Here is a 144,179-nt window from a genome sequence, read left to right as displayed (position 1 = left end):
GCACCCACATGGAACACCTTCAAGAGAAAATTGGCTGCTTATCTTGCTAGTATCCTATGACCCCAGGTGACTTCCTGCCCTTCGGGCAGGAGGCTGGACTAGATGATCCTCCAAGGTCCCTTCCAGTCCTAATGTCTATGAAATCTATGAAATCTTGATCTTTACAGTCAGGAGGACTTTGTTGAGCCGGGCCTTAAAAACCTCCACGGATGGAGATTCCACCACCTTTCTGAAACCTCTTCCAGTGTTTCACCAACCTACTAGTAAGAAAGCTTTTCCTAATATTCAGCTTAAACCTCCCTTGATGCAACTTTAGACCATTGCTCCTTGTCTGTCATCTGTCACCACTGAAAACAGTCCAGCTCCATCCTCTTAGAAACCACCCTTCAGGCAGTTCTACAGCTTACTGAAATCCTCCCTTAGTCTTCTCTTCTGCAGACTAAATAAGTCCAGTTCCCTCAGCCTCTCCTCAGAAATCATGTGCCCCAGCCTATGAACCATTTGTGTTGCTCTCTGATGGACTCACTCCAGCTTGTCCACATCCTTTCTGTAGTGGGGTGCCCAAAACTAGACACAGTATTCCAGATATGGCCTCACCAGTGCAGAATAGAGCGGGATAATTACATCCCTTGACCTGCTGACAATGCTTCTACTAAAGCAGCCCAGTATGTTGTTAGCCTTCTTGGCAGCAAGGGCACACTGATGGCTCATACTCACCTTCTTGTCTTCTGTAACCCCCAGGTCCTTTTCTGCAGAGCTGCTACTTAGCCAGTCCACCCCCAGCCTGTACCAGCGCGTGGGGTTGTTCCATCCTAAATGCAGGACTTTGCACTTGTTCTTGTAAAAACTCATGAGATTTCTTTTGGCTCAATCCCTCAATTTGTCTAGGTCACACTGAATGCTATCCCTACCCTCCAGTGTATGAACTACACCCTCACACCCCCCACAGCTTGGTGTCATGTGTGAACTTGCTGAGGGTGTGCTCCATCCCATCTTTTAGATCAGTTATGAAGATATTGAGCAAAACCAGCCCCAGGACGAACCTCTGGGGCACTCCACTTGACACTGGCTGCCAACTAGACATTGATCCATTGATTACTACACTCTGAGCCTGACAATCCAGATAGCTTTTTATCCAACTTACAGTGCATTCATCCAACCCATACTTCCTCAGCTTCCTTGCAAGAATGCTGTGGGATATGATATTAAAAGCCTTGCTAAAATCAAGGTATATTATGTCCACTGCCTTCCCTGCATGCACAGACACAGCCAGTCATTTCATCATAGAAGGCAATCAGGTTGTTCAGGCATAACCCACCCTTAGTGAATCAATGCTGACTGTTTCTAATAACCTTCTTCAAGTGCTTAGAAATTAATTATATGAGGACCTGCTCCATGATTATTCTGGGAACTGAGGTGAGACTGGCTGGTCTGCAGGTTCCTGGATTCTCCTTCCCTTTCTTAAAGAGGGGCAGTAAATTTACCCTTTTCCAATCATTTAGGACCTCCCCTGATTGCCACAAGGTTTCAAAGATAATGGGCAGCAGCTCTGTAATCACATCAGCCAATTCCCTCAGCATGTTCAGATGTATTGCATCCAGCCCCATGAACTAGCTACTATGAAACTTGTACACATCCAGCTTTTCTAACTACTCCCTAACTTGTTCTTTCACCACTGAGGACTGCTCACCTTCTCCTAAAACTGTGTTGCTAGGTGCAGTATTATTCAAGCTGACCTTGCCTGTGAAGACCAAGGTAAAAAAGGCATTGAGTACTTCATCCTTTTCCTCATCATCTAAAGTAACAAGAATTAATCCCTTGCCTCACTTTATGAAGCCTGCCACTTTACTAAGAGGTGCTGGGGAAATGGGAAACTTCAGGAATTATAGGATCAGATCCAGCTGTATGGTAGGTAGGCTCATGAGGTCAACTGTAGCCACCTGATTTATGCCCATTATTTAACATAACTGTCATGGGTTGCACCTGGGGAGGAAGAATCATCAACACTCCTATATCCTGGGAGGTACCATTCTAAGTAGCACAACTGCGGAAAAGGATCTCGGAGTAGTAGTCAACTCCAAAATGAACACGAGTCACCAGTGCAATGAGGTAATAAGTAAAGCTAACCACACCCTTTCTTGAATAAGTAGGTGCATCACAAACAGATCTAGGGAGGTGATACTTCCCCTCTATGCGGCATTGGTCAGGCTGTAGCTGGAGTACTGCACCCAGTTTTGGGCACTGCACTTCAGGAGGGAAGTGAGTGGCCTGGAGAGGGTTCAGAGGAGGGCCACTCATGTGGTTAAAGGCCTACAGAAAAACCTCTATGTGGACTAGTTGGGAGACCTGAACCGCTTCAGCCTCCACAAGAGGAGGCTGAGAAGTGATCTTGTGGCCGCCTACAAACTCATCAGTGGTGCCAGCAAGACATGGGGGATACAAAGTTTACCAGGGCACCTAGAAATAATGGCCACAAACTAGAAGACAGCAAATTCAGTTTGGACATCAGTAAAAAATTCTTTATAGTAAGGGTTGCCAAAATATGGAATATGCTTCCAAGGGAGATAGTGCTGTCCCTTTCCTTTGAGGTATTTAAAAGGAGATTGGACAGACACCTGGCTGGGGTCATCTGACCCAGCACTCTTTCCTGCCCAGGGCAGGGGGTCAGACTTGATGATTTAATAGGTCCTTTCTGACCGTAACATCTGTGAAACTACGAAACATGATCCAAAGACCAGGAGTGTTCAAGTATGGAAGCCCATGCACAGGGATGACTTCAGCTAACTATCACAGTGTGGGTTCTACTTCACTGAGGATAAGAGGGTCTGACCTATAGGAAATAAAGATACTTGAGGTTTCTTAATGCATTTTCTTGCCAAAGTAGGGTTGTTCACTACAGATTCAGGGCCTAGTCCAATTGTACTTAGTTGATGTGTTTCTATCATTTCCCTCAATCTATTCTACAGCTTACTTTGTCTCACCACTGGAAAAGGCTTCCTGGAAGTCAATTTAGTTTTCTCTAACTTAGTATGTTTACATCCTCTGAAAAAACCTACTCCTTCTACCTCTCATGGGTGTCTGGTGCCTCTTGAGTCGGGGGGGGCGTCAGCAACTGGGAGGGCATCAGTGACCAAGGGGGCGTCAGTGACCGGGGGGGCATCCCCTGACAGCCAATCCCACTGACAGGGGGTAGGGTCCCTCTGTGGCCAATCTCACTCACCATAAAAATGGCCGCACCACTTCCAGAACTCCCACAGCCACTTCCTGCTCCCTGGCTGGAATTTACGGGGGGGAGGAGGTCAGTGGTGGTGCCACCTGCCCCCTGTCCACTGGCTAAACAGGGAGCACAGCCTGAAAGGAGGTTCACTGGCACTCTCACAGGATGCACGTATATCCCCATGCACCCCCTACGTGTCGCCCCACCACTTCTCTAAAAAATTATACTGCTGAAATAGAAACAGGAAGAGGTTTTAAAATGAGGCAAGGGGGCTAGATTCTTTGAGGCTAAGATGTGGGAGAACACTGTTTACACCTCAAAGATTCACCACATGGTCCCAGATCATAGCAGGGTTAAAAGAGCCGGCAGGCTGGTCTCATTTGTAGCAGTTGACAATAATCCCTGAGAAACAGCTCAGCACTCATATGATGCTCTGTAAACTCTGTATGTACTGGGGAAGCAGGCGGGATATGGAGCAAGCAATTAAGTTAGGACTATACCTACTTAGGATTCTCCCTGCTGCGGGGACTTCCTTCCTTACTGAGCTACAGAAACTGTGCAAGAGGGATGGTATGGAATATGGCATCTGGATGATGGAGTAATTAGAAAAGAATTAACCGAGAATATAGAGGATTTAAAAAAAAAAGACGGAAATAGGCAGAATAGTTTTTAAGTGATATGGATCAATCACATTATATCTATTTATTGGACGATGTAACTAGGCCATTCTTGTGTTGATGTTCCCTTCTTCCCCTAACAGCCCATTTCATACTATTATCATTTTTTGCCCACACAACATGCCCTAAAATAAAATGCACACCTTTCTTTTGAAAGGAAGAATGAAGAAAAAAAGAACTTTACCTGTAGAAAGAAACTAAGTAGCAGCAACTAGGCAGTGGAGCCTGATCCTTGTTCTACTCCTTGAGAATCCTGTGCAGATCTGACTTTCATTTTTATCCCTAACAGGCAGCTACTCTTCCTACTGCATCTCTCATATGTAGTGCAAACAGAAATTTCTAGCCATTTTTGGGGGGTGAAAGGTATGTATCATATGAGAGAAAATACAGTATTTGTTACCATTTCCCTGCTAGGGGATGGCTGGAAAGATTTCATAGATTTCATAGACATTAGGACTGGAAGGGATCTCAGAAAATCATTGAGTCCACCCTCCCACCCGAAGGGCAGGAAGTCATCTGGGGTTGTAGGATCCCAGCAAGATAAGCATCCAATTTATTCTTGAAGGTGTTCAATGTAGGTGCTTGAACCACCTCTGATGGCAGACTGTTCCAGACCTTGGGGGCTCGGACAGTAAAGAAATTCTTCCTTATGCCCAGCCTGAAATGGTCTCGCAGTAGTTGATGACCATTTGACCTCGTCTTCCCTTGGAGCACTTTGGTGAACAAACATTCCCCCAGATACTGGTGGTCACCCCTGATAAACTTATAGGTGGCCACCAGTTCACCCCTGAGCCTACGCTTTTCCAGGCTAAAGGGCCCCATGGCTCTCAGCCTGTTGTCATAAGATCTGTTTTCCTGACCTCTGATCATGTGTGTGGCTCTTCTCTGCACTCTCTCAAGCTTCTCCACATCCTTTTTGAATTGTGGAGCCCAAAACTGGATGCAGAACTAGCTGCGGCCTCATGAAGGCCAAGTACAAAGGGAGAATGACGTCCCAGGATTTGCTTGAGAAGCATCTATGGATACAAGCCAGTGTTTTGGTCACTTTACTAACTGCAGCGTCACATTGCAGGCTCATGTTCATCTTGTGGTCAGTGATGACCCCCTAGTCTCTTTCGTCCATAGTGCTAGCCAGCGTAGCACTGCCGAGCCTATAAGGATGCTGCAGGTTTTTCCTCCCAAGGTGGAGAACCTTGCATTTTTCAGTGTTAAACATCATCTGGTTCTCATCTGCCCATCTGGTGAGCCTTTCCAGGTAAGCCTGGATCACTCGCCTGTCTTCAGGTGTGGATGCTTTGCCGCAAAGTTTGATGTCATTGGTGAACTTGGCCAGTCCACTCCACTCCAATGTTCACATCATTAATAAAGATGTTGAACAATATGGGTCCAAAGGTAGAGCCTTGGGGAACCCCAGTAGTTACAGCACACCATGATGAATGACTTTCATCAATTACTACCCTCTGGGTCTGACTACGGAGCCAATTTCCCAGCCAGCAGTTCGTGGTGGACCCAAGGCCACAATTGGCCAGTTTTGCCAAGAGGTGATAACTGGATACCAGATCGAAGGCTTTTTTGAAGTCAAGATATATGACATCAATCTCTTCTCCCTTGTCCAGGTGATAGGTCACCTGGTCGTAGAAGGAAATGAGATTGGTCAAGCAAGACTTACCCGCAACAAACCCGTGCTGGCTATCCCTTACGATGTTGGCATCAGCCAGTCCATTAAGGATGGCCTCTTTAATAAACTTTTCTAAGACCTTCCCCGGGATAGAAGTCAGGCTGATGGGCCTATAGTTGCCTGGATCCACTTTCCTCCCTTTCTTGAAGTTAGGCACCACATTAGCCTTCTTCCAGTCTTTGGGCTCTATACCACAGCGCCAGGAGTTTTCAAAGATCCATGCCAGAGGCTGATGCTCGCCAGCTCCTTGAGTTCCCTGGTGTGTAGATTGTCAGGGCCAGCTAACTTGAAGGTATCCAGCTTCTCAAGGTGTTCTTTCATGAGGTCAGCATTGATGGAGGGCAGGGGATCTCCTTCACCCGGACCTCCCTGTCCCGTAGTGGGCATGGGGCTCCCATGGGACTGATGACAGACCAACGCAAAGTACCCATTTAATAGGTTGGCTTTTTCCAGGGTGTCAGTTGTCAGTTGTTCCATCTTGTTCAGCAAGGGTCCAATGTTGCCCTTGCTTTTCCTCTGGCTCCCCACGTATCGGAAAAAGGACATTTTATTGTCCTTGATGCTGGAAGCTAGTTGGAGTTGAGTTGCAGCTTTGGCTTTCCTGGTTTGCTCCCTGCAGGACCGGACCAGTGCAAAATAATCCTCATTGGAGGTGAATTGCATCCTCCATCCTTTGTAGGCCTTTCTTTTTAGTCTCAGGAGGTCTGCTAGGTCCCTGGAGAGCCAGGGGGGGCTGCTGTGCCCTCTTGCTGCCTTTCCTCCAAGATGGAATAGACTTAGCTTGTGCATTGAGGATCGCTCCCTTGAGTAGCAACCACTCTTCCTGAACTCCCCTTCCCCTGGGTCATGGTCCCTTAGGACCTCACTGACAAGCCTCCTGAGCTTGTCAAAGGTGGCTTTCCTGAAGTAAAGGACTTCTGTGTTGCTGACTGACTTCCGTGTTGTTGACTTTGACTGAAAGGTCAAAGCCTTATTTGATCTGTGTAATTTGAGGATGGTCAGGGTTGATGTTTTGATGCCCACTCCTCTCAGTTAAGATAGTTTGCCAAAGGACATTATGGTGATAGAAGGAATGTAAAGAAAATGTAGCTGGTCAAAGCTTAACCTATGAAAAAGTGGTTTAGCTACTGATAAATTAGATGAGTTCCTCAATAAGATAAAGAATAAAATGTTTGTCTACATGACATGCTGCTTCAGGCTCTGTAAGTGATCCTGAATTGGCTGTCTGTTTACGTTATCCCATCTTTTGTCTTTCCGAGTGACTAGAAGAACAGAAATGCATCAATAATTGCTCTGAAAGCCTGAACATGACAACAAAGCACTGGATATGTCAGTTTTAAACTTTATGGCTGGGTTTTTCTGAATGTACATTTCAGTAGTATGCAAGAACCTAACTTGAGAGAAATAATTTTAGATATATATATCTATATATTCTAATATAATAAATGCCTTAGCACTTTCATCTATCTGTAATGTTCTGGGCCAACTGCGCATGTGTGGCCCAGAGATTTCAGACAGACAGACAGGCAGAGGTGGGAGCTGAGGCAGGCGGGGCCAGGATGCTCTCCCTGCTGTGGGAACCAGCCTGTGGCCGTGGGGGAGCATGGCCAGCCATGTAGGGGGGGCGCAGCATGGCCAGCACCCAGCCATGTAGGGGGGGCGCAGCATGGTGGGGTGTGTCCCCTGTCCATGCATCACCCTGCAGCCATGTGCCATGACCCCCCTGCATCAGGAGCAACAAAACATGGGACGGCCATGCGGGGGGCGGGGGCATAGCATGCTGCCACAGGGTGCTGCAATGGCAGTTGTCAAGGGGTGTAGGCAGTGCCCACTGGCTGCAGCACACAGCCATGGGGTGGGTGTACCCCCCTGGCAACTCCCTGCAGCCACGCCCCCCCACATGGAGAGTGCCTGTCTGGGTGCATGGCTGCAGGGTGCCACATGGAAAGCTGAGACAGGGAGCATGCCTCACACAGGGGAATCATGGTACGTGGCAGCAAGGTGTCACCAGGGCAGCAGGCAGGGGGCGCGGGCAGCATTTGACCAATGGAGCACATGGCTGTGGAGCAGGGTGCATCCCCATGCATGCTCTCTGTGTGGCACCCTGCAGTCATGTGCTGCACCCCTCCCCGCACCAGGAGCACCCATCGGTTGTGGGCAGTGGGGCATGCAGCAGGGGTGGCAGGGTGTGTGGGTGGGTGGGTGTGTGGCTGTGTGGGTGGCATGTGGCATCGACTGGGTGGGTGTGTGGGTGGGTGGGTGTGTGGCATCTGGGTGGGTGTGTGTCTGTGCCTGTGGTGTGTGGCTCAGTGGGTGGTTGTGGGTGTGTGTAGCATGAGGGCATGTGGCTGGCTGTGTGGATGGGTATATGTGTGCAGCCTGTGGCACATGGCTCTGTGTGTGTGTGTGTGTATGTGTGTGTGTGTGTGGTGTGTGGCTGGGTGGGTGGGTGTGTGTCTGAGGTGTGGGGGGCTGTATGGGGCCAGACAAAGAGTGGGGTGGTGGCACTCTGTCCGCACTGCCCACCCATCATTCTTGACAGGCACTTTGCTAATATATATAAAGGGCTTAGTCCATCTGTCTGTCAGTAACACTCTTGGAGCACTCTGATTGGTTGTCTTGGCAGTCAATCACAATGCTTACTGAAACAAACAATCAGAGTGCTCCACACAGACAAAGTGCTCCTCACTCAGTGCTCTGCAGACTGCCACCATGATGGTAGGGACAGCACCCCTCTCTGTCACCTCTGATATGGTGGTGCTCCATTGTTCCACTCTGTCCCCAGCCCTAGAGGCGGCAGTGGCATTGGGTGCTGGGGGGACAGAGGGGATGGCAGGGCAAGCTTCCTCCCCCCAGCTCCTAGTCATTCTTGACAAGCAGTTTGCTAGTAGTTTTAATAAGCATCTTAGGAAAGACTTGCAATTTTGTTCAGTTAATAGAATTACATTCCAATCCCCATATTCATGATAAAGTTTAAGATGACTGAGCGGTTGAAGCCAGAAGTCCCACTGAAATCAATGGGATTACTTGACAAATGAACAATGGTTCCAGGTAAGTATGGGTTTTGGAGTCTGGATACTGTTGTAATTATTTTGCACTTGCTGTGTGTTATAACCTTTTGTAATAGGTGGCCATGTTTGCATATGCCAACTACAGGTTTGCATAATGTTTATGTAACAGGTGCTAAGTGAATAAGAGACTCTAGGGCGGCAGTACAGAAGAAACATGCGGTTGGGATTTTCCACACGGGGTTTCTCAAGGGAAAGTCCAGGGTCTGTCAGTAATGTGACAGTCACCGCTCCGAGCCAATGAAGAAGTGCCACACACGATTAGACCGCCCTGCATCACTGAGGGTATAAAAGACATTGCACTACGAACTTTGGGGTCTTTGCGTGCCCGACGGAACGTACTCACGGATCGGTTCGAACTTGGAATGACCTTCAGCCTGGCCAGCCGGAGGGGAGGACTCCAGACCCGCCTGATCCTGGCGACCGACCCCGGAAACACCTCGCCAGAACACAACAGCAGTCTCACGTGTCACTAGGGCGCGTGAGACGTGGTGAGTGTGTGCTCACTGGTGGACACAACACCATTGATTCTGTTTTGTTTTGCACCTCGTTAATAAAGTTGAGCCTGACCACCTATAACATCGCAGAGCGTGATCTGCTGTAAGCCCGACTATTGAAAGATCCTGTAACAGATACCACTTTTTTTATACTCACTACATAACTAAAGGAAAACCCATTTAACCTGAACACATCAACCATGTATGCTAAAATGGCACTTTCTGGAGTACCTCATCTAGGTGGCTGTATGTTTTCAGGAAACATCTCATCTTAGCAATGCATCCCGCACTGACCAGCAGTTAGCAACGTATTAGCAATGGCCAGGTGTTCATGCATCATTAGGATTGTTACAGTAGTATCCAAGGAAGTTTTTATTAAAAAAAAGAAAAGAGAAGGGGGTCAGGTTGTCTAATGGTATTCAGATATATTTTTAAAAGATTGGGATCCTACTTATATAGTTCCTTGGGTTCTTATTGCTCTATGCATTGCTAATTTTCTAATAATAGACTTTTCACATTCCCTTTTCTGTACCAACTACTGACAACATCATTATGTAGCCTCTCCAGTACTTAAGAGGTATGCTATTCCTTCTTCCTCTTCCATCTCTTTTCTTAAGCAATATTCACCAATTCATTTTGCTTATAGGATAGGGGTGGTTGCCATCTTGGAACCAGAATAAAACCAAATCATATACTCAAAGTCAAACATCTATTATAACATATTTTAATTTTATTTCAAAAAAGGATTTTTGGCCATGATTTGTGTTTGAAGAATGTATATAGAGATGATTGCATAATAGCTCAAAAATAAAGACTTACTGTTGTATATTGTGTGTGGGGGAGGGTGTAGGGTGTGTGTGTGTGTGGCTTTGTGTGGGGGGGTGTATATGTGGGAAAGTTGGGTCAGGATGTGGGTGTGTGGAGTTCAGCGAGAGTGGAAGGCATGCGGGGACCACCTCCACCATGGTATGCAATGCCTGCTGCTGTGCTGGCTGCCACCCAGCGGTGCACAGCTCCATTCAGTTCCAGGAGCTGCATGTGGTACCAAGGAGCGGAGCCAGACCAGGCTGCCTCAATCACGCAAGACTCCCTGTGAGTCGTGTGCAGCTCCTGGCACTTGAGCACCACCACAGGGAAGCCCCGCATGATGGAGCTGTTGGCCTGGGCTCCCTCCCTGCCACCTGCTGGGACTCCACTGGAAGTGGAGGGGAGCCCCACTCCCTGCTTCCTGGTATAGTCCTGGCAGCTGCATGTGGTGGCAAGAAGTAAGGAAGACAGCCAGCTCCATCGCTTGGGGCTTCCCCCAGGTGGCATGCGAGGCCTAGAAGCTGCACATGCCCCTCAGGGAGCCACACATAAGACAGGTGAGCCTACCTGGCTCTGCTCCTTGACACCATGGGCAGTTCCCAGAACTGGCTGGAGTCGTGTGCTGCCAGGTGGCAGTGCCTGCATGGGCCATGAGCACCAAGGGCCTGTTGCCTTCTGCTGCCTTCTGCTGTGCTTCATAGGGCATATGTAGAGTGTGTAGGGGAGTCCCCGACCCTCACCCTCCATCATCCCACTCACTCACACCCTCTGCACTTAGGCTCCACACTCTTACTTCCCTGCTGGGCGCAGGCTCCATGCTCCCACCAGCCATAGCACCACACTATGTGCTCTCGCCCAGCTGCACCCCTCTTCCCCACTGCTTCCTGGAGTAAGCACTGCAGCAGGGAGAGGATAAGCCACTGGAGGCTAGATTCATGGATTGTAAGGCCAGAAGGGACCTCAGAAAATCATTGGGTCCATCCCCTTGCACTAAGCAGGAAAGATAACACGGGGTCGGGTGACCTCCAACAAGGTGATTGTCTAGTCTTGTCTTGAAAATTTCCAGGATAGGTGATTGCACCACCTCTGGAAAGAGTTTATTACAGTCTGGACACCCTGACTCTGAAGAAGTTTTTCCCAACGTTGAGCCTGAATCAATCTTCCAGGAGTTTGTGGCCATTATTCTTGGTTCTTTCCTCAGGTGCCCTGGTGAGCAGTTGCTTACTGAGCCCTTTATGTATTCCCTTAGAGTAGTGGTAAGCTGCTACCAGGTCCCCTCTTGGTCTTTCTTTCTTCAGACTGAAGAGTCCTAGATCCCTCAGCCTTTCCATGTATGGCTTGCCATGTAAGACTCTGATCATACAGGTTGCTCTTCTTTGGACTCTCTTAAGCTTGTCCACCTCCTTGTTAAAAAATGTGGTGCCCAAAACTGGATGCAGTACTCCAGCTGCGGTCTCCCCAGTGCTGAGTAGAGCAGAAGAATCAATTCCTTGGTTTTGCTGGAGATGCATTGATTGATGCATGCCAGAGTATTAGCTGCCCTACTGGCTACAGCATCGCACTGCTGGCTCATATTCATACTGTGGTCTATTATTACCCCCAGGTCCCTTTCATTCATGGTGCTAGTAAATTTGGTGCCACCAAGTCTGTATGTGTGTTGGGGGGTTGCTCATCCCAAGGTGGAGCACTTTACATTTCTCAACATTGAACTTCATGAGATTCTGATCTGCCCAACTTGCTAACTTGTCTACATCAGCCTGTAACTGTAGCCTATCTTCAAGCATGATGCTTCCCCATAACTTGGTGTCTTCTGCAAACTTGGCCAGTGATCTCTTCACTCCCAGATCCAAATAATTAATAAAGATGTTGAAAAGTAATGGACTGAACATTGACTCCTGCCTACTTCTCACCAGGATGACACAGACCTGTAAACTACGGCTCTCTGGGTCCTATCCTGCAGCCAGTTTCTCATCCACCAGGTTGTCTTAGAGTTAAGCCCACAATCCTCCAATTTTCTTGTGAAGATATTGTAGGATACTAGATCAAAGGCCTTTTGGAAGTCAAGGTATACAATGTCAACCTGCTAGGCAAGTCAAACAGGTTTCCTGGTGGCTGCAGCAGTGCCAGCTGCAGCCCTGCCCAGAACCTGTGCATGCTGGCAAGGCCCTTCTGTGCACGAGGGTGGGAGTGAGGCATGTGCAGGCTGGGTGGGGTACAGTTAATTGGTGGGAGTTCATGGGCTGGATGAAATTGCCTGGTGGGCTGCATTTTGCTCACCCCTGGGTTATATCTTTGCAGTTAGCAAAAACCTCTACACTAATCTCACAACATTATAATTGCCAAGATCAGTAATAACTTAATATGCAGTCTCCATCAGTGGTGAACAGTTTATGATATGTATAGCCTCTGTTACTATAAATCTGAGCATCTCTTGTTATCCAGTAAATTTTTCCTCACCCGAGAGGTGCTACTAACCACATTTTTCAAAATTGAGGGCCTGACACACATGTTAACACTGGGGTAAAGACACATGGCCTTATGACAGTGTCATTTACTAAGATCTGGTGTCAATTTACCACAAGGAGAAAAAGAAGTTAAAAAAAAATCACTAGTATAATTATATATTGTATATAGTATACTGGCATAAGTGCTGTGAGTCCATAATAAACCTAGGGTACCTGTTTGCTCAGTGTAAAGTAGCTATTACCTCCTCCTGATTTTATTACCTATATCAGTGTCTCCTAGTTATCTGCTGTTCTGGATCAGTGTAATGTTTTATGTGACTGATATTTGTGTTATGTGTCCAGGTCATGAGGATCTGAGTGACTAAGGAGCAGATCCAATGAAAAATCTAAATATCTGAAATGGTTTTTAAGTGGAATTTAGAGATCTAATCCAAAAATATGATCCAAAAAACAAACACTCAGCTGCCACCTAATGCTGAGAATTCCACTTAATTTGGAAGTTAGAGGGCACCTGGCTTCTTTAGTAAAGCTTGGATTAGGAACCAGGGATGCCCCGATAGAGTTTCTTTGGGCTGATACTGATGGCTGGTTTTTAAAGAGCCATATTGGCCAATACCAATCTGATTCCTGATATGCAATCCTGCAGCATGGAGAGCAGTGACCAGCTGGTAAGCCTGTTGTAGGGAAAAGGGTAGCAGGGAGGAAGGGGCATGGGGGGAAGATTAAGGCCCTTGTGGTGAGGAAGGGAGTGGGGCTGGGGCTGGGGCTGGGGCAGGGGATGTGATGGAGCCATGAGTGGCTTGTCTGGGGGATGTGGGGTGCGGGGGGGGGGGGGGCCTGGCTTCTGCCACTGCATGCACCTCAGGACGGAATAGGAGGCATGTGCCCCTGGATCTGCATGCAGGCTGAGGGCAGGCTGTTGCTGTGGGCTGGCAGCTGAGGGTAGTCCTGGGCTTTTCCCAGTGGGGGATTGGGCTGGCCTGCACTTGGGGTGTGTGGCAGCAGCGAGACTTGGGGGGAGGGGCTTCCACCACCCATCCTGAGCATAGCTCCAGCCCAGCCCCCCACAAGGAAGAGGCCAGCACTGCTCTCAGCTCCAACCTGCAGCAGCAGCCCACCCTTACCCCTTGCACAGATCTGGGGTACATGCCCCCCCATGCGCTCCCAGGGTGCATGCAGTAGCAGAAGCTGCCACCCCCTACACCCACCAGATGAGCTGCTCACAGCTCCATCCCATGCCACACCCTGGCTGGGCAGTGCCTGCCCCAGCCCCAGCCCACCTCCCTCCTTTACCTCAGGGCCCTCAATCTGCCCACCCCCTACCCTTCCCTCCCCCACCCCTCCTCCCACAACAGACTTACCAGCTGGACCCATCTGCTTTCCATGCTGCTGGACTGTACTCCTGGCCATCTACATGCTGTGCTGCAGCTGTGTGCATGCATGGGGCATTTATTGGCCACATCAGCCAAAAAAAGCCAATTGCCGACACTGTCAATTTTCCTTATGCTGGTGCCGATCCAATATGGGACTAAAGGATCGGTGCACCTCTATTTGGAACCCAAGGTTAGAACTTCTGAAAATTCTTCAAGGAGAGGAGTAGTAAGAACCTCCAGTGTAAGGGAAAGGAAAGGCAGCCCAGGGAAGAAGTCCTGAGCACTGAATTCCTGGGTTTCTTCTCCCTGAAAGGAAGTCAGGAAGAAGGAGCTTGAGGAGGAGAAACAGAGGACCCCAACTACAAAGGGGTCCAAAGATGCATCCTCTGGCATCTCTGAATAAATGATGGTGGAAGCCAGGGAGGGTAATGAACAGGAGGTAGACAACTCTACGTATACCCTGTGGCAGAAAGCCACCTTGGTTTCTCCCCAAAATCTCTGCCTTGTGACAATGTGATTAGATGGGCCAGCACAGAGGATTCACACCTCAGCCTGTCTCTTTAGGTAACCTGAGCTGGCCGCAGTCCTGAGGGAGGGGGGAAACCTGCTCCCTCTGCCTACGTGACTGGCATCAGCCACCTGGGTGAGGGGTTTCTACCTGGGGAGCTGGAATCTTCCTGGTAACAGGTGATGTATTTCAAATTGGTTGGCTGACAGCCAACTGGGGCTGACCTCCACTGGACCAGGTGAATGAGGTCACAGAGGCTATATAGGTTGGGGGGGAAGGAGGCTTGCTCTCTTCGGCCATGAGGTGAAACAGCAGCAAAGCAGGGGAGACAGAGAAGCCTTACCATCTGAACCTAGCTCTCTCTCTCACCCCAAGACTCCAGAGGGGAACTCTGGAACATGCTTGTGAGTAAGCTACTCAATCTGATTAGATATTTAGCTGGCAGTAACACAGATGCGTGATCAAAAGGCTACCTCAGCCACACTGTTTGCTCTTTAGGATTTCTAAGATATTGCTCAACCCTGTACCCTAGTTTACCCTACCCCTTGTAATCAATAAAGTTCTCCTTTTTGACTGGTGTGGGAGACTTATTGAGGGGTGGGTCTAAATTGTGCCTAAGAGACCCCTTAGGTCTGCGGACTAAGGGAGACTTTACTTTTTGCCCCCTTGACTTGGGGAAGTGCCCCAAGTGCCTGTACTGGGTCAAGTACCCGTTGGACTATTAGGCCCGTGTTTCCCCGAGGACACAGGGCCAAGACAGTCCCTTCTCGGGGTGGTGGCCGCCACATTACCCCAGACTAACGGGTGTGCTCCGGGAGAGGGGTTGGCCAAGCATAAGGTGCCCCTAGGGAGGCATTCGGAGCCTGGAAGGTGGTTGGGCGCAGGGAGGTGGGCAGCTCAATGCAGGAGCGCCCCCTACTGGCCCTCCACATACCCTATTCAATATTCTCCCTCTAAAGTATCTGCTCTTGCCATTCTCAGGACAGGATAGTGGGCTAGATGCGTCACTGGTCTCACACAGTATGACACTTATGTTCTTAAGTGGTAAGTCCACCCTTCACAAAGCTATCAACCAGTATTTATCCTGAAGACTGAAGATAAGTAGTCTGTCACTCTCAATCCTGGTTTGTTTTTTTTGCCTCAATAACATCCTCCATTTCTTCTGTAAGCTTATATCATGAAAGTAATGTGGGATTTGCTAATGCACCTGTAGAAGAAAGTGTTTTCCTCCAAATGGTATATTTAAATTACTGTGTACTCAATCAGCCTGTCCCTAGAAAGAATACAGGAAAGAGAAGATTATTGTGATGGATAATATATGAACCCTGTGCAGACATCCCAAGTAGTAAGCTAGTTACAGTTTGCTCCTATAAGCACCAAAGAAATTATTACGCTATTTCCAGGGATGGCACACAGCTTTTTTGAGCATGATTCTAAAAAGTTGCATTTTCCCAGAACTCTGTTTGAAGTCAGTGAAAATTTAATATGCAGAAAACTTACAGTATCAGGCCTTTTGACCTTCTAAATATCTTGTCTCATCCTTCCAGCTCCCTGGAGCAGTTTTAGCTGTAATTTATGTGATTTTATGAATTCTAATTAATTTCAGTCAAGATCTTCACTAATCTAAAATATTGGGACCATATATTCTGTTTGAAACTAAATAGCACTTTCCAAACCGAGGTAAGTGTCCTTATCCTCTTTTTAACTAAAACAGAGAAATGGCGTAGAACATCAATACCAAATATGAAAGTATGAGCCTCTTTACTGGTGTAGAGCCCCAATTGCTTCACCATGCCTCCAGAATAGCATTTCTAGGTCTACTTATTTCTGACAAATGCAATAATATGCACGTATGTAGACCATATTCTTCTAGAGGGTGATAGCATATTTGACAAGCATTGATAAATGAGGCCTCTTGGCAATCCATTGATTTATTCTAGTATTGTTCCCATTTAGCAGAAGGAGAAATAAGACTATGAAGGGATATTCAAGGGGAACCAGTAATTCAAAGAGGCCACTCAAGATGGCTATTGCTTAACATTTTTCTTGCTCTTAGAGGTGCTCATACCTGCAACTCTCACTGACTTTACTTAGAATATGGCCACTGCAGCTCTACACATTTGTGCCCAAGATATCACAGGCTGCACACTAGTAAATAGGGGCATGCAAAATGAATGGAAGTATGTGGCAACTTAGATGTGAAATGACTGGCAAAGACGGAGAGTCTTGGCAGAGGTGGGAACAGAACTCAGAGAACTTAACTCCCCAGCAGTACTGGTACCACATTTGCCCGCTACTTTGGGGTGTGCTCATTTATTAGGGCTAGGGTCTTGGTAATTCTATCAATGTGCTGCTTGTGTTACTGGTGTTTCTATACGGAGCTGTATCTCTCCCTTCTGCAAGCCCTCACCCCCAATGGAGCTATCTTGCAGGACTCAGTTCAGTGGGGCTGGGTTCCTCCAGTCCCTAAATCAGTCATACACACAAACACACACAGATTAACATGACACGCCTGACCTGGCCGGGTTGATCAGCATGGACAGGCTGACACCCTCATATGCCAAGAATCAGTTCATCAGAGCAACAATAACCACAGTCAGACACAAGCACACAATTAAACAGAATACCTCTGAATCTGGCTGGGTGTCCAGATGACACCCCCATGGGCCAGTATTCAGTTCATTAGGGCACGTCTGAGCCAAACTGGGTCAATCAGCCTGTACAAGCTGATCCCCTTAGGTGTTTTGAACTCAGCACATCCCAATCTTTTAGTCTCTTGATGAGCAGACCCCACAGTATTTCTAGGCTTCACAGGGATCTTTAGCTTAGGTAACAGGGGCGTTGCTACAGAGCAAGTGGGGAAAGAGAAGTAAAGAAGGCAAAATATACCCAGTTACCACCAGTTTGACTATAAAAGTTATTTATTGCTAAGTAGATGAAATATATATATATTGACACTAGTAGTGATAGACATGCAAAGGAAAACAAACACAAACAGTCACAGTATACCCTGGTTTCACTAAGTATTTGGGGAAACTTAGCTCAAGCTTAACTAATACAGTTCAAGTTCAGAAATCTATGCCTAGAGAGAGAGAAGAGAAAAGAGAGAGCGAGCTGGGATCTCCCCAGTCCAAGGCACTCGGGCGGCAAAGCTGACAGGTCAAAGTTCTCAGCACGATCCTTGAAGGGAGACGATCGGCCTCCTGCCGCCTCTCCAGAAGAAAGCGAGTGGTGTCAGCACACACACTGCTGCTTCTTTTACAGATTTTTATACCCCCAGTTCAGTTTCTTTCAAGCATTCTCAATAGTGGAAATCAAATGGTCTTTTCTATTGACAAGGGGTTATCTGAGTGGAACATCTCAGGAACTTGATTGATACTCAGGAAACATCTACTTGGAGCCAGCTTGATAGCAGATATACTTGATGGGATCTCTCTTGGTGTCTTCAGAAACAATAGATTGCAGCATCAGGGTTTTTGGATTTTTACTTGCTGTGAACAAGCCTCAGCTTAGCATGACTTTTAACAGACTTAAGGCAATTATTAGAGTGTTCATAACCTGTTGTGGAGAGGACTTCCACCAGTCGTCTCGGGAAAACTATGACAACACTTGTGGTCAGGGCTCCAACAGGCTGGACGCTGTGATGAACCCTATGCCATTGTTCAAATGTTGCCCGTACCCCCTCGGACTCGGTCTATTGCCTCAGCACTCCCTAACCCGGCAACCGAGTTGTAGCCGATTAAGTTTACATCGGCCTCCTGTAGTGGGACCGGGGAACGTACAGCCTGAGATGCCCAATAAACTTACTTTTGCTTAGAGGGGAGGGTGGGGGAGGAAAAGTCCTTTGTAAATGCTGAGCTGGGTGTGGGGGTTGATTAGCATTTGGAACACAGCTTCCCATCATGCACTGCTTCCCTGCTTTGCTGATCCCAGAATTCACTGCAGTCTCTGCTTCAGGTTTTCTGTTCTCCATCTCCCATGTAAATGAATGGTCATCTGTTCCCATCTCAGATGCAAATGAGACCTAGGGCACTTGTTGCACTTTTGTCACCCTTATCTGGAGGGTTTTAGGTGTGTCTCACACTGCATCTTAATCAGTTTCTGTTTAGGTGGGGGGGGGGATGGCGATTCTTTGTGAGTCGGACAGTCTGTGTCCTGTGTCAGGGTTCCCCAAGAACATGGAGCTGACGGGTAACAGTACTTTAACCATAAGGCTAATGTCCTGAGAGAGAAATAATTCATGGGCATGCATTCATTTAGCTTCTATGTATCCGATATAGATTGGATTTCATTAGGAGAGGTTCCTGTAGTAGGTTTGGGGGTCCAACCCTTGAGTTGGATACCCCCAGTGGTCAGCTCTGCCTGCTGTGCTCTCCAGTCTCCTTAACCACCTCTTTCGCAACTACTACCTTGATGTTAATATGATTAATGTAGGAGGCTGCTGCTGCTGGAGGCCAGAGTAGCTCTGGTGGCATCTTCCCTCTTGGGTCAATTCTCAGGGCTTCTCCATGCCTCGACTCAGGCCTCAGGGCTTCTTCCTAGCATTGCCTCTCTGTCTGTCTAGAGTGTGCCTCCACTTTAACAGAGTCCTCAGGGCTTCTCTGCCTTATCAACACCACTTGTGATCTTAAATCATGGCTTAAATCATGGCCCTTAACCATGCCTTAGGGCTCTCATCATGGCTTCCACCCACCCCCATAGCCACAACTATGCCTCACAAGCATTGCTCTAATTGCATTCCCTGGCCCTAATTGCATTTACCTGAGCTTATCCAACTGACAGGCCGTTGCAAGGCCACTACCGCACTGTCTACGCCTTGCAGGGCTCAAAGCATGGAGTGCCCTCCCAAGTTGCCCACCCCACCCCATGGTCTTCAGCCCCCCCACCCTGAGGCACTGCTGGTCTAAACCCAAAAAGAAACAGGAAGGAATCAATTACATAACATAAAGTCCTTATCTCTGTGAAGCTCTCAGTAGGGCTCCTTCCTTTTCTGAGGATTTGGGCTGATCTTAAAGCTCAGTCTTATATGGCCCCTTCCTACCTCCCCCTTCTGGTCATATGACCCAGATCTCTGTTAACAGGGCCCAGGTACTGCTAACTCCCCAATCAGCAGCCCAGGTGGCTCCTGCAGCCCATTGAACAATGCTATTGGCATTTGCTGTTCCTTTCAGCAAAGCTCTCTGCAAGCTGCATTTGCTCTATCCTGCCCTGCTATCTTCCTTCCAGTAAGAGGGGTAGGGATTCCCCATTACAGTCCTAATATACCCAGTGCCAGGGTATATTTTGAAAATATAGCCAAAAGTATCATACCACACCCCATGCACCTTGAAATAGATTCTGCTGAAGGTTTTTCCAGATATCTATGAAAACTCCCTGTCTTAATGTTGCTCTTGTGTTATAGCCTGATGTTTCTCTTTGCTCCCTAGCACCTTACTGCTCTCCCGCATCTTAACAGGAATGGGGCGGTATAACAAACATATCACTTAATGCACCTATAGTAGTGGGTGAAATCTTCTATTCTAGCATAGAAATAAAAAAATCCTTTCAAATACCTTTCAGTTCATAGCAGAGAGCTGTGATTCATTCCTGAGAATGCAAAGCTTTCCTGTAATGCTGGAGAATGAGAATGTCTTTTAGTGGAAATGCCTGATAAAAAGAAGCTATCATCTCCTCTGCTCAGAAGGAGCTTCTTATTCCAGGTACAGAACTTTGTTAGTCAAGAGCAAGGCTCCAAATATTAAAGCATAAGACTGATGGTGGCAAGTTTTGATTTAAAACCTTTCTACGCAACAGTGCAGTCCTCTTCATTCTGTTCAAAGCAGGAAAAACAATGAGTAAATCAACTGCCAATCAGAAAACATTATCACCATTTGGAGGTCACATTCAGTGATGAAAATGTGTGAGGTCTGCAGCAGAAAAGTACACTGGGAAATGCCACAGAGAGCCATAAGTCTTTCATAAACGTTCAGTCAAAGTCTGTCATTTTTCTGGCTTTTGCTTGATTGATAGACCCTGTGTGTTTTGAATGTTTAGCAGACCTGATCTTAATTGAAGATTCTTTGTCAAAAACCTGTGAGAAAAAGTCTCAGTGGCGTTGCTGGCTTCACAGAGGCTCTGGTCTGAATGTTCCAGATTGACTGGCCACGGATAGATCTATGTTGGAAAAGGAAAGGTTTCTAATTATAGAAAGGACAACCTTCCTTTCCGCAAGTGAGCATGAAGAGCCAAGCAGCTTCAAAGATGGTCAGTGTATGAAAGAAATCACATGCTGTAATTACTTGCACTATCACAAGGCTGGGCTCACTATTCAAAGATTCTTCCTCCTGTCACCCTTGTCTTTCAGTCTGGGGATCCAGAACTTCAGGTACAGGTTGTGCTAACAGGATTGTCTCTGGATTTTATCCAAGGACTGTCTAATCTTGAATGCACAAGTAGTCTGAATAGCAGGGACCAGAACCCAGGATGATCCCCTCCCTGCTGAGCACCCTAACTACTGTGATACATAAACCTGCTCTACTGGCCTCAGGGGTCTTTCATTCCTTTCTGCAGGGTGTCCCACTCTGAAAAGGTTTCCAGCCTCTGCAATGTAGTACAAGACTTGATGATTAAAGCAAAGTGGGCTCAGCCCCTTCAAGGTTGAGAGACCTGCTTACTTCTGGCTCCATGTATTCAGAGGGCTACATGCGAGGTGAGAAGAGGAAGCAAATCAGTTAGGCCCAAGTCAGCGCAGGGGCAGGAAAAGCTGGTGCTGGACAGCTCCCCAGGTCGCTTGACAGAGCCGCAAGGAGTAACTGAAGAGCGCTGCAGAAAGCCTGAGCTGATGAGCAGAATCAGGACATTGATTGCACAGTACGATATGAAAAGCTACCGGGAGACTGCAGTTGCTGAATCCATGATATTTTAGGCACAGAGAAATCTGCTAGATCATTACTGAAAAAGTGCATGTTGCACCCGAGCTAACTAATAGGAGACAATTGCTCAGAAGAAGGGGATGGGTGAAGACCCGGAGACTGTGGGGTTGAGGGTATCTAACTGGGTCCTGCCATACTGTGGCTTGATGACTGGAGCATGCTTCTGTAGGGGAAGAAGAAAGAAATGTGGATTCGACTCTCATCTGGATGAGGAAGACATTAAACTTGCACCAGTAGCTCCTGCCGTGGATGCTTTAACCACAAACCATTATGTTAAAGGTGGGGAGCACCTCTACCCCCTCTTCCTCATCCAGCAGCTTTCCAGTGAAACAATGAAGTGGCTACAACTTCATTTCTTGGAGTGCCCAATCTCTTGTGTCTCCAACAATAGCTGTGTTGGGCCTGCTGTGGGCAGGACTATTGAGTTGAACCCCTCTAGAGCGGGGAGTGCTGCTTGGTCTAATATCCAGATCCTAACTGGGGTCAAGTGCCTAGCTGCTGAGGTGGCAGCAGTTTTGGGGTGTCCACAGAACTGCAACACAAGGCACCCATGGACACTTCAAGCTGAACAAGGGGTATCCTAGGCACTTCAGGGAATAATTGGCTGCTGAGCAGTTTCTTTGGTCATAGAATATGACAAAAGTAATTAAAGTCCCTCCACATACATATTGAGATCTGTCCCATAATACCTGAATTACTGTGTGAGCATCAGAGCATCATTATGGGGAATATACTAGTTTTGTTGCTACTCTATGTTATCAAACAAAGTTCACCCTCCTACAAGTTCAATTTGGCTGCAAGTTGAGTCTTATTCTTCCAGACATCCCAGTTAGAGCCAATTTTAAGTTAACTGACTTTGCTTGCCATTAAAATATCTGGCAGTGTATATGCTGTCCTTTTAAGAAGGAAATTCAGTCTCTGCTCATAACCAGATTTGAGAAACTCCACTGTTTCATGCACAGTTATATAGGGTTATGTGGATATGGTGATCAAAAGAGAGGGCTTTGTTGCATTTCATCTTTAGTAGTAGAATTCCAGCGGGATATTCATTTGAGTGGCTTGGTAGAAAGGTGAGCTTTAGAAATCTTTGCTAAAGCCTTAAGGAAATGCTAGCATTAGCTAACATCTATGTATATATGCCTTCCTTCAAAAACACATCAATTCCCACAATAGCCACATGTGGTAAGAGACTATTGTAAGCTTTATGATCTCTATCTTGTAGATCAGAAGCTGAGAGAGAGAGAGAAAGATAGAGTGTAATATGTACAAGGGCATGGGAAGACTTGTGAATTCAGGATTAGGATATGGGAACTGCTAGCTCCCAAACGTGTCTAGATCAGAATCTTATCAGATAACTGCTCTAGAAGTAAAAGCGGTTTTTTCATCTTTACAGGACTGCTCGGGTATCACTTGCCAGTTACCCCCTCTTCTGCTTCAAGCTGTTCCAAAATTCTCAGCATTTCAACAAATGAATGACTCAATGTCTGTCCTTTACTCTAATGGGAAGAATCACTTAACCCATATTTTGAAGGGAAGAAGAGGGTGGGAGGAAAAGGATACAAAAAGCCTTTCCTTTATTCCTCCAAGCAACAGAAAGCCACTCTAAAGGTGCATCTACATGTCCATCAATGTGCTTTTGCTACTGCACATTAACATTTAGTACCTTTAATATGAGGTACTAACTAAATGCACATTAGGCTGCTCTAATACACATTGGAAAAATGCACAATTTTTAGTGACACTCATTTTACTGTGTATTAGTATGGTTTTTGCCATGATGCTCTAATGTGGCGTAAAATAGGCTACTGTGCATTGAAGTGCATTTGCAGACGCACTCTAAGGGTAGCAAGTACATGGCTAGTACCTACACATGGTCATCCTCTCTGGAAAGTCGAGCTGGGAGGAGGAATAGAAGGGCACTGTTGTGGCCTTACCTGAATGCTGAACCTAGGAAAACCTAGAGCCTAGAACCTGCCCGGAGGAGTCTTCCATCTATTGACTCCTCTGTGAAATCCTATAAAATATGAACTTTCATTTCTACCCTGGAAAACTTTTACAATCTTTTCTCTGATGCCTGATGAAGGGTGCTTGTGCCTGAAAGCTTGCAATTAAAGAATTTTTTTTGCAAAAATCTTGTTAGTTTAATAAAAGATATCATCTCAACTATGAGTCCTGAACCTAGGAAAACACAGGGGTACAGAGGAAGAGAGAGAATTCGGGATAATGCGACTGTTGCTGGAAAGTATAATCCCTGCGTGTCCACAGGAGGAGGTCTGAGCCTGCCTGTTTTCCTTCTAAAGGGTCCTGCAGGTTCCGGCTGCCTCTGTATTTGACTCCTGGATCATTACTCATGCACCCTGAAGGGCTCTGTACTCACACAGAATAGCTACAGCAGAAACAAACATGGTAGTGAAGTGACACTGTAGCCAAATGAACACTTGATATTCTGAGAGTTGCTGTGCACTGAGAATGAATTGCAGGATCCTAGCTCTCTCAAAGGATGATGTTCTTATATAGCCCCTGGCCACAAGCGAGAGATGAAAAGGACGAGGGCCTGAAATGATAAAATGGCTCTGGTGTGGTTTTAAGGAGATAGTAAAACTGGCCACAAGCTGGTAAACAAAATTAAATTGGACTTTTTTTTGTTAAGTGTCCAAGAGAGGGCATTGCTTTGTCTTTTTAGTGCAGGTTGAAGAACTGAATACACCAAGAGCAAGGCAGATCTTGAGACATACTTGTTGACAGATTGATTTGTTTTGAGAGCTATTAGTACTGTTGGAGGCTCATAGAAGATTAAACTGTGGCACGTGGCCAGCTGATTTACTCCAAGATGAGGAGTATTCTGTCTTGCCATGCTTTGTGTAAAAGTGTCATGGATAAAGCTTCATCCCCACATGTGTATAATGCCACACGATGAAGTGCCTACCCAGTTAGGGGACTCACTTGCCCTGGAGCCTCTCATTGTGATGTGCCTCAGGAGGCCCTTCCCCAGTACTGGAATGATAAAAAACAGTAAAATAAAGGAGAGGAGAATTATCAGCCCAACCAGCTTTTGGCTTAAGCAGCAATGGCTCTGGGTATTGGCTGGACTGACCAGCACGTGGGACCAAGCTGAGACCCAGCTCCCTCCTTTAGGCCATCTTAAAGGGGACATGCCCTTTCGTTTCAGGGTTTGGGGATTTTTGTGTTGGGTTTTTTACCTCCACGTGGTGGTTCCTTTTAGCATCATGTGTTCCTCTTCTAAGGGAGAGGGAATGACCTTGGAGAGAGGGATGGGGGGGTATATTTCCGTATACAAAGTTCCTGCATGTTAAATTACTTTCTTCGTGTTAAGTTTTTGCACAGTGCTTATTACCAGACTGCAAGATGCTCAAGTATACTTCAATGTAGCAATCTTCACACTATAAAAAATGAGAACACAACCTTGTCTCTGCCTGCATACCAACTACTGATAACAACTCATGCTACATGATCACATGGCAGGATTTTGCAGACTGAGCATTTAAGTTGCTATAGAGGGCTGGATCCTTTTTGCTAGTGTCAGAAGCTGGTGCACACAATGGAGAAAGATTCTTGGAGAGTAAAACCAACTCCTGAGCTATCCCAATACCTCCCATCACTGGAAGGCAGGGAGGGAGAGAGCAAAGAGATACTAGTCTACAGCTTGCTGTGGCCCAGAAGAAATCTAACTGAACAATGAGTAAAGCCCTTACATTACTATAAATTGATGCTGTGTCTGGGCGAGTGTCATGGCATGGGGTCCCCAGGGATGGCTGTGATGCCCCTAGGGCTCCGTGACTGTGCCTGCTCCACCCTGCAGGTGCTTTCTAATCTCACCTGCCATGTCTTGTTGGTTGAAATAATCAGTTGGAAGGCTGCCCACGAGTCTGTGTGGTCACAGTCCCACACTTGACCCTGCTGATCTTGGATCCCATGCCAGGTCTCCCTCAAAGTCAGTGCCTCCTGAGACACCATAGACCTTATGGGCTAGATGTGTGGCTCCAAAACCTCCCCTTTACCATGCCCTATGCCTCGCAGGTGGTATATGAATAATGTCCCTCTGCTGGTGTCTTGGCCTATCTTGGTCTTCAGTTGTCATTGGGTGCCTGGCCCCTGTAACTGCACCCCTCTAGTGCTGGGCTCTCTGCGGCCCCTGCCACAGTGCCCCTCTGCTGCTGGGCCTCCTCCTCCCTTATTAGCCTCCTCCTGGCCCACCAATATAAATGACAACAGAAAAAAAACAATGGAAGTCATGACCAGCCCCAGTAGGAACTAGTTTAGAAGAAAATCTGGCCCATTTATAAATAATGGGAAATTCAGGAGACATGCAAAAATTTGGGGAGATCTGCCTAACTGGAAATGGTTATGAAAACCACAATCCTTCTGCTTTGCTATGCACCTGTTGAGATGTAATGCCTGAACTTAGGCTGGAGTAAGATAACATCCTGATGCTGGGCTGGGATTCATGATTCTCCTTTAGCACTGTAGCTAGACATGAGGATTCTTTATACGATTGATTTCCAGTCTCAGAGTTTGCAAGTCCCATAAGGCATAATTAAATTCCAATGCAATAGGAAATTTCTTTACAGTAAGCAAGAGCTCCTCTTCAGGAAGTTGGAACCACTAGCCTTGGCTTGCAACCACTTTCCTGGATGTGAAACTGGCTTAAGGTTATGTCCTATTAATAAGCTGTTTTACCCAAATATTCCAGACCCTAAAGAAGCATCCTGAGACTTTGAAAAATGAACAGCATCTTAAAGCTATGACCATTCATTAGGTGAAATTATGCTGACTTGTGCATTTTCCATGCTAAGAAATACTGTTATATCATCCTAATCCAGACTAAAATTATTATACATTTTCCCCAAGTTCCAATCCCAGAGGTTAAAAGATACTACTTTATGAAGTGTTACTACTAGTCTGCTTGTGCTGTAATTTTAAAGAACCAGGGTATAATTTAGCTGTGCACCAAAGCATAAGAAAGACCATGTAAGACATTTGAACAATGTAAGAAGAAAACCTATTAGGCTAATCCTATCAGTAATCTTTGCGGAAGATGGAAGATCAGCCTTTATTGTCTTGTATACATAATTAGAGCTCACCCCTGGTTTTGTTTTATATTATTTTATTTTCGGCATGAGCCCAGGAAATGTGCGGGAAGGTTTTTGACTTGTCTTTTGTTTCTGGCTTATGTAATCATTAGATCTTATATGCCAAATACTTGGTACTGACTGTCCCTGAAGCAGCTTTTCTCATCCTGAAGAAGTCAAGGGCAGTCTATGACTGGGGACAGTCAGGTACTAAGAAAAAGGAAACTCTTAAGCAATTCTTAGCATTCTGGTCAACATTCAGTAAGGCATTTCCTTGCTCGTCCAAGCCCCACTGACTTCAAATGATTTGCTCAATCAGGATCCGAACCTGTCACCAGTTTCTGACATGTTTGAGTGTGCCTACATGTGTGTGCACACAAAAGCACAATTGATCTAAACTCATCCCTAGTAATTCTAATGGAATTATATCATTGCCACATTTATCCCAGCAATACTGTTGTAACATGTTGGGGTCCCAGGGGCAGCCATGATATGCCCTGGTTGCCCCATAACCCATGTCTGGCTTTGCCTCTAGGGTACCCTCCTCTCCTCACTCACCACATTTTGATGCACTTATTGTATTGAAAGGGAGGCTGCCTCAATAGTCCCAGAGGAAGCCTTACTCCATCCAGTGGTCAGCAGGTCCCTCCTGGACACCCCTGGCCTCAGTCCTGCCCTTAAGATGTATAGGCAGTCTCAGCCTGTCCATAACACAGGGCACCTATAAGTCTTAAGGGTTAATTGTGTGGCTCTGTCCACCCCTCCACTACAGCCCATGCCTTACAGGTGTTGCTATACCATCACTGTCTGCTGGGCCCCCAGCCCCCCCCATCTCTGCCCTGCCCTCAGGCACCAGGCCTCTGGCACCCGCATGATCTCTGCCTTGCTCTTGGGCACCTCACTGTCTCTGCCAGGGGTCAAGGCAATCATATGCCCTTAGGGCACTAGTGGGACTTCTAAAGACCACCCTCATAGTCCCATCCAACCCAAACCATCAGTGGGAACTGTAACCAAAAGAGAAGCCCCCTGGCTATAAAAGACTCTCCCTTCCAGGTCCACCAACATCAGCAAAAGGGAAAGCATTGCACCGCCCCTTTAAAAGAGAAAACCTAACCCTTCAGCTCTAGGTTCTAGCTCTGTAATGTCCCAGTCTCACTGGTAATCTCAGGACAGATCAGCAGTCTACCAAACACTCCCTTGCAGCTTCCTGGCCAGGAAATCCTTCCCTTACAGCTCACAGGGTCAGACTGCCTTGCTTTGGCTCTAGTCAGAGCTTGTATGCCCAGGACCCTGCCCCTTTCCAGGCAGGTGATTCCACCAGGTTGGCCGCACTTGTCCTCTCTTTAGATTCACTGCCTGGCCTCCCTTGCAGCTCACCTGTAGCAGTGCCTAGTCTACTGTGCAGGGCTCCAGCCTGCACTCCTACTGTGGAGCAACCAGCGCTGCAACAGGCTTCATACTACTCAGGCAGGCATCATCCTATTGCACTGCTGCAGAGCAACTAGTGCAGTAGGTGCTAATAGTTGCTGTCTACTTGAGCCAGCTCTCCAGCAGCTTTCTCCCTTTAAAGTAGCAGAGTCCTAGGCTCTCGGTTACAACCATTTAAACTTCAGTAAATGTAATATTTCCTAGACAATTTGCTCCAGTGATCTGATTTACTGAGGGCAAAGGTTAAGGTTTCTACCTTGTATAAGCCTAATAAGAAAGGCTTCTAGTATTATTTTGGATTAAATTAACATAATTTATAGATAGCACACACATAAATAGATTGGCAGGGCCCAAAGAGGGTTGTGAGGGACTCCAGAGAAACAAATAAAACCGTTGTGTTGTACTTGTCATCCTGTTGCTTATTTTTTATTGGTAATTTGTAAAGTACTAGTCTTGCATCTTACAGATGTCTAAATGAGGCATATGGAATGTACCAGTAAGAAATGCAGACAATAGCATAAGCTTTTATCTAAATGAACACTTTCACCTGGAATATTGTGCATGCACAGGTTATACCACCTGAAAAAGGAAAGTGAAAAGCTAGAAGGGGTTCAGACAAGAGCAATGATAAGGGAAGTTCTAAGAAATAATCATTTGAAGAATGACTGATATGTCTGGGATTTTTTTAAAATAGGTGCTTAAGAAGGGACTGGATAAAAAGCACATAAAACAATAAATGGCTTGGAGAAAGTAGATGCTAACTTTCTCGCCTTTCTATTCCAAAACACAACTATATGGGGACATTCAAGGAAGTTAAGAGGTAGGAGAGTATCAAAACTAATGCTCTTCCATACAACAATGCAATTAGTTCATCGCATTCATTGGTACTGGTAGCTGGTTGAGGGTGAGACCTGAACAAGACTCAAAAAGGCCTGGGCACTTCTGTGGCTAACAAATACATCTGCAGTTATTGTAATTAATCCTAACTAAACTGAAAGGGACAACCCTCTCTTTCTACCAGGAGTTTCAGGATCACCTCCTGTTAGGACCATGCTTATTCCCTGAAGAGCATCTGGTGCCTCAGCAAGTGTTGGAGAAAATATGCAGGGCTGAATTGCCGCTGGACAATATCCCGGAGGACTTGCCCTGGTGCATCTGACCCACCTTTCTAACTCTGGTAAAACTTGATGAACCTGAAGTCTAAATCTGGCATAATGTAAGTGATAAGACAACTGCTTTGCAAAGTGGAATTGCAATACAATACTCCTCCTCCCTCCCCCTAGTTTATATTGCTCTACGTATACCATGCAACTTGCTGCATGCTTCAGGCACAGTAATTTGGATCCTTGTCTTTAGTTCTGTTTCTCTAGCATGTCCACAATCTTTTATCTTATGGATCAACAGGACAAGGCATTCATAGACTTTAGAGAGCAAGGGCCATTACAGTCATCTTCTCTGAACTCTGGTATTACACAAGCATACAGCATATTTATTAGAAATGTGTTCAGTCATTCAAGAACAAACCTTTACTCTATATCTTGAAAAATACTGCAAATCCTATGATATATGCCCCAGTATGTGAATAAAAATAGGGTATCACTTTCCAAACATTTCTCATTTTAACAGTGCAAAAGCTAGTAGTCTTTATTATTATAGTGGGCTAGAAATCCTCTACCCTCTTTAATGGAATGTGTTTTCAACAAAATCAATTTTCTGTTGGGAAAATATTGATATTTTTGTCTTTTTTGTTTTTTATTTTCTGTAGGGTAAAAATGAATCAAATAATTTTTTTTTTTTTTAGGTAGTTAACTCAACCTAAAAATGCTGGGTTTTGAGTTGGTTTCATATTAATCTGCGCCTGAGTTGTCATGTCATCTCCTGGGAATTGTGGTCATGGCTCCCACAGGCTTGACTGGAGGATACACATTGGTCCTACGTTATGCACCGGTGTCCAGGATGCGGGAGGGGCAGCTTGGTGACTCAATGGAAGGAGAGGGGTCTGATGAGGGAGATGGGGACACCTTGGTGGATTTGCAAGATATCACCAGCAGCCAGCAGTTCTGATAAGTGCAGGAAGAGGATCCTGATCTACAGGAACTTTGGACATGGGCAGAAAATGATCCTCAGTGACCTGTGTTGGTCTCAAACCCTGTGACTCACTTTGAGGTAAGACACAACCTCTTGTACCAGGTCCAACCTAGCAGGGCGGGTGAGGAAGACAAGGTGCAACTAGTGGTGCCCTGTTGTTTCCGGAAGGTAGTGTGGCAACTGGTGCAGGCCAGTCCAGTCAGGGGACATATGGGGTGGGATCGAACCACGGACAAGATATCTCGGTGATTCTTCTGGCCAAGGATGGGACAGGACATGGCACACCTATGTACGGGATGTCCCATGTGTCAAAAGGCAAGAGAAGACCGGCCACCCCAGGCTCCACTGAGGCTAATGCCCGTAGTTGACCTTCCCTTTTCATGACTTGCCATGGACGTTGTTGGGCCGCTACCCCACAGCAGTACGGGATGCCAGTATATCCTGGTATTTGTGGATTATGCAACTTGGTACCCTGATGCAGTGCTCTTGAGGTCTGTAATGGCTCCTCAAATTGCGGAGGAGCTGGTGAAATGGATAGCGCGTATGAGTATCCTGCATGAGATTCTAACGGATCGGGGCAGAACTTCATGTCTGGAGTACTGCAGGGCATGTGTCAAACCCTATGGATCAAACAGCTTCATACATCTGTTTACCATCCCCAGACCAATGGATTAGTAGAACTATTAAATGGGTCCCTGAAGAAGGTGTCACGTCGATGCGTACAGGGTGACCTATGACATTGGGATCTGATTGTCCCGCTGGCCTTGTTCATTCTTTGGGACGCTGCATCAGAGTCTTTGGGGTACTCCTCTTTTGAAATAGTATTAGGCCATTGACCTCAGGGCCTGTTCCAGATCCTCCGAGAAGATTGGGAACATAGTCCTGTGGTCATCCTGAATCCATCTATGTATCAGCAAGCATTCCAATGCTGCATCCAGAATGCAAGAGGGCTGGCTTTGGGCAACTTGCAACAGGTCCAGCAAAGGCAGAAGGACAGATATGACTTGCACACTAAAGAACGGGAGTTCCAGCTGGGCAAAAGGTACTGGTCCTGTTGCCGACCTCACCTAGCAAGCTGTTAACCCAATGGCAGGGGCCATTCGAAATTCTAGGAGGGTAGGCCCAGTCGACTACAAGGTCTACCACCCAGGTCACCAGTGGATGAGGCAGATTTACCATGTTAATTTATTACAGGAATGGCAACAACCTGAGGTGTGGGCCACATTCATGGAAGAAACGGCGGATGACCTCAGACCCAAGAAATCAATGCAGGCCCTAGAGTTTTGGAACCGTTGAAAGAAGTCCGTATAAGCAGTAAGCTAACTGCAACCCAAACAATCGAAACATGGAACCTCCTTGAGGAGTTTAAAGATGTATTTTTGGATGACCCTGGATGGGTACGGGACACGTACCATTCTATCCACACGCCCGCAGGTCCAATTGTATGGGATCGGTGGTGGCCAATACTACACCATCTAATGGAAGAGGTACATAAAGAGGTGGAAAAAATTCTGGCCCTCGGTGTCATCAAACCCTCCCAAAGTCCTTGGTGAAGTTCCCTAGAGCCAGTACAGAAGCCAGACGGGACCTTAAGGCTCTGTGTGGATTATCGAAGGTTAAATGAAATAGCTACATTTGATGCCTTCCCCATGCCACGTGAAACAGAGCTAGTGGAATGGATTAGGGTAGCTCAGTTCATAATTACCTTAGATTTGGCCAAGGGATATTGGCAGATCCCAGTGTGGCTGTGCAACCACCCCAAAATGACCTTAGGAACACCATGTGGGCTGTACGAGTTTGTGAAGATGCTGTTCGGTCTACATGGGGCTGCTGCCACCTTCCAAAGGCTAATGGAGCACATTCTGGCACCACATGCGGAATACACAGCAGCATATATCGACGATATTGTCGTATTCGCATAATGATGGAGCCAGCACCAACGGGCCCTCAAAGCCGTATTGACAAAGTTGAGAAGGGCGGGTTTGACTGCAACCCCCCACAAGTGCGTGGTCGCACACAGACACATGAAGTATCTAGGGTTCCTTGTGGGGCTAGGAACCATCCAGCCCTTGGAGGATAAAATCGAGGCTATCTGCACCTTTCAGGCCCCCCAGACACTCAAGCAATTGCGATCCTTCCTTGGCCTGGTGAACTACTATTGTAGGTTTGTCCCACACTTCTCAGAAATAGCATCACCTCTCTGAGGCCCAAAAGGGGCCAAACCGAAAAGGGATCAAATGGATGGGGGAGATGTTACAAAGTTTTCAGGTCTTAAAGAAAGTCTTGTGAGGACGTGATCATACACACCCCTAATTTTGATGAACCATTTATATTATGGATGGACGCCACCAAAACTGCTGTTGGGGCTGTACTAACCCAACGGGACGCAGGCATAGAATGACCTGTGGCCTACGGGAGTCAGAAATTAATGCCAGCGGAAACCAGGTACATGACAATCGAAAGAGAATGCCTCGCTATCCAGTGGGCTGTGGAGCACTTTCATTATTACTTACTAGGAAGAGAGTTTATGCTCGTCACTGATCATGCACCCCTCAAGTGGCTCAGCTTTGCCAAAACTGATAATACGCAAATAATGAGATGGGCATTGGAGTTACAGCCTTTCAAGTTCTGTATAGTGTACTGTCCAGGGAATGACAATATAATGGCTGACTTTTCGTCTAGATGCAGTGAGGACCTGAAATGGGACATCAATTGACGAGGACATCGGCCCACACATAGGACTACAGGTGACGGAGGCATGGGGACAGCCACAAGGCAGCTGGCGGGGGGGCTTATGTCCCAGGGACAGAGAAGGAAGAAATAACGATAGGTACTTACCGGCAACAGGAGACACAGCACAGCAGGGGTGGAAAAAAGAACCCCGGAGATGATGGGAAGTAGGAAATATGCCCCAAGCCAGAGTGAGGGGGACAGGGGTGGCCATGTCAGGAGGTGGCCCATCTATTTAGCGTTTTTGTTCATGATTTCCTGTTTTGTTGCCTTGCGTGAAGTGGAGGAGTAGTGGGTATAGCAAGTATCCCCGAGGAACGGGGCCAAGGGAGAGCCTTGGAGATATTTTTTGTGTTTCCCTGAGAGAAGGGGTGGAGCCTAGGAAGGCAGAGGGAGTGGGCCTGCACGGACAAACCTGACTGCTGGCAACAAACATGCAGATGTCAAGCCATGGGACTTGATTCCGCAAGAGGGGATGAGGCTGACGGAAGGACAACATACACAAGGGGGCATGAGGCTGGGGTGTAGGGGTGGCGGAGGCCCATGAATGACTGCCGGGTGAACCACGGGCCACCGAGCAAACCCAACAATCGATCCCATCCACTGAAGAACAACAATTTCCTGCCAGCGCAAGGTGGCAAAGGCCTGCAGTAAGGCAGCAGCCCTAGATTTCAGGAGGGCAAACTTCAATGAGATAAGGAGGATAGTTGGGGAAGTGCTGAGGTCCCAGAGGGGAGAGGAGCCAGGTGTCCAAGGAGAGTGGTCGCTCCTTAAGGAGACGATCTTCCAAGCCCAAAGGAAAGTAATCCCAATGAGGATCAAAGGGAGCAGGAGGGCCTGCAAGCCTCCATGGCTCACCAAAAGCATCTGGGAATGTCTCCTTGCTAAAAGGGAGGCGTACACCCAATGGAAAGAAGGGGACATCACCAGGGATGACTATACTGCAGTTGCTCGGGGATGTAGGGGGGCAGTCAGGAAGGCCAAGGCAGAGATGGAATTGGGTCTAGCTTCCCAGATTAAGGACAATAAGAAGTCCTTCTTTAAATACACAGGGGGTAAAAAGAAGGTTCCGGGTAATGTGGGGCTCTTGCAGGACGCGTTGGGAAATTTGGTCGTCACACCAGATGACAAAACTAACATGTTTAATAATTTCTTTGCCTCCGTCTTCCTAAGTAGGGACCAGAACATCCATCTCCCTGCAGGACCCCCCTCGGGCCCCATGGGAGGCACACCTGGGCCAAGGGTTAGTGAGGAACTAGTTAGGGAGCTTCTGGAGGGACTGAATGTATTTAAGTCAGTTGGTCCGGACAATCGCCACCCTAGAGTACTAAAGGAATTGGCCAATGTCATTGCAGGACCCCGGCACGGATTTACAAGCACTCGTGGTGCTCTGGTGTGGTGCCGGAGGACTGGAAGAGGGCCAATGTGGTTCCCATCTTCAAAAAGGGGAAGAAGGAGGACCCGGGAAACTATAGGCCAGTTAGTCTTACCTCGATCCTAGGCAAGCTGTTTGAGAAAATTATTCTGGCACACATCCACAAGGGGGCAGCAGGGGACTGCATGCCTAGGGGCAACCAACATGGGTTCATCAGTGGCAGGTCCTGTCAGACCAACCTGGTGGCCTTTTATGATCAGATCACTAAATCCTTAGATGCAGGGGTAGCAGTGGACATAGTCTTCCTGGACTTTCGGAAGGCCTTCGACACTGTCTCTCACCCTGTTCTCATTAAGAAACTGGGGGACTGCGGTGTTGACACCCACACAGTCAAATGGGTCGCCAACTGGCTGGAGTGCCACACCCAGAGAGTGGTGGTAGATGGGTCCTTCTCAACCTGGAAGGACGTGGGCAGTGAGGTTCCGCAGGGCTTGGTCCTCGGGCCCACACTGTTCAACATCTTCATCAGTGACTTGGATGAGGGGGTAAAAAGCTCCCTGTTCAAATTTGCTGATGACACTAAGATGTGGGGAGATGTGGGCACACTAGAAGGATGCAACAGGCTACAATCAGACCTAGACAGGTTACAAGGGTGGGCAGATGAGAATAGGATAGGATTCAACACAGACAAGTGCAAAGTGATGCACCTGGGGAGGAACAACTGGCACCATACCTACAGGTTGGGGAACTCTCCTCTTGTCAGCACGGAGGCGGAAAAGGATCTTGGAGTCATCACTGATGCCAAGATGAACATGGGCCGGCAGTGTGGGGAGGCAGTCAGGAAGGCCGACCGCACCTTGTCATGCATCCACAGATGCATCTCAAGCAGGTCCAAAGAGGTGATCCTCCCCCTCTATGTGGCACTGGTCAGGCCGCAGTTGGAGTACTGCGTCCAGTTCTGGGCGCCGCACTTCAAGAGGGATGTGGACAACATGGAAAGGGTCCAGAGGAGGCCACTCGCATGATCAGGGGGCAGCAGGGCAGGCCCTATGAGGAGAGGCTACAGGACCTGAACCTGTTCAGCCTCCACAAGAGAAGGCTGAGGGGGGATCTTGTGGCCTGTTACAAACTAGTCAGGTGGATCAGCAGGCACTGGGGGAGTCCCTGTTCCCTGAGCACCGCCAGGTCACAAGCTGGCAGAGGGTAGATTTAGGCTAGATATCAGGAGGCGCTACTTCACGGTCAGGGCGGCTAGGGTCTGGAACCAACTTCCAAGAGAAGTGGTGCTGGCTCCTACCCTGGGGGGTTGTAAGAGGAGGTTAGATGAACACCTTGCTGGGGTCGTTTGACCCCAGTACTCTTTCCTGCCATGGCAGGGGGTCGGACTGGATGATCTACTCAGGTTCCTTCTGACCCTAGAAACTATGAAACTATGAAGTCATGGCAGACGAGAACAGGGTTGGTGACTCAAGGAGGAGACACCTGCTAGGTCAATGACATGAGCCGGTAGGATGCCCTACATTCACCACCAGGCGAAATTCGCTCAAGAACAGATATTCAAAGCCCAGTGACCACAATAGCTAACTCCTATTTACTACACTTCAGGCAACAAGTAATAGTGGGGAGGGGAGGGGCAGGATGGAGTTTAAGTCCTGTGGGCACATGTACATACGATATTAATGTGATATGGGCTTACTGCACAGTAAAATACTGTACAGTAGGCCTTTCCTGGGAGCACTTCTACACATGCAACCTGTTGGGAGCAAATCTGGTCCTAATGGGAGCAGATCAATACAGGGCTGCTACTGCCCTGCTCTGCCCCCATGCAGCAGCAAGGGGAAGCTCCTGGGGTTCTAGTCGGGGGCTGGCAGGGGATATGGGGGCTGGTTCTGATGAGCATAAGGTCATGAAAGCTATACTAGCTGCAGCAGCAGCTGTCTCCTGGCCCCATGCACATGGAGATGGGTCCTGATGTGCATGGGGCTGGGAGACAGCTGCCACTGTAGCTGGCAGAGTTCTCCTGGTCCCATGTACATCAGGACACAGCCGCCAGCAAGCCCCATGCCTAGCGAGGCTTTCCCACCTAGCAGGGGGCCCACTGGGAGCTGTCCCACTTGTGAGGCAGCTACAAGCCCCTCACTAGGCAGGGATTGCTCCCCCAGCAGGATGCTCACGAGGACCTCTCATGATTGTGGGGCAGCTGCCAGTGAGCACCTGGCTGAGCGTGGAAGAAGAGAGCTCCCCAGTCCTTGTGCTGCTCAGTTCCCAGCTCCTGTGGGGAGCCAGGAGATGCACAGCACTGGTTTGTGGGGAGGGCAGAAAGAAAGTGACCCCATCCTGGCACTGATCAACTCCTGGGGGGAGCCAGGACCTGAGTAACACCAGGATCAGGGACACAAAATTCCCCCATCCCCTGTGGCCCCCTGCTGGTGTGGCTGACTGGGAGCAAAGTTGTTCCCATTCAATGTCTACATAAGCAGTAAAGCACAGTAGCTAATGTGCAGTTAATCTACTACCTGTAATTACAGGTAGCATAAAACTGCACATTAACTTAATTTACTGTTCATGGTTACATAGCGATGCCTTACTGCATAGTACATTAATCTACTGCACGGTAAAGCATCTCATGTAGATGTGCCCAGTATGTTCTCCCATAGGGCAATTAATAAAATTCTTAACTGCCTGGTTTCTGATAATTAGCCTACCAATAACAATATGGCATTATGAGGATTGATGAGGGCAACCTTCCTTTTGATCCCCTATGCACATACTTCATCTCTGCAGCATTCAGTATCACAGATCAGATATGCCAAAGAGCATAATATCCTTTTTTAGCAGGACTAAGTGCTTCCTACTTGCCATTTTTAAATGCCAAGGAAGGTTACCCGGTCTCATGGCAACATAACAAGCTGCAACAATCTTTATCTGTAGGTGAAAGACACTTGATGGAGGGTGATGGGAAATGTAGGAAATTAGTTCTGACCTTTATAAGCATCACAAGCTCTCCAAGGGACTTTTAATCGAAACCCCAGAAGCTCAGCTTAGAAAAGAAGCTTAAGTATGTTCTGGTTGTTAGGTGATTGTGATATATGGTAGCCAATCATGATAAAGGTAGGATTTATCTACCAAGAATGGACAATGAGTATAACACTTTGTGGACTCAATCCCAGATTGCATTTGAAGGACCTAATCTACTGAACAGACTTTCCTAGCTGGACTCCTTCTCCTACATGAGACTCCACTGACCTCAGTGGTATTAGTGATGCATAGCGGGTGCAAGCGTGTGCATGTACACCCCCCATGACTGGTGGTGCATTCCTTGCAAAAAGTGCTGTCGACACTGCTAGTGGCACCTGCAGGCAGTTGCCAGTTGCCAACACCCCCTTACCACTGACACTGCCAGCAGCACCTGGCACCCTATTGCCGCTGGCTACTTCCAGTGCTGCTGGTGGCATCTGTGGGTGGTCACTGACCGCAGGTCGCTGGTAGCTCAATCCCCCTCCTCCCCCTTCACCACCAACAGTGCTGTGGCTGCCTGTGGGAGACCCACCGCTTGCGACCGCCACACTCCCACTGCCGACAGTGCCACTGCTACCTGTGGGAGCTATCCATGCCCCCCCAGCCTCTGGGAGCATGTGGCATTTATGCTCAATGGTACTCAGTACAGGAAATCAATCTGGCTTAGAGGCCAGTCCTCTATACAGATCCCCATCATGTGACACTGTAGTAGAGGCTTGTAGTGATCACAGTGCTGGCAACCGTGGCAGTCACAGTTCAGCAGAGATAACAGTGGGTCTTTTAGTTAATACTCCTAGTAATCTGTACTGTGTGCTCTCTTGGAATGCCCATTCCCTTGTGGATAGTCAGAACCAATAGTAGGATTTCTACTGTATTTCAAAAGATTGGAGTTTTCAGCTACTAATCCATTTCCCCTTGCAAATGATTATGGAAAACCATAAGCAGGATTGTTTAATATAGTGTGGCCTGATGTTTTGTGAGTCTAGCAGGAAGAAGAATTTCTACATATCAAGAAAGAAACAATGGCCATCAGAAAAAAGCCACATCTCCTTTCTTTACATATATTTCATGCTGTTCTTTTCAAGGAATGGGGAAGGGGTGGGAGGACGGGGGAGGGTGCTGAAGTTTGCTTAAGTTCCTCTGTTTGTAGGTGAAAAACCACATCTTACTCTTGTAGACAGCTCTGAAATAAGCTTGAAACCAGTTATGCTGTCAGTACCCATCTTTTTCCCAAGATCCTACTGATGAAAAAATTCATTGAGAAATGAGCAACTCTGGTTGAGGCCTGCCTATAACTCTGGGAGGTTTTCCACATCCCAAGAGTATGCCCTAACCACTAACTTATGCAATAACCTATCTCAGCGATATTCAATATTCTGGTCCCAGGGATCAGATGATTAGCCCAAAGCTGGTCCCTCTGGGTGTGTCCCTGCACACTGGCCCCATCACACCCTGGTGTGACATGCCTCAGGGTCAAATCTGGCCAGAGATTGAGTGCCACTAGCTTAGCAGAAGGAATTTCGTCCCTCATGTTGAAACTGCACAGTTGAAAGCACAAGAGCCATAAGATCAGAAAGCAAGCATGGATACGGGTTTGGCAGCCTAGTCATTGTCACAGTCCACCAGGATGGCTGGTCTAGTGGGTAGAGAGTAGGGCGGCCATCATAGAGGACAGTCTGATTTTCTGCTACTCTGTCCTCTATTGATATGGAACCTGACACCTTTATGTTCTCTATTATTCTCTTCAGGAGAAAAATAGAGGACATAAAGGTGTCCAGTTTCATATCAATAGAGGACAGAGGACAATTGGACTGTCCTTTATGACAGTCACCCTAGTAGAGAGCCAGGAGACTGGGACTAGGGATTGCTGGGGTTGGGGGTGGGGTTCAGAAGCCCCGAGTCAGAGACCAAATACTAAACCAGTCAGGATCTGGGAATCAGAACCTAGTTATCAAAATCTATGGGATAATCCAGTGAGTGAAGTCAAACTGGGGTCAGGAGCCAGGGAATAGATCTGCAGGCAAATATAAAGCTAAAATCCAGGAACAAACTGTGATGGGCTAGCTGGCAATGACTTAGCCCAGGGGTTTTGAAAGGGTAAAAGATGATTGGAGGACTTAGGATTATCTTTCCTTAACAATCAGGCCCCAGAGACTCATCCTCCATGTCCCCTGATTGGCCCCTTGGCTTACTTGGAGGGGGATAAAAGGGGCAGCATGGCTGATTCAGGGAGACCAGTAAGGCACCACAAGGAAGGAGCTTCAAAGAGCTGGCAAGAGCTAGCCCAGAAGAGCCTGAAGCAGTGGGACCAGCAGGCAGCAGTGGGACCCGCAGCAGCGCGGCGTGTGGCCGGCAGGAGAGGCTCCCGCTGGGCTCCAGGATCCCCTGGGAGAGGCTGCGGCCAGCAGGAGATACTCCCCCGCTTCAGCAAGGACCTGAGCAGCGACCTGAGAGGTTTCCAGCCCTGCTTCCAGCTCCTCTGATCAGAGGCCAGGCAGCTCGACGTGAAGCTGGGGCTCTGGGAAGGTCAAGGCCCCTTGCAGCTTGATGCAGTGCCAGCACTAGTAGCCGTGGTGTAGAGTTTCTGTCCATCGTGTGGGAGATCTGAATTTAAATTCCAGCTGTGGTGACTTGGGGCAAGTGAACTAGCAGGGAAAAATTCTTCTTGCAATGGAAAGAGGTCATTGTGTTTTCTCCCCTTCCAGGTACCTAGGCACTATATTCCTTGTTATTTGACATTTTTTATTTTGTGCCTTTTATATTTCACCAACCAGCATTGTTTGTTCTGCTGTTTGTGTTTTATATTTTGTTAACCCTGTCTTTTGTCAGCTGGATGAATATGTCTATGATTGTAAGTGTCTAACCTTTGTTGAATCCTGTCCCCTCGGGGCGTTGTAGTGTCCCCTATACCGCCTGGTTAATGTTCCCAGTACTGTTCTCTCATTAAAAGGTATATGGTTAAGTCCCCATTGGTGGTCTGGCTCTGTTTTAAAGGGGGAGGAGAGTCCCTACACCTCCCACAGCGCTTGTGCACCTGCTTTGATCCCTTCAATTGGAGAGGGGGTAATCTCTTGGATTACAAAACCAAAGGCAGGATCAGGCACCAAGAAAGCCAGAGACATTGCCAGGACAAGAGCTGCTCACAGACAGGTGACCAGTAGGTTGTGCAGTGAGGTTCAGGAGCTGGAGAAGTTCCTCAAAAGCAACCTTGAACCAATCAAAAGAAAGGGCCGGGGTCAGCTGGCTTTGATTAGTTTAAGTGCAGCTACCCCAGTTAGAAGGACTGGAGGGTAGTAGTTTGATGGAGCTGTATGCAGATGATCTGGCTACCCAGGAGGCAGGGCAGGGGCTTTACAATTATTCTGGCCCTACCCTAGGAGAAAGCAGTTTTCAGTGCCAGTCCCTGCTGCCAGTCTATTTCAATCTTTTTAGCAAAGACTGCCTAATAACATTTATAAACTGTTTAGGGAAGCAGAAACAAGAACCTCTTTCATAGGGAGAGGGGAGTGCCGCTATATCCATTAGGCTACAAAAGCAGACTACGTGTTAATTCCTCCAAGGGCTGTTTATGCATCTTACACGAGACCAGTTCTCCTGCTCTTAGTTTACAGCAGTCTCAAACCTCTTCTAGTTGCATATTAAAAAAAAACAAAAAAACAACCTTTGTGTTGCTCTGATCTATAACCTGTCTCAGCCTTTTTATTAATAAACATTTTTCCATGAGGTGTCCTGGAGGATATTCACCTGCCAGCATAAGGAATTAGCAAACTTAATAATTTGGAAGAAGGCTAATGACAGAGTCACTAATTTGTATTACTACTGAACATTCCTGTTCAATTAGACCATCCTCCTTGAATCCAATTATTTCCTGGGAAACAGGTTGTTCAGTCAGTGAATAAACGTTATGATGTCACTTGGTAATGATGGCACAGTCACAGAATTCACACCTGCTTAGTCTCTTACATGCCTGGAAACATTTCTTGCACAAAATGTTGACTTCATTTCTCTTTAAATTTTGTCATTTTGAAGTGTGGGAATATTCTGACAACCCACCTGAAGAAATACAATTGTAGGATTTTGTGCGGTAGCTCAATGAATTCCAGATTAGATTTATTCACTGTATAAAACTAGTAGTCAGAAAAAGGCTTTTTTACTTGTGCAAATAAGCTGTATTAAAAATCAAAACAGCATGTGTAATTTCTGACGCATTATTAGTGGAAAATTACTACTGGAAAATAAGGACCTCTTTCATACAATGCCTAGTACTTCCCCCCCCGCCCATGAGAAACTTCACTAAAGTCAATACAAGTAATTTTGAACTCAGCAATTAAAGTGATTCTAAACTCTGTCCAGGTAAGCGTAGATAAATAAGACTAGCCCTCATCTAGCATTTGTGAAGTAAGTGGCCAGACTCATATGCTGACTCACCTTAACTGTGATATTCCTGCTAGAATACCCTTAACATAATGGCTAGGGACACAAATTACATATAAACCAGTTTAAGTGATAACAAACTGTGTTAAACCTGTAACAGAACACAAGTTCAGTGCACATAAACCAGTTTCAAAATGGCTGAAACTGGTTTAAGATTAACCTGATTGAATCAGACTTAACTGATTTGGTATCAGACTTCACTGATTTCAGACTTAACTAACAATTTAGTATCAGACTTAACTGATTTAGGTTAAACCAGTTTATGAAACTTCTGTCCCAGACTCCTCCCTGGTTCAAGTTAAATCACAGTCCTTTAGCACCCAGGCATGTTTTGCAGCCCTGGGCTGGGCTGGGCTGTCTTTTCCAGAAAGCAGGGCTGGACTTGCCCCTCTGTTCCCTAGCTAGAGCAGAGAGGGCGGGCTGACAAAGGGGTGGGGAGAAGTCCAGCTGAGGATGCAGCCCAGTTTACAGGGTGGGAAGGACTGCCCCTCAAACAAACCCTGACTAGGGTCCAGGGCCAGGGATGGGAGTTAAACACCCTTTCCCCTGCTCAAACTTACTGCTGGCTGCAACTGTGGACTACAAATCCCAGAGGTACCTGGAAGCAGGAAGAGGAAGTGATGAGCAACCCTGCAGAGTCCTGCTGCTGTAATTCTGGACTCTAAGTCCCAGAGACCTTGGGGACAGAAGGAACAGGAAGTGAATACACAGCCAGACAGCCATGCTCTAGCCCCACTAATTTCTGGCCTGAGCCACAGTAGACATGTGGCTGCATTTCCTGAGTCAAAGGTAAATGTTTGTTCACTTCTGTTTCAATCTAATTTCTGCAGTTTAGACTAACCTGCAAATTGATTGACTAGACTGAATTGATACAGCCTTGGGATTTTTGACTGTCTGTACTTAGCCAATGTGGCCAAAAGGATCTTAAATAATTTGTAAAATTCACAAAAGAACAGACATTGAACTTCACTAGTGATAGAATTCAGTGATCACGCACTGCCCCGTGCTGCTGCTGCTCCATATCCAACCATATGTCACCTCTCCCCCTCGCCCCCTGCTCCACCTGGTCCACTATGCTGGAACCACTCCCTGCCCATCATTCTTGATGGGCATTCTTGACACAGCACTGGCTGAAGCCCTGCCCCTCCAGGAGCCATGTCCCCCAAGAGGGTTAAGGACAGACAGACACACAGACACAGAGACAGATGGACTAAGCTCTTTATAGAATGACCATCAGTGCACACCAGAATAGGATCTGTTAAATACAGATCCCATTTTCATATATCCACACTTCTATCAATTCTTTCTGCAGCTTCTTGCACTGTTTAAAATTAGTTTCCTTTCTATAATCATTGTAGAATTACAGCAAGAGACTGGCTGTTACTGTTCTTTGCCCTTTCTTTAAATTTTATTTCATTTTGTGATGTCAGGTTGCTATGTTTGATGTTTCCATTTATGGTTCCATCTATATACCCACAACTATTTCACCAATTGCATTCTTCTTGGGACAAAATCCAGCTTTCATTATCCACTTATAGACCAATTTATCGCCTTGTGTAACCGTGTATCCTTCTTGATTTCTCTTTAATACATCATTGTTAAATTGACCTTCTGTTTAAGAAACTGACAGTTCAAATTCTGGTCTCATTACTCACTTTAAATGCATTTTGAAGCCATGGTACAGCAAGCCTCTTAGTGTTAATGAGCAGAAAATGTTGGACTTGTCTTTTAAAACTTATTTACTGTAGAAGATTAGGAAACTCTCTAATACTTACACAGCATTCTGCCATCCATAAAATAACTTGCTCTGAGTGAAGGAAAAAATAGAGTTCCTTAAGGTAAGATAGAAAATACATAGCATCAAACAAAATACATATCCAGCTTAAAAAAAATAAAATAGTAAAGGAATATATAAGATATTCTAGTCTTGCTTAACTATAAAAGAAAACAAATTGATACACAGAAGAGGATCAAAAGTACACTTTCCTTTCTCTACTCAGGTATAAAACCTTGAATACGTTATTTATATTAGGCAAAGTTACTCCAGACTTTTGCTGTGGTGACAATTCAACTGAATCTTTTTAAAATAGTCTTCAATATTGTAAGAGAATATTTAATCAAATAGGAAAGTTCTGTATTGATGACCTGATATGACATGGAGATTGCATATCTCATTTGAATGTATGATAAATCCAATACTTTCAAATTATTGGAAAAACTCTATTACCAAAAATAATTGGGAAATATAATAGAACTTGCCCTGTAACATATTTACTAAGAGTATGCCTTGACATTATGCATTCAAATGCTGTCTCTGAAATAAAGCAGTGTGGTGGACTGACAAAACTGAAAGGAAGATAAGAAGTAGGAAATTATGGAGAGTTGTGTGAGAAACACTTAAGTATCAAGGGGAAAAAAGGGATAGAGAGATGGGATCCAGAATACTTCATGTAGACTAAAGGTAGTTGTTTGGCAGTTAACTTCTTTCCCAATTCCACTCCTATGCTCCACTCTCCAAATGGGGTGGTTCTGACTAAATAAGTCTGTATTGGCACATCTACCATCTACATGAGACTCTTAATGGGCATTAGCCTAAGTTAATGTGCATTATGAGTGCACGTCTACATGTGCACGCAATTAATGCACATTAACTTAGGCTAATATCACCTACATTCTTTTGGGAAAGAAGATAACTTCCAAAAAAATGCTTTTAGTATGCTTTAAGTATTTTGAGTCCTGCCTCTCTATCCCTCTATATGTTACAGGGCATTTACAGGTATCAAATTTAGGTGTGATTAGTTAAAGCACATAAATGTACATGTAGATACATCCCGGCACTAACTTTAATGCTGGGTCTGTCCAGCCATTAGGGGGCCAGCCTGAGCCCAGCCCCAGGGCTCCTGGCTGGCTGCCTCTCCTGGCTTCAACTTGGGACTAAAGTTAGTCCCAAGTGCTGGAAGCCGTGTGGCCAGAGGCTGGAGTTTCCCCTGGTGGCTACAGGGGAACATGGCAGGACTGGAGGGACTTGGAACAAACTTTAGTCCCAAGCCTCTGCACGTGTAGACCCCTTCCAAAAAACTCTTCATGTGCATTAGCTTAATGCACATTTAATTTAATTGCACGTATTTGCATGTAGAGACATATGCTTAGGTGTGTTTCTGAAGATCCTAAGAAGCTGATCATCTTTAAGCCTACTTCCTCAGCCATCATCCCTACAATATTCTGATAGTCATCCAGCAGAAAATTTGATTGTTCCGGTGAGACAGAAGTTATACTGGTATCTACGTACTTGCTTTATTTTCTCCCTAGTCAGTCTCTCTATTCAGTAGGCCATTGTGGATAGTAGTCCCCAGAACAGGAGTTGGGAATGGCAGAGATAAAAGGAGATGCCTGAGTATCCAATTATTCTGGAAGTCAGTAGTGATTTAAATAAGTCATTGCCCCAGTGTTCATTCAGTATCCCTGAAGATAGAAGACTTAGTGTATAGATACTAAGCCAAGGATCTCCATGGTTCCTGGGTGACTCCTGCAGCCCACCCTAAAACTAAGGTAGACCTTGGTCTTCCTTGGATCTGAAGGCCAAATTCTTACTGGCTTCTTCAATAGACTTGTTTTTCTTTGACCTATTTTTCCTTTATGTTTGACCAAAAACACAGAGATAGGCAGTTGTGGATCATCTACATATTGCACAGTTGCTCAAATCTTGCCTTTTTATTCGGGGCAGCTATGGTTTCAAGCAACTAGCACCAACTGCTGCCTTTGTAAGAGGCTTGGACCCATACAGTGGTGACACAAGAGACCCCAGAGTGCACAGGGATGATCCAAGCTCTTTGAATAAAAAAAATCTAAATTTTATGGTTTTAAATCATCTCATTTTAACTGCCCTGAGAGTGAATAATTAAAACAAGAAGAAATAAATGCAAACAATATGCTAAGAAGTTACTCAGCCAAGGGTTATGGAAAAGATGGATTTGATGTCCATATCTGGCAATGATCAGAAGGTACATTTTGTTAGGTAGAGGCATGTGTCAGCCTGAGAACAGGATGTCCATACATTCAGATATGGGAGTGGATGTCCATGAAACCTCAGTTGGACACTAGCAATCTAGGTTATAACTGTTATTAATAGTGGCTATTGTTCCCAGGCATAGGTCAAAACTTCTTTGTACTGAATGATGTTAAACGTGATGGGCTATTCTTGGTCAAAGTGGTTGTTCTGGCCTGGGCACATCCTACCCAAGAGGTGATACCTAAGGAGAAAAGGAAAGTTAAGGGCTCCATTCACTGCTGTAAGTTGTGCTTCCATGGGGGACATGAATGTTATCTCCTCCTGCATTTAATGTGTTTCTGCTGCTTAGTCCAGAATTTCAGGAGTATTTAATAACTGAAAAAATTATGAAGAACTATATGAAACAAATAACATCAGACAAATATTAGACAGGACCAATCTATTGGGTCAATTCCATCTGACCCTTTTGAAATTGTGTGTTAATTCCTTAAAGTATGTTTTCCATTTATTTGTTTAATTTTCCATCTCAAAAGCTGAAGATTTGAGGATTTCCCTTGATTCAATAATTTTACTGCTATTCAGTGGAACCTTGCAAAAATGACAGGACTTGGCTCCAGTGTAAATCAGGAACAGACAAAGTGAAAGTAGAAGGCAGGGTAGCTTTGCACCTTATAGACTAACTCAGTGATTTTCAACCATGGTATCTTGAGATCCTTTCTGGGGTGCTGCAGGGTGCACAAAATATTAGCACAGTTAGGTGTACAAATAAGATTCACCAGATAAATCCAGAGATTTCAAATAGAAATCCATAGTTTTAAAAACATTCTGACCTGTTGTGGTCTTTCTGAGTTTTTTTGCCAGAGATAAATTGTTCTTTATTTTTCTAGAGAAAAAAAATGAGTGAAAACTAAGAGCTGGCATTTTCAAAGGGATGTCTTGAGTCTAGGGAAGCTGCTTTGAGTCTGAGGAAGTATGTCTCAAGCCTAAAAAGATTGAAACTAACTGAACTAATTTTTAATATCCATATATTATATAAATAATGTGTGTGTATAATTTAGTTAATATAGCATAAACTTTCATGAGCTGGAGTTCACTTCATCAGATGTGATGATAGAGCAACTATCATTACTTCCTCATTTTTCCCTCCCTCGACAGTGATTCAGTGATGAAGTTTTGTCTGGTGAATCAGATCTGATGGAGCTCCAGCTCACAAAAGCTTATGCTATATATAGACTAAATTTGATAGATTTTGGGTGTGTCTACATATTCATTAATGCACCATAATGAGAGCACATTAAGTTTAGTACCTGTAATAATCGGTGCTAACTTAATGCACCATAATCACTGCTAGTATGCATTACCACAGATGAACACATTTTAAGTGATGTTAAAGTGCATTAGACTAAATCTACTGCACATTAGCTTGGTTTCTCCCACTACCCTAATGCGCAGTAGAATTACACTCCTGTGCATTAAGCATCTTGTGTAGATGCACCCATAAGATACAAATCTATCCTTCCTTCTGCTTGACTTCAGACTAAAACAGCTACTTACATCTCTTTGCTCCTGAAGTGAAAGTGAAGGCATTGTTATCCTATATTTACCTGCAAGTGTTAGTTGCGCTATTGTCACTTTCACAATGGTCCATCTCCCTTTCTCTTTGTTCTGTCATCAAATAGTTACAGGAAAATGGAGATTTAAAATAGACGATGTTCAGGTTATTCAAGATTTGCACTCAAGTAAAGTAAAATCACTTTTTTCATTCTATGAGCTATATTAGATGACAGCCCACTTCATACCACCATCACAGTTCAAAGTTGGCATTTCTGGCCAAAACTGGGGAAAATCAAAAATGAATCCTATAAAGGAATATCTGAAAACATTTAATTCCTCTTCAACATCTGAGTTCCAGAGCTGTTGCTTATAAAAAATCATCTTATCCCTTGCCTTTGCCCAAATCTTGTCTCAGAATCACTGTCAAATGAGGAGAAAAAGATGGAGTAATGATGGCTGTTGTAGCACTAAGACCACACAGGCCAGTACCACCAATGATCTTTTTCTGTGTACACTGAGGGAGCAAGAGTCTCTCCAAACATCTTAAAGTTCTTATTACATGGCAAGAAAATACAAAATAAAGTGCTTGATTCCTAAGTATGTTCGGATGCATATGTGCCATTCCTGAATCATGAGAGCTGCACGCCCAGTGCTGCCTGATGCTGCTGTGATCCTCTGAAAAAGTTAAGAAATAATAACACATAGGGTATGGCTAGTAGTCACAGAAAAATTCTAATTTGAAAGAGTGTGGTTTTCCAAGAAATTTGACTAACTGAGCTGGAGGGCTGGAAGAGAATGGACAGAGACTGTTGGATTAGGACCCTAACCAAAGCAATTGAAGACATGAGAAATGTCATCATTTGTCTTCAGGAGGCCAGGCTGGCTAGAAAACAATTTTCTCAATGAATTGAAACTCAAAAAAGAAGCCCCAAAATTTAGAAACTTGGTCATAGTACTATGGAGGAGGATAAGAGTATTTCAGAGGTGTGCAGGGAGAAAACTAGGAAGGCATAGGTATGATATGAGCTGCAACCAGCAAGGCCAATAAAAAGGGATTCTACATGTCAAAGGTCAGAGAAGACTGAGAAATGATAAGTCTCTTATAGAATGCAAAAGAACCTAATTACAGTTGATGCAGAGAAGGATGAAGTATTTAATGCCTTTTTTACTTCAGTCCTCACTAAAATGGGAAGCTACTAGATGATGACAGCATTTATCAGCAAAGTTACAGAAGGAGAAAACCATGCTAGGGTAATAGAAAAATGGGTTAAGGATTACTTAAAGAAGACTTCAAGTTGTCAGGGCCAGACATGGCCTGAGGGTAGTAAAAAAATTAGCTGACCATTGACTATCTTCTTGGAGATCTCATGAAACTTGGGTAAGGCCTCACATGATTAGAAAAGGATTAATATAGTGACCATCATTAAGAAAGGGAAAAAAGAGGATCTGGAAAATTATAGGCCAATCAGCCTGACCTCAATACCTGGAAAGATCATGGAGCAGACCTTTAAGGAATCTATTGTGAAGCACCTGGAGAAGAACAAGGCAATTAGGAAATTGGGAACAGCCAGCATGGATTAACTAAGACACAGTCATGTCTGAACAATCTGATTTCCATCTCTGATAAGGCAATAGGTTTTGTGGATGTGGAGAGAACAGTGGCTCTGATATACTGTCGCAGGGCACTGAAATGCCTGCTCCTATAGAAGGGCAGATGTTGGTTGCTGGGGCAACCACAGGGGTCAGCTGACCAGGAGGGGGCAGGGCCTGGCGTATATAAACAAGCCAGGCGGAGACCAGGGTCAGTTCTCCTCTGGCAGCTGATGGAGTAAGACCTCTGTTGAAGCATTGCAGCCCACAGAGCTGAGGGCCTGAATCAGCTCCTGAGTGAGGAGACCGGGTGAAGGGAACCCTGTAGGGATTTTTGAGAGGATAAGCTACCAGATGGTTTGGGGTCGCGTTTGAGCCAGGAGGCTTTGTTTGAGTTATAGCCGGGTGGCGTGTTATTCTGTTTGTTTGTTGTATGAGACTGGAGGACCAGGTGAGGCTGTAGGGGTTGGAGGAGGCCTCATAGGAGCTCCCCAGTAATGTGGGGGTGGGGTTCCTGGTGCCAGATAGGGCACTGTAGTCTTCTGCCAGAGAGGGCATAGTAGTTAGGGGGTACACTGACCCCAACCCTGAGAAGGGGATTCAGTGGATCGAGGGCCAGGTAAGGCTGAGGCTGCCTGAGCCCAATTGTGGGAAGCCCCAGTGGGGCATAGGACCCGAGAAGGGGGTCTGGAGGCCAAGCATGGCTACGGCCACCTGAGCCTCAACTGCAGGAGCTGCGAGGCAAGGCCCCAGTGCGGGCAGCGTGATCGTGGAGACAGGCCCCAGTGTGGGTGTGAGTGCGAGCAAGGCCCAGTAGGGCAGTGTTGTGTGGGAAAAGCCCCAGGGAGAGTGATCGTACATAGACCGTGGGGAAAAGGCCCAGGGTGGGCAGCAGCTGTGGGAGAAGCTAGGGAGTGCCTGTGAGGGTGCATAGGCGAATAGCCCAGGGGGCATACAAGAATAGAAGCCCAGTGAGGGCGTGCATGAATAAGAGCCCGGGGGGGGAGTATTCCATTAAGCCCCGGAGAGGGCGTAAGCTTGGAGAGAGGTAGGCCCAGAGGACATCCATAAGGGCGTGGGCACTATTTAGTTGACCCAACAACATCCGGTACACCTGAGAGGCTTGGGGCGTGGTATAAGCGGTGGTAGGAGCCACGCATAGCTCATAGGGCCAGGTGCACCAAAATCACTCTTCACAGAACAGGGACCAGGATAAATAAGAGCACTGTGTCCAGGGGGACAAGAAGGCAGCCTCCCTTAGAATACATATACCATCAAAGATGTGGCGGGCGAGAACGAGGGTGCTTGACGGACAACTTGGCACGGTAGGGGGCGCCAGGAGAGATCACAGCTGCTCTTGGGTCCCCGCCCTGTGACATATACATTGACTTAATTAAGGCTTTTGACACTGTTTCCCATGACATTATCATTAACAAGCTAAAGAAATACAGACTAGATGAAAGTACTGTAAAGTACTTTATGATTTATTCATCATGCTCAGTGACTAGTCATTGATGGCTCAAAGTTTAGTTGGGAGGAAGTATCAAGTGGAGTTCTCTTGGGGTCCAGTATCATTCAACATTTTCATTAACAATTTGGATGGGACCAAATGCACACTTAACAAATTTGCAGATGACATCAATATGGATGGAGATGTACACATTCTGGAGGGCAGGGCTAGAATCCAGAATGACCTGGTTAGATTGGAAAAATGGTCCACAATCAATAAGATGAGATTCAACAAGGAGAATTGCAAAGTTCTGCAATTGGACAGAATAACTGCATGCACAAATACGGAAAGGGGAATGACTGGCTACGCTCCAGTACTGCATAGAAGGACCTGGGGGTTACAGTGGACCATAAGTTGAATATGATCCAATGCTGTGCCTTGTTTCAAAAAAGGCCAACAACATACTGAGTGCTATTAACAGAAGTGTCAAGTGTAAATCAAGGGAAGTGGTCCTTCTGCTCTATTCAACACTGATGAGGCTTCAACCAGAGTCCAATTTTGGGCCCATACTTCAAGAAGGATATGGACAGTTTGGAAAGAGTTTTGTTGGCAGAGCAACAAAACTGATCAGGGGCCTGGGAAGCAAGATTTATGCGGAAAGGCTGAAGGAACTAGAGTTATTTAGTTTAGAAAAGACTGAGGGGAGATATGATAGGAGTCTTCAAATACCTGGAGGATAATTACAGAGGATGGAGATGGGCTTTTTTCTGTGCCTGTTGGGGACAGTACTAGAAACAATAGCCTGAAGCTGCAGCAGAAGAAATCTGGGTTGGAGATTAGGACAGACTTTCTGACTATCAGGGTGGTCCAGCACTAGAACAGTAGAATCTCCATCCTCAGAAATTTTCAGGAGCAGGAGGGACAAACATTTGGCTGAGATGGTTTATTCAGGGTGTAACAGGGCCCTGCCCTGCCTTGCCCTGTTACTAGGGGTGTAAGGGAGTCTGAACAGCCCCACACCCCAAAAACAGCTCCACATGCCCACCCCAGACCTAGGAGGACTCAATGAAGGCTGAGGTCCTGGGATGTGGTGAGTCTCCCAGCAAGGGAGCCGACACAGGTGTGGCGAGTGAGAGTTAGTCACCTGGGCCCTCAGGGGGAAAGATAAAAGATGCTGAAAGCAGCCTCAAGGGGCTGCACCTGGCTGCAGCAGGCTACCTATAGCCTGGGATTACCAGGGGTGAAGCAGCCACCAGGAGGGCTGAAAGTAGGGCCCTCTTCAGTTTATTCATTTGTTTGCTTGATTGGTCCTTTGCTTTAGTTGCACAAGCCTGCAGGCTCTGCAAAGCCTCTGAAAGATAAAAGGTAACCAGAAGGTGAAGCCTGGGAGAACTGGAAGACTGCTCATTTTGCATTGCTGACAAGTCTGGGGTGGCCTTCAGGTGACTGCTCCCTGTGGCAGTGAGCAGGGAATGCCCAAAGCTCTCAAAGTCTTTTCCAAAAGATTCAGAGAGCTTTGAATTCATAGTTTCATAGCAGTTAGGGGTTAGAAGGGACCTGAACAGATCATCTAGACTAGCCCCCCCCAGCCACTCGCTGGAGCACATGCTGGGATCACATGACCTCAGACAGGTGTTCATCCAACCTCTTTTTGAATTTACCCAAGGTAGGAGCGAGTTTGTAGACAGCCACCAAATCCTGCCTCAGCCTCTGCTTGCCGAGGCTGAACAGGTTCAGGTCCCTCCGCCTCTCCTCATAGGGCCTGCCCCGTTGCCCTCCAACTAAGCGGGTGGCCCTCCTCTGAACCCTCTCAAGGCAGGCCTCATCCTTCATAAAGTGCGATGCCCAGAACTGGACGCAGTACTTCAATTGAGACCAGACCAATGTCACGTAGATGGGGAGTATCACCTCTCTGGACTAGCTTGAGGTGCATCTTTGGACGCACGACAAGGTGCTGTTGGCTTTGCTGGCTACGGTCTGGCATTGGTGGCTTATGATCATCTTGGAGTCAATAATGACTCCAAGATCCCTTTCCCCCTCTGTGCTCACAAGAGGAGAGCTCCCCAGCTTGTATGTATGCTGTTGATTCCTTCTCCCCAGGTGCAGCAGCCTGCATTTATCTACATTGAACCCCATCCTATTACCATCCGCCAACTTCTGTAGTCTGTCTAAATCTAATTGCAGCCTCTCTCTCCCTTCAAGCTTGGACAACATGTTTTCCACCCCCTCATCCAAGTCTCTGATGAAGATGTTGAATAGTGTAGGCCCCAGGACTGAGCCCTGGGGGATCCCACTATTCACATCCCACCAGGTCGAGTACAACTTGTCCACCACCACTCTCTGGGTGCACCCCATCCGCCAATTTTTGACCCATCCAACTGTGTAAGCATCAATGCCACAGTTGCTCAATTTATTAATGAGAATGGGGTGAGAGACAGTGTCAAAGGCCTTCTTAAAGTCCAGAAAGACTACATCTACGATGACACCATCATCCAGGGATTTAATACCTGGTCATAAAAGGCCATCAGGTTGGACTGGCAGGACCTGCCTTTGATGAACCCATGTTGATTTCCCCTGGGCATGATCTCCCCTGTTGGCCCCTCACAGATATGATCTTTGATAATTTTTTCAAGGATTTTCCCCAAGACCGATGTAAGGCTTATGGGCGTATGGTTTCCTGGGTCCTCCTTTCTCCCTTTCTTATAGATGGGGACCACATTAGCTAGTTTCCAATCTCTGGGCATCTGGCCCATGGACCATGATCGCTTGTGCAGCTGGGCTAAGGGCACAGCAATGACCCCTGCCAGCTCCTTCAACACCCATGGGTGGAGGGCATCAGGGCCCATAGATTTATAAACATCCAAACCTTCCAGAAGATCCCTAACTACTTCTGTGTAGACGCGAGGCCTGGCAGCGCTATCCCCACGACTGCCCCTATCTGTGGTGGAAGAGCTGTCCTGGTCCCTGTCCAAGAAAACAGAGGCAAAAAACTTGTTAAAAATTTTGGCTTTCTCATCTGGCGTAGCCACAAGATTACCATTTGAGTCTAACAGGGGCCCTACATTGCCTGGTGCCCTCTTCTTGCTCCCAATGTATTTGAAGAAGGACTTTTTGTTGTCCTTAATCCTGGTTTCTAGCCTGAGCTCTATCCCTGCCTTGGCCTTCCTAGTGGGGCTGTGCACCTCCTGAATAAGGTGGAGGTCCTGTATTCAGCTAGGGATTGATTTGGACTTTTCAATTGGTCTCCTGATTCAATTTGTATTTGGAGATTTGGCCACTGAATCAGGTCGAATCTCTTCCAAATTGAATCAGTATCCGAAGCTCTGTGCAGCCCTACTGAGCATCTTTCTTCTTTAAGTTAGAAAGACTTAAATGACCCAGGAAGCCAAACACATTTTGTACCTCTCTTTCATAGTCTACCACAATCAATCTTAAAACTCTGTTGTGACTTAGGATAGTATTTTTCATATCAAACATGTCCCAACTAATTTTCCTCTAGTCTGACTACAAGCATTTGCTCTCTGCAACATCTATGCTAATATTTTCTATTCCCATGTAACTCCTAATGCTTCTTGGTTGCCTTTTTGAGAAGTGATACATATTTAGTTCTGTCAATTCATTCTCTTTGCCTCTATCTTTTGTTATCTTTGTCCTTCTCTGGATTCACTCCAAGAACCTTGTCACTGATGCACTGAAAGATCCCAAATTGCATATTACAATCTATCTGTGCCTCCCCAGCACTGCGTAAAGAGCAACCATATTGCTACTTTTTTCCCTAGCTCTTGATGCAACAACTCTCTCAGTATAATGGCCAGCCATGTCCTGTCCTTAATCACTGCCACATACAACAGCCTATTCTGTTTTTTATTCATCACTACACCCTCGTTTTCCATCGTTACTGCTCTCTAATCTCCTCCCTCCTGCTTTGAGACTGTTTTTGCCCAAATGTATCAGCCTGCATTTATGAAAACTCACGTTATTGATTTCTGCCTATTGCATCATTCTTTCCCGAAGTTCTTGCATTTGCAGCATCTTTCAGTTTGGTGTAACTTGCAAAATGCAATTTAATGTACCCTTTATTTCTTCCATCAAATCAAATAAACACAACAGATTCCAAGCTAATACAATCTGATTTCACTAATAAGACCTACACTGGCACTTTATGAAAGCTGTTTTAATAAAGGGGCCAGCTTATAGTGTAGAATCCCTGCTGGCTTCCATTCTGTTTCTAAAGTCAGTGTGCCACATCCTTGGACCCACTCTGAAATTTCCATATGTTGTAATATTGCATGAAGCCACTTCATAGAATCATAGAAGTAGGGTCAGAAGGAACCTTGTAGATCTTCAAGTCCAACCCCCCCTGCCCGGGCAGGAGAAAAAATGGGGCTCAAATGATCCCAGATAAGTAGGCATCAAGCCAAGGGCCCTGCAATAACCCCTGCTAGCTCCCTTAACACCCTGGGGTGGAGAGCATCTGGACCTGCTCATTTGAACACGACCAGCCCCTCCAGAAGCTCTCTAACCCGGTTCTGCCCAACCTGAAGTCTGGAGGTGTTCCCCTCGAGTCCATCTTGCATCACGGTGGGGAAGTCCCGTTTCCTGCCCAAGAAAATGGAGGTGAAGAATTGGTTAAAGAGGTCTGCTTTCTTCTCTGGCGCAACCACCAGATTGCCCAGAGAATCTTTCAGGGGCCTCACATTTCCCGGTACTCTTCATCCTCCCTATATATTTGAAAAAGGACTTTTTATTATCTTTGATCCTGGATGCTAGTCCTAGCTCTATGTCTGCCTTAGCTTTCCTGACAGCCCTCCTACAGGCCCGAGCAGAGAGGTATACTCCTCTTTGGAGATAGCACCCCCCCTTCCACCGGTTGTACACCACCTTTTTGGCAATCAGGCATTCCCGTACACCCTTGGTGAGCCAAGGGAGCTTACGGGCATTCCTGCCCCCCTTGCTTCTTGTTGGGATGGTCACCCCTTGGGCCCTGAGTATTGTCTCCTTAAGGAATGACCACTCATCTTGGGCACTGAGCTCCCCTGCCCTCGAGAACCCCAGTGCCTCTCCCACTAATCTCCTCAACTCGTTGAAGCTGGCTCTCTTGAAGTCTGGGGCTACTGCCTTGCTGCAGGCCCTTGACACCCTGTGCTGGATGGTGAATTCCAGCAAGCGATGATCACTATCACCCAGGTGGTCAAGAACCTGGAGGCCCCTTACCAGGTCATCGCCTGCGGCCAGGACCAGGTCCAACAGGGCATTTCCTCTGGTGGGACTGTGCACCTCCTGAATTAAGTGGGGGTCCTGTATCTCTTCCAGGAACCTCCTGGAACGGTCCGACCTGGCTGACTGTTCCTCCTAGCAGATGTCCGGGTAATTTAAATCACCCATGAAAACTACACCCCTTGCCTTAAATGCCTCTGCAAGCTGGCCCGAAAATTCTTGGTCCAGCTCCCCTCCTTGGTTGAGGGGTCTGTAGTAGACCCCCACTGTTGGATCCCTCTCCCCACGGCCCCCTTGTATCTTGACCCAAAGCACTTCAGCTTGCCCCTCCTCTGACCCCATTTTGCTGGCAGAGGATGTGTATTGCTCCTTGACATAGAGCGCCACTCCCCCACCTTTCCTTCCTTCTCTATCCCGCCTGTAAATTCTATAGCCCCTAATGCTAACTGCCAAGTTGTGGGATGACTTCATTCACCTTACTAGAGATGTGATGTTTTATCTCAGCAAAAAAGCAATGTCTGGGCTCAAGAAAGAGATAGTTTATAGTTTGGCACTTCTGATCTTCAGCCCCCAGTACATAAGTATGTGCAACTTGTTTTAAATCTGAATATTTCAAGCCAGCTGTAAAATAAAAAGAAAAGTGACTAAATAAGCATCCTCAGCTGAAAAACACTAACAGAATTTCTGCTTCCTAACCAAGATGTGCACAATCCATCTTCCATCTTGCTAAAAACTGGAGAAGGAAAAGGAAAATTGTATGTGGAGAGAGAGAGACCGAGTTTACAGTTATGTACATGGTTGCATTTCTATTATCTTAAAATGTTATGCACATTTTACAATACTTGAAAACACCCCAAGTCCTTTTTTGTTAAAACTCATTGTTTTCTTAAATGATTGAAAAAATACTAGATTCCTGCACTTATGGAAATCAAATTCTGACTTAGGACGGATGCATATTTTCTGGTCAACTACTCAGTTAAAGAGTAATTTAATTCATCTAATTTATTAGAGCAATCAAAGTGCGGGATGGCAATTTTAAACTGTAAAAACCTGGAATAATTTAGAAACAAAACAAAGCAACAAAGAAAAAGTACATTTCAAGCAAAAAGTTCAACATTCCAGGTATTCTGTGGCCAGAAAAGACTATATTTACACAAATGTTTGTCAATGGCAATTATTTGCCCAACTAAGATACTTTGTAACACACACATTCTTAGCACTCATTGTTCAATTTAATACTGAACCTTTAAATAAGTCACTGATTCCAAACTGAATGTTACCCACTTTGTACTTCAATTAATTATAATATTTAGAACGAACAAGAACAATCTGTAGCAGTTTTTTCAAAGCCCTGTATAATGACTCATTAGAAGCAGTTGTGAAGGGAATTAATGGAAGGGAACCAATGTGGTTATATATGATAGATTGCATTTATCACAGTGTTTCATGTTTGGTCACATGAATATTAGGGCTGTGCGAAGCTTTGGTTGCTGATTTGATTCCACAGAGATTCGGCCCAATTCGGTGCCTGAGTCTCCAAATCTGAATTGAATCAGGAGACTGTTTAATCTCTTTGAATTGGATTGGAACCCCCGCAATTGATTTGCAGAGAATTGGAAAGATTCGATGATTTGGACATAGACATAGCTTTAATTGTTTTTTCTACATACCTCAAGGTACCAGGTGGCTCATGAATGCTGAGATGCTGGGGGGCATGGAGTGTCCCACAGGAGCATGGGGGATCCCCAGCGCACCTGGCAGGGGACCCTGAAGTGGACCAGAAGCACTTACAGTCCATTTCTAGGTCCACCAGGGAGTGTGTGGGCCTCCCTCCCTGCCCCTCTGGCTCGGCAACTGGTGCCTCCTGGGTCTGGAGGGGCACCTGGCGTACTCCCATGGCCATCTGTCCAAGTCAGAGGGGCCCAGGGTGGGGGTCCTCTGTGTGCTCAGTGGTGGACCTGGAAGTACTTCAGGCCCAGTTCTGGGTTTGTCACTGAGCATGTGGGGACTCCCCCCTGTGCTCCTGTGGGACACTCCATCCACCTCACCATCTCAGCATTCATAAGCCACACCTGGTCCCTCGAGGCATATAGAAAAAAAAACATAAAGCTATGCCTGTGGCCAAATCACTGATTCTCTGAATCAGCACTGAATCTTCAGATTCAGATTTGGCTGAATCAAATCGGGACAGTGATCCAAATCAGCAAATATAATCACTGTTCCCAATTCAGGCCGAATCTGAATTGAACATGGCACGTTTTGCACACCCCTAATGAATATCACCTTCACTAGGGTTCTGGTCTGTGACTAAGTCTCTTGTGTGCTACAGAATCATTATTCCATAAGCATGTGAATTTGCGTATGGACATTTAAAAGGTCAATACCAATAAGAACGCATAAAAAAAGCCAAGAATAATTTAAATGCACATGTATGTCCTTGCATATAACCTACACTTTTCCCTGCAAAACTGGCTGGTAGAAATTGGGATGTGCATAAAATGTGAGAAATATGGATTCTCGTAGGTCTGGAAATTTTTGGCAGGGGAGCATAAGCAGTGTTAATTGCGGTGGCTCTGAGAGCTACAGCAATTAATGATGCCACTGCTCACCTGCTACCAAATGTTTGGACCTATAGCGAAGACCCCCTGACTTGGATAATATGGCCCTGTGTGTTGGATCAGGCCAGCAGATGGAGTTGGTTTATTGCTAGACCAGGTGTACAGTGTTGGATTCAGCACACCGCTCCAGACCCAGCCCACTAGGTTGGTCCATGAGCCCCATCCAGCCCATAGAGGAGGAAGCAGGCCCAAGTGCATGTTTGTTTCCCAGTGGTTGCTACTCAGTTTCTACAAGGAAGACTTATGGTCTTCCAGCTGCCTTTCTAGCAGGGCATTCAGTATGCAAGAAAACACAATATTTTCATAATTCATATACTTGGATATTAAATGAATCTTTACTTCTTTTGTCTGGGATGAAGACCTGATCATCCAAGAATTTTCCCAGATGCAGGCATCAGTGAATTTTTGGATTTGGAATTGCCCTTGTCATGTAACATGAGACTGACACATGCATGCATGGACTCTTTTGTTGATGCTGGCCTTAACTTAAAAAAATCAAGTAATTTTAGGCAAAATATGTGGCTGCTGTTTACTGTATGAAAATATGACAGTGTTGACAATATTTTGATACTTCCTGCTAGATAAAAGCCAAAATGCCTTTTATTACCTGTAGAGCCCACCTCCACATATCATATCATATCATTTCACAGATGTATTTTGAGCAAATGAACCAGGTGTCTGAAGCCCTTTCTTCTCTGAACCATAGAAAACATCATTAACATTCAATGTAGTGCACACATTACTGTATGTAACCCACAAGATGTGCTTACATCTTGGATGTGAAATGTGTAAGACTAGCCTGGGTTTAATAAATCCGTATTTCCAATTCTGGGGCCCTTACTGCTGTCAGCCACTCTTCAGGCCCTGTTTCTACAGCCCTTAGCAGCAGGGCTCCTAAGTAGGTGGGGACAGGCTATGTTTCTGTGCAGTTGCCACAAGCACACCTAGCATTATCTACCTAGCAATTCAACAGGAATGAATGACTTTCTGATTATGGGTTCAGCCATTCTTGTCTGGTGCAAGGACAGAAGCCATAGGGCCTAATTCTGCTTTCTGAGATGCTCGAGTAAAACTAGAAGAACTCTACTGACATTAATGGTGTCACCCCAATTGCATGTGTGACTACATAAGAGCAGAGGCCGGTTTCATGTGGTGTTTGAAAAGATTTTTAGCGCTGTTATCAAAATTATTTTAAACACTGATGTATTAGGATAGGAAGAAAAGCAAAACACCTAGAAATGCATGTAGACAGACAGGCAGGCAGACTTTTGACTTTTATGAATATTTATTAAGGAAAAAAGGAGCAACCACACAATAAAGGATGGTCCATACAGGGGCCCAGGTACAACAGACAGAGCTGGGGCTATGGCCTGCAAGGCCTACCTTGACCATCTAAACACAAAAATATTCTGGTACAACACCAACCTACTAAGACCCCTACTGGTACCCCAGGAAGGGAAAAGCAGTATCACAGTGTGAGGACCAACCAGCTGCCCTCGATGCTGCAAAGCAACCCCTGAATGGCCCAGTGCACCTGAAAGGTGGGTACTGTCTGTTGGAGGACCACATGCTTGAATTCCAGCAACAGGCATGCCTGGACCAAGAACTGAAAGAGCCACAGGGTGTCACCAGAGCCGGCCCCAGCAAGCTGGACGGCGTGATGTCAGATTTCAACAGGATCCATGAGTATTGGCCATCTGGAGTCTTGGGATGGTCAATGACTTTCCCCGTGGTCTGCTGCCTTTCCAAGGTGAAAAAGAAATGAGTCAGGGCATTAGCCTCTGCCAGCTCTTGGCAGTGGACATGAACCTTGTGCCCTCCACCTACTCCTGCAGGTGCTTCTTCTAAAGCTTAAGGATCTCAAATAGTCCCATGGCACCACCAGCATCATGCAGGGCCACCTTGAGTGCTACCACATCTTCCTCCAACCCCCAGACACAGTGGCAGAGCTCGTTTGTTGTCAGCTGCGTGTACTGCTGGCAGAAGGCTCTGATCTGCACCTTTCCCACATCCCACCATTGCTTCCAGGAGAAAAAGGTGGTTCTCACTGTCTCCCATGCCTGGCAGAAATAGGCAAAGGAGTAACGGAAGTACACATCCTGCAGCAAGCTGAGGTTAAAGCACCAATAGGGCACCCAGGGACATGCTCTGCTAGGGAAACTGAGCTCACAAGAAATAAGGTAGTGATCTGAAAGCCTAAATGGGATGATACAGCTGCTATGCAAGAGTGGAATTCAATGCTTGGCAATGTACACGTGATCAAGGATTGCCATGACAAGCCCATCGGTGGTCCCCTTCAGCCATATGTACTGCCTCATGTCGGCGTGAAGATGGCACCAGACATCAGCGAGATCCACTGCCTCCAAAGCAGTCCTCAGCTGCCAGCCCAAAGACAGATGGGGGTCCAGCCCCTTCCAGTCAAGCCCCTCATCAACCATGCAATTAAAGTCCCCACCCAGGAGGAGAAGGTCATCGCTGTCAGCTGCATCCCTCAAAAGGTCAGCCGGGGTTTCAAAAAAGGCGACCCATTCTTATCTGGCAGTTAGCACATAGACATTAATTAAGATAATGTTTTGTCAAAGAGAGGCAAACGGTTAGCAGGCACCCAGGGATGATGTCTTGGGCTGCCACTAAGTCAAGTGTCAGCTGCAGTGGCAAGAGGATCCCTGCACTGAGGTAGGTACCGGAGTGGAGTGCAGCACCGCTGCGGCCTTGGCAGAAAGAACAAACTTCTCAGAAATAAACAACATTTTTGCAGCCTACTAGTGCACCCACAGCAGCAGCACACTCCTCCACTCCAACGGCAGGAGGGGCATGAAGCTCGAGATCAAAACACCAGTCCAAAGGGTTAACTCTGCAAGGAACCAGAGGGGTCGGGGTGGGCAGCCCCTTGGCCGGCAGGTAACAAAGAAGCAGGAAAACAAATAAACACCAGAGGAGAGGAGAAAGGTAAGACAGATAACAAGAGAGAGAATGGAAAGAAGAAGCAACAGAGCAACGTTCCCTCTAAGGTTTAGTGATCCGTGAGCAATCCTGGCTGGGAGTGCACAGGTATCTCAGTGTGCCCACCCCTCCCCACTCCTGCAGCAGCCTGCGCCCGGGTTGGGGCAGGTGGTGAGCGGCCGGATGCGAAGCTGGAGGCAGCGGTGGGAGGAGCGGCGGTGCCTCCTTGCTATGGCACTGGGTGTCGCCCCAGGCTGGCGCCTAGGGGCCATGGCCCCGTACCGCCCCCCTTGTTGGTACACCACGGTGTGCATGGCATTAAAAAGTTATTGAATGGCATGTTTTTTATTGTATGTGGCCAAGTACGTGCGCAGCTTAGAGGGAACACTGCAACAGAGCAGCCACAGTGAGACGGGGGAAAATAAAAGAAACCAGAGAGAGACAGGGAGAGGGGAGGAGGGGAAGCAGGTTACTGCAGGAGAAAGGGCTTTATAAAGTTGTAAAAAGGCAGGAAAAAGTAATGAAAAGTGGGGGGTATGGTGGGAAAGGTGTTAGACTGTGGAGGGGAGGAAAAACAAAGCAAGAGGAGAAAGGCTCACAAAACAGACAGATTTCCTGAGCTCAGAGGGAATGCACAGGAAGGAAGAATGGATGGATGGATGGATCTGGCTTCAGTCTTGCAATATGACTATCATTTGCATTCGTGTGGGGCCTTTTAGCCAAAAAACTCAGACCATTTCCAAAAAGTGCGTGAGCATTTTCATTTTCTAGATGAGTAAACTGAGACACAGAGGTTAAAATTGACTGGCGCAGAAAGCCAGGTTCACAAGCTACGTTTCCTGCCTTTCTTATGGCTACACCAGCATGCTGCCTTTCCATCTATTCTCAGTCATCTGGGTGGATGTAGCACTGCCTTTTTTCATGGAGGCTAGAAAGAGAAAAGCATCTTATATAGTTAGTTAAACTAAGGTGCCCCTGAGCAACTCTGGTACTACTTGTCAGCAGTTAGCTATGCAGCTGCAAACTGATCTGATTGGTGGAGTATGGATGTAAGGCTTGTAGGCTCTACCTCTATTCCCCACCAAGACCATAGATAATACACACAGACTTTCCCAGCTCCAAGTCTGCTGAGGTTGTCAATTCCCTTTCTTTTCAGGTTAATTTCAACACTTTCCATTTAAAAAAAAAATCAAACTGCCAAGTAAGCTACAGAAATACATTTACAGATGCTATGCTTTAGCTAAAAACTTGAATAACTTTGTATTCTGTGATCTAATACAATGCTGATCTCACTCTCCAGAGCTTATTCATAAAATCAAGATGTTTTCTTCAATTTTCTGTGCAGAATGTAGCATTCTGCTGGAAGTTCTGTTTATGAAATGAGCTTAAACTCAATCAGAGCATTGTGAATAGTCTGAACATTTTATTTAGTATATTGACACTTTGGACTTTTTTTTTTACTGTTGATCACGCTTGTGAAATTGCTTTTGAATGTTAAGCATTTTTTCTGTTAGCATTCTGTCTGCCAAAGGCTTGGTTAGAAAGGGGCAATGCTTCATACTGCTATGCAGATTAAATAAACATTCATGGCATTATAGCAATGCATTGTTCATATTTACAACCTGTAGGGTCTGGATCTATAAACAACATAGGTTAAGATATATATATGTCTGGAAGGAGCTCCTTTTGAAAGGCCAGTTTGGGAATTGGGCTTGGGCTAAGGCTTACATGAAAAAAAAAAAATTCTGTGCAAAAATTTCATAAGCTATTCTCAAGAGCGTTTGGTCCCAAATAGAAGGAAGCAGAAGAGAGTCTTTGCACCTGAATTTCCCCCCATGGATAAAGCAAATGTCACAATGCAAAGCTAGGGTGATCATATGTCCCATTTTAGCTGAGACAGTCCTGGATTTTGGGGGGTGGTCCCAGCTGGCTGTTGGGAATTATAATGGGTGCCCTAGAAATGCAGATGTTGTAACAACCCTCCTAGGTTAATTGAGTTGTTTTGCATCCTTGGTGATTCTTCAGGCAGAGTGACTTAGCAGCGCCCATCTCTTCTCCAGGTACAGATGGCTGTCAGCTCACAGGGATCTCATCCGCCCTTTGACAGGTCTTCTCCTTTTTAGTCCTGCTGGGTGTCTACACACCCTCCTTACCCAGGCTCACCCAGGTGGGGGTGCCAGTTTAGTCGCTGACACCCCAACCATGGAACAGGCTGTCCTGGTCTACATGATACCAGATAGCAGACCGTGAGAGACATGGCCTGACATTGAAGTACCACAAGACCCACAAGAAAATGAATGAGATCCTGTAGCAGGCTGGACAGCCTGTTTCCAGGAGAAGTCTCTCCCTAACTACTAAAAATTAGAGATCGAAGAAAAAAAAATAGAGTTGGAAGGGACAAGAGATGATACAGTAAGCCATGGTCCAGTATACCTAGACCATTTCTAACAGATGTTTGTCTAACCCAGGGTGGCCCAAGTTCAGTGTCACTGAAAACTGGTCATGGAAGTGAAATGCAGCCCTTAAACTGCACACTGCATGGGGTATATGCTGCAGGGATGACCCCTTCCCACTCCTGTGTGGGCTGCATCAGCAGTGCATGGCACCTGCAGGCCCTCTCCCTCTACTGGGCAGGGAAAGGGGTAGCTGCAGACTGCCAGTTGGACAGCCTTTCTCGAAGCCACTCTTCAGTGGAAGTGTTTAAGAAGTATCCCTATGTAAGCTGTCACATCTTTTCACCACTCCAAGAGTTGGAAAGTGTGACTGGACGGAAACCTCGGGGTCTCCGTGCTCCCCCTTAGTTACCCTCTCTACCATGCCAAGCTGCCTATCCGCACCTCGAATCTTGCCCTCCACGTCTTTGATCTTATATGTATTATAGGGAGGCTACCTTTAGTCTTCTTGGCCACGGTTCTGCTGTACTATACCGGCCCCGTTTTCTGAAAAGGGGCTCGGGTGCACCACAGCCTTATGGGCTCTGCGTGGCTCCAACCACCCCTGTACCACGCCCCAAGCTACAGAAAGGTTTTGTTGTTGTTGTTGTTGTTTTCCCTCTAATATCCAACTGAAGTCTTATTTGCTGCAGATTAAACCAACTTGCTGTCCTCTCCCACTGGTCACAGAGAACCTGCCTCTTTAGAACAATGTTTTGTACATGGGAAAGGATATGTCTCTACTCAGTCCCTTCTTTTTGCAGACTAAGCAAATACAATTCCTTCAGCCTCTCCTTATTGGTCATGTTTTATAAAGCTCCGATTCTTTTCAATATGTGCAGCAAGAGACTCATGTAGCTCCTGTACAACCTCCAGCTCCTATTCTGTAGTAGTGTTGTCCAGATATTCATTTCCCATTTTTTATTTGTTCATTTGATTTCTCCTTCCAAAGTGTAGCAGCTTACATTTGTTTTTCATTAACTTTGTCTTGGTGTTTCAAGATCAATTTCAATTCTGACCCTGGCCTCAGACTGCTTTCGGCTTCTTCCAGCTTGGTGCCAATCTGCAAATGTCACTGTACCTCTCTTCCACCATCCTGCTCTTTAATGGATGTATTCATGCATGGACCCAGGAGAAGAGTGAGCGGGGTTTGGCTGCACCTCCTTTGATTGTGTATCATAAGCCATGAGCTCTCCGAGCTCACCAGCTGGTTGGCATGGGCTGTTCCTGGAGCCACTCTGTTCACACAGCTTCGGAGCCTGGAGGAGGGATGCTACCACTGTTTGCCTCCCACTCCTTCCCTGGACTAAATTTGGGGGCAGGAAAAAAGAAGGGGTGAACAGCATTGGTGCTCACCCTCTGAGCTCAGGAGCCCATGCTGACCAGTATATGAACTCAGAGATCTCACTGTACATGCAGCACACAGCTGAAGTGTGCTGCAACTGCCCCACCACGCACTCACCTTGATCCACCATGAAAGCGTTAAATAGACCTTTGTCCACAACCAGCGGTTACGGGACTCCACTTGAGAGGTCCTTTCAGTTTGATATCAAGCCACCAAAACCTACACTCTGGGCACATCTACATGTGTCATTATGGTACAGCAACAAACTCCGGTTCTTATCGTGCCAGCGTTTATTACTACTGGGCATGCTGTTTGAACATGTGCCTGGGACCACAGCAAATTGAGCTGGTCAGAGCAACCCTAGGGGGTGAGCCTGCCCCGGGGGTGAACTTGCCAGACTGGGGCTGCTCCTGCCCGGCTCAGCATGTTGCGGAGGGGCTGGCAGGGCATGACAGTGCCCAACAGGGCCACATGTGTAGACGCTGAGACATTTACTGTGGAACTAATTAGGCAGCTCAGCAGTAAATGTCCAGCGTAGACACACCTTCTGAGAATGATTTTTTTACCTAGCTGTGCACCTACTTATGGCAATTATATCTAGTCATGTTTATTAGAATGTCCTATAGGACTGTGAGGAAAAACTAAAATCAACGTATATTGTACCTACGTTTTCCCCCTTATTCGTGAGACCAGGGTTATACAAAAGGTTATACAAGCAAGCCCAGTGGCCAGCCATAATTCTATACTATCTCATTCATTCATTCCTATGAATTAACAAGGATTTAACAAGCAAAACAGTGAGCCCAGTTACTCTTTTTCACCTTAAACTGTGTTCTTCCTGCACAGTGATTCATTAAACAGCAGGTACATCTGCACTGAGAACTTACATTTCAACAGTTCCCATTATGGGCCACCCTCCACTGGTAAGAGTGCCTCACAAGTGGCTCTCAAAATATGAGATGCATGCCTCTGAACTAGGCCACTTAACCCATCAGCGATGGACACCAGATGAATTTATCGAGAACAAATCATGTCAAGCCTCTATTTGGTTATTTTTATCATTGTATTTTCTTTTATGTACTTTTATGAATGGTCAAAATGTTAGGGACTATTATGAAGGGAACTTTAAACAAAATGAAAACTATCATTATACTCCATGGGTCCATGGGGCAGCCACACTTTGAATACTGTGCCCAGTTCTGGTCCCCACACTTCAGAAAGGATACAGAAGAACTAGAGACTGTCGAGAGAAGGGCAACAAGGATGATTAGTGGGATGGAGGGGCTTTCCTATGAGGATAGACTAAAACAGGTTAGTTTAGTCTGTTTAGAAAAGAGGTGCTTGAGGGGACAAGGTAAGGGTTTACAAAATACGAAATGGCAATAAGAAAGTAAATAGGGCTTTATTATTTGTGGTGGAGTAAAAATTATTATTTATTATTTACTATTATTTATTATTTACTCTCTCACACAATGAATAGGGGTCACAAAATGTAACTTGTAGGTAGCAAGTTTGCAACTAACAAAAGGAAGTTCTCTTCCACACAGTGTTTAATTAAAATGTGGAACTCATTGCCACCAGATGTTGTGGCAGCTGATTCAAAAAGGGATTGGACACTTTCTTGGAGGAAAGGTGCATCAGTAGCTATTGAACGTGGGAAGTTAGGGAGACAACCTCTGAATCAGAACTTCCTAGACCCTAAACCTAAATGCTGGAGGCTGCAAGTGGGAGAGGAGCACCGGGAAAAACCCAGGTCATGCTCAGTTCACTCTCCCTTTTAGCACCACTCTCTGCCACTGTGTGCATGTCTGCATGTGCTATTAATGCAACATAATAAACTCTGGTACAGTTCACACTGGATTATCTTGCTCCCGGGTGCAGTGTTTCCATGTGTCCCCAGCATGTCTGAGTTGAGGCAGAGTAGCCCTGGTTGGGAGGAGACCTGCAGGGTCAGCTTGCCAGCCCAGAGGTGCTCTATCCCAGCTCAATATGCTGCAGAGCGTCTGGCTGGGCATGAGGGTGCTACAGTGTAGGGCTAGCCAGCGGGCAGGTCCCTGCACTATAGCACCCTCATGCCCCAGCCAGCCCTGGACACCGTCTACATGTGTGTTGTGGTGGAGTAAATAACACCTCCACAGGATACTACTTGTCAGGCAGTACTTTCCCACAGTGGAGTGAATTAGTTTACTCTGGCCTAATAGCACTGCACATGTAGACAGTGAGGCCTTACTGCACAGGTAATTAGTCAGCTCCACAGTCAAGCATCTTGTGTAGGCATGCCCTGTCTGACAGGATCCTGGGCAAGATGGACCGATGACCTGACCCAGTAAATGGCAGTTTTTATACTCTTACGTTGTTTTCTTAATTTGTTCCAGTATCTTTCTAGAGGTCAAAGTTAAGGTAGCTGTTCTGCAATTCTATGGGTCTTTTTATCCCTGTTTTAAACAGTGATGGTCTATTTGTCCTTCTCCACTCTTTAGGAGGATGTTTCTGGTCCTCAACAAGTATTCATAGGTAATCTCTAAGGGTGCGTCCAGACGTGCATGGATATTTGGTTCCCTGGAGTCAAGTAGCAGCGGTGCACCTTGCACCACAGCTACTTGTCCTTGAGTAATGCTCATGTCATGTGCACTTTGATGCACGGCCAGTTACCTTGGGGGCAGTAGGGGAGGCTGGGACCAGCACTGTGTTGGCCCCAGCAGCCTTTCCTGGGGTCCTGGGGGCCTCCCAGGGCTGCAGCTGTAGTGATTCTGCCAGGCAGAGCCTGGATGGCAGCCACAGCACAGCTCTGGGTGGCCTGGCTCCGCTTTTCAGCAGTACACTACCCAAGTGCGTACTGCTCTGTGGGTTTGGTTTTTTTTCTGTAGTTTTTTTTGACCTCTGGATATCCAGGAATCAAAAAAAAACCTGTGGGGGGAAAAACCCAAACAGAGCAGTGCAGACTCAGGCACCATGCCCTTGCAGCATGGAGGACACTGGGCTGTGTGGCATGTGGCACTGCAAGCGTGTTTGCAGAGCCACATAATGCAGGCCCGCGCTCATCTGGAGGCATCCTAAGTGTTTATAAATTACTTGGGTTTATTCTGTGAGTTCTCTAGGGTGAAGTCCATCAGTCCCTGACAGTTTGAAATCTTCTGTCTTATCTAAATAGTCTTGGACTTGTTTTATCTGTACTCTGACCTGCATTCCTATCTCCTCGTTAAATTGGGACCCAATTGTTAAATTATTTTTACCTTTCATGTGAAGATTGAAGGTAAGATGACACTGAGTCCTTCATTTTCCTGTGTCATCTTGTTTGCTCTCCTCTCCTGTTAAGTGATAGATCAATACATTCCTTTGCTTTGCTCTTACTTCTTATGTATTTTAGAGAAAGTTTTCTGGTTGCCTGTTACAGCCCCAGGATTTAACTAAACTCATTTTGTGCCTTAGTCTTTCTGAGTTTATCCTACCTGCTTTTGCTATTTCTTTAGACTCATCTTTAGTGATGCAGCCCATGTTTCCTTTGTTTTAAAAAAATGATTTCTTTAATGTCCTTCCTCCTGCCCCAATCACTGAAATAATTCCAGTGTAGCCTTGGGGGTCTCATTTTACTAGTACTTTTCTTTTACTTCTATTTGCCTTTTTGTCTAACTCCTTAGCCAGTATCACCCTGCCTTCTGCCTAAATTTACACTAACATAGCTAACTAATTTTCTCTACTCCCTTTTGTTTGTATTAGAATATTTTTCTATTGTGTCTTAGATCAGGTTTTTTGGTAGCTGCCAACCCTCCTTTGCCTCTTCAGTTATTTTGCCAAAGGACCCAGCTCACCATTGTCCTTTTTTATGCATTTTGTTTTGAAGTCTGCTTTGTCTGAAGTCATTCTCCTTTAGGATTCCTTCCTTAGAACAGGGACACAGGTTGTAGCCCTATTGGTCTACAGGCAAAAGGAATCAGAACTCGTGGCAGAGGTGATATCTTTTATTAGACCAACTAGATATTTGCAAAAATGTCTTTATTTGCAAGCTTTTGGGCACACTCACCCTTCTTCAGGCATAGGAGAATGCAAAGATTGTAAAATTTCTCCTAGGTGGAAATGAATATTCATATTTCCTATGGAATGTGAGTTTTCATTTCCATGTAGGAGAAATTTTACAATCTTTGCATTCTCCTATGCCTGAAGAAGGGTGAGTGCGCCCTGTGATAACCCGGCGTTAAATTGTTTTAAAGTTGCTTAAATTGTTTTACATAACCTGGGGACAGCCTGCAGTTGAAAGGTTTGTCTCAAACACTGTGAGCAAGCACATTGCCGCAGGTGCTGACTCAGTGGTGACAAGTGCTGGGGAAAGTGGGAAGCGATGCAGATCAGTGCACTGTAACAGCCCCCTGAAGCTGCAGCTTGAGTAAAGTTGGTTATTTGCTGATCTGAGCATGTGCAAAACAAAGGTCACATTGCGGTCAGCTCAGCTACCACCAGAAACCCCCAGGGAGCGCTGACTCAAATGGAGAAGCTTCTAGAACTCTAGATTGCGTAGGTCCGCGTGATTGACAGCCAGAGGCGGAGCCCTCCTGAGGGAAGGAGATAAAAGGCGGACAGGGAAAACGCGCGCTCGTCGACCCATCGCCCGCGGATCAAAAAAGAAGCACCAGCAACAGAAACACGCCGACAACGCAGGATCCAGGGGTGGTGATATCTCTCTCTCTCTCTCTCTTTTTCTCACTCTCTTTCTCTTCTTTTCTCTTTTTCTCTCAAGTTCTCCTTTCTTCTCTTTGCCTCATGTGAATGTTTCCAGGAAGAAATCTTGACCAAGGGTTTTATTGTTGTTATTAAGTTAACCAAAATAAAGCAGTAAGTTGTTTATTCTAAGAGTGTTGTCTAACCACGCCGCACAGAGGATTGCAAAAGCACCTCTCCCTTCACCCATCGAGTGGGGCGGGACACGCCCAAAAGCTGGCAAACAAAGCCTTTTTTTTAATTAGACCGGCTAGATAGTTGGGCTAATAAAAGATATCACCTCTTCCATGAGCTCTGATTCCTTTGAACAGTGGATTTTCATGTCGAGATCACTTTCACTGAGCTTCTCAAGAGCTTCTTCTATATTAACCAGAGCCAAAAAAAAAAACAAAAAAAAGCAGCCATCACATACCACGTTGCCTAGTGGCTTCTTGTATCTTCTGAAGCAAAAAGTTATCCTCAGCACTTTCTGGGAACTTGATGGACTGTGTAGGCAGCCTCGTATCTTTTGACAAAAGTAATCAATCTGTCATTACCACTGGGTTCTATCCTGTGGGTATTTCCTGCTTTTACATGCAAGACATTTTTTCACTTTATTGATATGGCTCGCATGAAATTCAATTTATTCAAGCCTTTAGCTGTGTGATAGGATGCTGAAGTAGAAGCATGGTTGTGTGTGAGTGGATATGTGTTGGCTGGGATAGATAGCTGGAGAAGGAAACAATCCTTTATTTTCCTATGTTTTATTTTTGTTGTTGCCATTCTCTCAGGCTTCTGTATTTGCAGCAGATGCCACACATTCATTTGGGATGAAAGCAATTCCCTTAATTTCAGACCTAACATCTGCTCTTCCTTGACTGAAGACCTACTCAGTGACTTGATGTCAGTTTGCTTGCTGTGTGTGACAGAGGACAAGACAAGGCTGTCATTTACTTAGACCACAGGGAGACTCTCTCTGTTTTCCCCTGCAACTATGATGTATACCAAAAAACTAGAGCTATAGCAATGAACCCAAACCTGTGTGCCTCTGTTCCCTAAGATTATGGTTAACATCCATTCTGCTGGTTGAGAGAGATAATTTATGTGCTTATATACCGCTTACCCCAGAAATTCCAAAGACAGGAGTGTGGTGTTTAGGAGATCTCATTAGAAAAATAATCCCAGCATGAAACTTAATTTAATGGCACCCCTTGAGAGCTGAATGTTTGTTCCTAAAGACTGCAAGCAGATTAGGACCCATATAATCAAACTTAGAGATCCATTTTGTGAGTTAGTAAGTAAAGGGACAACAGAGTCCAAAAGAACAAGGGGACTGCACCACAAAATGAGGTGCCTCATACATCCTAATAAAACACAACCCTTTATACTTCAGACAACATTAGTATAGGGTTTGTACAATTGCAGGAACTCAGGATAGTACAACAGTACACTTTTTCCAAGAAAGTCTTTCAAGAGAAGGGAAGGGACTACAGGTTTGTTTGGGGAAATTACAGCATGTGTTGAATTAGCCAACTTCTACATCATGCTGAGAATGCTAAACTGTTCTTCCTAGCAGTACTTCATACTTTTCAAGGTCGTGGGGAGGGGGGTGGGACCTGGTACACAATAATAGATAAACTTCACAGCTGCCAATTTGTTAAACAGACTATGAAACAGTTTTGCCTGTCTTCTTTCACCCACACTTCCCCCCTCTAAAATAAACTCATGCAATTGAAATTATATTAATACATTCTTAGCCTCAAAACTTATGTCTCATGAAAAATAAATGGCAGAGACCTAAGAGAGGAGCTGGCACTTGCTGGCAAGAGCAGCCCAGCTGATTACAACGTACACCCCAAAAGGAGAGACTACAGCATGGCACTGTGCAATTGGCACTGTGAAATCAGTTGTGCTGCACGATAACGGAAAGAGAGCGAACAGCAAAACCCTTTGCCTTGCAGACAGCGATTGACCATAACAGCCGCTGGAGTGTCAAGTAAAATGGAAGAGATGAAAAGCTGTGCCTGGTGTGCTGGATCAAGGTCTTTGAGCAAGTGGGACTAATTAGATGGAGGCAGCTTTGACGTTTTAAATTGCTTTACCAAGTCACAGCAAGTAACAGTATCACTGCTACCTTTTAAATCTCAGTTTTGGTTCAAATAGGGAAAGTCAAAGTGGGGCAGAGGGACCAAGCTAAGATTCAGGCAGGAGCAAAGCAGAGGATTCGAGCTGGGCAAAGCTTGAGAGACAGGAATCAGGCAGAGAAAACAGGAAGAAAAGGTTTATAGAACAGACTGGGCTTAAACAAAAGGAAACCTATCTTATCACATACCCGCACAGCACCGAAAGGGTTGCTGCTTCTTTGCAAGCACTGTAACAGGGGTCAGCAGTAGGCTCTCAAGCAGCCAGTCCCATCCAGGCTATGAGAGCCAGCTGGGACTTCTATGGGCGGAGAAGCTCCTGATAGCACATTTTGGGGTGGAAACAGACTCTGCCCGATGCCTCATTGGTGCAGCCATACAAATGGTGAGCAAACAGATGTCCCTACCATTTGTCATGCCACATCTGAGGAAAATCAAGGTTGTGACCAAAGTTTTACTGTGGCAGATGTCTAGTAGTTCTGTGGTGGGAGAGTATGGGCTCTCTGAGCCGCTCACACTCCCCAGTCACCCTGAACAGGTGCCCTGCAAGCTCCTGAAGCACCTCTCCAGCTTCCCCCACTTACAGAGGGGCACCCTGGGGAATCTCGGGGCACCTCTCCATAAGCAGGGAAACTAGGACAGGAGAGAGTCTAGGTGAGTGGGGAACCCTGCCCTGCTTGCAGACACACCTACCATTTTGGGCCAAGCACAGAGGAGGAACTACCATAGGGGCTCCCTTCTCCCCACCTGCAGTCATGTGTACCACGTCCGGGCTTACACATGCACACCAGGCAAAATCCCTCTGCAGTGGAGTTTCCTGGTGCATGTCTGCAGAGCTGTGGCTGCCAGGGCCTGAAAATGTGAAGGGGGATCCCTCTATGGGAGTTTCTCCCCTTCCCATTGCAGATGTCCCACAGCGGATACCCCTGCTCTCCAGCATGGGAAGCGTGTCTTCAAATGAGGGTGTCCCCCACTCGCAGACATGTCCTAAGGTGGGGCGGGACACCTTGCAAGCTCCGCATACATCTGGGGAGCATGGCCAGCTATGCCATGACATATTGCAACAGCTGATTGAGCTCTGGGCTGAGTCAGTGTCTGATGCTTTTAGGATTCTAGCATGTATGCAACTGGCTACACGCTACATGCTAAGCAACTGAAGCGACTGCACAGAACAACAGCTGTGACTACTTAAACATTCATAGCAAATGAGATTCATTCCCCCCAACACCACTAAAAGGCTGTATTGGGAACAGCTGTGTAAATGAAGGGTTACAGTGCTGTAATCCATCTGCAGCCCTTTGTTCAGAGTGACCTTGTCCAGGGCTCTCTGGAGTCTAAGGAGATCACTTAACAAAGCATTCAACTCTCACTGGTATCCAGCGGGCACCCACCTCTGCTTCATGCCAGTGCATGGTAGGGAGAATATCTTTGCTTCTTGCAGCTAAGCCGGGGGTGGGCAATTATTTCAGGCAGAGGGCCGCTTACTAAGTTTTGGCAAGCCATCGAGGGCCACATGACAGGCAGCCAGGGGCAGATAAATATTAATTTTCTAAATTATTTTAGTGGCCCTGCAGGCTGGATAGAATAGCCTGGTGAGCTGCATCTGGCCCGTGGGCCGCATTTTGCCCACCCCTGAGCTAAGCTGTGAGCATAGGTCGAAAGGGAACTCTTGGGGTGAGACTGATTCTTCTTAGCTGATGATTTCTTAGCACACAGATGTCTTCTTAGCCTACAGTTTTGCTGCCTTCCATCACCCATTCAATTCCAGTGAATACAGGACTCCTCAGGGTGCACAGGACTGCCAGAACTGCTTTCCTTGTATCAGTGGGTGCTTAACATAAAACCCCCCCCGGGAACCTTACCTTGAGTAAAAATGTACCCTATCACGTGGGAAGAGTAGTTACAGCAGCACTATTGATGCCTCTGGGCCGAAGTGCTCACTCGCCTACCCCAGCCAAAGTCAGACTGACGTCACTGACATCAGTCGACTTTCTCCAGACTTGTAGTATTGTCAGTAGGGTCAGACTCAATTCTTGCAATGATTTCATGAACATCTTCAGAAATAGTAGAATAATTCTTTCCTTTTTTCTTCCCCACAAATACAGAGTTGAAGGATCTGGGGGTTATGCTAGATCACAAATTCCTCAAGTCATTAATGGGTTTTGCAGATTTAGGCTGCATTAAAGGAAGCATTGAAAGCGAGAGAAAGGCCTATTTGGTATGTATAGAGGACTGTGGGCCTGAGCCCACACAGAAATTGTTAAAGTGACCCCCTCTGTTATTGGGGAGGGGGGTGCTAAGTGTGTACCAACAAAATTACTGGGAAAACTAATGCAAAAGCCAGGGCAAGAGTAGCATTCAGAGGTTAATAAAAACTGCTACAAAGGGGGATACCGAGTGGAGCGCAGCAGCCAGCACTGGACTGTGAATGAATCAAAGGAGCCATTGGACGCTGCCATGTGAAACTCTGCCCACAGGCATGAGTGGATGGGGATAGGAAGATGGGCTTATTGTTGTCCAGCTTCTCTTCAGCCAGAGCCTCCTTCCAGGTCAGATAGATAGCTAGAGTCAGATAAGTCTGACCAGAAAGCCTGGGACTTGGTAAGGCCATGGATGGGGAGTGCAGAAAAGAAAAGATATAGGGAGAAGGGCATCCAGAACCATAGCAGGAGGTTCCTGAGGATGTGATAGAGGGGTTGCAGCCTGATGCACTTGAGGTGGCATGTGCCAGGTGTACGTGGGAGACACGAAGTGCTAGTACCGCTCCACTTGATGCACATTAGGCCTCAGCTGGAGCCCTCTGCATTTTAAGAAGGATGTAAAGAAACTGGTAAGGATTTAGTGACAGGCAATAAAAAAATGATAGTTTAGAAAAGAGGAGGAAGGCATGATACGAGTGTTCAAATATTTACAAGGCTGCCAGAAAGATGAGGGAGAAACTTTGCTCTCCCTTGTCACACAGTGTAGGGCACAAGGCAACAGATTTAAGCTACAGAAAAGCTGATGTAGAGCAAATCTCAAGAAAAAACCCTTCCTAACTGTAGTATACAACAATAGACGAACTAGGGAGGTTATGGAAAATCCTTCCTTGGGGATTTTCAAAGAAAACCTAGATGGGCATCTATCTCAGGTGGTTTAAAAATGGTAAATCCTGTATCTGTGCAGACCAGATGATCTTTAAGGACCCCTTCAAGCCTATGATTCTATGATTCTTCTCATGATTTTATCATCCCCATTATTAGGGATGTAAAACCATTCTGTAACCCAGCAATATTGTATATGTTCCTCTTGGAGCCCCACCTAGTGAGGGCAGAAGTTTGTTATACTTCCCAGTTTAGGAGTCTGAGCCCAAATTCTCAAACTGCTTGGGTGCCTAATTTCCACTGAAATGGGTAAGACTGAGGCACCTAATGAGGATTAAATTCCTTTTAAGGCTTTGGCTGCTGGCTCTTTAGTCCAAGGCGTAATGATTTGTATTTCTAATTCTGGGAATCCATGATTCTCCCCTTGCTGTAAGCCAAGATGGTGGTTACTCATATCTAAATTATAAGTTAAAAATAAGGCAGTGGTTCTCCTAATTTGTTGCATTAGCATATGTTTGGAGAAGCTCTTCTTACCTCAGTGGATTTGTTTGCAGTCCAATTACTTCACATTTTTATAAGCTTTGACAAGGGGAGAATCAGGCCCTGAGCATTTACCAGGGTATGGTTAGGGCTATCTGAATAATTGATTTTTTTTTTTCTGGAGGCGGGGTAGGGTGGAGGGGTTAGGAACTAAACTGAATAATCTAGGGGGAAATCATGTTTTTAAGTCTCATTTTTTTATTTTCTCATTGAACCAAAAAATAATAATTTTATGGCCAACAAAGCATCACATTCATTTTTAGGATGCTTCTTTACAGATTTTTAAAAAAATTTGGTCAAGCTAAATTTAGGAATGAAGCATTGTTTCAAAATGAAAAGTTGAAATGTGTCATTCTAAAAAATGGTAAAACAAAATATATGTACCTTTCTGAATCCCTTCCTCTACCCCCACCCCATTTCACTATGGCCAGAACTGTTCACTTGAATTCTGCTTGAATCTGTGAATAATTGGACCTTTTTATTTTAATTTCACCCATCTCTTGGTAGGATAAGCTTTCGTTCGTTAACTATACTGTGGGTGCATCTGCACGAGATGCTTTACTGTGTAGCTGACTAATTAGCTCTGTAGCAAAGCATCACTGTCTACACACGCAGCGCTATTAAAGAAACCTCTTGAGTTTCAACAAGGCCAAGTGTAAAGTCCTGCACTTAGGACAGAGCAATCCCATGCACCAGTACCAGGCTGGGGGTGACTGGCTGGGCAGCAGCTCTGCAGAAAAGGACGTGGGGGTTACAGTGGACAATAAGATGAATATGAGCCAGCGGAGTGCCCTTGTTGCAAAGAAGTCTACCGGCATACTGGACTGCAGCAGCAGCAGCATTGCCTGCTGGCAATAAGAAGTGATTATTCCCCTCTACTCAGCACTGATGAGGCCACATCTGGAGTACTGTGTTCAGTTTTGGGCCCCCGCTACAGACAGGGTGTGGACAAATTGGAGAGATTCCAGCACAGAGCAAGAAAAATGGTGAGGATGCTGGGCATATTTGGGGCTGGGCACATGATTTATGAGAAAAGACTGAGGTAACTGGGCTTACTGGGCATTTATAAGCTTGAGAGAGTCCAAAGAAGAGCCACCCATATGATCGGAGTCTTAACAGGCAAGCCATATGAGGAAAGGCTGAGGGATCTGGGACTCTTCAGCCTGAGGAAAAGAAAGCTGAGAGGGGACCTGGTAGCAGCTTACCGCTACACTAGGAGAGCACGTTAAGGGCTTGGTGAGCAACTGTTGACCAGGGCACCTGAGAGGAAAACCAGGAGTAATGACCACAAACTCCTGGAAGATCAGTTCAGGCTTAACATTAGGAAAAACTTCTTCACAGTCAGGGTGTGCAGACTGTGGAATAAGCTTCCTCCAGAGGTGGTGCGATCACCTACCCTGGAAATCTTCAAGAGGAGACTGGACGGTCCCCTTGCTGGGGTCACTTGACCCCAGCTGTCTTTCCTGCTTGGTGCAGGGGGCCGGGCCTGATGATCTTCCGAGGTCCCTTCTGGCCTTACAATCTATGAATCTATACACATACAGTCATTAGCTCTGATGCATCGGCTCTCCAGTGCATCGGAGCAGACTTGAATTGAGTCTGCTCCGCATGCAAGCTGGTGCACCTGGCACTGTCACGTGCACTTGTATAAATGGCAACATGCACGTCAGTGCTGAGAAAAGGGCGGTGATGCACTTTGAAACTAAAACACCTTTGATGTGGAACAATCATGCATACAAAAGATCATTTAGTCTAGAGAAGAGAAGACAGAGGGGATTTAATAGCAGCCTTCAACTACCTGAGGGGGGTTCGAAAGAAGATGGAGCTGGACTGTTCTCAGTGGTGGCAGATGACAGAACAAGGAGCAATGGGCTCAAGTTAGATATTAGGAAAACTTTTCTCACTAGGAGGGTAGTACAACACTGGAACAGGTTACCCAGAGAGGTGGTGGGATCTCCATCCTTGAAAATTTTTAAGACCTGGCTAGGCAAAGCTTTGGCTGGGATGATCTAGTTGGGGATGGCCCTGTTTTGAGCAGAGGGCTAGACTGGATGACCTCCTGACGTCCCCTCCAACCCTAATTTTCTATGATTCTATAGTTAGGCCACAGTAAACTAATCAACACTGCTGTCTGACACAACTATGACACTACAGTGAAGTAGTTACGTGCAATGATACACATGCAGATGGTGACAGGGCTGGCTGCGGCATGAGGGTGCTACAGTGAGGGGAATGCCTGCTGGTTAGCCCTGCCCTATAGTACCTTTGTGCGCTGGCGATCCTCTCCACAGCACGTTGAGCCAGGTGGGAGCAGCTCCGTGTTGGCAGGCTGACTTTCTGGGCTCCCTGCTAGTTGGAGCTGTGCTACCGTGGCTCAATGTGCTGGGGTCCCAGGCACATGTGTAAATGCTGTGCCAGGGAGCAATAGATTCCTGTGAGAACTGTGCTGGAGTTTATTGTGTCACATTAATAGCACGTGTAGATGTGCCCAGTGTAAATCAAATCCAATTTTTAACTCTCCATATTCATATTTTCTATCTAAATTAACACTCATTTTCCACTTTTTAATGAACTGACTGCCTGCATACCTTGTTCTTGTGTTCACTGCCTTCCGAACGACCTAGGGCATGAGAAAGACTAGTGTCTTCAGAAGGATTATTGGAATCCACTGGTTATTTGGCAAATAATGAAAGCAGCTTTCAGGTTGCATTTGAGAAGCCTGCATTTTTCTAGCAGCCACCACTAGAAACAGGTATAATTCTGGAAATAGCTGTTTCTGCCCTGAGGTTTTCTCACACAGGAACAAAATAATTACAGTTCTGCAAATTTGACATTGGCTGTGGAATTTCACAGGAATCATTTCCCCGTTGTGCGTTTTGACATCCCTCCTCCCAGATCTTCCTTTATCTTCTCTTTCAGCACAATGGCAGTTTTTTACACTGGAAACACACATTGGTTTTGTTAAAGAAAAATGCAGCCTCCTATAGGTACAGGGGAAAGATGAGGCCTCTGTCCTTTCCCAATGGGGTATTTATGTTGGGATGAGAAATAAACCCACAGAAGTTGAACAGCTTTTTGGATTTTCTTGAGAGGGAGCAAGAAGTAGAAAAGGAGGTCTGGCCCACAAGTGCTTATGAGAACAATGCTTATTTTCTTACATGTGACATTAAGAGGCTGCAAAATAGGTGGGGACCATAATATAACTTGTGCATACCGTGTTCAGGCTCCTTCAGAGCCCTTGCATGCTGTGAGCATTCCCATATGCAGGGATGTTGCCTGGTGTTTATAATCAGTCACGTTGGGCTCTCTGACACCTGGGAGGGGTTTCTGTGGTCTCCAAGCCCTGAATTGTGCCTGAAGACCACACAGGCCCTGCCATGGGCAAACGGGAGGTGGGGGTCGTGAGGGCTTCTTGCCAGCTGTCTCCTGTGGGGTTTGGCTTTTCTTCTGACTGAGAAACAAAACAGGACTTGAGGCAGGAAGGGCTTTGAGCTCAGGCCCACCATCTATGTGAGAAGACCACGTGTCCAAGTTGCTGTGTCTTGCCCTTGGTGCCCCTCTTACTGACCAGCCCAGCACATCTTAAAGAGACTGTAAATATCACTAGCTAATTTTTGGAAGGCAGCCTTGGTTTTATCTCAGAGATGCCTCCAAGCAGCAGCATAAGGATGAGTGGGTGAGGGGGCATGAGCTCCAGGCACTGCATAAGAAGGGGGTGCCAGAAGGGAGCTAGGTGGACAACTCACCTCCAGGCCCCCTTATCCCAGCTCTCCTGCTCTGGCACCCTGCACCTTCCCTCCAGCTCTGGCAGCGGGGAGGGTAGAGCAACATCTGAGGTATTGCAGGTGTGCGTGCGTGTGTCTTCAGTAACGGTTGTACCAGGAAATGTGGTTCTAAATAGAGGCTTCCTGGTGTTGAAGGACATTGCTATTTGTTTTGGTTGCTGAGATCTGGTGGTTTTTTGGAGCTCACTATGAGTGTCAGTAATAAAAACCATCTTTCCCAGGAGAAGAAAACTTCCCAGTGCCTCCCGCTGTCACTCCTGCTCTGCCCTCCATGCTGCCAGAGCTGGAGCCAGTTAAGTCTCTGCCTCCAAACCTCTGATACCCCACCTCACACCTGGATGACAAGCTCAAGTGGCCCACCCCACATCCTGTCTTGCTCAACTGGCGTCTGTCTGGGACCTCTCAGCCACTCTACCTTGTCCCTCATGAACACATTGATTTCCACCTCAGTCAAGGTGTACTTGCTCATCATCTTCATCGTACAGCTCTGACCAGCCACTGGTGCTCTTGCAGTGGGTTTGTCATACTCTGAACAGGGTTGTGCTGCACAGAGTATGGTAGCCTTAGCTGAAAGATCCAATTAAATCTTTCTCATGCCCAGGCAGGAAAGGAAGTACGTCTTCAGGATCTACCAGCAAGCAATCAACAACCAAGGTGACGTTCCCATTTGTCACTTAACAGGAAGGCACAGCTTAGACTGTGCTCTGAGAGGGTGATGTGCAGTGGGTTTGACATCCAGTCTCCATCTGCTGGACATTATCTTTGAAAACTTGTGGAGATTGGGGGAGGCCCTTGATTGATTGGAAAAGGACAAAAGAGTACAGTGCCCACCTTTAAGAAAGGGAAGAAGCAGGATCCAGGGAACTACAGACTAGTCAGCCTTGCCTCAGTCCCTGGAAAAGTCATGGAGCAGATCCTCAGGGAATCCATTTCTAAGTACTCTGAGGAGAAGAAGGTGATCAGGAACAGCCAGCGTGGATTCATCAGGGACAAGTCACGCCTGACCAACCTGATTGCCTTCTGTGATGAGATGACTGGCTCTGGGGATGTGGGGAAAGCAGCGGGCATCCTATACCTTGACTTTAATAAGTCTTTTGATACCATCTTCCACAGCATTCTTACAAGCAAGCTGAGGCAATATGGGTTGGATGAATGGACTGTAAGGTGGATAGATGTCTGGATTGCTGGGCTCAACAGGTAGTAATCAATGGCTCAGTGTCTAGCTGGCAACCAGTATCAAGTGGGGTGCCCCAGGGGTTGTTCCTAGGGCCAACTTTCTTCAATATCTTCATTAACAAGCTGAGGTGCTTGTCCATATGATGGGGGTTTAGTCCTCAGGGGTTTATTCTATGCCTGCTAAATTGAAACTGGGCTTTTAATAGAAAGAGTGGGTTTTTAATTGAAACCCACCATTTCAATTTAATGTAACGTTATGGTGAGGAGCCGGAGCCTGCCTGGAGCCAGGGGTCTAACTACCAGTGGGCCAAACCACCCCTGAGCTGCAAGGTACCCCAGTCCTTCCCCTTGTGGTAGTGGTGCCCCCTCGGGCTGCCCCGGCTCACTGCCAGTGGGCCAGGTGCTGCCCCAGCTCAGAGATGGCATCAGACTGATCCAAGTGTTTCCTGAGCCCACCCAGGAAGCAGCGCCCAGCAGGCTTCTAGCCTGTGAGCTTGGGGAACAGTTGCATCAGGCTGGGTGCTGCCTCCAAGCTGGGGCCACATACGATGGCTGGCAGCCTGTCCAGGTGGCCCAGCGGGGTGCTGCTGCTGCTACCGGGGCCCCCTGCAACTTAGGGGCCACTCAGTCCACAGGCAACTCAGCCCCCCCCCCCCCACCCCACCAGGGGAGAGGCAGGCAGGTTCTGCCAAAAAAAGGATTGGGTTCCTTACTGCTTCTACCTTCAGCAAGTGCCTGTGAAGGTAAAGGCCTGATCCTTTATTTCTGCAGAGCCCATCCACCTTTCCTAGAGCTGGCGGATGAGCTTAGAGCTGCAACACATCATTAGAAACTAAACTGCATCTAGATGTCATTTAGTTTGCAACAATGAAAAAACTCTGTGACCTAGTGATCGATGGGAAGCTGGGTGACAGTGACCACGAGCTGATCACCTTCACCATCCGCTGTAAAGCTGGCAAGTCAGTCAGCAACACAGAAGTCCTGGACTTCAGAAAAGCCGACTTTGACAAGCTCAAGAGGCTTGTCGGTCAGGCCCTTAGGGACCATGACCCCAGGGAGATGGGAGTTCAAGAAGAGTGGTTGCTTCTCAAGTAAGCGATCCTCAATGCACAAGCCAAATCTATTCCAACACGGAGGAAAGGCAGCAAAAAGGCACAGCAGCCCTCCTGGCTCTCCAGGGACCTAGCGGACCTCCTGCGGCTAAAAAGGAAAGCCTACAAAGGATGGAGGATGGGATTCACCTCCAAGGAGGATTACTTTGCGCTGGTCCGGTCCTGCAGGGAGCAAACCAGGAAAGCCAAGGCTGCAACTGAACTCCAACTAGCTTCAAGCATCAAGGACAACAAAAAGTCCTTTTTCAGATATGTGGGGAGCCGGAGGAAAAGCAAGGGCAACGTTGGACCCCTGCTAAACCAGATGGGGCAACTGACAACTGATGCCCAGGAAAAAGCCAACCTATTAAATAGGTACTTTGTGTCAGTCTTTCATCAGTCCCAAGGGACACCCATGCTTGCTATGGGACAGGGAGATCCGGGTGTTGGGGATCCCCTACCCTCCATAAATGCTGACCTCGTGAAGGAACACCTTGAGAAGCTGGATACCTTCAAGTCAGCCGGCCCTGACAATCTGCACCCCAGGGTACTCAAGGAGCTGGCGAGCGTCATAGCCCAGCCCCTGGCACGGATCTTTGAAAACTCCTGGCGCTCTGGTGTAGTGCCCAAAGACTGGAAGAAGGCCAATGTGGTGCCGATCTTCAAGAAAGGGAGGAGAGTGGATCCGGCTAACTACAGGCCCATTAGCCTGACTTCTATCCTGGGGAAGATCTTAGAAAAGTTTATTAAGGAGGCCATCCTTGATGGACTGGCCCAGGCTAAGATTCTAAGGGATAGCCAGCACGGGTTTGTTGCGGGTAGGTCTTGTTTGACCAATTTCATTTCCTTCTATGACCAGGTGACCTATCACCTGGATGAGGGAGAAGAGATTGATGTCATATCTTTTGACTTCAAAAAAGCTTTTGATCTGGTATCCCATGATCACCTCTTGGCCAAACTGGCCAGTTGTGGCCTTGGCTCCACCACGATCCGCTGGCTGGGAAATTGGCTCCGTGGTTGGACCCAGAGGGTTGTAATTGATGACAGTCACTCATCGTGGTGCCCTGTGACCAGTGGGGTCCCTCAAGGCTCTGTCCTGGGACCCATCCTATCCAACATCTTCATTAACGATGTGGACATTGGAGTCAGTAGTGGATTGGCCAAGTTCGCCGATGACACCAAACTTTGGGGCAGAGCATCCATGCCAGAAGATAGGTGGGTGATCCAGGCTGAACTGGAAAAGCTCAGCAAATGGGCAGACAAGAACCTGATGGTGTTTAACACCGAAAAATGCAAGATTCTCCACCTTGGGAGGAAAAACCTGCAGCATCCTTATAGGCTCGGCAGTGCTACGTTGGATAGCACTACAGAAGAAAGAGACTTGGGGGTCATCATTGACCACAAGATGAACATGAGCCTGCAATGTGATGCTGCGGCTAGTAAAGCGACCAAAACGCTGGCTTGCATCCATAGATGCTTCTCGAGCAAATCCCGGGACATCATTCTCCCCTTGTACTCGGCCTTGGTGAGGCCGCAGCTGGAGTACTGCGTCCAGTTTTGGGCTTCACAATTCAAAAAGGATGTGGAGAAGCTTGAGAGAGTCCAGAGGAGAGCCACACACATGATCAGAGGTCAGTAAAACAGATCTTACGATGACAGGCTGAGAGCCATGGGACTCTTTAGCCTGGAAAAGCACAGGCTCAGGGGTGATCTGATGGCCACCTATAAGTTTACCAGGGGTGAGCACCAGGTTCTGGGGGAACGTTTGTTCACCAGAGCGCCTCAAGGGACGACTAGGTTGAACTGTCACAAGCTCCTGCAAGACCGCTTCAGGCTGGGCATAAGGAAGAATTTCTTTACTGTCCGAGCCCCCAAAGTGTGGAACAGTCTGCCAGCGGAGGTGGTTCAAGCACCTACATTGAATACCTTCAAGAGTAAATTGGATGCTTATCTTGCTGGGATCCTATGACCCCAGCTGACTTCCTGCCCTTTGGGCGGGGGGCTGGACTCGATGATCTCTCGAGGTCCCTTCCAGCCCTGATATCTATGAAATCTATGAAATCATCTAAAACCCCCAAACTTGTACATGTGTAAAGCGTGATGCCGTTAAGCCACGCAATTGACATTTTCGTTATGTGTACATCATAACAATCATCACGTGTACAGATGCCCCTGGAAAACGGGATGGATTGCAACCTCAGGAAGTTCACAGCTAACACCAAGGTGGCAGGGTGTAGCTGATACACTCAAGGGTAGGGCTAGAGTTCAGAGTGACCTAGACAAATTGGAGGCCTGAGCCAAAAGAAATCTCATGAGGTTCAACAAGGACAAGTGCAAAGGCCTGCACTTAGGATGGAACAATCCCATGTACTGCTACAGCCTGGGAAAACAGCTCTGCAGAAAAGGATTTGGAGTTTACAGTGGATATTAAGATGGATATAAGTCAGCAGTGTGCCCTTGTTGCCAAGAAGGCTAATCGCATAGTGGGCTGCATTGGTAGAAGCACTGCCAGCAGATTGAGGGAAGTAATTATTCCCCTCTATTTGGCACTGGTGAGGCCACATCTGGAGTACTGTATCCAGTTTTGGGCCCTCCACTGTAAAAGGGATGTGGACAAATTGGAGAAAATCCAGTGGACAGCAAAGAAAATGGTTAGGGGGTTGGGGCGTAGGCAAGAGCACAGCCTCGGGGTGCTGTGAACTCCCCTAGTGTCCCCTACTGTGCCAAGCTGGTGTCAATGCACCCTCACCATCTCGCCCACCACATCTTTGATGTTATTAGTGTTTAAGGGAGGCTGCCTTTTTGTCTTCTTTGACATAGTGCCCTGACATATCCCAGTCTGTGCCCTGTCTTAGGTGACTCGGTGCGCTAAAGCCTTAGGGGCTACGCGTGGCTCCAACCACCCCTGTACCACACCCCAAGCCTCGCAGATGTATCGGACGTTGCCTGGTCAATTCTCCCCTCAGCACCCAGACGGGCGCCCTTTGGCTCGTCTTGCAATTGCCTGTGCCCTCACGGGCACCCCCTGGCTTTTCCGCAATTGCCTGTGCCCTCACGGGCTCTCTGGCTTGTCTCACTATGACCCGTGCTCTTGCGGGCTCTCTGGCTTCTTTTGCAATGGCCTGTGACCTCACGGACGCTCCCTGGCCTCTCTTTTACTCACAGTTGCCTGAGCTCCCTGCAGACACTCCCTGGCCTTCCCTCGCGACCGTGCCCGCACTTGGGTCTTTCACAATTGGGGCTCAGGTGGTCATAGCCATGCCTGGCCCCAAATCCCATCCTTGAGTCTTAAAGCGAGTGCCCTCTGGGGCTTCTCGCCTGCCCCCGCTCTGGGGCTTCTCACAACTGGGGCTCAGGTGGCCGTAGCCATGCCTGGCCCCAAAATCCCCTCCTCGGGTCTAAAGTTCCTGTGGGGCTCAGGCAGCCTCGGCCTTACATGGCCCCCAATCCTCTGTGCCCCTTCTCAGCGCTGGGGTCAATGCCCCCCTGAATGTTGTGCTCTCTCTGGGACCGGGGTCCCCACACTACCGTGGAGCCCCTATGAGGCTTCCTCCAACCCCTAATAGCGTCACCTGGTCCTCCAGTCTTATAAAACTACAAACAGAAAACTCAAGCCCCTGGGCTACAACATAAATTCTAAGCCATCTGGCTAACCATCATTCACATCCCTACCAGGGCTTTCTCCACCCAGTATCCTTGAACAGAAGCTGCTCAGGCCATCGGGCTTCTCTACTCAGCTTACTCCAGCAGAGCTTCTTCTTCCTTGGCTGCTAGCAGGGAACTGCCTCCCTAGCCTCAGCCTGGATTACATTTATATAGGTCAGGCCCTGCCCCCTTCTGGTCAGCTGACCAGCTGCGGTTCCCCTGGCAACCGGCACCTGTACCTCTTTATAGGAGCAGGGTAGTGAAGTGCCCTGCGACAGGGTGCTTTTGAGGAGAGGCTGAGGGAACTGGGTTTATTTAGTCTGGGGAAGAGAAGACTGAAGGGGGATTTGATAGCAGTATTCAACTACCTGAAGGGGGGTCCAAAGAGGATGGAGCTGGACTGTTCTCAGTTGTGACAGATGACAGAACAAGGAGCAATGGGCTCAAGTTTCAGCAAAGGAAGTTTAAGTTGGATATTAGGAAAAACTCTTTCACTAGGAAGGTGGTAAAACACTGGAGCAGGCTACCCCGAGAGGGGGTGGAATCTCCATCCTTGGAGATTTTCAAGACCTGGCTCGACAAAGCTCTGGCTCGAATGATCTATTTGAGGATGGTCCTGCTTTGTACCTATGAGTGACTCAGTTTGGCCACAGTTAAGTGGAAGAGGTAATATTTTTGCCACTTGTGGCCTTTCTAGTTTTTTTCTGAGGCTGTATCTTGTTTTTTTCTGGAAGGTGGCTACATATCCTGAGTTTTGCATTTGTTTTTTTAGTGCTCCTAGCTAATGACAAGCCCTGGCACAGCTTTATATTGCCCTGGGAAGTGTTTGAAAACATTTGGCAATGTTCAAGCCATTTTGGTGATATGTCAGTTTAAGAATCCTGGTGATTCAAGGAAAGCTCTACACTGCATGTTCATTAGGGATTTTCTTTAGTACTGAGTCAAGAGCTCAGATTATTTAATGAAGGGAATGCAGAAGGTTAATGTATTCTTTTTAATGTGGTGAAAAGCACAAATCTTTAAAGGAGCTTTAAAATTTAACTGTTCCTGGAATGCCACCCTTTGTCCTCCTAAAGTTTAACTGCCTACTGCAGCAAACTTTTCATTGTATTGTAGCCTGAGAGTTGCACAAATAATTGTTGTTGTGCAAACTCATTTTTCCTGATGCTTATACCACCAATTTTTTATACACTTAATAGGCAGGGGAAAAGTTTATTTCTGGCTTGAATTTAAGATAAAGTGTGATTTAGCAGCAACAACCAGAAAAGATGCTGCTTAGTATGGATGGTTCAGATGACTGCTAATAAAATAATATATTTCCTTTCATTGCTATGCCATTGCATGGCATTTAGCTCAAGCTAGGAATTAAAGAAAAGTTACTGTTTAACAGTTGTCCTGTGATTCTGTGAAAGGAGCTGGTGTTATCAGTCCTGTATCCACTGTGAGTAGTGCCTAAAAGATACAAGTTAATGGCCAAACAGCATCCACTTATGGGAAAGGGGGAAATAATTATTTTTGCTGCGGGAATTGCTGGATGAAACGCTGTGGTCTAGACATAGGCCAGGTACAGACATTATACTTTTACAGGTACAAGTGATCAGAAGCTGGTCTATGCTCAGTGGCGATGCATAGGGGGTACATGGGGGTGCACGTGCACCCCCTGAAAGCACTAGTGCACCCGCTGACTGGCTGCACTTGCCACTTAAGCAATGGGCAGGGGGGCAGGTGGACGCACCGGTGCCCCCCTGCAAGTGCTGGCCAGGGAGTGGGAGCGCCTGCAGCCACCTCTAGAAGTGGCCGCAGCGATCAACCACCTCCCAATTAGCCACAGGAGGGCTCCCCCCCAGGTCAGTGGGATCAGCCATGGGGGAACCCCCCCCCCGGTTGCTGACTGGTGCTGGGGGGGGGGCACATGCTCCACCACAACTAAGGCGGCAACAGTCGCCCATGTCTGTACCTGTAAGAGAACAGAAGGTTGGCACAGAAAACCAGCCTATATCCATAATATAACAGAAGTTTGGCACACACAGACTGGTTTAAAAATGGCAGAACCTGGCCATTTGTCCCCCTCACCAAAGGGCGAACGTATATTCTGTTCACTACTGATCTAAACTATGCTACTTACAGAAAGAAAAGTAACTTACATCAATTCTGCCTTAGGCCTTTTGAATGTTTGCACCTAGCCATAAAGTCGGAGTACATGATCAGAGTGGTCATTGTCAGCCTAAAATTCTGTGAATCAAGCTTGCAAATTATACCTTTGTCATTCTCACCAGGGAGACCAAGAACTGAATGACTCCTGACAATCTTACTTATCCCCATTTTTTCTATGGATGACAGCACAGACAGGAGAAGCATATTGACTGGGTTGCTTAGTAGATCTGTAGCCAATACCATGTAATAGTTCTACCATATGACTATCAGGTCTAAGCCAATGCCCATTGAAATCAATGGTAAACCCTATTGAGACTTCAGCCCAGTATAAGAAGGCAACACTCATATTATTTAATTGACCTCACCTCCCTCAAAACAAGAATGCTAAACAAAACCCAAGGTTTTGTGCCTATTCTGTTTGAGAGGAACATGGCAAAAATTCACTTTAGCCCTTTCTCAAGGTAACTTTTGTCTTTGTAAGGTCCTGTTCTGATACTGATTTTTCTCCTTATTTTATTACGTTTTTGCTTGCTTGCATGGCTGCCGTAAGACATCTGAGGAGAAGCCCAAATTGTTTTTAAAACATTATTAGAACCTCTGAAACTTGACACAGTTAGAAAGTTTTTTGACCATTTCAATGGTTAGTTTCAGCTTGCTATGTACACCTCTGCTACTAAGGTTATTAATGCTTTGCCGTTGTGTAGCACCTCCCATCTGAATTTCTTATGGCACTTTATCAAGGGGATAAGTGTTATTATTCCTGTTTTACAGAGGGTAGAACCTGAATGGAACCACAGGGCATACGCACATGTTATGTGTATCAGCATCACCATGCATCCCTGTGCTGAAAAAATGGTGGTGGGGTGCTTTTAATCAAAGCTCATCAAATGCGTTTTATTTCAAAGCACCCCACAGACATTTTTTCAGCACAGAGACTGGCGATACATATGATGCAAAAGGCTGCCAGAATGCATAATTTCTGTGCTCTAGCAGACTCAATTAATTCAGTCTGCTTTGACGTACTGGATTTTCAGTGCACTGGAGCAGGCTCTGCACATGCGTACAAGAGTCCTTAGAGACTAGTTCAGAAAGCCATGAACTTTTGTAGGTAACAGCGTATTTCATTATATGTTGTTGCCTATAAAATCTCATGCCTCTTTGAACCAGATAGTCTCTAAAATCATTTTTACATGTGCTTTGGGATGTGGTGCCAGGCGCTTTAATTAGCAAGCCATGCTAATTAAAAGTGCCCACACATCCTTATGCTGAAAAAATGGCAGTGGCGCACTTTGAACTAAAGCTCATTGAATGTGTTTTATTTCAAAGCGCCCTGCCATCATTTTTTCAGTGTAGGGACACACAGGGACAGTGATACACATGACATGGAAGACTGCTGGAGCACATCAATTTCTGTGCTCCAGCAGACTCGATTAGTTGAGTCTGCTCCAATGTGTTGGATTTCCAGCATGTCAGAGCAGCCTCCCTGCATGTCTATAGGAGCCCTAAGATGTCCCCTTGCCTGACTCTTTTGACCTTTTGCCTAACTTCAGATTGACACAACTAACCACTTCTGTTGTTTCCCACATGGAAGAGCTATGGGGATATTTTCCCATCTAGAGCTAGATAAAGGGGAATTATATTTTTCTCTCTATTATCTTAGTCATTGGGGCAGTTTTCCTCTTTGACTTTGTTTTACACGTGTAAACTTTCCACATCTTTAATCTTCTGATTCTTCATTATTTTCCAGTTCTGTTTGCTATTATCATTAAAAAATGAAAAGATGACAGAGAGAATGGCTTAGCAAGTATAACAATGTTAGAAATCTCTTACAGCAGATCATTAGCTCTACATTTGTTGCTAATGTCTAAAGTAATAATAAACCAATAATAGATCCTTTGCACTTTTCTTTCATAGATGTCAAAATGCTAAACAAAGGAAACTGAAGTCATCCCCAAAGTGCCAGAAGGCAAAGGGCCAAATTCAGCTGAAACTTAGGTTTTCCTCTCCTCCGTTGCACTCGCTAAGACCTATCTACAACTACTGAAAACTGGTGTAACTTATAGGATAAGGAGCTTGGATTTACAGTGTATATCAGAATAATGAGCAAGGCCTCTAGCAGGACCCATCACGTTTTTCACTGTTTCTCAGGCATTCAAGCAGAGGGGTATCAAATAACAGAAGAGTAAGTAGAATAGGATCTGACCTATGTTCCTCTTGTAGGGTTTTCCTCATTAGGTGCCTCTACACATGCCAATTCAAGGTGCTTTAGCCATCTTTAAGGTGTATTAAAGGTGCAGGGCTGCATGTGCGCACATTTACTGTGCCTTAAAAATGGCAATTTTAGGCTAATCATGCCTAAATTTCATACCTGCATAAAATATATATCAAATTTAGGTGTGAATACTTAAGGAGCTTTAAGGAATGTGTAGAGACCTTAAGGTGCCATAATGCTGTGTATGTCAACTGAGCAGGCTGGAGCCATGCCTGCAGGGCTCTGCACTGCTGCTGGACACTACCAAGAAGTGGTGGGTACAGTTCTCCAAGATGCAGATGCTGGAGCTAGACAGTGGTTCCAGCAGCAGTGGTACCTGTCGGTGTGGTGAGCGACAGCTGCATGCAGAGGCACAACCCTCCCCCCCACCCCCAAAACAACCAAATCCCCGGCATGCACATGGGCATGTGGGGAAGGAGTAGTGGCTTCATGAACTCCCTGCACTGTGCAGCAAGCAGAGGAACTGTGCCATACAGTGCCATACCAGTAGAGGCCGAGGCACAAGCAGGGGCAGAGTCAGATATTGTGCCCCCCACATGCAGTCTTCAGTTGGCACACTGACAGGTACCGCTGCTGCTGGAACCGCTGCTCCAGCTCAAGTGAGCTTCTTCTTGGCAGCACCCGGTGGCAGTTCAGGGCTCCATGAGCTCAGCTCCGGCACACCCTGGACTGAATCTGGGAAGGCAGGAACATAGGGAGGGGGTTAGAGCTGGGGGCAACACCGGGGCTGGGTCAGTCACATCCAGCGGGACTGGAGGCTCCCACCCCCTTGGCCAGTATTGTGCTGCACTGCCCGGATACCGCAGGCTTCAGGGGGCTGTCCAGGACAGGCGACAACAGGCCTCATTAAGGCACCTTAAGGCGTGCATATGCAAGCGCATTCCTAAATCACCTCAGTGCACCTTAGGCTAAGGCACATTACATTAAGGTGTGTATAAATGCACGTGTAGACATGCCCATTGTCTCTTATTTGGACTGCTATGTATGCACATCTGTTGCCCTAAAGCCCTAGTTTGGCTCAGCTTGGGAGTGAGGCCTACAGCAGAGGTTATGAACCTTAGAAAACATGAGCTTCATCTACAGACATTTTGTAAATCACTCAAGTAACAGAGGACTGCTGTGTTCCCTAGCAAGATGCAATCTCAGGAGGAGCTAACTGCAAAAGCAGAGGAGGAAGAGAAGGAGTGGTTTACAGCATAGAGGGAAAAGGAGCATGAACCCCAATCATGTGCCAGAAAACTGTCAGCTATGCCCCTGAAAGGATGCAAATCAAGATGTTAAAAGGTGTATTCAGGAGAAGTGGGCCTTGGTTATTTGAAAATCTGGCAGTACTTACTTTAAAAAGCACATTGCCTGTAAAGGTGTTAATTCAATATAACACATTCCATCTCATGAGATGTATTTTTTTTAAGTGGAAATGTCACATTGGCTACATTTAAAACAAGTGTTAATTATAACTGCTATCTTTTCTAGAATGCTGTGAAGTATCACAACCACAGGCCACTGCAAATTGTGCTGCTAGAATTCTTTGTTCCCGTGTGTCAATTCCCCATATCAACTTAAAGAGAGACCCTGTTAGTAACCTACATAGTGTAGAGGTATAAGGTGAATTGTAGGATGGGCAAAAAGTCCATCACTGTTAAAATGTTAAAAGATCAAATATTAAAATATGTTCTCTGGCCATATCATTTACTATGAGGTAGGACCCCAAAGATAGGTAAAGCCCAAAATTTCTTATCTGGACCAAGCCATCAGTAAGCAGGTCACCTAGCCTGCTGACTTCTGCACGAGGGTTTTGCTCCCTACAGAGCCCCTCAGCCAGTTCCCCCAAATAAAACACAGCCTTTTAAACCAACAAAAATGCAAAACAAAATTCTCTTGTCCTGTTCCAGATGCCAGGAGGGGAATCCCTTTTGCTCTGGCTCCAGTGAAGCAGCCTGGCCCCTGCATGCAGCAAGCAGTTCACCTCACAGCCTGCTTCCTTCTTCCTTACAAACTGCTGCTTCACAGTTTGCTGTTTATCTGCTCTCTCCTCTGGGGTTTTAAGCTCCCAGTGGGACACTCCCTCATTATCTAAAAGCCCCACTGCCAGGCTTCCTCAACAAAGCTGACTGTTCTCTCTTCATGGGAGAGACCACCCTGTTACTCCATCACAATCGCATTAATTGCAGCAGTGCACACAGATTTAAATCAAAAGCAGGGCCTCATCCTACTATGCACTGCATAAACCCATTGTGGCAGAGCAACGGAAGAGAGGGGGAAGAGGGGTCTCCCTCACCTTTGACATGGCCAGGATCCTCCCGGACAGTGGTTTCCTTCAGGAGCCATGCTGGCTGGATTGGGGCTGTTCCCTGCTTCTGGCCATGCTGGAGAGGCCAGCCCAGCCAGTAGAGAGTGGCAAAGACACTCGCTGGCAAGGTCAGGTCCCTGGTTTGGAGGTGGAGCCAGAAAGCTGTGCCAAACATAATGCCAGGCAGTTGGCTGGCTACTGCAAGCCCAGTTATTGCCTCATCAGGGACTAAGAGCCCCAGCTGTGCAGTGGAGGAAGCCCTGGATTGGAGATGAGGACCAGCTGGCACCCTTAAAGAGTCCCTGAAACTGAGGCACGATGGGAATCATATATCAGAAGATGCAGAATGGTGAACAGGTGACAAGCAGCTGAGCTCCTCACCTTTTGTTATATTCATCCAAAATAGACTCTTGAATTCTATCAAGTGCCACCATATATAGCACTTTGACTACATCCTGGTGCAGTGGATGTAACTGAACTGCTCCATATCAACTAGGAATGCTTTATGGACTGGCAGGTCTTAGGGTTTATGGTAGTTTATGCGGTACCTAACCTGAGCCCATAAATGTCATGTGATATGGTTGTATCTGGGCTGAATAATTTGACCCAGAGAAGTTACAGTTAGCCTTGGTGCAAGATAAAACAAAATCAACTCAAATGAAAGCTGAACTACTTCCTTAAAAACTCAAATGAGTTCAAGCAGGTTTCAGCCTCCCACACCTAATCAAGGTTGTTTTATTCTCAGCCAGCCCACCAGGAATGTTTCTGGTGGAGTCTGCTCATTTTTTATCTGCTGAATCAGTTGCTGTTGGGAAAGGTTACATACACTAGAGCTTGTCCAAGTTCAGGAGTCCACAGCGCCTTCTAGGGCACTTACAACTGAGCTGAGTCTCAGAACTTGGTACACTAAACTTTTTTAGGTCCAAAAATATATCTCTCTATTTGGTGGAGTTCTAGTAACTCCAAAAGTCTAAGCATCAACTTAGAGAGCTGAGGAAAATGCCTTGTAAACAGGAGATGTAAAGAGCTCAATCTGCTTAGCTTATCAGAAGGAAGATTGAAAGGTGACTTGATTAGAGGGTATAAGTACTATAATAGAGAGAAAATACTAAGGGTCTCCTTAATCTACTGGAGAAAGACATTAAAAAGAACCAGTCCCTTGAAGGTTGAAGCCAGACAAATTTAAATTACAAACAGGGCACACAGTTTTAACATTTAGGGTGATTGACCCCAGGGAGAAAGCCAGAGGGGTAAATGATGGATGTTCTATCTTTTGAAGTCTTCAAATCAAGACGGATGCCTTTCTGGAAGGTATATATTAGGCAAACACAAGTTATCAAATTCAGCATAGAGGTAATTGGGTGAAGTGGAATAGCCTGAGGAAGTCAGACAAGGCAAAAAATCTAATAGTCTTTTCTAGACTTAAACTTTGTGAACTTTACCACCAGTGAATGTCTAAAAAATGAGTTTAGCAAGGATTGTCTGCCCATTTCCTGCTAGGAAGCTTGCTTTAAGCAGATGGATATATTGATGTATTCTAATTATAATGCATGATGCTTTACTGCACTTTGACAAGAAGCTGCAAAGTGTTATCAAGTCTTGGATGCTCCACCTGGATTCTGCAGTTTGTGTTGCAAAGGTTGCATCCTCTGGCATTTATCATCTTCAAATACTAGTGTCACTAATTCATTGTTGCCACAATAAGTCTCTAGAAACAAAAACAAAGTAGCTATAGCTGTTGTAGCTGTCCATGTGCATATTTGGAATCACTCGAGAACTCTTGGTTCAGAAATGATACCTTTTATTAGACCAACTAAGAAATTGTAAAAAAAAAATTATCTTTTTCTGCAAGCTTTCAGGCACATGCACCCTTCCTCAGGCTCAAGGAAAATTAAAGATGGTAAAAAGTCTCCATAAGTAGAAAATAAACTTCATATTTTCATGAGTCCAGTGGGAAAAATAATGCATCAGGGCAACCAGCATGGATTCATAGCAGGTAGATCATGCCTGAGTAATCTGGTTTCGTTTTATGACCAAGTCACAAAATGCTTACACGTAGGAGTAGAGGTAGATGTCATTTTCTTGGATTTTAGGAAGGTCTTCGATGTGGTATCTCATCTAATTCTCATAAATAAATTAAGAGGCTGTGACTTAGGTGTTTACATGGTCTGGTGGGTGGCAAATTGGTTTGGGGGGGTCACACCCGGAGAATGGTAGTAAACAGAATGGTATTGACCAGAAAGGATGTGAGTAGTGGGGTCCCGCAGGGCTTGGTCCTTGGACCTGTACTCTTCAATGTCTTCATCAGTGACTTGCATGTGGGTGGGAAGTGTACTGTGTCCAAGTTTGTGGATGATACTAAATTGTAGGGTGAAGTGCACAGCACACTCTGGAGGGTAGGGAACGATTGCAGACCGACCTGGACAGGTTGGAAAAGTGGGCAGAACATAATAGGATGTAGTACAACAAGGACAAATGCAGAATGCTGCACCCAGGGTGTAAAAATATCCAGCACATCTACTGGCTGGGAAGTGACCCTCTCAGCAGCACAGAAGCGGAAAGGGACCTTGGAATCATAGTGGACTCCAAGATGTTCTTGGAAAGACCTTTGAGAAAATTATCAAGGAACACATCTGCGGGGGCCCAGCATGGGAGGTAATGCTCAGGGCCAACCAACACAGGATCCTGCCTGACTAACCTTGTTTCCTTTTATGACCAGGTCACCAAGTTCTTGGATGCAGGCATTGAGGTGGATGTCATCTACCTGGACTTCAAGGCTTTTGACACTGTTTCTCACCCCATTCTCATAAAAAAAACTAGGTGTTTGCAGCACTGATGCGTACAAAGTCAGATGGGTGGCAAATTGGCTCAATGGTTGCACCCAGAGAGTGGTGGTGGAAGGGTTGTTTTCGGCCTGGAGGGATTTGGGCAGTGGAGTTCCTCAGGGCTCGGTCCTTGGGCCTGTGCTATTCAACATCTTTATCAGCAACTTGGAAGTGGGCATGAAAAGCACACTGTCCAAATTTGCTGATGACACAAAGATGTGGGGAGAAGTGGGCACACTGGAGGGGAGGGACAGAATCCAACTAGATCTAGACAGGTTACAGAGGTGGGCAGATGAGAATAGGATGGAATTCAATACAGACAAGTGCAAGGTGCTGCATCTAGATAGAAGGAGCCTGCAACATACCTATAGGCTGGAGAACACCCTTCTCAACAACACAGTGGCTGAAAGGGATCTTGGAGTCATTGTTGACTCCAGGATGAACATAAGCTGCCAATGTGAGGAAGTGGCCAGAAAGGCTAACTGCACCTTGTTGTGCATCTACAGATGCATCACAAGCAGGTTCAGGGAGGTAATCCTTCCCCTCTATGTGGCACTGGTCAGGCTGCAGTTGGAGTATTGTGTCCAATTCTGGGCACCACACTTCAGGGGGGATGTGACTAACCATGAGAGGATCCAGAGGAGGACCACTTGTATGGTCAGGGAGCAGCAGATCAGGCCCTGCAAAGATAGACTAAAGGGTCTGAATTTATTCAGCCTCCACAAGAGAAGGTTGAGAGGAGATCGGGTGGCTGTCTATAAACTCACCAGGGGGGACTAGCGGAAAATAGGTGAGGCTTTGTTTCCCCAGGCACCACCTGGGATAACGAGGAATAATGGCCACAAATTGATTGAGAGCAGGCTCTGGCTTGATATCAGGAGGCATTACTTTAGAGTTAGGGCTGCCAAGCTCTGGAATGGGCTCCCAGGGGAGGTGGTGCTCTCCCCTACCTTGAGGGTCTTCAAGAGGAGGTTGGATAGATATCTGGCTGGGGTATTATGATCCCAGCACTTATTCCTGCCCAGGGCAAAGGGGCAGACTTGATGATCTGTTCAGATCCCTTCTGACCCTAGAAACTGTGAAACTATGAACATGAGTCATCAGTGTGATAAAAATCACCAGCAAAGCTAACTGCACTTTATCATGCATCAGCAGATGCATGACAAATAGAACCAAGGAGGTGATACTTCTCCTCTATGCAGCATTGGTCAGATCGCAGCTGGAGTACTGCATCCAGCTTTGGATGCCATACTTTAAGAAGGATGTGGATAAACTCAAGAGGGTCCAGAGGAGGGCCACTCAAATGGTTAAGGGTTTATAAGCCAAGCCCTATGAGGAGACATTAAGGGACCTGGACCTCTTCAGCCTCCACAAGAGCAGGCTGAGAGACAATCTTGTGGCCACCTACAAATTCATTAGGTGGGGCACAGCAAGGAATTGGAGATGCTCTGTTCACCAGGGCATCTCTTGGGGTATCAAGGAACAATGGTCACAAACTGACAGAGAGCAAATTTAGGCTAGACATCAGGAAAAAGTCCTTCATGGTAAGGCTGGCCAAAATTGGAATGGGCTTCCAAAGGAGGTGGTGCTCTCCCCTACCTTGGGAGTGTTTAAGAGAAGTCTGGATAGGCATTTGGCTGGGGTAATCTGATCCCAGCTCTTTTTCCTTACCAGGCATGGGTCGGACTTGATGATATGTTGAGGTCCCTTCTGATGCTAGCATCTTTGAATCTCTAAGCATTTAATGCTATCTTTTAAGTGTTTTACAAACTTAATTACTTGTTTGTTCCAACACCTTCCTGAGCCATGCAAGGAATTATTGTCTGTAATCACACATCAGAAAACTAAGGAAGCAGTTAAATGCTTTGGGTAAAGCCAAAAAGACAATTTGTGTGAAAGCTGGTATTCAAACTCTTACATTTTTGGATTTTACTCCTGTACTCAGGCCACTAATATAGGAATATGGGAACACAGGATGGGAAGGAACCTACTAGGCCCTTGAATCTAGTCCTGTGTGTTCTCAGGTTACCATTTTCCCAAATAGATCCACAAGACCATCCACTCTTACACCTCTCAGACACCCCAGCCACAATGCACCCTCGGCTATAGGTAAAGGGCAGGGGAGCAAAGGGCAATACCACTGTGGTGATAAGAAATGTATGAGGTTGAAATATGTTTAGAGGATGCTGAAGATACAAATTCAAGCCAACGGTCCTTGACAATCTGACATGGGGAAAAAATTGCTTCCTAACTCCAAATCAGTCAGTTGGTTTGACTGTGAGCATATTAGCAAGGCCCACCTAATAACTACCACATCATTTATCAGCCATGTGTTTGATAAGCAAGACAAAGGGGAAAGCAAGAAAAACAAACATTTATCTGGGATGGTTGAAATGAGAAAGATTATCTTGAACAGGAGTTGAACTAAGTGACCACCCAGGGTCTCTTCAAGCCCTATGTTTCTATTAATATTCATGCAATTAAAGGCAGCAATAATTTATATATGATACTTAGCATCTCTTTATGCATATAACATATAGTACATAGAGAGTTCTGTATCTCTAAGTATGTATCTATCATTCCTCTTCCCCCCATATGTGTGTGTGTGCGAGTATGCATGTGTGCGTATGTGCATGTGTGTGTGTGTGTATAGATTATTTTTCAACATAAAAATCCAGGCATTCCAAAAGAAACATCAAGAATTGCTTCCCACAGTCCAATAGCATAATTTAAATACAAAAGCTCATACTTAGTTACTAAATACTGACAGACACCAAGACAAACCAAGGAACCAAGGAAGCTGACATTGGCTCCAAAGATAAGCAGCTTGAAACCCTCTGGCTCAAGCTACGGGGGGGAAGGGGGAGGTGAGAGAAACCTAATTGTAGGTGTTTACTGCAGGCCACCAAACCAAGGGGAAAAGCTGGATCTGGAGTTCTCTAAAGAACTGACAGAGGCTGCGCATGCAAGGGACTTGGTTGCCATGGGTGACATCAATTACCCAGACACAGATTGGAAGGAACACTTGGCTCGGTCAGATCGTTCACACATTTTCCTGACTGTGATTGAGGAGCTCTTCCTGATCCAGGAAGTGCAAGGGCCAAGCAGAGGTAATGCTCTCCTAGACCTGGTCTTGGCCAAGGGAGATGATCTGATGTGTGGCTTGAACATTGAGAGTAACCTGGGCGACAGTGACCATGAAATTATCAGGTTCACCATCTGCTGCAAGGTCGACAAATCAGCCAGCATGATTGAAGTCCTGGACTTCAAAAATGATGACTTTGACAGGCTTAGAGCATTATTAGGGGAGGCAATGTGGGACCGGGAAGGCAAGGCAAATGGGGTGTATGAAGAGTGGTCATTACTCAAGGATATGATCCTCAAAGCACAATAGAAAACAGTTCCTGCAAAGAGAAAAAGCAGCAGAAGGGCTGGCAAAGCCTCCTGACTTAATAGGAACATTGCAGTTCTCTTAGAAAAAAAGAGGTGTATGTACAGTGGAAGCTAGGGATGGTCCTCAAGGAGGACTATACAACAGTGGCCAGCACTTGTAGGGAAATGATCAGGAAAGCCAAGGCAGCGATAGAGGTAAGGTTAGCTGCAAGAGTCAAGGAGAATAAGAAGTCCTTCCTTAGGTATGTAGGCAGTCAAAGGAAAACAAATGGAAGTGTGGGACCCCTGCTTACTACCTCAGGACAGCTGGTAACCAACATTCGGGAAAGAACTGAATTTCTGAATGCCCACTTCGCTTCGGTATTTCACCAGACCAAGGGGAAAGTCAAGTGAGATAACGCTTATAGGGGAAATGCCAGGACTGGCATCCTCCCTATTGTGGATGCTGAGTGGGTGCAACACCAGTTAGAAAAGCTAGACATTTATAAGTCAGCAGGACTGGATGGACTTCATTCGAGAGTGCTGAAGGAACTTGCTGAGGTAATTGCAGAACCACTGGCAAAGATGTTTCAGAATTCGTGGCGCACGGGGGAGATCCCTGAGGACTGGAAGAGGGTCAGCATTGTGCCCATCTTCAAGAAGGGGAAGAGGGAGGACCCAGGCAACTATCAGCCAGTTAGCCTAACCTCTGCCCCAGGGAAAATCCTGGAAAAACTCATTAAAGGATCTATGTGCGATACACTCACAGAAGATAAGATTCTGAACGACAGCCAGAATGGCTTTGTCATGGGTAAGTCTTGTTTTACCAATCTCTTCTCCTTCTATGACCAGGTCTATCACCACCTGGACACGGGAGACATGGTAGACGTTATATACCTACACTTCCAAAAGGCTTTTGATCTAGTATCCCATGATATCTTCATGGAAAAACTGGCAGATTGCAAGCTCAGCTGCTCAACGGTTCAGTAGGTGGGAAACTGGCTGCATGGTAGGACCCAGACAGTTCTCATGAACAGATGTGTGTCATCCTGGCGTGAAGTGATCAGTGGTGTCCCTTAGGGGTCTATGCTTGGACTGGTGCTTTTCAACATCTTTATCAATGATTTGGATGGGGGAGTGAAAATCTTGCTGGCCAAGTTCATGGATGACACCAAGTTATGGGGCAGTGTGGTCACGTCAGAAGATAGGTTGCAGATACAGGCAGATCTGGACAGGCTCAAGAGTTGGGCAGACTGGAACCAGATGAAGTTTAACACTTCGAAGTGTAAAGTGCTCAATATGGGGGCAGACAACTCTCAACATACCTACAGGCTTGTTGGTGACAGCTTGACTTGCACTATGGCTGAAAGGGACCTGTGGGTAATGATTAACCACCACATGAATATGAGCCATCAGTGCGATGTGGTGGTCAGCAGGGGAAACAACACGCAGGTATACACCAACTAATGCATCATGTGTAAATCTAAGGAAGTGATATTCCCACTGTACTCAGCACTGGTGAGACCGCAGCTGGAGTACTGCATCCAGTTCTGGGCACTGCACTTCAATAAGGACATGGAAAAACTTGAGAGGGTCCAGGAAAGAGCCACCCGTATGATCAGGGACTTGCAAGGCAAGCCGTACAAGGAAAGGCTGAGGGACCTGGGCCTCTTTAGCCTAAAGAAGAGAAGGTTGAGAGGGGACTTGATAATGGCTTACTACTATATCAGAGGAGTGCATCAGGAGCTCGGTGAACAACTGTTCACTAGGGCACCTCTGGGGAAGAGCAGGACCAATGGATACAAACTACTGGAAGGCCACTTCAGGCTTAATACCAGGAAAAAGTTCACAATCAGAGTGTCCAGACTGTGGAATAAACTCCCTCCAGAGGTGGTGCAGTCCCCTACCCTGGAGGTTTTCAAGAGGTGACTAGACAGTCACCTCTCTGGGGTCACCTAGCCCCAGTTATCTTCCTGCCTAGAGTGTGTGTGTGTGGTGGGGGGGGGGGGGGCTGGACCCAATGAATTGCAAGGTCCCTTCCAGCCCCTAACAATCTATGAAAAAAACCAGCCAATTTATACTTAACCAAATCCTGCTGTCCCATGGAACTCATTGAGGTTTTGCCTGCCTAAAGACTGGGCAAAAATGGAGTAATAATCTCCATGTTTGGGTTCTAGCACTGAAAGGCTAGGAAGAAATGGCAGATGACTGGCCAGTTGGTTTGGTCTGCATATTTCGTGGTTGTCTGACATGGATAGGACCTGGGACAGACATCCATCTCACCTACCCTAGCCCTGTCATTATTCTCCTTCCTTCAGCAGACACCTAAGTGGTGGTTCTCTGCACAGCAGGTATCCCATAATGCAGCAAGCTGAATATCCTGCAATCTCTTGTTTGGTTTTCCTGGGAGGAGCCAGGGGTTAACACACACTGGGATGTTTGGTATGTGATATGACAGGGAAGTGACAAGGAATTTGTGTGTGACCTGAAGCAGCGTGGTGATACACAGTGGTGAGAGAGAGACAGTGACGGACAGGGCGGAGATTCTTGGCCATCACTCATCCACTGCTTCAGTCTGTAATGATGACTGCCTAGCCCATATGCCGAATGAAATTCAGCCAACCTTGCCCATCTGAACACATACATTTTTGTAAACCGTAAGGATACTGAGTATCTTGTGATCAGTAAGATTCCATGGGATCGGCAGCCCCTCCCTTAGCTCTGTGTCTAATTAAGCTAATTACCGCGTTCCATCTGTACCCGGTTGATAGTGGCAGCACTGTTTTCAGTCCAATAGCTGATGCTGAAGTACTACCATTCAGGTTTTATGACTGGTGCAATCTTTATGGTAATATCTGGCTTTATAAACTACAGGAACAACACTGTAGGTGTCTGCCTGTTCTACTGTCAACTTCTCTATGATTGACGGTATGAAATGGATTAAGCAGATGTCGCTGGGTGAGAGAATCTCATCACCCTGAAACTGCAATATTTGCTACATCTGAAACTCCAGGTGTCACTTTTTGCCTGATCCAAGTTCTACTGAAGGCTTGAGAAGTCTTCCCATTGACTTTAATGGGGCTTTGGATCAGGTTCCTTGGGAGCCAACAATTGCTTTAAAGATATAGTTATAAAACAGCTTTAAAAATAGTATATTTTTAACTATTACTATTTAACTATTACTATAGTACATATCAGCATTAAAAGAGATATGTAACAGATATATATCTGAGAGCAGAGTTGCTTAAGAGTTGTATTCCTAATGTGACAATAAGAGAAAACCATTAAGAGATCTTTCATGGAAACATATAATTCATATTTAAATATCCTCTATCCTCATAGTATAATTTTGCATTTCTATTGTACCAATCAACCCAATAAATCCAAGGATCTTTACACACTAAGGAATAGACTGTAGTTTCCTGTGGCTGAAAGAGGGACATCATAGTAGATGGTCCACCTCCTGTTGGACTGGTCACGGTTCCCAGATGCACGGCAAGTAGATGTACCAAATGCATCCACTTGCAGTATGAGGTGTGTGCGCTTCCATTCCACACAGGCCTCCCTCCGTTTGTCAGCATACCCGCTGGCAAGGAGAGGATAGATATGACTTCTATTCTCCATTTTGCCACAGATTTCCTTTGTGCAATCAACCAAATCAGTTCATCTCCCCAAGCTTCAGTTTCCTTTCCTATAAAACAGGAGTGTGAGGTCATGCCACCACTTCAGGAATGAGAAAAAAGGAAAAATGACAGGAGCTAAACAATTGATTAGCTGGCAGGGAGGAAAGATCCATGCTGTGGAAGGCTGCTGCAGAATAATAATTTTAAGGACACAGCAGCTTGTGTCTTCAAATTACAGGAGCCGGAAGGGAGCATGATAGAGAGGAAAATTTTAAACAAAGAGAGCCCAATAATATAATTCTCTCATCTGATAACACCTGTTGTATCACATTGCATTATACAAGAGAAATCATAATGGACAACATCTCCAGCTAATTGCGCAGAAAGATACTGATTTCCCAACTCTTTGAGAGTTTGAAGGTAAGTAATCCAGCAGCTACTTTAGGTGGATGCCTGTACATGTGCTCTGGGCAGGGGAGTGGGGGTGGAGGGTGTTTTAATTAGAGTGGCTCTTGGGAGCTGATCTAATTAAAACACCGTCAGAATCTCATGTATTCAGTGCCCTGCATTTCAAAATGGCAGCGGGGGTGCTTTAATGAAAACTTGTAAAACAAGTTTTAGTTAAAGTGTCCCCGATGCCATTTTGAAAAGTGGGGCACTGAATACGTGAGCTGCCGCAGCGCACTGGATTAATCAAGTCTGCTCCAACATATTCTAATCAGAACACGCTGGAGCACATGTACAAATGTTCTGTATATCCATCTTTTGTGTTCTGTTATACAATAAAAACCTGCAAAAAGGTGGGGTTTTTGGTTACTTTGGCTGAATTGCAACCAGCACCTCCTAACAGGAATAAGTTTTACTCAGAAGGGATGTGAAGTACATTCATGCATGTCTCTAACACTTTGAGATCCTTAGGTAGAAGATGCCGCAGAAGTGTAAAGGAATAGTGTCATTAGGTGTAGTCTAAAATTGGGGTTATAGTCAGCTGACAAAAATCCATGCAGCACTGAGGGGGAGAAAAAATAACTCCAGCTTATCCCAAAAATCTGATATATATTAGTCTCTGCAAAGAAACAAAACAAGAGTTCACCTTCTGCATCTCTTTGATTTTGATTGAATGCAATAGGCCCAGCATGATGAAGTTTGCTCCAGGTTAATGAATGTCAGAAATGTTCTATTTATGCCATAAATGTGTCAGTGCACTATGCTTGGCATCACAATAGTCATCTGTTAAAAGAGAGAGCCTCCTTTGCCTACTGCATAGCATGCCAGGGCTATGCGTTCTGGGCCTCTACAACCTAATTTTATATTCCTTAAAGGGATGTGCTCTTAACCCTTCACAGCTGTTTATCTTCTTGTTAGTACTTTCACTTGAGACAGATTGATAAATGGGCTACCCTGCTGCAGCCATAAAATCCCTGTTCCATTTTGAAATTTAATATATATCTTAAATATGTCTTGGACACCATCACATATTTCAAAAGCTGGTTTGCCTTCCCTAGAAGTTTTAAGCTGTTTAGTAAAAATACATTGGGTCTCATTCTTATTTCTAGGTAGGCTCCTTTAAGTCTCTCCAGCAATACAAATTAGCCATAAAGTATAAAGGGGAATCAAGTCCATTATATCTACTCATGGCCCAAATTGTATGTATGCTGACTTTAAGACCCCTTTATTATGCCAGAGCAATGGTTAGGGACCTTAGTAGAAATGACACCCAAGCCCTCTTTAGGCCAAAATTGTCACGTTAGTAGAGCCCAGCCAGAAGCCATGAAAGCACAAAGTTCTGTGAATATGTGAATAGAGCTATGCATATAACGGTTTCCTTCCACATCAACACCAAAACCAAGAGAGTTATACAGTACGTTGTTCACTTCTAAGGAGACAGTTTCCCAGAGTCAATCTGCTTGTTTTAGGCCACTGATTTTCAAACCTCCTAAAGTTGTGACACACTTTCATGCCACTGCTGCTACTGCACAATCCCTATCCCTGGCTCCGCAGGCTATGTGAGCTGTCACAGAGCCAGGTGACCTAGTCCAGCAATGTCAGCACACTACCTCCCGGTCTACTTTGCCATTATGCCCAGTCTCTTTGTGGAAGCCCTGATGACCCAGCACAGAGCCCCAGGGTTCTGCAGAACACAGTCTAGAAACCACTGGTTTAGTTATTTAAGAGCCTAAGTTTCATTGGAAGTCAATGGGATTTAGGCCCCTAAATGCCTATCTAATTTTTGAAAGCAAAATGAAAACCTAACCTTCTGTGGACTGAATTCAACCAAAACACTTCAAAGTACAAGTTCTTCCTGTGAGAAAGCTATGGGAATTCCTATAGATAGAAACTTGAAGATGAGCCACAATACCCACCAGAAAGCGAACCTGTTTTTAGAAATGACTTGATAAAAATGTGCTGCCTTCATGGCAAAACTAAAGAATGAGATTTTTTTTTTGATGATGTCATGTTTGCAACCTAAAACTATTGCCAGTAACCTGTATTGAGTTTTGTGAATTCAATTGTTTCTCAGCAGTTGAGCCTCTAGTGCTCCTTGTTGTGTAGTTAAGTACATTTTGCTTAATAAGCTTGTTATAGTGGGCCAAGTTTTTAGGGTAGAGATACAAACCATGGACATTCATTCACGAACGGTTAACAACTTTTTCTGGCTGTAGTTTTATCTGAGGGGAGTCCCTTTGTACCACATCCCTGCATTTGTGACTAGCAGAGGCCACTCAGTCCAAATATCTCATTGTTATAAAGAGAATGGAAAAGTATGACGGGGATAAAGTCCCTTGTGTTTGGATTTGGGTTCTGTTGCACTGAATCATAACACTGTAATGTTTAATTTTTAAATCTATTCCACAAAAGACTGGCTGCTTTGCAAGGTGCCTGGAGTTCAGAAGACCTGCTGTAATAATTACAGTAAATCAATAAAATTAATGCCAATCAATGTAGAGTATTTGGACATCTTATTTTGGACACTCCGATTACATCTCTATTTCAGTTGTCTGGAGAATTAGAGAAAAAACTATTGCAACTGTCATTATAAACAGACTAGTTTTTCATTAATCTTCCCTAATGAAAAAAGCATTAATCCTTTATCTATTCATTCTTTCCATCCTTAACTAAAGTCGTCTCCGTAACTTATGTTCTTTAAATTTGCTTTTTAGCTAAATTATGCTCATGGTTAAAAAAAACAAAACCCTCTAATTATTGTCAGTAGTTTTTTAGGAAAAAAGCATTTATGATAATATAAAATATAATCACGTCTTCTTGAATACAAACCAAGCTTTCCTGAGACATTTGCTCATAATCAGGATTTCTACCCCATGGACTTATTATTTAACATTTTAAAAGTGTTTTAAACAAGTAGGATTTGCATATATTACTGCTTGGAACATTACCACCACTTTTTTCCAATACGCTAACTTCTGATGAAGAGAAATAACTCAATGCCTTTACTTTGCATTGCATAATGATAGCTTGATTATTTGATGGTAATATAATGACTTTGACTGGCTGCAGGCATTATGAAATGATGGTAAGATAGCCTTAGAATGAGTACAAAGCAGTTGATGAAATTGCCTCTGAATAATCCAAATCATATAACTTACAGTCTTGTATCTTAATTCTATAACTTCTCTACATGCATTCACATTGCTTAAGTCTGTTTCTATTGGCCACTATGAGCAAGCTGAAGTGTGATTACATACCTAGACCACCTTGGGCAACTCCATAAATATTCCAGATAAATCAACGCTTATGGCAGCAAACAGATAAAAAGGAAAATAGTGTCGCTTTATAAATAAGTAAAGATAGTCAATCGAAATGTTAGTTTCAATCTGTAAAATTCAAGAAATAATAATTATCCCACTGTTTCTCTTCATGTCTATGCTTTTTACCTTACCCCTTTGCACTACACTCTATTTTAGGGCCAATGGAAGCAACCTGAGGATCTTACAGTCCCACCCAGCCCCACAGTGTGCAGCTCCTCTGCTCTTACCCTAGTCCCTGGCTGCACGTGGTGGCAGGGTACAGGGCCAGCACCACCCACCCCTATAGAGTGCAGTTCCTGCAGTGTGTGGGGCCAGCCCAGGCCAACCCCATAGTGCACAGCACCCCACACTCTCACCCCCTTTTTGGGTAGTCACCGGATACAGACGTGTACCCCTACATCCAGCTGGCATTCACTGGCTCCTCAGGGTGGCTGTGTCCCTTATGGTCGATCTGGGTGGAATCTGGTGCCCTTTGTTTTCCCCCCTGCCACGACTTTGATGATAAGAAGAGGTTTTTTGAAAAGGGAGGTGATGACTACCCATGCCCAGATCGACTGTAGGGGCTGCCCCAATGCCCAGCATCCCAAAAATGGATGTGTGGGAAGAACCCACATAAAACAATCTCTTTACTTTTGTCCACTGTATTTCTCTCGAGTTCACTGAAATCTTATGACCTTTGTCCTGCTCATCTTCTGGATGTCATCAAGGCATCAAGGTCTGGTTCCTGCTCTTGGGGTCGGTTACCCCCTGCCCCCCAAGAGTCTTCAGAGCCTTACTTTGCCCGCTCTGGACTACTCCTGGATACGTTGTATCAGATGCGGGCTGGCTTAATTGATGGTGAGCTGGGCTTAATTGAAGGGGAATCCCCACTGGGGGATCCGCTGGGCAGGGCGGGGTCGGTACTGCTCGGGTTCTCTGCTCGATCCTGGTCCAGCCGTGGGGATCCTCCTTTCTGCTCCCCTCCTCTTCTTGAGGGAATGCCTGACCCAGATCTGGGCTCTCTAGCTGGTGGGGAGACAGCAAAGAGAGAGAAAAAAACAAAACCAAACCGCAGTGGACAGTTCAGGCTGATCTGCCCCCTCTGCTGCTCCTAAGGTCTTTCCCAGTCAGCCTTCCACCGCCTTGCATCTTCCACCCTCCTTTTCACTCCTGCAGCGAGGGTGCCACTGCATCTTCAGGATCCAACCATGGGCTTACCCATTCCTTCCACTCCCTGGCCTCTCCCTCCTGTTCTCCTGTCATCCTGCTTTGCCATCCCTGGGTTCCACCCTCAGCCTCCAGATATTGCCTCCACCGCGCATTAGCACCAATTCGCTTTACTGGGCGAGGGGGTAAAGCCGAGTAGGTACAGATGAGGAACTCCCGTCGCAGCGTGGATGTCGTGATGTGTCCCAGTTCATGCCCATGGTTGGAGACGCACCCTAGTTCAGTTCCCTCCAGACTCTCACATACCTCCCCGCTTAACTCACCATTAGGTGCGCTTATGTCCTGGGGTTTCGCTTATGTGACAAGCTCTGCGTTTGCAGCCCCATGGTCTTTCCTGTCTTCATCCCCGTGACATCTTGACAGAAAATCAGCAACTGTATTAGCTTTTCCTGGGCTGTATGTGATCTTAAAATTAAAAGGTTGCAAGGCCAAAGCCCATAGGGTAATGCGCGCATTGTCCATTTGTTTAATCTTCAGTCACCTTAGGGGGGCATGATTGGTAATAAGGGTGAACTTCTGCCCCAGTAAGTAGTACTGGAAGTACTGGATTCCCCACTTAATGGTGAGGCACTCACGTTCAATTGTAGCATACCTTCTTTCTTGTAGATTTAGTTTTCAGCTAGCGTAGGCTATGGGTCGGGAGGCTCCCTTGACTTCCTAAAACAGCACGGCTCCTAATGCCTGGTCTGAAGCGTCTGTCTGTAAGGTGAAAGGCAACTTGAAGTTTGGGGTGTCTAATACCACCTCATGGAAGAGGGCATTTTGGTGTATTCAGAAGTGAGTGTGCTTCCGGGTTCCGCCTCTTTCCTCTTAACAGGTTGCTGATGTCAGCGAACTTGTGTATAAACCACCTATAATAACCTGCTAATCCCAGGACAGCCCTCAGCTGCCTACAGGTTTGCAGTGGTTTGAACTGATTTAAGGCCTCTACCCTGTCAGCTAATGGTTTGACTTGGCCTCGCCCTAGCAAATATCCTAGGTACTTGGTCTCTGCCTTGCCCAGGACACATTTTCTAGGGTTGGCCATTAGACCAACTTGGCATAGTTCACACAGCAGTGCCCTCATGGCCCTGAGGTGTTCTTCCACCCCTGAGTATAGATGATGATGTCATTTATATAGGTAGCCATGTATTGTTGGTGTGGGGCTAGTACCCAATCAACCAACTGTTGGAAAGTAGCGACTGCTCCATGTAAACCAAAGGGCATTCTTCTGAACTCATATAACCCCCACAGGGTATCAAAGGCTGTCTTATTCCTGTCTTCCCTTCATAACAGAAACTGGCAATACCCCTTTGACAGATCTAAGGTGGAGATAAAATGGGCTTGCCCCACCGTCTCAAGAAGCTCACTGACCTGGGGCATTGAAGGCATCGGGAAGGGGTAATTAATAGGCCTTTCTGCTCCCTCCATTCTTTAAGTAGGTTGACATGGTAAATTTGCCTCTGCCTATGTGACCCCAGTTTAAGAACCTCGTAGTCTATGGGGCCCACTTGGTGAGTTATTACAAAAGGTCCCTGCCAACACTTCATAAGTTTTTCTCAGTGTCGGGGAGTAACACCATGACTTTTTGACCTGACTGGAGGCCCCTTTCCTGGGCCCTTTTATCATATACAGCCTTCTGTGATTGTTGGGCTGCTCTCAGGCACTCACGAGCCAATTCTCCTGTCCTCCGTAGACATTGCTGCATGTTCTACACATATGCAGAGGAGCTTAACTCTTCCTCCTGTCTGGCCTCCCATCCTTCCTTAACTAGATCCAGCAGGCCTCTAGGCTGGTGCTCATACACTAGGTCAAACAGGGCACACCCTAACAATGACTAAGGGGCCTCCCGTGCTGTAGATAGCGAGGGAGGAACCATTAGGTCCTACCAGCAGGGTCCTGTCTGCACACACCGCCTTAGGATATTCTTCAGGGTCTGGTTAAACCTTTCTACCACCCCATTAGTCTGTGGGTGGTAGACAGTCATGTGGAGGTGTTTAATCTGCAGCATCTTGCACAGACCATGGATGACATTTGACATAAAGTTCGACCCCAATCGGTGACGATTTCTTTCGGGATGCCCACCTGGCTGATCCACTTCATAAGCTCTTCCCTACCCGGGGCCCTGTGACCAACCACATTGGAACCATTTCTGGGAACCTGGTTGCATAGTCTACAATGACTAGCAGATACTGGTGGCCTGCTGAGTTCTTGGAAAGGGGACCTACTATGTCCATTGCAACACATAAAAAAGGGACTTTGATTATTGGCATGGGCTGTAACAGGGCGCAGGCTGGCCAGTTCCCGCTTACCATTTGGTGTGCAGGGCAAGCATGGCAAAACTTCTCAACCTGCTCATACAGCCTGGCCCAGAAGCACTACCTAGTTAATCTAGTGTCTGTTTTATGGTGCCCCATATGTCCCCCTAGCGGGTTCCCATGTACTAGCTTCAGGAGGGGAAGCCTAAACTGGGTGGGTGTCAGCAGCTGGGCTATCTCCACCCCCTCTGAAGGGCCCTACTTCACTTCGTACAATAAACCATTCCTATCTTCAAATTGGGGAAGGTGTGCATAGCGAGCCAGGTCTACTACTTTGTCTTCCAACTTTGCCAGCTCCAACTCTCATATGGCTTGGAATTCTCACTCTTCTTCTTGGGCCTTTCTGAACGCTTGAGTGCCAGTCAGCTGTTCGAGGTCAAGGTCTTCGGTGTTGTCTCTGGCTAGACTGACTTCTCCTGTGCTGACATTCCTTGTTACTTTAAGCACCTTGTAGATCTCATGCCAATCCTGCCCCAGGTCCCATGCCAACCCCACCAGCATTTCTTGGGTAGTGCCCAACACCGTGACTTGGTAAACCCACCGCGGGTAAAAAGTACTATGTCTGTGCATGCAGGTCATCTTCACAGGGGTGGCCTTCCATATGTACATGAAGGGGGCCAGCTTACTTTGGACCAAGGTATGGGAGCATCCCGTGTCAATGATCGCCTCCAGTCTTTTGCCCCTGACCCAGGTATTGACCACTGGCTAGAGTCTGGGGCCCACCAATGTACCCCTTCCCATGCTACAATCCATGGACTGAACCCCAGAGGAGTCTACCGGGCCCAAGAATCCACTCAGATCCATGAATGGTGAGTGAGTGGCCTGCGTTGGGGTCTGAGACAGGGAGGTGCAATCCCTGGACATGTGTCCTGTTCTTCAACATCGGAACCAGATTAACCCGCCACTGTTAGGCTACCTACTTTCCCGGGGGTCCTGGCTCACTGGTCTGGCAGGGTCGTGGGGTCTCAGGAACCCTGCCATCCTGGGGCTTCGCTCTAGTGGCCTCTCCTCCCAAGCACTACAAAAATTCTCTGCTAACTGTAATGCCTCAGTGGATGATCCTGACCAGTGGCAGCGATCCCACCTCTGGGTCTCCTCATCCAGATCATTCAGAAATTATTCCAGCAGGATCTTATCACAAATCACACTTTTAGATCTCTCCAGGGGTTTCAGCCATTTAGAAACTAAGTCTGCCAATTGCTGCAACAATGCTCATCGTTCCTTCATTTCCCATGGCTTCCAGGCCCTAAAAGCTTGGTGATAAGTTTCACCCTGCACAGGATTTCTTTCTTGACCTTGTCACAGTCTCTAGCATGGACCCATAGGTCGCCTGTGCCTTTCCTATCAATAAGACTCTGAGGTTCCCAGCCCACCAAGACTTTTTCAGTCCGGCAGCCATGGCCGGTCTTTCAAAGATCTCGAGGAACACCTCCTGGTCATCGTGAATTGTCATTTTAGGGATCCTTAGTTCCACTGCGTTCCACTGTGGCCACACCTGCTGTAGGATCCAATTTTCTTCCAAGGTCAGATGCCATACTGACTGTTGCTGCTGCTATTGGAGGACCTGCCCCATTAGGTGTAGCATCTGCTGGATTGGGCCCACACCCACCACAGCTGCCATCACAGGGGCTTCCATTCTCTCTGTTTCTTCTGAGATGTCGTCGGAGTTCCCGGCCAATGCACCAAGTTGTCAGGTAGTCACTGGATATGAACGTGTACCCCTACATCTGGTTGGCATTCACTGGCCCCTCAGGGTGGCTTATGGTCAATCTGGGTGGGGTCTGGTGCCCTTTCTTTTCCCGCCTGCCACAACTTTGATGATAAGAAGAGGTTTTTTGAAAAGGGAGGTGGTGACTACCTGTTCCACACCTGGATCGATCATAGGGGCTGCTCCAGTGCCCAGAGTCCCAAAAATGGATGCGCAGGAACAACCCACATAAACCAATCTCTTTACTTTTGTCCACTTTATTTCTCTTGAGTTCACTGAAATCTTATGAATTTTGTCCTGCTCATCTTCTGGATGTCATCAAGGTCTGGTTCCTGCCCTTAGGGTTGGTTACTCCCCGCCTCCAAGGGTCTTCAGCGGTTTACTTTGCCTGCTCTGAACTACCCCTGGATACTTTGTATCAGATCTGGGCTGGCTTAATTGATGACGCATTAGGCTTAATTGACAGCAAGCGCTACTTAACAAGAAGGGGAATCCCCCCGGGGCAATCCGCTGGGCAGGGTGAGGTCCACACCACTCGGGTTCTTTGCTTGCTCCTGGTCCTGCCGTGGGAATCCTCTGGGTGTCTGCTCCCCTTCTCTTCTTGAGGGAATGCCTGACCCTGATCTGGGCTCTCTAGCTAGCAGGGAGGCAGCAAAGAGAGAGAGAGAAAAAAAAGACCCTCCCCATGGCAGATCTGCCACCGCTGCCACTCCTAAGGGCTTTCCCAGTCAGCCTTCCATCACCTTGCCTTTTCCACCCTCCTTTTCACTCCCGTGGTGAGGGTGCCAATGTGTGTTCGGGGTTCAACCACGGACTTACCCAGTCTTCCCTATCTTCGCTCAGTGGGTTCCACTCCCCAGCCTCTCCTTCCTGTTCTCCCATCATCCTTCTTTGCCTTCCCTGGGTTCCACCCCCAACCCCTGGATATTGCCCCTGCAACAGATTGGTACCAATCTGCTTCACCTGGCAAGGGGGTAAAGCCGAGCAGGTGCAGATGGGGAACTCCTGTCACAGCGTGGACATCGTGATGTGTCATGGTTCATGCCCCTCGTTGGGGATGCACCCTAGGTGAGTGCCCTCTGGACTCTCACACCCCGTCCCCCACATGAGAGTCCCTGACCCTGATTGAGTGGGGCCCCTGCCTGAATTCTCACCCTCACAGGCGAGCAGGGAGGCTGGAAATAGCCATAGGGTCACCAGGCAAAAGCCTCCACCAGGCAGATGCTTCTTGTCTCTGGTACCTCTTGCTTGGGGCTGGGAGGGGGTCAGGCCAGGATGGGGTGAGGGGGTGATTGCTTAGCATCCAGAGCTGCACCTCCTGCATGCAGGCACTGGTTTACATAGGGCCAGGGCTTATGGAGGGGCCCCACAGGCCGGATAGAATTTCCTGGTGGGTCAAATTCAGCCCACAGGACGTATTTTGCCTGCGCCTAGTGTAGAGCATTAAAAAATACATTATCTGGAACAAGCCTGAATGGAGAAAAAGAATAGCTTATTGACCTTTTTTTTCCTTCTCAGTTCTGTGATCTTATCATTTAAGAACATAATATAGTACCAAAAAGCATGAGGATGCTTAGTGTGGTTCATAAAGAATTAAACCAGTGCCATTGGAGTTAACGTGAATTTTCTTTCCAGAGGTTGTGAGGTGAGGCCACAATCTTACAGCATCCCCTGATATTCTTTTTCCTGGCGCACACTGCAGCAGGTTAGTTACAAGTCATCCTACCACTCCCATCTTACCCAGAGCTTACTTCCACAGCCACTTTCATCCATCCTTACACTGACCTTCAGAATTTAAAATCGGGGACTTTCAAACAAGTCCCCCTGCTGATTTCAGATTCATAGATTCATAGATTCATAGATGCTAGGGTCGGAAGGGACCTTAACAGATCATCGAGTCCGACCCCCTGCATAAGCAGGAAAGAGTGCTGGGCCTACATTACCCCAGCTAGATACTCATCCAGCCTTCGCTTGAAGACCCCCAGGGTAGGGGAGAGCACCACCTCCCTTGGGAGCCCGTTCCAGACCTTGGCCACTCGAACTGTGAAGAAGTTCCTCCTAATATCCAATCTAAATCTGCTCTCTTCTAGCTTGTGGCCATTATTTCTTGTAACCCCCGGGAGGGCCTTGGTGAATAAATACTCACCAATTCCCTTCTGTGCCCCCCTGACGAACTTATAGGCAGCCACCAGGTCGCCTCTCAACCTTCTCTTGTGGAGGCTGAAAAGGTCCAGTTTCTCTAGTCTCTCCTCGTAGGGCTTGGCCTGCAGGCCCTTAACCATACGAGTGGCCCTTCTCTGGACCCTCTCCAGATTATCCGCATCCTTCGTGAAGTGCGGCACCCAGAATTGCATGCAGTACTCCAGCTGCGGTCTGACCAGTGCCCGATAGAGGGGAAGTATCACCTCCTTGGACCTATTTGTCATGCATCTGCTGATGCACGATAAAGTGCCATTGGCTTTTCTGATGGTTTCGTCACACTGCCGACTCATGTTCATCTTGGAGTCCACTAGGACTCCAAGATCCCTTTCCACTTCCGTGCCACCCAGCAGGTCATTTCCTAGGCTGTAGGTGTGCTGGACATTTTTCCTCCCTAGATGCAGCACTTTGCATTTCTCCTTGTTGAACTGCATTCTGTTGTTTTCTGCCCACTTGTCTAATCTGTCCAGGTCTGCTTGCAGCTGCTCCCTGCCCTCCGGCGTGTCCACTTCGCCCCATAGCTTAGTGTCATCTGCAAACTTGGACAGAGTACATTTCACTCCCTCATCCAAGTCACTGATGAAGACATTAAAGAGTATCGGTCCAAGGACCGAGCCCTGCGGGACCCCACTGCCCACACCCTTCCAGGTCGAAACCGACCCATCCACCACGACTCTCTGGGTGCGACCCTCCAGCCAATTCTCCACCCACCGGACTGTGCAGTCATCCAAGTCACAGCCCCTTAACTTGTTCACCAGTATGGGGTGGGATACCGTATCAAAGGCCCTCCTGAAGTCCAAGTATACGACATCCACCCCTCCTCCTGCGTCGAGGTGTTTTGTAACCTGGTCATAAAAAGAGACTAGATTGGTCAGGCACGATCTGCCTGCCACGAACCCATGCTGGTTTCCCCTCAGCATAACTTGCCCTGCCGGGCTCTCACAAATGTGAGCCTTGATAATTTTTTCAAAGACTTTGCCAAGGATGGAGGTGAGACTAACTGGCCTATAGTTGCCCGGGTCCTCCTTCCTCCCCTTCTTTAAAATGGGAACCACATTGGCCGTTTTCCAGTCCTCCGGGACTTGACCCATGCGCCACGAGCGTTCAAATATTCCCGCCAGTGGCTCTGCAATGATGTCGGCCAGTGCCTTCAGTACCCAGACTGGCTGAAGAAATACTTACTGTAGGGCCTTCTAGATGACAATTCACATCTGGAATTTCACTCAGAAGCAAATTAAAAAGTAGCACAAATAGCTGCCACAGTGTTCCTTGAGATACCTTAGAGAAGTATGAGGACAGACACATTCTGCTGTGTCAGTGGCTATCAAGTACTCGTGAGTGTGGCACATAGTGTGCATTATAATAATCTGATTTGGTTTAGTTGCAGAAGCAGAGTTTTTATGGTGAGATCCACATCCGAGAGAAAATGTCACAACCTTCTGGTCAAATGATGATTATTTTTAAGTGTTCTTGCCAATTCTGTTGGCAAGTGTTCTTGCCAATATTCTCCAATATTTAGTATTATCAAATAAATGAGATTTTCCTCCCATTCAACCTTGGTGAGGCTTGGAAGTATTATTCCCCATTGTAGATAGAGGAAGACAAGGTGCAGATTACTTAACTGGCACCCTGACAGTCCCATGGGATGTACTTGGCAGAACTAGAAACTGAACCCAAATCTCTGAGTCATAGGTTAAAAACTAAACCAGCTTTTGTTTTTGGCCTTTGCAGTCAACTTCCTTACCAAGGGAAGATGGGAAACTATGCTCTAATTAGCACTTAAAATTTGTCCTAGGGCTCCTTGATGTCTACAGAGATGATTTGGTTGATATATTTGAAACTTAATGAGAAAATGAAACTGGGTGGGCTTTATTATTTACTGGTTTTCCTGAAGACTTAAATTGCATTCATGGGTATTACAAAATGACTTGTTTCCTTTTTTGCTAGAACAAACGTACTACTTCACAGTGAAGCACAGCAGTAGAAAGACCACCCGTTTCAAAGGTCACCATTTAGTCAATGCAGACTTCAGCAGCTGATCCATTACATGTTTCCCAGTTAATCAATTGAAACCACACTAGCTTATGAGAGTTGAAAGTTGTAATATTGAATACTGCTGATGCAGTTTTTTACTATGAGTGCTGGACATGTTCTGTGCCACAAATTGTCTCATCTGGAAGACTGTGTAGCAGGATCAGAAAAAAACAAACAACATTATATAAAAGAAAGGTAAGCTTTGACCTTCTGATCCATCAAAAAGAAGCAATACATATAGAAGGAATATTTGTCATACAAAGGTCACCTCTAGCTACCATATTCTTATTTACAAAATATGAGAAATAAAGAACAAATAGTACATTCCATGTTTTCCTCATGCCAAAGAAAATGAAAATATTCATTCTCTATAGCCAACAGAACTTATGGTAGCAAGCAACCTGTCTTTTGCTTTGTAATTTTCTCTCAGTTTCATCTAACAATATACCTTCATTTCAGCTGACAGGATGCTTCAGCAGAGATGGGAATCTCATGATAAATAATAAGCAGAGACACTGCTCTGAAATATTAGTATAAGAGGTCCCTTTAGCAGTGATTATGTTATTTCTTGTGTTGTATAAGGGCCTTGTTACACCTTACATTGGGGAGGGAAATTATTTTGGGCGGAGGGCCACTCACTGAGTTTTGGCGAGCCATTGAGGGCTGCATGGCAGGCAGCCAGGGGCAGACAAATATGAGTTTTCTAAATTTTTCAGGGGCCCCGCGGGTTGGATAGAATGGCCTGGCAGGCTGCATCCGGTCCACAGGCCGCATTTTGTCCACACCTGCCTTACATTGAGGTGATCAAATATTAGGGTGAGTTAGTGCTAGGTTGAGTCTGCAGCAGTCACATTTTCAGGCCAACAGGGGCCTGGAGGACTGAAAGGTAAGAATCCCCCCTCCTATTCTGGGGTGCCCCTCCCCACCCTTGCCTTCTTATAGCTGCCCACATTGTCTGCTCCAGGGGACCTAGCAGGGAAGGGTTAACCTGCCTGTCCAGCCACTGGCTGGGCTGCTGCTCTTCTCCAGGCTGAGCTTACCCAGAAAGCAGCAGCAGCAGTGTTGGCCAGCCAACTAAGTTGACCCCTCCCTGCCTGCTCCTTCAAGATGGACAACATGGACAGCCACAAGTAACCAAGGTGGGGAATGAGCAGGGATCTGGGATGCTGGGTAGAAGGGGGGCACAGGGCAATGGACCCAATCCAGGCCTACTGGGGAGGGGAGGGCAGGTAAAGTGTTTACACTAAGGTGTAGCCCAGAGTGGCCACACCATAGTGCAACATGAGCTGGTTAGCACTGATCAGAGATAATGCTGCCCTTGAGTGATATCACATTGAGCCACATAACGAGTGCTTAAAACCAGTTTCAGGTGTTAAAGTGCAGACAATCCAGATGTTAAGAGCTCCAGGATCTACTCAAAACTGCCATGTAACAAGGCCCTAACAGATACTGCACAAAATTAAAGCCTGGTCCTAAATACAGAGAACATGGACTGGTTAACACTGCTTTCCTTGAGAGTCTTGATGACTGTAAATCTCTGCCCACAGAAAGCTAGGCAATATAATGTTTCCCACTTCATACCATGTTATTTCTGAACTGGAGGGCCTACTTGTAGGTATGAAAACATACATTAATGTCCTTTCTTGGCCATCATGGGCAGATTTCTTTATCCCTTCAGTCCTGGCTGCAGGATCCAAATCACAGCCACAGTCCTATGGCAGCAGGTGCTGCTTCCTGCCTAGTGATAGCGAGGAAGGCAGGCGGTCAGCACTGTGGCATGGCAACGTTCAGCCCCTTGCTGCTGTTGGCTGGAAGTGGTAGGAGACCAGGCAATTCTGTCCTTGTGGATTCAATGCCCTAAGCAGCCTCCTGTGGGATCTGACCTAGATGCCAGATCTCTACTTCTCAATTTAAGGTTGTAGAGGACAAGAGTAGAAGATCTCTCTCCAAGCAAAAGGTTTGGGGAATGTCACCAAGAGTTTCTTTTCTCTTTCCCTTTTGCAACAAGGGCAATGTGCAGGTCTGAGCCTCCGCCAAAAGAAGGGAAGGATAAGGGGGCTGTGGCACGGGGCAAATAAGGGCGAGAAATCGAAAGGGTACTGCATTAGCCATGTATAATACCTAAAAGAGTGCTGGGTGAGCATAAGGTTGAGGGGACCCTTGAGACCCACCAAAGAAGGCAATCCCATACATTAATTTGAGGGGGAGGGGAAAGCCCATGACTCCTCCTAATCCAGCCACATGTGTGAGATACGTGAATATGTTGAATCTGCATGTGAGAATCTAAAGTTACTTTCTGTTGAATCTGCTAATGCTAATGCGTGTATAGTTTTACTTTATGTTCACAATAGATTTTGTGCCTGCCAATCTGGCAGCACTCTTTCCAATGCTTGTGGCTGGAGTAATTTAATTAGAAATGCCTTGGACAAACATAACAGTGTGCCATCCAGAAGTTAACATGATTGTACTAGAGATGCAAGCTCTACAAATGCCAGGAGCTGCAGCACTGAGATTCTGCTTGGTCCCCATACAAGCAGGGAAGCAGACTTCATAAGATCTCACACTCTGTGCCTGCATTTTAAGGCCGTACACCATCCAGCCCATATTGTTCTGACGAAATGATATAGGAAGCGTATGCAATCAAGACGCAATATTTCATGCAGTGCCCTTGCCTTGTGGAGGTCACAATGGCTGGAGAGCAGAAAATCCCATAAATAAAAAGCTCATTCAGCTGGGAAGGCCGCTTGATAAAGGTCACTAAATGCTTCCCTGCTGGAGTGTGAAATCAGTGAGAAGTTTAATCTGGTATGATTTGGCAATTTGTCAGGTTGAGAGGAGCTGGTCCAAGGCATGATAACAGAGCAAAGAACATAGCAACAAAATGGAGAAAAGGATAAAACAGAAGGAAGGCAATAATGAAGAGTTGGCTTCGGAGATGCAGAAAATAAAGGCAGAGCAAGGCTGAACTCATGCCCACTTCTGCTCTAATTCTGTTACAAAGAAAAAAACCTGGCTGAGATTTTCCCCTCTTGACTTTATTTATGTTTTAAATTGGTTCTGTTTATAGACATATGTCACTGAGCACCCAAGCACCGTGCAATGAAAAAGACTGTGCTAGTTCTAAAATCAGTGGATGGGATTATCTGCAATCCCGAAAAGCCTCTTCAGCTACTGCCTAATCATAGAGCAGGGAGTAGAACTCAGGGCTCCCCATCCCTGGGTGCTAGTGCCTGATCCAGTAACTGTTTATATCGTTTCCCTGAAAAGTCATAACATAAAATACAAACACAGTCCTGGCAGCCGGCACTAGAACCAAGAGTCCTCCCTTGCCAAACCAGTAGGCTACAGAATCGTGCATTTTCTTGTATCCAACTAGTAATGAACTGTTTTTCTGAGCGGTGGCACAGTTTCAACAGGAGGCTTGAAGCAAACAAACTCTGGTGGAATATTCAAATATCTGGGTATGAAAAGTGATCTTTAAGTGATAACATTAGATTTAGGGAAGCCAACAAGCTTGTTAAAATAGAGATGACTTTGCCAAACTTGATGAAATCTAAACATTTAGTCTGATGACAGTTGCGGGAATGTTGCTACCAAAGTTCTAACAAAGTGAAATCCCAAAGGTTTGCTTGGTTGTGCATTTCATTTCTTAAATGTGTTCCTTGAACTTACCTGTAGAAAACTCATAGACACTCATTAGAACGTCTTGTTGGAATAATATGAACAAATGGATACCTGATGCCTGTGTATTTGCATGTTTCTCCATATTTTTAGTTATATGTTGCATTTTTCTCTCTGAATTTTTGTGTGATATTTTGTGATATTCCTGCTAACTTACCAAACAGCAAGGCAAAAGGAAAACAACAACCTGAGCCATTTTTAACAATTTTTTCATTTGCCTGACACAGCTTTTAATCAGACAAGGCATTTGGAGGGTAATGCTGATAAGGGTCACATAGCTAATCCCCTATGCATCATGCAGAAAATATACCTCATATTAACTGCAGGAAATTACAGGCTTGTTTGGAGAAGGAGAGAAAGAGACATGAATTGATGCAACAGATACAAATTAACACCAAATATAACAAAAGGAGTCAGATATGTGATGCTAAGAAAGATTTAACCTAGTGCTTTGACTATTAACTACTGCTTTGAGTGTAAGCTGTCTGGGGGCTTGTTGTTGTCCTGGGGTTGTATGTCATCAGCAATCCTTCACAGTCAAGAACGACCACTCCCATGGGTCAGGAAAAGGTTGTAGGTGAGTCTGTTGCTGGCTAAGAAGGCCAATCCTAGAGCCACAGACTCTCTGGCAAATGTTACAGGTGGTGCTTATAGGGAGGGGTAGACCATGGATTTCTCAGTCTTGTTTCCTTGCCTTCCATTTCTGTCCTTTTTCTGCCTTCAGGGCAAGACAGTTTTCCAGAAAGTAAAATGTACCTTCTTTCACAAGGCATCACTGTGTAGCCTGCAGCAGGGCACTGTTGGTGCCTGCCACTTTAAGGGCTGAGCCAAGCAGCCAGCAGGTGCTTGATTGCAGTGGCCATTTTAGATCTCTGTCTGCCTCTATAAACAGAGCACTTTGCTGCTAGCAGGGCAGGCAGAAACATTGCTTGGCTGCAAGGCTGAATGCAACAGAGGTAAGGGCAGGAATTTAAGCAGTCAATATGGAGAGTCCTGATCCTGGGCATGACCTAAAACTGCACCCTGCTGGGGGTGGGTGGTCTGGTGGAGCACCCAGTGGCACGGGAGCCCCCAGGAAATGCCACACCAGTTACCACCCTGGTGAAAGGCGGGTAGAGGTGCCTTAACCCCAGCCCTCGCCTTTGGGTGGGTTACATTCTAATCCATGGAAGGCCAGGTAAGCTTTATGAAGTGCCTGAGCCTGCTGGGGTGTTGACTCCATAGGGCCAGGCACGCTTTGTGAAGCACCTGAGCTGGGAATGGGGGACTCCAATTGAGTGCAGGGATGCCTAGATCTGACCCGAGGGGCCTGACTGGTCAATGCTAGGCCAGGACCCAGATAGGGGTTAGAAGGGCCAGGGGCCCACCATGAGGGGTGCCCACTCAGAGCAAAGAAGCTCGGGGGCCCAACTGGCCTGAGATGGGGCCAGGGCTTAAAGGGAAGCTGAAGGTCCCAAGGAGGGGGCCACAGCTAATGGACAAAGGGAATGATTGCGTTGACTGCCTGAGATGCCATCTGTGAGGCTTGGGCTGTGGTGTAGGGGAGGAATGGAGCCACAGATAGCGCCCCCTGGCATTAGGTCAAGAAAGGGGAGCCTCCCACCTAATTAACACCTCAATTATGTTCCATCAAGGCATGGTGGGTGAGGAGGGAGGGGGCAGTGTGCCCAGAGGCAGGTGGGGAAACTAGCACTGTGGCTAGTCAGGGAGCCCCCCTTTACCACAAGCCCTGCCCCAGGCTAGTTTTCCCAATTTATGGTGTTAATGCCACGCTTCTTAACATTTACCTTGAGGGTGTCCTTAAAGCATTTCCTCTGGCCACTGTATGCCCTTTGTCCTTGGTGGAGTATAACAGTTGTTTTGGTTTTGTACATGTGCACACAATGTCCTGTCCACTATAGCTGATGTTGAATAATCAATGCTTCCATACTGGTGGTGTTAGCCTCAGTGATGACACTGGTATTTGTGTGACAATCCTCCCACTTTATGCCAAGGATCTTCTGGAGGTAGCACTAGTGATGGCGTTCCAGGCTTTTCAGGTTGTCCCTGTAGGTCACCCAAAGTTCATAGCTATAGAAGAATTGGGATTACCAGAGCCTTGTATACTAGGAGCTTTATTCGAGTAAGTCTTGATGTCTTGATCATTGAACACCCAATGATTTATCTTCCAAAGGCAGAGCTGGCACATTGGATCCTGTACTGGATCTCCTGGTCAATGTTGGCGCACTTTGAGAGATGGCTGCTGAGGTATGCAAAGTGTTCAACACTCCTTAGCTCCTGTCTGTCAATGAGGATCTTTGTTGGGGGTGGGGTGGGGGGGGGTGTTTATTTAGCCTGGAGAAGGTTGGTGTAGCGCTTTTGTTTTTCCAATATTAAGGGTCAGTCCCAGGCACTGGGAGAAGAGAGAAGCAGTTAAGGGCCATTTGTAGGTCCTCCTCAATATGCTCAATGACAGTACAATCATCAGTGTACTAAAGTTCCATAACTGAAGCCAAAGTAGCTTTGTTTTTGGCACAGAGGCAGAAAGGATTGAAAAGGTTCCCATCCATCTGTACTCAATACTGATGACATGTGGCAGACAATTACAGATGAGCATCATGATGAATGCAAGAAAGATAGAAAACAGAATTAGTGCAATCATGCAGCCCTGCTTGACACCAGTTCAAATGGCAAAAGGCTCCATAGGAGGCCACTGTATAGGATGAGGCAGCCATCTGATTATGAAGAAGTCAGGATGGTGATAAATTACCTTGGGCAGCCAAACTTCAATAAGACTTTCTATAAAGCCTCACGCTTAACAGCATTGAAGGCTTTGGTCAAATTGATAAAGGCCATATATAGTTCCTGGTGGTGTTCTCAGCATTTTTTTATGGATCTGCTGGGCCACAAAAGTCATGTTCATAGTGCCTCTTGATGGTCTGGTCTGAAGCCACATTGAGACTTGGGAAGGATTTCCTCAGCAAGAGGGAGCAGTTGGTTCATCAAAATTTGAATGAGGATCTTCCCAGCGATGGAGAGGAGGAGGATACCTCAATAGTTTCCACATTCAGACTTATCTCCCTTTTTAAAAATGATTACAATATCGACGTTCCTTAGGTCAGTGGGGATTTCCTCAGTGTTCCATATTTTTAGAAACAGTCCATGGAGTTTGTTGGTCATAGTTTCCTCACCTACTTTGAAGGCTTCCACTGGTAGGCCCTCAGGTCCAGATGCTGTGTTGGTCTCTATATGTCTTATCACCTGATAGACTTCTTCAGAGGTTGGTGAACTGGCAAGTGCTTCCCTTACTGGATGCTGTGAGATGGATTCAATGTTTTCCTCAGTCACCATCAATTCTCAGTTGAGAAGCATTTGGTAATACTTCTTGTTAGAGCCCGACTCCATGCGGTGACCAATGACTAGGGAGACAACGATCCAATTGCTCATGGGTCCTGTTACTCATTAGCCCGAGCAGGCAGGGAGCAAACACCAGCACACATTACTTGCAACAGCTTTATTCAGAATAGAGACATCTTTGAACTAGCTCCCAACAAACCAACAAACTGGGAAGCTGCAACAAACAATAGTTCTTTCCACGTTTATATACTTTGGTTTATACTCATTAACATTTATTCCACCACGTCCCTCCTCCTGTTCCATCCTTTTCTCCTCCCATCTTAAGCTCCACCTCTGTTTACTCTTTGCTTCATTAGCATGGAATTCCCTATGCATTTCATTCATTTACATGCCTTTTTGCTATGAGCGCATGTCCAAGGCCATGAACCTACTTCTTCTGGTCAATGGGTGAACTTTAAGCAAAACCTGGAAGCTTCTGGAGGCTTCTTCACCAATCACCATTCACCTTTTCTCATACGTTCATCTCAGATTTTGTTACCAATTATGTGCTGTTTTTTACATTCCAATCTGTTTTTCTGTCTCAGGTTGTGCCATCTTCCACATTCCTAAAATTTCACCTCATTCACAGCACACAGACTCACACCAAGTTACTTGCTGCTTTTTTCTCAGAGAAAATGGTTAACACAATTAAGATGGTTACTTAGCATAAGCAAATGGCTGGGTTAGCATAAGCATTCAAAAGCAAAATCTGCTTGCCTAAGCGTCTTGCAACATACTTTTAATATATTATTCTGCCTTGTGGTCAGCAGCTCTGCTAGGCCACAGATTACAGCCTTGTATTCAGCTACAAATCCAGTGCTCCCTAACATTTCTTCCAGTGATTTTTGTTGGACTCATTTTCAAGAAATGTACTGCAGTCTTCAGATCTAAGTGGCGTGAGTCTGCAAGAGTTTAGCCCATACACAGCCTTGATTACACTGAAGAAGCTCCTCATGTCTTGATTGTCAACAAATTGTTGCATTTCTTTTGCCTTCTCTTTCCACAATTTCTTTTTGATTTCTCAAATCTTCCCCTGGGCTTCAGATTTAAACCATCAAAAAGTTATGTTTCTTACTGGACATAGGATGGTTTTGCCAGTCACAGAAAACTTTTCTTTCCCAATTGAAAAGGGTTTTGATCTCAGTGTTCTTTTTGTCACCCACTGCCACTGCTACCACCAGTTTCATGGAAAAATATGGATTTTCTTCTTTAAAGGAGCAAAACTTGGGAAATTATGGGCTTCCCCTTGCAGGCTTGTAATGCTCCAGCTTGCAAGGGGCTGCTCTTGGGACTGTGGGGAGCAGGAGGAGGCCAATACCACATGGAATGCCATGTGCATGTGTGTGCAGGTACACATGAATATGGCAGCCAGGAAGCATTGGAGAGCAGCTCCCTGCAGGTAAGTCAGGAGAGGCATAAGTAATGTGTCAGAGAGGTGAGGGGGCATGTGTCACCCCTTCCCTCTGCTAATTTCTGTGCTCACAGTGGGCACAGAGCTGTAGCCTGGTCAGACTGGACAGTGGGACCTGGTGCAGGAAGGCAGAGTGGGGTGATAAGACTCATTGCCACCATTGCCAGGACCCCTGTGCTAGCTCCACTGCCAGCGGTAGGAGGCATAATGGACCAGGAGAAACCACAATGCCCTTACCTCCTCCCACTGCCTGAGGTGAGGTAAGGTGGGGGGCAGTGTGGGTGGCCTAAGGGAAGCAGCAACAGTTGAGCCGTGTGTGCCTCCTGCTACACACAACCCCATTCCTGCTGTGGGTTGGAAGTGAGGGGCATCAGCAGGGCCAAGGGGTTGCAAGTTGGGAGTCAGAGGCACCAGTAGTGCTGGTGGGTGGGGATGGGTGGGGGTGGGTTGGGAGTGAGGGCCACCAGAAGGGGTAAGGGGTTGTGGGTTAAGAGTAAGGGGCACCAGCAGGTCTAGGGGGCTGTGTGTTGGAAGTGAGGGACAACAGCAGGGTTGGGAGGTGGGAAGCTGTCGCTTGGAAGTGGGGGCACCAGCAGGGCCAAGGGGTTGCCAGTCAGGAGTGAGGAGGGTCTTGAGTCCAAAGAAGTTAAGAACCACTTTTTTAGTTTACACATTCTTACGATGAAGTAGCCAAAGAAATGCCATTGTTTTGAATAGGGTTGTTGCCATGTTGTTTTATACCTGTCATGGTGTCTGAAGATAGTGTTAGTAATGACAACGTCATGTTCTAGACATTTACTGAGTAAAAGGAGGTCATTGGAATTGGTCTTGCCCATTCCTTCCTTTTCAATTGTACCCCTCTACATGTTAAAGTCCTGCCCAGTGCTTACACTGAAGTCTCCAAGGGAAATAACCTTGTCTTCTTTTGGGATGCTAGTCAGGATTTCCTTGAGGTCAGCATAAAGCTGTTCCTTCTGTTCTTCTTCAGCTTTGACTGTTGAGTTGGAGGTGGAGAGTCATGAGTTTCTTGTTAATGCCAACAGGGAATTCAGGCAGAGAAGTTTCTTTGGGTAAATATGATATCTTTCAAGTTGGTATAATAAAAGATATTAAATTTCCCAAAGAACCTTTATCTACCTATGTCCTTATACCAACATAGATACTACCTAAACCCCTCAAATAGAGAATTCAGTCATTCAGGTGACAATCTAGTTTTTAATGGCAAAAAACAATGCCATGTTTTAGCCTGTCATTTTCAGGTTTCCCTTTCCAGAAGAACATATAGCCACCCCGCCCCCTCAGTTCATCTTCATCTGCACATCTGGTTTTGCTGAGAGCAGCGATATTGATGTTATATAGCAAGAGGTCTGCATAGCCATTTCCAGGGGGATCACTCTAATTGTAGTCAAAACAAAATTGTTTTTTGCATCCTGGAATGTATGAACCCTACTAGATGACCCAAACTGTGACAAACCTGAACACAGAACTGCTATTGTCACCTGAGAACTCTTGAAATATAACATTGATATCACTTTGCTTAGAACTGCTTGCATATGTATAGTTTATATAATAGTTGGGGTGTCTGAGCTATGAAGTGGAAATGCAAGGTCAATCCTCTGTTCTGAGCTATCAACTCTTCCTAGGCAAATGCTTTACCCAGGAAGCTTTTGAAGCTGTTCTACTCTGTGCATTATTCACTGAGCCAGAGTAAAAGTGAATATAGCTTTGATTCTCACCTTGTAGACCTGGTGGTGCAAGTAACTATGTTGATCAGGCACCAGGCCTGTATGGCTTAGCTTCATCCTTGGGTTACCTCGTGAAATGATTATTAAAGAAAGAACATGGAGGGCACATCAACATGAGATGCATTACTGCACAGTAGACTAATTTACTGCACAGTAAGCATCACTGTCTACACATGTAGGTGCTTACTGTGCAGTAAATTAGTCTACCCCCCAGTTAATATGCTACCTGCAAAGCAGGTAGAAAATTAACTGTGGGGTAGTTATGTTGCTGTAAGACATGTGTAGATGCAAACCAGAAGCAAATTAGTTTGCAGTCAGCCCCACCAGGGGGCCACCCTCAGGCTAGCCCCACGCCATGGGGTTTGGAGCTCCTTGAGCCCTAGGGCTGGGGTGGCTCTTTGCTTGCCCCGGCCCCTGGCCCTTAAAAGGCTGCAGGCATTCCAGGTCGATGATGGCCTGGAGCATGATGGAGTGAAAGCCCTTCTGGCTGTAGTAGGGGTGTTTGCTATGGGGCAGGCAGTTAATGGGGATCTGGGTCCCATCCAGGGCCCTGATGCACTGGGGGAAACCCAAGGTGCAGAACCCAGCCACCACCTCCAGGGGGTCATGTACTGGAGGTTGGTGTGCCTCAGAACATCCTGGATGCTGCTGTCCTCCAGGATGGCCTCCCAGCAGTCACCTTGCACATGCCGAAGAGGTGGATGACATACTGCAGGCTGGTTGGTGTGGCCAGCCAGGTGTCCATAAGGAGGGTCCACCACATGATGGTGTCCTGTCACTCCAGCTGCAGGCAGAGCTGCTCCAGTAGTTCCTGGAAGGTGGCCCAGCTCATGTGGAATGACCCCAGCCACTTCTTGTCATCCCAGGTATTTTCAATGATATGCAGCCACCACAGGAAATGGGGTTGGAGCCCAAGGAGTGCATGGATGGCAACAGATTTCATAGACATTAGGGCTGGAAGGGACCACGGGAGATCGAGTCCAGCCCCCAGCCCGAAGGCCAGGAAGCCAGCTGGGGTCATAGGATCGAGCAAGATAAGCATCCAATTTACTCTTGAAGGTGTTCAATGTAGGCGCTTGAACCACCTCCGGTGGCAGACTGTTCCAGACCTTGGGGGCTCGGACAGTGAAGAAATTCTTCCTTATGTCCAGCCTGAAACGGTCTTGCAGGAGTTTGTGACCGTTCGACCTTGTCATCCCATGGGGCGCTCTGGTGAACAGACATTCCCCCAGATCCTGGTGGTCACCCCTGATAAACTTATAGGTGGCCATCAGATCACCCCTGAGCCTGCACTTTTCCAGGCTAAAGAGTCCCATGGCTCTCAGCCTGTCATCGTAAGATCTGTTTTCCTGACCTCTGATCATGCGCGTGGCACTCCTCTGGACTCTCTCAAGCTTCTCCACATCCTTTTTGAATTCTGGAGCCCAAAACTGGACGCAGTACTCCAGCTGCGGCCTCACTAAGGCTGAGTACAAGGGGAGAATGACGTCCCGGGATTTGCTCGAGAAGCATCTATGGATGCACGCCAGCATTTTGGTTGCTTTACTAGCCGCAGCATCGCATTGCAGGCTCATGTTCATCTTGTGGTCAATGATGACCCCCAAGTCTCTTTCTTCTGTAGTGCTAACCAACGTAGCACTGCCGAGCCTATAAGGGTGCTGCAGGTTTTTCCTCCCAAGGTGGAGAACCTTGCATTTTTCGGTGTTAAACACCATGAGGTTCTCATCTGCCCATTTGCTGAACTTGTCCAGGTCAGCCTGGATCACCCGCCTATCTTCTGGCGTGGATGCTTTGCCCCAAAGTTTGGTGTCATCGGCGAACTTGGCCAGTCCACTCCTGACTCCAATGTCCACATCGTTAATGAATATGTTGAACAGGATGGGTCCCAGGACAGAGCCTTGAGGGACCCCACTGCTCACAGGGCACCACGATGAGTGACTGCCATCAATCACAACCTTCTGGGTCCAACCACAAAGCCAATTTCCCAGCCAGCGGATCGTGGTGGAGCCAAAGCCACAACTGGCCAGTTTGGCCAAGAGGTGATCATGGGATACCAGATCAAAAGCTTTTTTGAAGTCAAGATATATGACATCAATCTCTTCTCCCTTGTCCAGGTGATAGGTCACCTGGTCATAGAAGGAAATGAGATTGGTCAAACAAGACCTACCCGCAACAAACCCGTGCTGGCTATCCCTTAGAATGTTAGCCTGGGCCAGTCCATCAAGGATGGCCTTCTTAATAAACTTTTCTAAGATCTTCCCCAGGAAAGAAGTCAGGCTAATGGGCCTGTAGTTAGCCGGATCCACTCTCCTCCCTTTCTTGAAGATCGGCACCACATTGGCCTTCTTCCAGTCTTCGGGCACTACACCAGAGCGCCAGGAGTTTTCAAAGACCCGTGCCAGGGGCTGGGCTATGACGCTCGCCAGCTCCTTGAGTACCCTGGGGTGCAGGTTGTCAGGGCCAGCTGACTTGAAGGTATCCAACTTCTCAAGGTGTTCCTTCACGAGGTCAGCATTGACGGAGGGTAGGGGATCCCCCTCACCCAGATTTCCCTGTCCCATAGCAGGCATGGGCATCCTGTGTGACTGATGAAAGACTGATGCAAAGTACCTATTTAATAGGTTGGCTTTTTCCTGGGCGTCAGTTGTCAGTTGCCCCATCTGGTTTCGCAGGGGTCCAACATTGCCCTTGCTTTTCCTCTGGCTCCCCACATATCTGAAAAAGGACTTTTTGTTGTCCTTGATGCTTGAAGCTAGTTGGAGTTCAGTTGCAGCCTTGGCTTTCCTGGTTTGCTCCCTGCAGGACCGGACCAGCGCGGAGTAATCCTCCTTGCAGGTGAATCCCGTCCTTCATCCTTTGTAGGCTTTCCTTTTTAGCCACAGTAGGTCCGCTAGGTCTCTGGAGAGCCGGGGGGCTGCTGTGCCTTCTTTCTGCCTTTCCTCCGTGTTGGAATAGATTTAGCTTGTGCACTGAGGATCGCTTCCTTGAGAAGCAACCACTCTTCTTGAACTCCCAACTCCCTGGGGTCATGGTCCCTGAGGGCCTGACAGACTAGCCTCTTGAGCTTGTCAAAGTCGGCTTTTGTGAAGTCAAGGACTTCTGTGTTGCTGACTGACTTGCCAGTTTTACGGCGGATGGTGAAGGTGATCAGCTCGTGGTCGCTGTCACCCAACTTCCCATCAATCACTAGGTCGCCAATTAGGTCGTCCCCCATAGCCAGCGCTTTGCCTCTCATTGGCCCATAGACTTCTTGAGTCAGGTAGAGGTCATCCACGCACGAGAGAAACTTTGCGCCCACTCAGATTTAGCTGAGTGAGCTTCCCACGAGATGTCTGGGTAATTGAAGTCACCCATGACAACCAAGGTCCTGGAGCAAGCGACCTCAGTCAGTTCCTGGGCGAACTCCTGGTCAAGCTTGGGACTTTGAGTGGGAGGTCTGTAGTAGACTCCCATTGTTGTGTCCCCTGTGCCGAATTCCTCACGAATTTTTACCCAGAGGCTCTCTAGCTCTCCGTGCCGGTCGCCAACATCAGCTTGCAGGGACATGTAGCTTTCCTTCACATAGAGAGCTACACCCCCACCCCTTTTGTCAACACGATCCCTCCTGTACAGGGTATAGCCCTTTATACCGGTGGTCCAGTAATGGGTGGAGTCCCACCAGGTCTCCGTTATCCCAGTGACATCATATTTCTTTGCACTGAGCAGGAGGACGAGCTCGTCCTGCTTGTTGCCCAGGCTCCTGGCATTAGTGTACAGGCAGGCAAGTGTGCCCTTGGGGGCTCTTGCCTTGCTCACAGATTGTGCCAGGGCTGGGGCAGGGGTGGGCTCCCTGAAGTGCCCCTTTAAGTGCCTTGGTCTGCTGGCTTTGCAAGGGTCGTTCAGCAGGCCAGCAGGGGCAGTAGTCCCCCCAACCCCCAGCAGGCTTAGTTTAAAGCCCGGTGGAGCAGGTCAGCCAGCCTGGCTGAGAAGAGCCTCCTCCCCAGGGGAGAGAGGTGGAGGCCATCTCTTCCCAGCAGCTCACTGCCTCTCTCTCTAAAGAGCAGGCTGTGGTCATGGAAGCCAAAGCCTTCCCGATAACACCAGCACCGCAGTCTTTGGTTCACCGCATGGATCCTCCTCTCCCTCAGCCCATAGCCCGAGACTGGGAGGATCGATGAAAACACCACCTGAGCTCCCAGATCCCAGGCAGCATCTACCTGTGCATGGCTGGCATCCATGCCCGGGTACAGGCAGTAGCAGTGTGGTGGAAGGAGGCCTGAGACACCATGGTGGGCCTGGCCACATGGCTGCACTGCATGCAGGAGCAGGCAGGGCCAAGACTGACCTGGGCCAGGTGGTGGTCACCGGTGGTGGCACAGCATGGCAACCAGGGTGTTGAGCAGGATCTTAGGGTGCTGGAAATTTCTGCCAGGGCCTGGGGTGGCTCAGCCATCACGTGGTGGGCACAGGCTCTGGTGACAGTCATAGAGGGGTGTGTGAGCACACTACAGCCTGCTCCAGCCCAGAAATGCAGGTGGCTGGGGACCAGCACATGGGGCTGGCTTTTAAAAAGGCCTCCCAGCCACAGGCAACTATGGCCATAGCCTCCAGCTCCACCTGCTGCAAGGGGGTGATGCAAGGCCAGAGAAGGCCATGAGCAAGCTAGTGCCATGAGGGCAAATATGCTCCCAAATGTCCACACATGTAGACGTTTGCCCAGGGTGGGTTTACTGTCATTGCAGATTAAACCCATATAGCAGCAATTGTACATATAAACATACCCAGTGAATATAACTAGAGAGCAGCTGATTGGACTGACAGGCAGAAGGGAAGCATGCAGGGTTACTTGTCTGAAGCATGATAGAGTTGTATCTTGAATGGCCTAATCAGTAGGCTACAGAGTCACGCTCTTCCTTCCTTACTGTCCTTATGGCTACATGACTTGCACTTATGGCAGCATTGTGGCCCAGCTTCTTCAGTGAGAGGTGGAAGGCACCCTTTCCTAAACCTAGCTAAACTCCTGGTGGTTAGGGCATGAAACTCCTCCGGGCTGAGGACAGGACTGAACCCACACCTCTCACTTTCTGGGTAAGTGGCCTAAATATTAGACTAGGGTATAAAACATAGGACACTACCTTGAAATACAGTGAATGCTATTCAGTTCTTTCAAAGAATATTTGTCAGCACATTCTTGCAGGAGTGACTTCTGGCTTCTGGATCCCAAGCAGATGGAGGTACCTAATTTGGAGTGCTGATTCTAGTGGCCAAACACCAGAGAGCTGCAGGAATTCAAACACCACTCCTGTGGTGCCCCACTCTCTTAATGTACTGTATAGGGAGCCTAGCTACCTAACTCTGAGTTTTGGGTCCCTCTCTTGGGCCCTGGCTTCTAAAAGTTACCTATGAGTGTCAAACTAAGATGCCAGAAGTAGAAGTTATGCAGGGGTAATGCATCTCAGTCCTTTTGTGATCCCAAGACTTACATTTTCATCAGTCTTTCAATCAAGCCATTACAGGTTTGCATAAATAGTACTTATCTCTTATGACTTCTTGTTTGTGATCCTTTTGTAGACAAGTTTAGTTAATACATACTGTTTGTTGGGTCCTAATGTAAATTGCCAGAAAACAGAAATTGTTTGCAGAATTTTTCATTGCAACTTGCAAATGAAAAATTAGAGACATCCACCCACTTTCTGCTTGCTTATGCAAATATCTTATGCCTAGCAAAACACATGTATTTTCAATGAAAGCCATTAAAAAGGCAGCGCTTTCCAACTATCATCACACTTTTGCCACAGAAATTTCCTAATCTGAGAAGAGGGGAAATGTTGGTAAACTCAAATATCACTATGTGGTAGTTGCTGGGATATTATTTTAAAATTGTTATTAGTGCAACCTGTACATTGCAATCATATAGAAAGTTTATTGTAAGATCACACACACTGCCATCACTTGTGGCCAGGGGCTCGGGCAGCAGTTGCATGTTGTGGGGCTGGCCCTGCACACTGCCACCACGTGCAGCCAGAGACTGGGGTGGGAGCCCAGAAGCTGCGTGTTATGGGGCTGGCCCCACACCCTGCCACCACATGTGGCCAGGTATTGGGGCGCAAGTGCTATTGGGCTGGATGGGGCTGGATCCACTCACTGCCTTCACCTGTGGCCAAGGACTGGGGTGGGAATGTGGGGAGCTGTGCACTATGGCACTGGCCCAGCTCTCTGCTACCACATGCAGCTCCAAGGACATTAAGGACCTGTCCCCTCGCCCCCCAGCCCCTTCCACCCCCTCGCTATAACCCCCCCACACACCCACACCCTCCCACAGCCCCCCCACACCTTTCCACAGCCCTTACACACTCATACATCACCCAGCCATACCCCCAAACATACTCACACCCTCCCACACACACTCCCACTCCCCCTCCCACTCCCAACCATAACCCTGTACAAACCCACACCCTCCCACAGTCCCCATCCCAACCACATACTCCACCCCACCCTCCTTCACACCCCACTTACCATACCCACACTGTGTGTGCGCACACACACACACACACACACTCCCCAGCCACACCCCCCACATACACCCTCTTACCACACACACAATATACAAGAGTATTTTGAGTTATTATACAATCAGCTCCAGATACACTATGCAAACACACAAATCAGGTCAAAAATTTTTTTTTAAAATAACACTAAAATGAGTTGTAGTAGAGGTTTGATTTTTTTTTTTTTTTTTTTTTTTTAACTATACAGTTTGGATATTTTTCCAGTTTCAAGATGGCACCCCCACCCAAAAGGAGTACTTCTGGGGCAAGAGGAGGGACATCCAGTGGCAAAGGTAAGGGATTAGGAGTGGGACTTCTGGTCCCAAGATGGCATCAAGGGGTGGGGCTACCCTTGTGGCTCTCCACAGCTCGCCAAAACTCATTAAATGGCTCTCCAGCCAAAATAATTGCCTGCCCGTGCTCTACACAGTCTAGTTTTTTTTCAGTTTAGTTTAAAAATGCTTTTTCAAAAACATAATAACAGAAATAAAAGAGCCAAAAGAAAAGGAAAGAAAAAGCAGTTTATCATCCTTTTTTTTAGGTTAGGACCCAATTCTTTTACTCTGATATAAGCATCAGATTCCGACTGACATCAATGTACGCTGCACATATTCATTTGAAGATGGACTCTGGCTTTTTGAATGCACAAATTTGTTTTCTTTGCACTGAGCAGAGTATGGCAAAGGCAAAATGCTTCAAAGGAAAAAATTGTTATGAACTGCTGTCACCTGATTTCTGCACCAGTCACCCTGCACATGATCTTTTTTATTCAGGTAAAGCTCCCACAAAAAGATGTATTTAGATATCACGGTTCATAAATGCCTGCCCTCCCCCACCACCCTTTTTACCTGGAATCTAATCTGTGTTTTACTCTTTGAAACAGTTTCAGTAAATTTTATATTCAGTGAGTTATGCCAGATGCTTTTGGAAGGTAAAGTTTTAAGACTGGGCTTGCTGGAAATTGTATTATGTTTAAAGTATAGTTATTGTGTTAGCCTATTAAATTTTCCAGGTAATAAATGGATGCTTGCTGAGAGAGTTATGCATGCATCTGAGACACTGTGTTTGGATCTCTGCTGCGTTTTCACGCTGAACTCCTGTTGTGCTGATGGAATCTAATTTAGGAATGAAATCCATGTAACAATGTTAGCCCATTCTAACCACTAAAATCTCCCACTAAGATCTTCCACTAAGCTCACTGGAGATAGCAGTTTAATAATAGCACAGTTTGAACACTTATATTATGCATTTATTTTTGAAGTGCAGGAACGCATTCTCATCTGATTTCCTTGAAAGAGTGCCAACATTTCTCTTATCACATAAATATTTATAATAGATGCGCTGAAATTGTCTTCAGAAAATACAATGTCAGATGTTAATAGAAAAATTTTACACAGATGAAAGGTGAGTTGCGGCTTCATTTTAAGTGCACTAGAATACCTTAAAATGTTTTATTCATAAATGAGTTTGATGAGAATGGCTCGTTTAATTCTCCTTCCACAATTCACAGATAACTGTAAATTACAGAATTAAGCACCTTGTGGAAGAGGGGGAGAGCTTTGCCTTCAATGGGAATCAATTTCCAACACACAGCTATACTCCAAATCCTGCTGAAGTCGCTGGACTCCATCTGGCCCCAGATGTTAATGCTAAACATTGTTCTTTTCATTTTCAGATCATATTCTGAGTAAATGGTAGGCACGTAAGAGACATGTAAAAACAACATTAACCAAAGAGAGTTTTCCAAGCAAAAAGGAGTCATGGGCAGATTTGCATGGAGCATTAATGGCCTACTGGTCCCAAATTGTGAGCTTCATCTCTATAAAGAATAGAGGTATGAAAAATTACAGTGTCCTTGCAAGTTTACACTATTTCTTTGGAAGACGAGCATGGAAATTTTAAGCAATCTCGCCCTCTCCTCCACAAAAAATCTACCCGAAGAAAGGAAAACAGGAAGATAGAGCACAGGTTTAAATAAAGAAGATGCAGGAGACAGGACAGTATCAAGTTTTGAAAAGTTCAAGGTCAAATTCAGCCCTAGAATCAACGTGGAGCAACAGTGGAATTGAGTGTGGGGGAATTCTTGATCGGCAGCAGCTTTGCAACTGCTCTCTATGGAGCGGAAGTCCGACACTGCAGAGGATCTGCTCAAAGGGTAAAATGTTTTAGTTAATATGAAGTGGTTTTCCTATGCAATTGGTTTGGCAGTGATACCTTTGCTGAAGCTTGAGCCCCTTGCTCCTTGTTCTGGCTTACTCCTGGGAGGTGAGAGATGTAATTTTGAAACCTTCAGGTAGAGAAGAGCCTAGAACTCAAGTCTTCCATTTCCTGGGAGACTTTATTATAAGAAGGGTCCAGAGACCAGCTAATACTGCCTTAATGTCAGCAGAGGGATATCATCATGAGAGATGTCAGAGAAGACTCATCATTTTCCTGGAAATTGAAAAATCAGGCCTAGGCAACCCTATTAACAATTATCTCTCAAATCACCTGATTTGTCCATAGGCCAGCTGTATTTTCTCAGCGTGCATTTTGTGTTGATGGAAAGATACTGATGAGTGTAGCAATAGCTGAGTACCTTAGGTTCTGAAAGATTCATCTGGAAAGCTTCCTATTTCTATGCCTCTCCCCAAAATTAACACCTCTGAAGATGAGCTTGATCGTGGAAGTCGCTGCAAAGTTGAATGATTAAATTTATTCGTAGTCAATAGATTTCTCTCTCTCTCTCTCTCTCTCTCTGCAAGAGCTCTCAATGATCTGCAAAAAATCAGTCTTGCTGTTGACACAGTGGTGTGCCAACCATGTGCAGCATCTTGATGCGTTGTGTATGCCAATATCAGATGTGTCAAATACCTGGTTTGCCTTCAGGATATATTGCTAGGGGAATCTATGGGGGAGAGAGAAAAGATCTACTGTAGTGAAGCTTTATAATATAAATGTATTTCATTGCTTTTCTCTTAATCTAATGTTTCTAGGTAAATTTCTCTCTTTTTTTTTTGTTGCTAAGATGACCCTTGATTCAAGCCCAGAGAATCTGAACTTCTCCCCAATCAAAGAATTCCAAAGGACTGATCATAAGAATACAAAGCGAGTTCAGTTACCTGGGTACTCAGGTTTTTCTTGGGGCTGCTATGTGTATCATTTTATGTAAGAAAGATGATATCAGACTAAACGGTACAACAGAATTACTGATTTATTTGACAAAGACAATGCAGTGGGATCTACTGTATCTAGGTTTAAGCGAATCATTTGATAGTATGCCTCACAAAAAATTATTATTGAAAGCCAGAAAAGATGGGGGTTAATATTGTATTTATAGAGTCTAAATGGGTGGCGATAGTAATTTTAAATTATGCCAAAAAGGGATTTATTGACTTGCAGAAGAGTTGCTAGTGATACTCTTCAATGATTGGTCTTGGGATCAATCTCATCTAACAGTGTTATTAGTGACCATGTGAAAAAAACAAATTTGTTCTTATAAATTTTGCACATGGCAAAAAGCTGGAGACCGCCAGCAGTGGGGAGGAATCAATTGTCCAATAGGAATTATTAGATAACATTGTGGATTGGAGTAACAGAAATGGTATAAGATTTTAAAGTGCAAAGTCATGCACTTGGGGACAAAGGATAAGAACTTTGCTGTAATTCATCAGAGAGTGACGGGGCCAGAGGAAGAGAAGAGGAGAAGCTATGTGCATTGGTTGTCTGCAGGATGATCTTGATGGAGCTGTGAAAAGCCTAACAAAATTCTAGGCTGCTACAGGCAAGGTATTTTTAGGAGAGCTAGGAAAGTTTTAGTATTACTATCTAAGTGTTGATAAGACCCTATTTAAAATGCAGTGTGTACAGTTCAAGGCAATCATATTGAAAAAAATAGTTGTAGAGGCATGTGACAAGACCCACATCCAGTGGTTCTGCAGTGTCCTCTAGTCTAGTGGATGCAAGACTCCTGCCTCCTCCGATCTCCAGGAGGTGCCCTTCCCTACTGCCCGCCTGCCGCACCTTGAAGTTGTTCTAAACAGAAGGGTAGGAGGCTGCTCCGAGGTCCAGAGGGAGTCCAGTCCATTGTTGGCCTGCCTTTGTTTAATCCATCATGGCCTTTCCTGTCCTAGTGGTGCCTTAGGACACCGAGTGCCTTAAGGACAGTGTTCATGGCCTCTGTCTACCCCCATAGCCACAACTATGGCTCACAGATAGTACACAATCCCTCTTCAGAGAGTTTGACCAGCTCCATTGGAATGGTTGGACTTTTTGGGCATCAAAACCCTTGTAGGAGCTTTGGCTTTGCCCCATTTTCTCTAGCTGTGTGCCTCTTAGCCTAATCCTACTGCATATGACCTAAGCTTCTGGGCTCCCTCCCTAGTCTCACCCTTTTAGGGGCTCTGGGCCCCTGGCCCTGTTCTCACCCCTCTTGGGATCCATCCCAAGTCTTGCCTTTCTCAGGCTCTGGGGCCCCCTCAGCCCCATCTTTGTCTCTCTTGGGCCCTAACTCCGGCCTTCCTGGCTTCAGAACACCTCTCTTCCCCCTTGCCTGTTGCTTGGGTTTTGGCTCTCTTGACCTTAGGCCACTTACGTTTTATGTCTGCCCTTCAGGCACCCCAATATAGCCTGAACCTCAGGGATCCTCCTGCGATCTCCTTCTAGCCACTCCCAGTCCACCAGTTTAAACTAGAATAGAATGAAAAAGCAAGCAGCTACTTTAACAAAAACCTCCCCCATTTTGGGTGGACAAACATTTGAGCATTCCTCATCCCCTAGGGCTTTCACCTCTCTGCCTTCATAGTGCCCCGGCACCTGCCAGGGGGGTCTCATGCAGCCTCTCTCTCCAGAAAGTTTGGCTCTCTGCAATGCACACCCCCTCTCCCTTCTCAGATGCTGGGCCTTCCTACCCTGAAGTGCTACATGCTGTGAGTCAAGTGACTGTCTAGCCTCCCTACATGTTCCTCTTTAGGCCTAATGGGCAACTTACTCTTCCCTGTTTAGGTCTGCTACATGCACCCTTTGCCTCCTTCTGCATAGGCAGACAGGCAGCTGGTTAGCCTGCTGTGATTTCCCCTTTTCAGTAACAGGAGTCTTTGGCTCCGTTACAGGGAAAAGATTCTAAATTATTTCAAGATGGGGCTTGGTATGTTCACCATAGGGTTAGTGGGATAAGGTAGGACAATTTAGTGAGATACGGTAGGGCAGGGGTGATTTTGGTGTTAATAATTAATGCTTCTGATAAAACTCTTTAAGTGATTCATTTTGTTGGTGTTCCCCTGAGAAGGACAAAGAGACTTGATCACTATAGGGACTGTTGTCATTAGGAGAAATTTCTTATTCCTTCACTGATGTTATGGGCAGAATCTGGTGACAGAAGCAGAAAATAAAGAAGGAGGCTGAAGGCTGAGAGGAAGCTTTCCAGCAGCAGGGAGAAGGCAGGCACTGGAGAATGTTTCACACTGGTGTGGTAGGCTGCCAATATCAGGGGATTCATGAGGGGACTTTAATGTCTTTTTGCAGATGTGTTTTAGTTTTAATTACAAGGAATTCTATAGTTTCCTTATGTTTGTACCATATGACATTGTATTTAATTGATGAATATCATGTTTCAAGCCTTCTGCTGGTCAACTGTAGGGATCAAGATTTTTTTTTTTTCCTCCCTTGAATGAGTAACTAGCCTTCTTTATTTCCAACTTCTGAAACATTGAAGGAAAGGTAGGCTTTACTATTGTTCTTAGTATTACTATGAAATATTTGAGGGTGGGGAGTCCTTGCCTGGCTGGTGGGTTTTTTCCTCACCCTCTGGGTCAAGCCATTTGCCGTATTTTAGTTCAGCAATGAATTTTTCCCAAGGTCAAGCTGGCAAGGACTGTTGAGATTTCTTTGTCTTTCTTTGTGGTGTGCAGGCATAGTCCACTTCCAGATGCATCTCAGTTTCATAGTTTCATAGTTTCATAGTTGGTAGGGTCGGAAGGGACCTGAGCAGATCACCTAGTCCGACCCCCTGCCATGGCAGGAAAGAGTACTGGGGTCAAATGACCCCAGCTAGATGTCCATCTAACCTCCTCTTAAACACCCCCAGGGTAGGAGCCTGCACCACTTCTCTTGGAAGCTGGTTCCAGACCCTTGCCGCCCTGACCGTGAAGTAGCACCTCCTGATATCTAACCTAAACCTACCCTCTGCCAGCTCGTGACCGTTATTCCTAGTCACTCCTGGTGGTGCTCGGGGAAACAGTGACTTCCCCAATGCCTACTGATCCCCCCCCCGACTAATTTATAACAGGCCACAAGATCCCCACTCAGCCTTCTCTTGTGGAGGCTGAACAGGTTCAGGTCCCGCAGCCTGTCCTCATAGGGCCTGCCCTATTGTCCCCTGATCATACAAGTGGCCTCCTCTGGACCCTCTCCATGTCGTTGATATCCCTCCTGAAGTGCGGCGCCCAGAACTGGACGCAGTACTCCAGCTGCGGCCTGACCAGTGCCGCATAGAGGGGGAGGATCACCTCCTTGGACCTGCTCGAGATGCATCTGTGGATGCAGGACAAGGTGCGGTTGGCCTTCCTTACTGCCTCTCCACACTGCCGGCCCATGTTCATCTTGGAGTCAATGATAACTCCAAGATCCCTTTCCGCCTCCGTGCTGACAAGAGGAGAGTTCCCCAACCTGTCGGTATGGTGCCGGTTGTTCCTCCCGAGGTGCATCACCTTGCACTTGTCTGTGTTGAAACCCATCCTATTCTCATCTGCCCACCCCTGTAACCTGTCTAGGTCTGATTGTAGCCTGTTGCATCCTTCCAGTGTGCCCACGTCCCCCCACATCTTAGTGTCATCAGCAAATTTGAACAGGGTGCTTTTTACCTCCTCGTCCAAATCGCTGATGAAGGTGTTGAACAGTGCGGACCTGAGGACCGAGCCCTGGGGACCCCACTGCCCACGTCCTTCCAGGTTGAGAAGGACCCATCTACTATCACCCTCTGGGTGCGGCCCTCCAGCCAGTTGGCGACCCCATTTGACTGTGTGGGTGTCTACACCACAGCCCCCCAGTTTCTTAATGAGAACGGGGTGAGAGACAGTGTCAAAAGCCTTCCGGAAGTCCAGGAAGACTATACCCACTGCTACCCCTGCATCTAATGATCTGGTGATCTGATCGTAAAAGGCCACCAGGTTGGTCTGACAGGACCTGCCACTGATGAACCCATGTTGGTTGCCCCTAAGCATGCAGTCTCCTGCTGGCCCGTCATCGATGTGTGCCAGCATAATTTTTTCGAACAGCTTGCCTAGGATCGAGGTGAGACTAACCGGCCTATAGTTTCCCGGGTCTTCCTTCCTGCCTTTTTTGAAGATGGGGACAACGTTGGCCCTCTTCCAGTCCTCTGTGCTCGTACAGCTGTGCCAGGGGACTTGCAATGGCCTCAGCCAGTTCCTTTAGAACTCTAGGGTGGAGATCATCCGGGCCGGCTGACTTGAATACGTCCAACCCCTCCAGAAGCTCCCTAACTAAATCCTCGCTAACCCGTGGCCCAGGTGTGCCTCCCCTGGGGCCTGAGGGGGGCCCAGCAGGGAGGTGGCTGTTTTGGTCCCTACTTAGGAAGACGGAGGCAAAGAAATCGGTAAACATGTTAGCTTTGCCGTCTGGTGTGACGACCGTGTTACCCATGCCATCCTGCAAGGGCCCCACATTACCCGGGAACTTCTTTTTACCCCCTACGTATTTAAAAAAAGACTTGTTATTGTCCTTAATCTGGGAAGCCAGTCCCAGTTCCATCTCTGCCTTGGCCTTCCTAACTGCCCCCCTAAACCCCCGAGCAACTACAGAATAGCCCTCCCTGGTGATGACCCCTTCTTTCCACTGGGTATAAGCCTCCTTTTTAGCAAGGAGACATTGCCGGATACTTTTGTTGAGCCACGGAGGTTTGTGTGTTCTCCTGCTCCCTTTGATCCTTGTTGGGATTACCTTCCTTTGGGCTTGGAGGATTGTCTCCTTAAGGAGCGACCACTCTCCTTGGACACCTGGCTCCCTACCCCACCGGGACCTCAGCACTTTTCCAACTATCCTCCTTAGCTCATTGAAGTCAGCCCTCCTAAAATCCAGGGCCGCTGTCTTACTGCATGCCTCTGCCACCTTGCGCTGGATGGTGAATTCCAGGAGGTGATGATCGCTGTCACCCAGGTGGTCGAGCACCCGCAGCCCCCTCACCAGGTCATCACCAGTGGCCAGCACTAGGTCCAACAAGGCATCTCCCCTGGTGGGGCTGTGCACCTCTTGGGTTAGATGGATGTCCTGCACTCTGGCCAAGAACTACGTGAGCGTTCAGACCTGGCTGACTGCTCTTCCCAGCAGATGTTTGGGAAGTTCAGGTCCCCCATGACTACCACATCCTTAGCCTTCACTACCTCTGTGAGCTGACCCAAGAATTCCTGGTCAAGCTCTTCTCCCTGGTTGGGAGGTCTGTAATAGACTCCCACCATTAGGTCCCTTTCCCCTCGACTGCCCTGTACTCTAACCCAAAGCACTTCAGAGTGCCCCTCCCCTGGCTCCTTGCTAATTAACGAGGATGTGTATTCCTCCTTAATATAGAGCGCCACGCCCCCACCCCTCTTTCCTATCCTGTCCCTCCTGTACAGCCTATAGCCCTTGACATTGACCGCCCAATCATGCGTTTCATCCCACCACGTTTCCATAATCCCCACTATGTCCGAGCTGGTGTCAGCCAGCAGGAGGGTGAGTTCTTCCTGCTTGTTACCCATACTACGAGCATTTGTGTAGAGGCATTTGAGGCCTCCTGTGGGGGTGTGTGCTGACCCCCTAGTCCCAGCGTTACCCTGGCCCCTCTCTCTTACCTGTTTGATTGCTTCTCTCAACAGTCTGGGCTGGGCTGTAGTTGTGGGTGGTGTTTGGTCTGGCAGTCTGAAATATCCTCCGCCCTCATCTTCCCCTTCCCCTGAAGAGCCTAGTTTAAAGCCCGCCGGAGGAGGTCCGCCAACCTAGAAGAGAACACACGCTTACCTTTAGGGGAAAGGTGGAGCCCGTCCCACCCCAGCATGTCTCTTGTCGTGACGTGCCGGTCGTGGTTGAGGAAGCCAAAGCCCTCCTTGAAGCACCATTCCTGTAGCCGCCAGTTGGTGTCCGCGATGTTCATTTCATGTCGTCTGCCTCGTCCACTCACTGGGAGGATAGAGGAGAAAACCACCTGTGCGCCCATCTCCTTCAGCACGCTCCCCAGAGCATGGTAGTCCTCCATCAGGCGGTCAGGGCTCCTCCTGGCCGCATCGTTAGTACCCACATGGACTAGGACCATAGGGTAATAATCGGTGGGCTGGATTACGGTCTGGAGCATGGCTTTCACGTCCTGAATCTTCGCTCCAGGTAGGCAGTATACCTTGCGTGCTGAGGGGTCCCGGTGACAGATTGGGCCCTCCATACCTCTTAGGATGGAGTCACCAATGACAATCACGTGACACTTCTTCCTCCTGGCCTTCTTGCCTCCTTCGGCTTGCACGGGATGCGTTGTGCGTGGAGTTGCCTCCTCCCCAGTTTCATCCTCTCCGTCCTCCTCCTCCAGGGCTGCCAGAGCTTCGTACCTGTTCTCCAGCCAGACTGTAGGAACAGGTGCTGCCACGTCTTGAGCATCCCTGGCATGGGAGGTGACCATCTGCCACTTAGCAGTGGAGGGCTCATCTTGAGGTGCGTCCTCCTTGGTCATAGAACCCTGTAGGGAAAGAAAATAGCTATCAATTTCTTCCTATGCCTCCCTGATTCCCCTCAGCCTGCTAACCTCCTCCTGGAGCTCCCTCACCTGCGTCTCCAGGGCCCTAAGGCCTAAGGGTGTGGGGGTCCCCAGTCCCTGCCCCCTCAGGCCTTGCTGGGCAGCTCCCGCAGGCCAGGGGGTTGGGGGACACCAGCCCCCCCACGGTCTCTGTCTGGGTGGAGGCCTCAGACAAGCCCCGGGAAGGTCGCGCCCCGCGGGCAGGGACCCTGGCAGCACTCTGTGTCAACACCATCGTAGGAGTTCCTAGCTGAGTTCGGGTCCTCTGGCCCTTGCTAACAAGAGTCGGTCTCTCAGCCCCTCCTGCTCCCCCTCTGGCTCGAACACCGGCGCAAACGCCGGCGCGCTCTTACAGACTGCGCCTGTTTGCGCACTCTGTTCACACGGCTCGGGAGCGCAGCTCCCTACCGGCTCAGCTAAGAGGGATCCGGGGGGCTTCCCCTCCGGATCCGGCTCAGCTGCCCCGGCCCTTCTGCCCCACTTACCTTAGGGGGATCAGCTGCTGCTGCCCCCGCTGCTGCTCTGCTTCTCTTGCCTCTGCTCCGGGTCCGGTAAGGGGGCACACGTGTGTGCAAGACACCCGTGTGCCTGTGTCCTAACTCTCCCTGCTGGTCCTTGCTCCCAAGTGCACATCTAAAAAATTACCTATCAGTTAAGGGACTTAAAGCGTTGGCAGCCTCCTTGTTCTGTCTTGCTCTCTTCCTGTGACACATCGTAGTTTCTGAGGCTTTCTGGTTTGTTTTGGGTTTTTTGTTTTTTTTATTATGAATGACTCTAAATTATTATAGTGTGTTAGAAAGTGCTTTGTGGCCATAGTGTGTAGGAGAGCCTGGAGTGGATACTCTTATGGATCTTTTCTACTATATAGTGGCCTGCAATTGGAGGGGCCTGATTCAATGAGCTAGGTGGCCCCTTCCATCCCCATGTTTCTACATATCAAGGATAGTATATGTAAGCCCCATACATTAATCTCTCTGAATTTTAACAACAGCATCATATACTAAACCTGGATCCCCAATCTTCTTGGCAATCTGATAGGTTGAGCTGACCCTGAGATCCAGACATGCCTGATATTCAGAAGGCTTAAAATCCAGGTCTGGATTTGAATTGTATGGCTGAGGCTTGGCTCCACAGCTAGCTCACATCTTCGTCTGGTTTGTCAACTGGTTGAGTCCCTAGTTTGATCTCAATAAATCATGAGTCAGCAGCAAGTTATGCCATTTCTGAGGGCTGGGACAGACCCCAGCCTCATCTCCTTGCTCTAGCTGCTCTTCCTCCTCCCAGATCTTCCTCCTCTAAAAGCCACCTGTTTAATGTGCTGGATGGAGTAGTATTTGCCCCTAGAGCAAGCTAGTTTCTTGCACTTGCCGAGAGGTGAGGCAGCAGAAATGGCCTGACAGTATGCAAACATGTAAGGGGGTATTTTTAAAAATATGATTACATTTTGGAAGAAAGTAAATCTGCTTGTGGGAGGAGCATTGTTTAAAAATAGAGTTTTCACACTTGGCACTTCAATTAACAATGGCATTTGGGCTTTGATTTGTCATCAGTCTAAATAAACATCCATAACCATATTTGTAAACCTTGCGTAATATATTTCCCTTTTTAATCAGATCCTTTTAGGCGGCAGGCTGCAAGGTGGAGGTGTTGTCACGTAGCCTTGTATCTTTTAAAGGTCAGTGGGTTTGTAGTTATCTTTAAAGATCACTAAACTGCTGTCACTTCGGGAAACTGCATCTGATTCATAGACTGCAATTCGGCAGAAAAAAGGGTGAATAAGAGGTGAAAGGGAAGCTTGGATAGCAGGGAGAAAACAACACAGAGAAAATGAGGTCCTCACAGTGGTCACTGCTATAGCTAATCAATAAAAGATGATGAGTTTTATCAAAAGAATATTACTGGAAATAGAAGGACCCACATACTGAATGCGACTCTAGTACTTTAAAAGAAAATGCAAAAGGCCCCTCTTACAGCATGGAGATAATTTTTCTTTAAAGAGGATTTTGATGGGCAGTGGTGAATCAAAAGCAGCCTCTGGAACACACTGTGGAAATATGCTTCCTCCTTTTCTTTCTTCAGTGCTTCTTTGCCAAGTTGTTATTTGCACATTTCAACCCTGCTACATCCAACCCTGGATCCCAATATGTGGCTTTGGATTTTGACACACAATGCCCCACAATATGGGTGAGTTTGGATACAGTGCCTTGATGTGGCCCATATAGAAAGCAGCTGCTTGTGGAATGTGGGTCTGGGTACAGGGTTCGGTTTTAAAAATTCCCTAATTTTTGTTTGAAATGTCTAGAAATAAAAGACAAAACATGGTGATAAGCTGGTTGCAATCAAAGGCCAGGTTTGAGTCTTGTAGGAATAATCTTGAGTAGTGGATGAAAAACCGTATTTTCCCCAATGTAGAGGGGAAAACATCCTGCACCTTCCTGAAGGATGGCAGAATGGTGTGTGGACCTCTCTTATCATGCAACTTGCTGGTTGGTGCTGGCAGGCAGACATCACCCTGCCCTGTCCCTGCCACCTTGGGGAGCCTGAGCAGGAAATCTGTATTTGTATCTGGCACCAGCAAAGGAGAGTAACAGAATAAGGCACCTGCACATAATCCTCTACCTTTTCCTGTACACTCAAGGAAGGGGCATCCAGCATCTGGCCCCAGGACTGTAAACTAAATTATGGTTACAGGTAATACCTACTGCAACCCTCAGTAGCCCCTTCTATGGCTATGGGGCTGTGACATTCAAGAACTTCCTCTTAATTCCTCAACTGCATCTGATGGTACTACCACACAAGAGACCTGGGTTCGATTTCCAGACTTTTATATAACTACAGCCATGGAGGCACCAAACATCTGGACTCAGTCTGGTCTTTGGATTCTGTCTCAGTGGCCTAAAGGGAGGATGGCAGGTCTGGGCAGCCTCCACTCCTCCAAAAATTCCTGCCTAGGCATATGCATTGAAGGTCTGGGTAGCCCTCATGCATACGCCACGATCCAGAAGGATTGGCAGTTGCCACTATATATAATCTGTTGACTGGCAACTAGATTCTCTCATTGCTCATCTTCTCCACTATGTACAGCTGACCTTTTTCATTTGTAGCTGTTTTCTGGTGAGTTGTGAGGTTATGCCCTTTATTTCTATGTCGGTGACTACAGATGGACATATTCTGTTAAACCTACTTATTCTTCTTAAACCTACATAGGGTTTAATGAGAATGAGGCAGGAGTTTGTCCCAATAAACTATTTTGTATAATTAAGGTATTCT

Source organism: Crocodylus siamensis, chromosome 3, assembly GCF_052110815.1.
Source record: "Crocodylus siamensis isolate JL-2025a chromosome 3, ASM5211081v1, whole genome shotgun sequence".
Lineage (NCBI taxonomy): Eukaryota > Metazoa > Chordata > Crocodylia > Crocodylidae > Crocodylus > Crocodylus siamensis.
The sequence above is the reverse complement of the archived record's forward strand: the minus strand, read 5'-3'. Positions refer to the sequence as shown.